The sequence below is a fragment of the Anomaloglossus baeobatrachus genome, chromosome 6 (genome assembly GCF_048569485.1).
Source record: "Anomaloglossus baeobatrachus isolate aAnoBae1 chromosome 6, aAnoBae1.hap1, whole genome shotgun sequence".
In the NCBI taxonomy this organism is placed as follows: Eukaryota; Metazoa; Chordata; class Amphibia; order Anura; family Aromobatidae; genus Anomaloglossus; species Anomaloglossus baeobatrachus.
The window spans coordinates 538,518,167-538,662,345 of NC_134358.1; the positions used below are offsets into that span (position 1 = coordinate 538,518,167).

Consider the following 144,179-nt stretch of genomic DNA (forward strand, 5'->3'; position numbering starts at 1 on the left):
ATTATTTTACGTGACAAACACCAGTAATTTTAACAGGATGTGTAGACTTTATATCCACATTATGTTTCTAAAAGCAATTACTTACAGTATCCTTATGAAAAAAAGATATAAATCAGTATAGTAACCCCCCCACCCGACATGTACAGTATAATGTCTCCAGTTATTTTGGTGGTGAGCATAACTTCATACTTTCTGCGTGCTTGCAATCTTATATCTTGGCATGCTCGGATAATGTGGAATCATGGAAAGGAACCGCTTCCAAGAAAAACAATTTCTTGAAATTGCTGTGTATGTGCACCATAAATGGATACAAATAAGGCAACAGATCGGGCTGAACTGTAAAGCGCTGCGGAATATGTTGGCGCTATATAAATAAGAATTATTATGAGGCTACGTCTCCATAATCCGGACATGTTGCGACCGGCCTGGAAGAGCGCTGCAAAAACTGAACATAATGCACAGCGATGTAAAAAAAATGACATTATTTTGCACGTTCCATGTTATAGCCCTTCTTTTAAACGCTTCAGGGTCAAGAAACAGCACCGCAGTTACAAGAAGTATCATGTTCATTCATTGGCCGTGTGCACACAAAGTGATCCTGGCGAGTCTCTCAAATAGAAGGCGGAGTTTATAAAGATTATTAGATCTTTAGGAAGTTGGATAAAGTGGTGACATCTATGAGAAGCTGCGATGGAGACCGTATGATTTCACCCACCTTTTATGTGTTATGTTGCAGCTCTTCTTTTTCAGACTGGCTGCTGTGTAGAGGCTGCCCAGGAACTGTGATCTGATGACATCGCTGCATGGACAGTAACATTATAAACTGCAATGAAACTGCAGAGAAAAAATGAAGATTATTAGGCAACACTACAATATATGGAGAAAAGTATCAAGCCCCAACTATTAATCAATGAAATCTGGTTTGGCATTCAGTCCTTTTACCCCCCTGGTATAACTTCTGGCCCCTCATGCCTCCCCCTCCCGGTGTATTACTATTTGGCCCCTTGCCCCCCCTTCCTGATGTTTGCCCTCTGGCCCCTCGCCCCCCTTCCCGATGTATAACCTCTGGCCCACCCTCCCGGTTTATAATCTCTGGCCCCTCACCCCCCCTTCCCAGTGTATACCCTCTGGCCCCTCCTCCTGGTGAATACCCTTTGGCCCCTCGCCCCCCCTTCCTGGTGTATACCCTCTGGTCCCTCGCCCCCCCCTCCCGATGTATAACCTCTGGCCCCCCCTCCCAGTGTATACCCTCTGGCCCCTCACCCCCCTCCTGGTGTATACCCTCTGGCCCCTCGCCCCCCCTTCCAATTGTATACCTTCTGGCCACTCGTCCCCCCTCCCGGTGTATACCCTCTGGCACCTCGCCTCCCCTCCCAATGTATACTCTCTGGCCCCTCGCCCCCCCCCCCCGGTGTATACCCTCTGGCCTCTCACTCCCCCTTCCCGGTGTATACCATCTGGCCCCTCGCCCCCCCTCCCGGTGTCTACCCTCTGGTCCCTCGCTCCTCCTCCCGGTGTATACCCTCTGACCCCTCGACCCCCTTGCTGGTGTATACCCTCTGGCCCCTTGCTCCCCCTTCCCGGTGTATACCCTCTGGCCCCTTGCTCCCCCTTCCCGGTGTATACCCTCTGGCCCCTCGCCCCTCCCAGTGTATATCGTCAACAGGACCAACTCCGTATTAATGTCTATGGATGTAGAATTAGAAGTCGGAAAGCTCCAGTAGGTGCAATGTCGGGGGGGCACATACTTTTCTCCATACATTCTGTATCTGTCACATATACTTTGCTGTCATTATTAAATGTGTGCAATTTTCAGTCCACGTAATAGTAAAAACCTTAAATGCTGAGAAGATATGTCCATTCCTTTTCTTGATATTCTTCCAGACAAGGTCATGCAGTGGAGAGAGAGCTGCGATGCCAAAAATGATCAACACCCAACTCAGATACACATGTGCGGCCAAGATAAAACACATCCAATGTGCAATGCGCTACACTAATGGCTGTGGACTAAAACAAAAAAACACACTCATGCAAACAATTAAAGGGATTGTTTCCAGGGGAAGCGTTACATGGCAGCTGACCCGCATATGTGCACGCGGGCCATATGGTGAGGGGTCATCATCATGAGACAAACCCTTTTAAGCTCCAATTTTTAACCATAAAAGTTCTATTTTGGTTATTAACTGCAAAGACCCATCCTTAAAACTGTTTGCTCAAAGTAGACCCCTCCTTTCATGTACTATGTCCACATCTGCATGCCTGTATTGTCCTATACACCAAGGACTGAGTTTTATTACAGAGTGTATTAGGAACTTCCAGGACTTTTTTGACTTGTCTGTAAAAAAAACAATTTAAGTCATGCGTGATTTTTTTTTCAAGTTGATGAAACTTATACACACAAGTTTGACTGTAATTATCATCATTTTACAGTTCACAGTGAAAACATCTGATGTCTTCATGTCAGAATTAAAGGCTATAGACATGTATCACTATATAAGACACGGTGACGGGCCGCTCAGCTCACTCTACCCTGAAAACACTGTGAGGAAAGCTGCTGGAGGAGGGATAGTGTATAACAGTAATTATTGCCTTATAACTCTTGCTGCTGCAATATAAAAATATCTATTCTATTTTCCAATAATACCACTGTTAGCTGCATTTAGAGGAGGGCTATCTGCTGGAGAAGAGATAGAGACATCTAGGCAGGGATTATTGTCTTACAGTCTTTGCTGCTACCTACAAAATAAAAAAAATATATTCTATTCTCTAATAATACCGGTTAGCTGCATTTAGTGTAGGGTAAGCTGCTGGACAAGGGATAGTGTATTAGAGCCTTGTAGGCAGGGATTCTAGCCTAAAGGGGGCTTTACACGGTAGCGATATCGCTAGCAATTTGTAGTGATATCGAGCGTGTAAGTACCCACCCCCGTCGCGCATGCGATTGTTTGTGATCGCTGCCGTAGTGAACATTATCTCTACGGCAGCGTCACACGCACTTACCTGGTCAGCGTCGTCGCTGTGACTGCCGAACAATCCCTCCTTCAAGGGGGAGGGACGTTCGGCATCACAGCGACGTCACCGCAACGTCACTAAGCGGCCGGCCAATCAAAGTGGAGGGGCGGAGATGAGCAGGACGTAACATCCCGCCCACCTTCCTTCCGCATTGTGGCCGGCGGCAGATAAAGAAAACGTTCCTCGCTCCTGTGGTGTCACATACAGCGATGTGTGCTGCCGCATGAGCGATGAACCACCTGGATAAACAACCCTTACCGATTTTTGAGTTTGGAACGACCTCTCCATGGTGAACGATTTTCACCATTTTTGAGGTCGCTGGTCAGTGTCACACGCTGCGATATCGTAAATGACGCCGGATGTGCGTCACTAACAACTTGACCCCGACGACAAAACATTAATGATATCGTAGCGTGTAAAGCCCCCTTTACAGTTCTTGCTGCTGCAACATAAAACCAAAAGTCCTTGTGAGGGCTAAGTCCAATCTAGTCTATTCTCTAATAATAACAATGTTTTTAGCTTCATTTAGTGTGGGTCTAGCCATTAGAGAAGGGATAGTGTACTGGAGACATCTAGGCAGGGATTGTAGCCTTACAGATCTTGCTGCTGCAACGTAAAACCAAAACTACTTTTCAGGCTTACATCTATTCTATTCCTTTTTAATATACCGCTCTTAGCTGCATATGACACGCCCGCACCGGGGCCGTGGGGTGACTCGTTACCAGGCAGCGGTTCTGCTTCTGGGGCGCTCCGTGACCCCAGCAGTGTCATTTAGGGAAATTGGAATATGAAGGGGATGATGACAGTTTATTCGTGACGCCACCTGTTCGGTGCCGCCGCTGCGAGATGGGGCTCCCCGGGGCAGATGGTGACGCAGCTCTCCACAGGTAGAGCTAGGCCCCAGGGCGGATGGGGGTGGTAGTAGTAGTGTATGATGGTGGGTGCAGGCAAATAACGGAGCGACATAGGGATGCAGTCTCAAAGTTTTTACTCACTGTAGCAGGTTCAAGGGTAACATGGCATGCCAGTGACCGCCTTTGGAGTGCTAGGGCTTTTCTGTGATGGGCTCCAGCCGATCCCAGGTAGTTCGGCGGTCGAGTCCGATGCACCTTTAAGTGTCCCGACCCTGGTCATCTTCCTGCGTTTGCTTCGTCCTCCTACCTTGCGCCCTCGCTCAGTGAACCCTGTGCCAGTGCCCGTGGATTCTGTTGGGTGGTGTGAAGCTCTATCCCTTGGTCCTTTTGGGTCACCTTCCAGCGAATTCATGTGCAGATGTGACTGCGGGGATTGAAGTCACCTCAGCTGCTGGTTTTACTAGCGGAGCCCGTAGGTTCTTCTCTAGCGTAGGGACCAATACCCGTGTGACTTAGTCCTTCCACCCGTTGATTATATGTGGAACAAGGCCACAAGAGATCTCTAGGACTCCTTCTGTCTGTGGCTGGGCCGAGCTGCACCAGCTCCAGACCACAGGACTCTGCTCCTCACTCACTGACTCGACATTTCACACTGTGTTCCCACTTGTACTATTGTGTTCCTACTCCTAAAGGCTGCTTTACACCAGACAATCTATCATGCGATAGATCGTCGGGGTCACGGTTTTGGGGACGCACATCCGGCATCGCTGGCGATGCCGGCCTGTGTGACACCTCCTAGCGACGCAGTATCGCTCACAAATCGTGAGTCGTGTACTGGTCGCTAGGTTCCATAATATCGGTTCTGAAATCGGGCGCCGGTTGTTCATCGTTCCCGTGGCATCACACGTCGCTCCGTGTGACACCACGGGAGCGATGAACATCGCGTACCTGCCTCCCGCGTCAGCCGCCGGCTCTATGTGGAAGGAAGGAGGTTGGCGGGATGTTTACATCCTGCTCATCTCCGCCCCTCCGCTTCTATTGGCCGGCGGCCGTGTGACGTCGCTTTGACGCCGAACGTCTCTCCCACTCCAGGAAGTGGACGCTCGCCGCCCACTGCGTGGTCGCACGAGAGGTATGTGTGACGGGGGGTTACCGACTTTGTGCGCCACGGGCAGCGATTTGCCCGTGACGCAAAAAGGACGGGGGCGGGTACGATCGATTGTGAAATCGCACAATCGGTTGTACCATGTAAAGCAGCCTTAAGATTCCAACCCCCAGTCTGGCTTTGGGTATAATCACGCCCTTGCCATGTCTGTTGAGGTGTTTCTGAGCCTGGGTGTTGTGCTTTTGTGTGAACTGGTTGTGACCACCTCCTTACCCAGGATAGAATACTACACCTCTGGCTGAGGTGCAGTACCTCCGTGGCGACTGAAGCCTCAGGGGCGCCACACATACATAATTTAAACTGCCCAAGGCATGCGGTAAGGGACGTGGTAGTGGACATCCCACTGATGGTGGTGCAGAGGCCGTGGCCGTGAGCCAGGTGAAACTGTGCCTGGTGCTGGAGCACAAGAAATACACTTAGGATCTAGACCTATCTTCCTGTCCCACTTTGCAGGGGGGCGCGGGACACCAAGGTTGAAGCCATAACAGTGTGAACAGGTGGTGGTTGAATGGCAAAATCTATAATTCTCAATGCCTGATGAATAGCTCCCTCCAAAAAGTGTTGGCAATGTTGCAATTACGTTCAGCCAGAGAGAGCTTCTTGGAAACACATGGACGCAGTTTATCAACAGACGGACCCTGAGACAATACAGATTTTACCGATTTTACCGATCAGTGAGGATCCCAGATGTGAGACCACGTCCCATCAACAAGTTATCTCCAACCCTATGGATAGCGGATAGCTTGTACTTACAGGAGAACCTTTTCATTTTAGCCTGGTTCCTTCTGCTCCTAACCCTACTGTTAAAGGTCAAAACTGGAAATGACCCCATTGAAGTACTTGAAGGTTATAATTCAGTTTTTGATGCCCTTTACCCAACTATGCCTGGGTAGTGCTATTACCTACCACTACGGACTAATTTATACAAAATAGGGAAACATATATGTCCTCTACCCTATTGTCTGTAAACATGTATTCCCTCAGCCCTTCTGACAACATAATTCAGAGATTCATGATGTCAGATAGAACTTGCGACCTATGAGAGAGCAGTCATCGCCACCAATCCTGTAAGAGAACCGAGTGGCTTCTGTCACCAGGGATAGTTTCCACGTGACCCCAGCTGAGGAGCTCCAGTTCCAGCTGGAGGAATCACAGAACTGCTTCACTTGGGATACTCGATATTACTTTAGCTGAGGAGCTACAGTTACAGCTGGAAGAGTTGCAGAACTGCTTCATTTGGGATATTCTACATAACCTCAGCTGAGGAGCTACAGTTCCAGCTGGAAGAGTCGCAGAACTGCTTCACTTGGGATATTGGAGAAAACCTCAGCCGAGGAGCTACGGTTCCAGCTGGAGGAATCACAAAACTGCTTTACTTGGGATATTCTCTATTAATTTAGCTGAGGAGCTACAGTTCCAGCTGGAAGAGTTGCAGAACTGCTTCACTTGGGATATTCTACATAACCTCAGCCGAGGAGCTACGGTTCCAGCTGTGGGGGATCACAGAACTGCTTCAAGATTAATTCTACAGGATTTCAACTTACGATCCTCGGTACCAGCTGAAGTTTCACAGAACTGCTTCACTGCTCAACACTGAGCCCACAAATTTGCTTGGAGGACCCAGGTTTGGACAACACAATCGCCTAGCTACATATCTTCCTGTGTTCGTTCTGCTTCTTATGCTTGCCTCTATCTCCTCTCAGTTGGTTCCTGCCAAAAGCGGGGTGCTGCTGGCTTGGATAGTTGGCCCTAGAAGCCCCGAAGTCACAAACACTCTAATCCCTGGTGGGACAACGGAAGGGTGAGACTCTGTCGCTTCTACCATATTGTTTTCTTGCTGGGAATGTACAACATGTTTTTGCCTGTTGGTGACCCAATAAAGTCTTACCAATGTGTGGTTCCCTCACCCTGTGTTGTCCGAGTAGTGTTCTGCCCACGTGGAAGTAGTACGAGCGTTCAGTGGGATGAGCCCTGGTCTGTGCGGTCTTCCTGAAGACAGCCAGGCCAGTGGATGAGAGCACCCACTGAGCCTCGTGTCTCCACAATGGGCGCCCTGGGATCCCGAAGAAATGATGGTTAAGCATTTATGCTGTCACTCCTACTCAATGTCCCTTGGGTCTACAGAAACAATTTTGGCAAGTTTGTAAATGTCCCGGTACAAAAAGGGGTGGCATGAGCAAAAACCCCACCCAACAGTGAGTGTTCCTGGACAATTTAGGGTGCATACCGGACATAAACATCCAATCACTGAGGTGCTGATAAATTTTTCACATGAAGCAGTTTTGGAGCAACATCTTTGCAGCTTAGGAATCATGCAAAAGGTTCAGAACCTGCTCTATTCAAGACAGTGGTCATACATCCCCACCATGGCTAATGTGAAGGGACGTGCGGGTACATAATAAATCACCAGAGCGGCGACAAGCATCAAACATCAGGAATGCCATCAGAAACATGAGCACGAAGTCTCTGAAGTTTGCACATTCTTTCCAATTTTTCACATTATTTCCAGCGTGTAAGAAGAAATCCTTGACCTGTAGATGACATTTTATTTTTTTTATTTGTTAGTCTGAGATAAGGAGAGACGTCACAGTTTTTTATATATTAGGTTCCCATATTTTGTGTGCAATGCACCTACCAACATGAGCAGGACGTCTGGTGTGGTCACCGTGCGGACAACCTAGGTAGCCCAGGAATTTAACCTGTTTTGTCAGGGGACTATGGCTGCCCGTCCTCAGCGCAGTTGCAGGATTTCATGCCATGTTAGTAGGGGCACTGGAGGGAGAGGAGAGCATTTGGAGAAAGGGCACTTTAGGGTACCTTGAGAAGGAACACTGAAGGAGGTCAGCTGGAGAAGGGGCACTGGAGGGAGAGGAGGATAGCAGATGGAGCAGGAGCATAGGAAGCAGAAGAGGGCACCTGGAGCAGGGGCAGTGGAGGGAGAAGAGGGCACCTGGAGCAGGGGCAGTGGAGGGAGAGGAGGGCACCTGGAGCACTGGAGGGAGAAGAGGGCACCTGGAGCAGGGGCACTGGAGGGAGAAGAGGGCACCTGGAGCAGGGGCACTGGAGGGAGAAGAGGGCACCTGGAGCACTAGAGGGAGAAGAAGGCACCTGGATCAGGGGCACTGGAGAGAGAAGAGGGCACCTGGAGCAGGGGCAGTGGAGGGAGAGGAGGGCACCTGGTGCACTGGAGGGAGAAGAGGGCACCTGGAGCAGGGGCAGTGGAGGGAGAGGAGGGCACCTGGAGCACTGGAGGGAGAAGAGGGCACCTGGAGCAGGGGCAGTGGAGGGAGAGGAGGGCACCTGGAGCACTGGAGGGAGAAGAGGGCACCTGGAGCAGGGGCAGTGGAGGGAGAGGAGGGCACCTGGAGCACTGGAGGGAGAAGAGGGCACCTGGAGCAGGGGCAGTGGAGGGAGAGGAGGGCACCTGGAGCAGGGGCAGTGGAGGGAGAGGAGGGCACCTGGAGCAGGGGCAGTGGAGGGAGAGGAGGGCATCTGGAGCAGGGGCAGTGGAGGGAGAAGAGGGCACCTGGAGCAGGGGCAGTGGAGGGCACCTGGAGCAGGGGCAGTGGAGGGAGAGGAGGGCACCTGGAGCAGGGGCAGTGGAGGGAGAGGAGGGCACCTGGAGCAGGGGCAGTGGAGGGAGAGGAGGGCACCTGGAGCAGGGGCAGTGGAGGGAGAGGAGGGCACCTGGAGCAGGGGCAGTGGAGGGAGAAGAGGGCACCTGGAGCAGGGGCAGTGGAGGGCACCTGGAGCACTGGAGGGAGAGGAGGGCACCTGGAGCACTGGAGGGAGAAGAGGGCACCTGGAGCAGGGGCAGTGGAGGGAGAGGAGGGCACCTGGAGCAGGGGCAGTGGAGGGAGAGGAGGGCACCTGGAGCAGGGGCAGTGGAGGGAGAGGAGGGCACCTGGAGCAGGGGCAGTGGAGGGAGAAGAGGGCACCTGGAGCAGGGGCAGTGGAGGGAGAGGAGGGCACCTGGAGCAGGGGCAGTGGAGGGAGAGGAGGGAACCTGGAGCAGGGGCAGTGGAGGGAGAGGAGGGCACCTGGAGCAGGGGCAGTGGAGGGAGAGGAGGGCACCTGGAGCAGGGGCAGTGGAGGGAGAGGAGGGCACCTGGAGCAGGGGCAGTGGAGGGAGAGGAGGGCACCTGGAGCACTGGAGGGAGAAGAGGGCACCTGGAGCAGGGGCAGTGGAGGGAGAGGAGGGCACCTGGAGCACTGGAGGGAGAAGAGGGCATCTGGAGCAGGGGCAGTGGAGGGAGAGGAGGGCACCTGGAGCAGGGGCAGTGGAGGGAGAGGAGGGCACCTGGAGCAGGGGCAGTGGAGGGAGAGGAGGGCACCTGGAGCAGGGGCAGTGGAGGGAGAGGAGAGCACCTGGAGCAGGGGCAGTGGAGGGAGAGGAGGGCACCTGGAGCAGGGGCAGTGGAGGGAGAGGAGGGCACCTGGAGCAGGGGCAGTGGAGGGAGAGGAGAGCACCTGGAGCAGGGGCAGTGGAGGGAGAGGAGGGCACCTGGAGCAGGGGCAGTGGAGGGAGAGGAGGGCACCTGGAGCAGGGGCAGTGGAGGGAGAGGAGGGCACCTGGAGCAGGGGCAGTGGAGTGAGAGGAGGGCACCTGGAGCAGGGGCAGTGGAGGGAGAGGAGAGCACCTGGAGCAGGGGCAGTGGAGGGAGAGGAGGGCACCTGGAGCAGGGGCAGTGGAGGGAGAGGAGGGTACCTGGAGCAGGGGCAGTGGAGGGAGAGGAGGGCACCTGGAGCAGGGGCAGTGCAGGGAGAGGAGGGCACCTGGAGCAGGGGCAGTGGAGGGAGAAGAGGGCACCTGGGGAAGGGGCAGTGGAGGGAGAAGAGGGCACCTGGAGCAGGGGCAGTGGAGGGAGAGGAGGGCACCTGGAGCAGGGGCAGTGGAGGGAGAAGAGGGCACCTGGAGCAGGGGCAGTGGAGGGAGAGGAGGGCACCTGGAGCAGGGGCAGTGCAGGGAGAGGAGGGCACCTGGAGCAGGGGCAGTGGAGGGAGAAGAGGGCACCTGGGGAAGGGGCAGTGGAGGGAGAAGAGGGCACCTGGAGCAGGGGCAGTGGAGGGAGAGGAGGGTACCTGGAGCAGGGGCAGTGGAGGGAGAGGAGGGCACCTGGAGCAGGGGCAGTGCAGGGAGAGGAGGGCACCTGGAGCAGGGGCAGTGGAGGGAGAAGAGGGCACCTGGGGAAGGGGCAGTGGAGGGAGAAGAGGGCACCTGGAGCAGGGGCAGTGGAGGGAGAGGAGGGCACCTGGAGCAGGGGCAGTGGAGGGAGAAGAGGGCACCTGGAGCAGGGGCAGTGGAGGGAGAGGAGGGCACCTGGAGCAGGGGCAGTGGAGGGAGAGGAGGGCACCTGGAGCAGGGGCAGTGGAGGGAGAGGAGGGCACCTGGAGCAGGGGCAGTGGAGGGAGAGGAGAGCACCTGGAGCAGGGGCAGTGCAGGGAGAGGAGGGCACCTGGAGCAGGGGCAGTGGAGGGAGAGGAGGGCACCTGGAGCAGGGGCAGTGGAGGGAGAAGAGGGCACCTGGGGAAGGGGCAGTGGAGGGAGAAGAGGGCACCTGGAGCAGGGGCAGTGGAGGGAGAAGAGGGCACCTGGAGCAGGGGCAGTGGAGGGAGAGGAGGGCACCTGGAGCAGGGGCAGTGGAGGGAGAGGAGAGCACCTGGAGCAGGGGCAGTGGAGGGAGAGGAGGGCACCTGGAGCAGGGGCAGTGGAGGGAGAGGAGGGCACCTGGAGCAGGGGCAGTGGAGGGAGAGGAGAGCACCTGGAGCAGGGGCAGTGGAGGGAGAGGAGGGCACCTGGAGCAGGGGCAGTGGAGGGAGAGGAGGGCACCTGGAGCAGGGGCAGTGGAGGGAGAGGAGGGCACCTGGAGCAGGGGCAGTGGAGTGAGAGGAGGGCACCTGGAGCAGGGGCAGTGGAGGGAGAGGAGAGCACCTGGAGCAGGGGCAGTGGAGGGAGAGGAGGGCACCTGGAGCAGGGGCAGTGGAGGGAGAGGAGGGTACCTGGAGCAGGGGCAGTGGAGGGAGAGGAGGGCACCTGGAGCAGGGGCAGTGCAGGGGCAGTGGAGGGAGAAGAGGGCACCTGGGGAAGGGGCAGTGGAGGGAGAAGAGGGCACCTGGAGCAGGGGCAGTGGAGGGAGAGGAGGGCACCTGGAGCAGGGGCAGTGGAGGGAGAAGAGGGCACCTGGAGCAGGGGCAGTGGAGGGAGAGGAGGGCGAGGAGGGCACCTGGAGCAGGGGCAGTGCAGGGAGAGGAGGGCACCTGGAGCAGGGGCAGTGGAGGGAGAAGAGGGCACCTGGGGAAGGGGCAGTGGAGGGAGAAGAGGGCACCTGGAGCAGGGGCAGTGGAGGGAGAGGAGGGTACCTGGAGCAGGGGCAGTGGAGGGAGAGGAGGGCACCTGGAGCAGGGGCAGTGCAGGGAGAGGAGGGCACCTGGAGCAGGGGCAGTGGAGGGAGAAGAGGGCACCTGGGGAAGGGGCAGTGGAGGGAGAAGAGGGCACCTGGAGCAGGGGCAGTGGAGGGAGAGGAGGGCACCTGGAGCAGGGGCAGTGGAGGGAGAAGAGGGCACCTGGAGCAGGGGCAGTGGAGGGAGAGGAGGGCACCTGGAGCAGGGGCAGTGGAGGGAGAGGAGGGCACCTGGAGCAGGGGCAGTGGAGGGAGAGGAGGGCACCTGGAGCAGGGGCAGTGGAGGGAGAGGAGAGCACCTGGAGCAGGGGCAGTGCAGGGAGAGGAGGGCACCTGGAGCAGGGGCAGTGGAGGGAGAGGAGGGCACCTGGAGCAGGGGCAGTGGAGGGAGAAGAGGGCACCTGGGGAAGGGGCAGTGGAGGGAGAAGAGGGCACCTGGAGCAGGGGCAGTGGAGGGAGAAGAGGGCACCTGGAGCAGGGGCAGTGGAGGGAGAGGAGGGCACCTGGAGCAGGGGCAGTGGAGGGAGAGGAGGGCACCTAGAGCAGGGGCAGTGCAGGGAGAGGAGGGCACCTGGAGCAGGGGCAGTGGAGGGAGAGGAGGGCACCTGGAGCAGGGGCAGTGGAGGGAGAGGAGGGCACCTGGAGCAGGGGCAGTGGAGGGAGAGGAGGGCACCTGGAGCAGGGGCAGTGGAGGGAGAGGAGGGCACCTGGAGCAGGGGCAGTGCAGGGAGAGGAGGGCACCTGGAGCAGGGGCAGTGCAGGGAGAGGAGGGCACCTGGAGCAGGGGCAGTGCAGGGAGAGGAGGGCACCTGGAGCAGGGGCAGTGGAGGGAGAAGAGGGCACCTGGGGAAGGGGCAGTGGAGGGAGAGGAGGTCACCTGGAGCAGGGGCAGTGGAGGGAGAAGAGGGCACCTGGAGCAGGGGCAGTGGAGGGAGAGGAGGGCACCTGGAGCAGGGGCAGTGGAGGGAGAGGAGGGCATCTGGAGCAGGGGCAGTGGAGGGAGAGGAGGGCACCTGGAGCAGGGGCAGTGGAGGGCACCTGGAGCAGGGGCAGTGGAGGGCACCTGGAGCAGGGGCAGTGGAGGGCACCTGGAGCAGGGGCAGTGGAGGGCACCTGGAGCAGGGGCAGTGGAGGGAGAGGAGGGCACCTGGAGCAGGGGCAGTGGAGGGAGAAGAGGGCACCTGGAGCAGGGGCAGTGGAGGGAGAGGAGGGCACCTGGAGCAGGGGCAGTGGAGGGAGAGGAGGGCATCTGGAGCAGGGGCAGTGGAGGGAGAGGAGGGCACCTGGAGCAGGGGCAGTGGAGGGCACCTGGAGCAGGGGCAGTGGAGGGAGAGGAGGGCACCTGGAGCAGGGGCAGTGGAGGGAGAGGAGGGCACCTGGAGCAGGGGCAGTGGAGAGAGAGGAGGGCACCTGGAGCAGGGGCAGTGCAGGGAGAGGAGGGCACCTGGAGCAGGGGCAGTGGAGGGAGAAGAGGGCACCTGGGGAAGGGGCAGTGGAGGGAGAGGAGGGCACCTGGAGCAGGGGCAGTGGAGGGAGAAGAGGGCACCTGGAGCAGGGGCAGTGGAGGGAGAGGAGGGCACCTGGAGCAGGGGCAGTGGAGGGAGAGGAGGGCATCTGGAGCAGGGGCAGTGGAGGGAGAGGAGGGCACCTGGAGCAGGGGCAGTGGAGGGAGAGGAGGGCACCTGGAGCAGGGGCAGTGCAGGGAGAGGAGGGCACCTGGAGCAGGGGCAGTGGAGGGAGAGGAGGGCACCTGGAGCACTGGAGGGAGAAGAGGGCACCTGGAGCACTGGAGGGAGAAGAGGGCACCTGGAGCACTGGAGGGAGAGGAGAGCACCTGGAGCAGGGGCAGTGGAGGGAGAGGAGGGCACCTGGAGCACTGGAGGGAGAAGAGGGCACCTGGAGCAGGGGCAGTGGAGGGAGAGGAGGGCATCTGGAGCAGGGGCAGTGGAGGGAGAGGAGGGCACCTGGAGCAGGGGCAGTGGAGGGCACCTGGAGCAGGGGCAGTGGAGGGAGAAGAGGGCACCTGGAGCAGGGGCAGTGGAGGGAGAGGAGGGCACCTGGAGCAGGGGCAGTGGAGGGAGAAGAGGGCACCTGGAGCAGGGGCAGTGGAGGGAGAAGAGGGCACCTGGAGCAGGGGCAGTGGAGGGAGAGGAGGGCACCTGGAGCAGGGGCAGTGGAGGGAGAGGAGGACACCTGGAGCAGGGGCAGTGCAGGGAGAGGAGGGCACCTGGAGCAGGGGCAGTGCAGGGAGAGGAGGGCACCTGGAGCAGGGGCAGTGGAGGGAGAGGAGGGCACCTGGAGCAGGGGCAGTGGAGGGAGAGGAGGGCGCCTGGAGCAGGGGCAGTGGAGGGAGAGGAGGGCACCTGGAGCAGGGGCAGTGGAGGGAGAGCTGGGTACCTGGAGCAGGGGCAGTGGAGGGAGAGGAGGGCACCTGGAGCAGGGGCAGTGGAGGGAGAGGAGGGCACCTGGAGCAGGGGCAGTGGAGGGAGAGGAGGGCACCTGGAGCAGGGGAAGTGGAGGGAGAGGAGGGCACCTGGAGCAGGGGCAGTGGAGGGAGAGGAGGGCACCTGGAGCAGGGGCAGTGGAGGGAGAAGAGGGCACCTGGAGCAGGGGCAGTGGAGGGAGAGGAGGGCACCTGGAGCAGGGGCAGTGGAGGGAGAGGAGGGCACCTGGAGCAGGGGCAGTGGAGGGAGAGGAGGGCACCTGGAGCAGGGGCAGTGGAGGGAGAGGAGGGCACCTGGAGCAGGGGCAGTGGAGGGAGAGGAGGGCACCTGGAGCAGGGGCAGTGGAGGGAGAGGAGGGCACCTGGAGCAGGGGCAGTGGAGGGAGAGGAGGGCACCTGGAGCAGGGGCACTGGAGGGAGAGGAGAGCACCTGGAGCAGGGGCAGTGCAGGGACAGGAGGGCACCTGGAGCAGGGGCAGTGGAGGGAGAGGAGGGCACCTGGAGCAGGGGCAGTGGAGGGAGAGGAGGGCACCTGGAGCAGGGGCAGTGGAGGGAGAGGAGAGCACCTGGAGCAGGGGCAGTGGAGGGAGAGGAGGGCACCTGGAGCAGGGGCAGTGGAGGGAGAGGAGGGCACCTGGAGCAGGGGCAGTGGAGGGAGAGGAGGGCACCTGGAGCAGGGGCAGTGGAGGGAGAGGAGGGCACCTGGAGCAGGGGCAGTGGAGGGAGAGGAGAGCACCTGGAGCAGGGGCAGTGGAGGGAGAGGAGGGCACCTGGAGCAGGGGCAGTGGAGGGAGAGGAGGGTACCTGGAGCAGGGGCAGTGGAGGGAGAGGAGGGCACCTGGAGCAGGGGCAGTGCAGGGAGAGGAGGGCACCTGGAGCAGGGGCAGTGGATGGAGAAGAGGGCACCTGGGGAAGGGGCAGTGGAGGGAGAGGAGGGCACCTGGAGCAGGGGCAGTGGAGGGAGAAGAGGGCACCTGGAGCAGGGGCAGTGGAGGGAGAGGAGGGCACCTGGAGCAGGGGCAGTGGAGGGAGAGGAGGGCACCTGGAGCAGGGGCAGTGGAGGGAGAGGAGGGCACCTGGAGCAGGGGCAGTGGAGGGAGAGGAGGGCACCTGGAGCAGGGGCACTGGAGGGAGAGGAGAGCACCTGGAGCAGGGGCAGTGCAGGGAGAGGAGGGCACCTGGAGCAGGGGCAGTGGAGGGAGAGGAGGGCACCTGGAGCAGGGGCAGTGGAGGGAGAAGAGGGCACCTGGGGAAGGGGCAGTGGAGGGAGAAGAGGGCACCTGGAGCAGGGGCAGTGGAGGGAGAGGAGGGCACCTGGAGCAGGGGCAGTGGAGGGAGAGGAGGGCACCTGGAGCAGGGGCAGTGGAGGGAGAGGAGGGCACCTGGAGCAGGGGCAGTGGAGGGAGAGGAGGGCACCTGGAGCAGGGGCAGTGGAGGGAGAGCTGGGTACCTGGAGCAGGGGCAGTGGAGGGAGAGGAGGGCACCTGGAGCAGGGGCAGTGGAGGGAGAGCTGGGTACCTGGAGCAGGGGCAGTGGAGGGAGAGGAGGGCACCTGGAGCAGGGGCAGTGGAGGGAGAGGAGGGCACCTGGAGCAGGGGCAGTGGAGGGAGAGGAGGGCACCTGGAGCAGGGGCAGTGGAGGGAGAGGAGGGCACCTGGAGCAGGGGCAGTGGAGGGAGAGCTGGGTACCTGGAGCAGGGGCAGTGGAGGGAGAGGAGAGCACCTGGAGCAGGGGCAGTGGAGGGAGAGGAGGGCACCTGGAGCAGGGGCAGTGGAGGGAGAGGAGGGCACCTGGAGCAGGGGCAGTGGAGGGAGAAGAGGGCACCTGGAGCAGGGGCAGTGGAGGGAGAGGAGGGCACCTGGAGCAGTGGAGGGAGAGGAGAGCACCTGGAGCAGGGGCAGTGGAGGGAGAGGAGGGCACCTGGAGCAGGGGCAGTGGAGGGAGAGGAGAGCACCTGGAGCAGGGGCAGTGGAGGGAGAGGAGGGCACCTGGAGCAGGGGCAGTGGAGGGAGAGGAGGGCACCTGGAGCAGGGGCAGTGGAGGAAGAGCTGGGCACCTGGAGCAGGGGCAGTGGAGGGAGAGGAGGGCACCTGGAGCAGGGGCAGTGGAGGGAGAGGAGGTCACCTGGAGCAGGGGCAGTGGAGGGAGAGGAGGGCACCTGGAGCAGGGGCAGTGGAGGGAGAGGAGGGCACCTGGAGCAGGGGCAGTGGAGGAAGAGCTGGGCACCTGGAGCAGGGGCAGTGGAGGGAGAAGAGGGCACCTGGAGCAGGGGCAGTGGAGGGAGAGGAGGGCACCTGGAGCAGGGGCAGTGGAGGGAGAGGAGGGCACCTGGAGCAGGGGCAGTGGAGGGAGAGGAGGGCACCTGGAGCAGGGGCAGTGGAGGGAGAGCTGGGTACCTGAAGAAGAGGAGGACGACACCTGGTACTAGTACCGTAGGTTAGATATAAAGCTGCGCTCTGCCTAGTGGAGGGTGTTTATACACAGTACAGTGGTAGTTCGGTTCCTGGTCCTGCTCCCTCCGCTCTCCACGCAGCACATGACATCCGCGGCCTCCGGCAGAGCTGAGCCCCGAAGAGCGGTCCCGGCTCCGGCGTCCTCACGCGGAAGTTTCCGGGCTGTGGAGCTGGAGGAGCCCCGTGCACTGCAGGCCGCAGACGGCCGGGACCAGGGATGGCGCCGCTGCGGGTGCTGGAGCTGTACAGCGGCATCGGGGGCCTGCACTGCGGCTTGACAGGTACCGGAAACCGGGACAAGGAGGGACACGTGACCCGGGATCCTGGATATAGCGGTATACAGTGATCCTGGACCTGTATATAGCAGAGTACAGTGATCTGGGACCTGTATATAGGTGTATACAATTATCCTGGACCTATATATAGCAGAATACTGTGATCCGACCTGCATATAACTGTATACAGTGATCTGGGACCTGTATATAGCAGTATACAGTGATCTGGGACCTGTATATAGCAGTATACAGTGATCTGGGACCTGTATATAGTAGTATACAGTGATCGTAACTTGTATATAGCAGTATACCATGATCCTGGACCTGTAAAAAGTTGTATAGAATGATCCTAGACCTGTATATAGCAGTATACAGTGATCCGACCTGTATATAACTATACTGTGATCCTGGAAGTGTATCCTGACCTGTATATAGCAGAATCAGTGATCTTGGACCTGTATATAGCAGTATATAGTGATCCTGAACCTGCATATATAAGTATACAATCATGACCGACCCTGACCTGTATATAGCTGCATACAGTGATCCAGGACCTGTATATAGCTGCATACAGTGATCCTGGACCTGTATATAGCTGCATACAGTGATCCTGGACCTGTGTATAGCTTCATACAGTGATCCTGGACCTGTATATAGCTGCATACAGTCATCCTTGACCTGTATAAAGCTGCATACAGTGATCATGGACCTGTATATAGCTTCATACAGTGATCCTGGACCTGTATAAAGCTGCATACAGTGATCATGGACCTGTATAAAGCTGCATACAGTGATCCTGGACCTGTATAAAGCTGCATACAGTGATCCTGGACCTGTATATAGCTGCCTACAGTGATCCTGGACCTGTATATAGCTGCATACAGTGATCCTGGACCTGTATATAGCTGCATACAGTGATCATGGACCTGTATATAGCTTCATACAGTGATCCTGGACCTGTATATAGCTGCATACAGTGATCCTGGACCTGTGTATAGCTGCATACAGTGATCCTGGACCTGTGTATAGCTTCATACAGTGATCCTGGACCTGTATATAGCTGCATACAGTGATCCTGGACCTGTATATAGCTGCCTACAGTGATCCTGGACCTGTATATAGCTGCATACAGTGATCCTGGACCTGTATATAGCTGCATAGAGTGATCCTGGACCTGTATATAGCTGCATACAGTGATCCTGGACCTGTATATAGCTGCATACAGTGATCATGGACCTGTATATAGCTTCATACGGTGATCCTGGACCTGTATATAGCTGCATACGGTGATCCTGGACCTGTATATAGCTGCATACGGTGATCCTGGACCTGTATATAGCTGCATACGGCGATCCTGGACCTGTATATAGCTGCATACAGTGATCCTGGACCTGTATATAGCTGCATACAGTGATCCTGGACCTGTATATAGCTGCATACAGTGATCCTGGACCTGTATATAGCTGCATACAGTGATCCTGGACCTGTATATAGCTGCATACAGTGATCCTGGACCTGTATATAGCTGTGTACAGTGATCCTGGACCTGTATATAGCTGTGTACAGTGATCCTGGACCTGTATATAGCTGTGTACAGTGATCCTGGACCTGTATATAGCTGCATACAGTGATCCTGGACCTGTATATAGCTGCATACAGTGATCCTGGACCTGTATATAGCTGTATACAGTGATCCTGGACCTGTATATAGCTGCGTACAGTGATCCTGGACCTGTATATAGCTTCATACAGTGATCCTGAACCTGTATATAGCTGCATACAGTGATCCTGGACCTGTATATAGCTGCATACAGTGATCCTGGACCTGTATATAGCTGCATACCATGATCCTGGACCTGTATATAGCTGCATACAGTGATCCTGGACCTGTATATAGCTGCATACAGTGATCCTGGACCTGTATATAGCAGTTTGTATTCCCATTTTACCCAGGATCCACAATAGGTGGTATTGTCGCCCCCATACACCCCCAGTGTGTGCACTGCAGACCATTGAGGTCCCAGAGATCTGGTGGAAATGTACGCAGTCTTCCTCCACTAGACAGTACTGGTCACTGTAGCGGTGATCACTGTGCACAATGCACATACCGCCATACTGCGCTGCTTATATCTTCACTGATAGCTACGTTCTGTGACTTCATGCAGAAGATTAAGTGCACGAGGTCACACTGATACTCCTCTCCTGTGCGGGGCATGTTCTCGGCACAGCTGTCCAGTACCTTCTGTTGGCTATACCAGGATAAAGCCATTATGGAGACCGAAGACAGGTGGGTGGGGGTCCTGCTGCCGCATCATGCAGGTCACTTATTCTGTTGACCACTGTGTTAGTCCACGGGAACACAAGACGAGTCACTACGGTATTTCACTAGCCCTGTGCTTTCAATCAACGCCTTGGAAATGTGGTGCTGTAGAAGGATGTTATCAATCCCATAGATGGCAAGAAGAACAAGCAAATACATTTTGGAACAAATCTAGCCAAACATGTCACTGGAGCAAGGATCACCAAGCTACGACTTGCCTACTTTGGACACATCATACAAAGAGATCAATCACTGGAGAAGGACATCATAGTCTTAAGAATAGAAGCAGCAAGGCGAAGAGTAACATCAGCAACTCGATGGCTTGATAAAATCAATATAACGGCAGAGAAGACCCTGGTGGATCTATCTAGGTGTAGAAGATCCTGGTGCACCTATCTAGCCGTAGAAGATTCTGATGGACCTATCTAGGCTTAGAAGATCCTGGTTGAGTTATCTAGGTGGCGAAGACACTGGTGGATCTATCTAGGTGACGAAGACCCTGGTGGATCTATCTAGGTGACGAAGACCCTGGTGGATCTATCTAGGTGACGAAGACCCTGGTGGATCTATCTAGGTGACGAAGACCCTGGTGGATCTATCTAGGTGACGAAGACCCTGGTGGATCTATCTAGGTGACGAAGACCCTGGTGGATCTATCTAGGTGACGAAGACCCTGGTGGATCTATCTAGGTGACGAAGACCCTGGTGGATCTATCTAGGTGACGAAGACCCTGGTGGATCTATCTTGGTGACGAAGACCCTGGTGGATCTATCTAGGTGACGAAGACCCTGGTGGACCTATCTAGGTGGAGAAGATTCTGGTGGACCTATCAAGGCGGAGAAGATTCTGGTGGACCTATCAAGGCGGAGAAGATTCTGGTGGACCTATCAAGGCGGAGAAGATTCTGGTGGACCTATCAAGGCGGAGAAGATTCTGGTGGACCTATCAAGGCGGAGAAGATTCTGGTGGACCTATCAAGGCGGAGAAGATTCTGGTGGACCTATCAAGGCGGAGAAGATTCTGGTGGACCTATCAAGACGGAGAAGATTCTGGTGGACCTATCAAGGCGGAGAAGATTGTGGTGGACCAGATTCTGGTGGACCTATCTAGGTGATGAAGACCCTGGTGGATCTATCTAGGTGGAGAAGATTCTGGTGGACCTATCTAGGCGGAGAAGATTCTGGTGGACCTATATAGGTGGACCTCTCTATGGAACTCCCGGGGAAAGGCGATCGTTCAGCGTCAGTCCTGTAGGGAGCAGTTGACGCGACTGCGGAGACCCCTACTAGAATGGAGCAATGGAGGTGTGTACTCTCCCCCTGCCCCATTCCTTCTCTATAGTACTGCTGGCGAAAGCTGAGCATTCAGAGTCAGTCCTGTAGGGAGTGGATGAAGTGGCTGCGGAGTCCCCCACTAGAATGGAGCAATGGCGGTGTGTACTCACCCCCTGCCCCATTCCGTCTCTATGAGAATTCTGGTTGGAAAGACAAGCGGTCAGCTTTATTCCTGTAGGAGAAGATGACGTCTTTGCGGAGACCCCTACTAGAATGGAGCAATGGCGGTGTATACTCACCCTCTGCCCCATTCCTTCTCTATGGGACTATCGGAGAAAGCCGAGCATTCAGAGTCAGTCCTGTAGGGAGTGGATGAAGTGGCTGCGGAGACCCCCACTAGAATGGAGCAATGGCGGTGTGTACTCACCCCCTGCCCCATTCCGTCTCTACGGGACTGCTTGTTGCGCTGCTCCTTTCAGACGGAAGACAAAATTGCCCCATTCCGGCAATCGGTGGGGGTCTATAAGTGACCTCCTTTATTGTGGACTAGAATCTTCCTGGATATGTGTGAATGTCCCAATCCTCCTACCCCCATAATAATAGCGCTTGGGCCGCTTTCATAGTCAAGCGGGGCGCGGCTCCCACATTGTAGGAGAAGCCATATTGTTATAAATGTTAATTTTTCACCCCCCCTGTGGACCCTCTACCCTCCAGCCCCTAACTCCAATTTTAAGACTACTGATATGTCCTATCCCAGCAGCGCCGCGTCCTCCCCCTATAGCTGCCGAGGCTGATTTTTTGCTAATTGCTGAGGTCAGGGAGAGTGCGGAGCCTCAGTCCCTCCATTGTAGGAGTGCGGGCACGAAGATTAAACGCCATGACTCACTGACATTGGTATGTGAGCGCCCCGGCCGCTGAATAGTGGGGGCATTTGCTATTTTGGGATTCTGAACTTTAGTGAAAGCAGAAGAAAAAATACAGCCTGTGATGTGTCCGAAAAAAAAAATGACACCCGTGTGCCTGGTCTGCAGGGAGAAGATGCCCTGCCATATGTGCCCTATGTACCCGTCATACTAATGGCCGGCATGCCCATCTGACCCATCTCCGCCATACAGACCGTAGTCATCAGGTGCCATGCTCTGACCACACACAGCAGAGATGGCACCGTGCACCCGTAACGGTGATGTCTGCAGCCCCCATAATAGGCACAGTGCCCCTTACTACAGTACCAGCATTATTGCTTCCCAAAAAAGAAGCCATCTGCATTGGCCCTATATAGTATTCTGCTTAACAATACGGTGCCGTGCTGCCCCCATAACAATGCCTGTCATGCTGTCCCCATATTAAATCCTGCTATGCTGCCCCCGTAACAATTCTTGCCATGCTGCCCCCCATAAAAAATCTTGTTATGCTGCTCCCCCAAAGAAAGCTTACCATGCTGCCCCATTAAAAAGTCAGGCCACACTGATCCCCAAAGAAAAACTGCAATTCTGCCCCATAACAAAGCCTGCCACGCTGCCCCCCATAATAAGGCCAGTCACACTGGTCCCATAACAAAGCCTGTCACACTGCCCTCCATAGCACAGCGGGTCACGCTGCCCCCCCATAATAAAGCCAGTCATTCTGCCCCCCAATAATAAAGCCAGTCATTCTGCCCCCCCATAATAAAGCCAGTCATTCTGCCCCCCCATAATAAAGCCAGTCATTCTGCCCCCCAATAACAAAGCCTGTCATGCTGCCCCCATAACAAAGCCGGTCACGTTGCCCTGCATAGCACAGCTGGTCACACTGCCCTCCATAATAAAACCAGTCATGATGCCCCCATAATAAAGCTGGACATGCTGAACCCTAGAACAAAGCCAGTCACTCTGTCCCTTAACAAAGCTGGTCACTATGCTCCCCATAACAAAGTCATTTATGCTGTCCCCCATAATAAAGTGAGTTACTGCCCCCATAACAAAGATGGTCACGCTGCCCCTCCATAACAAAGCCGATTATGTAGCCCCCCATAACAAAGCCAGTCACGCTGCCCCCATAACATAGCCTGTCACACTGTTCCCCATAACAAAGCCGGTCACGTTGCCCCCATAGCACAGCCAGTCAAGCTGCTCCCATAACATAGCCTGTCACACTGTTCCCCATAACAAAGCCGATCACATTGCCCCCATAACAAAGCCAGTCACGCTGCCCCATAACAAAGCCTGTCATATTGCCCCCATAACATAGCCTGTCATACTGTTCCCCATAACAAAGCCGGTCACGCTGCCCCCATAACAAAGCAAGTCATGCTACCCTCCATAGCAAAGCTGGTCACGCTGCCCCCATAACAAAGCAAGTCATGCTACCCTCCATAGCAAAGCCGGTCACGCTGCCCCCATAACAAAGCAAGTCATGCTACCCTCCATAGCAAAGCCGGTCACGCTGCCCCCATAACAAAGCAAGTCATGCTACCCTCCATAGCAAAGCTGGTCACGCTGCCCCCATAACAAAGCAAGTCATGCTACCCTCCATAGCAAAGCTGGTCACGCTGCCCCCATAACAAAGCAAGTCATGCTACCCCCCATAGCAAAGCTGGTCACGCTGCCCCCATAACAAAGCAAGTCATGCTACCCTCCATAGCAAAGCTGGTCACGCTGCCCCCATAACAAAGCAAGTCATGCTACCCTCCATAGCAAAGCTGGTCACGCTGCCCCCATAACAAAGCAAGTCATGCTACCCCCCATAACAAAGCAAGTCATGCTACCCTCCATAGCAAAGCTGGTCACGCTGCCCCCATAACAAAGCAAGTCATGGTACCCTCCATAGCAAAGCCGGTCACGCTGCCCCCATAACAAAGCAAGTCATGCTACCCTCCATAGCAAAGCTGGTCACGCTGCCCCCATAACAAAGCAAGTCATGCTACTTTCCATAGCAAAGCCGGTCACGCTGCCCCCATAACAAAGCAAGTCATGCTACCCTCCATAGCAAAGCTGGTCACGCTGCCCCCATAACAAAGCAAGTCATGCTACCCCCCATAGCAAAGCCGGTCATGCTGCCCCCATAACAAAGCAAGTCATGCTACCCTCCATAGCAAAGCTGGTCACGCTGCCCCCATAACAAAGCAAGTCATGCTACCCTCCATAGCAAAGCTGGTCACGCTGCCCCCATAACAAAGCAAGTCATGCTACCCCCCATAGCAAAGCCGGTCACGCTGCCCCCATAACAAAGCAAGTCATGCTACCCTCCATAGCAAAGCTGGTCACGCTGCCCCCATAACAAAGCAAGTCATGCTACCCTCCATAGCAAAGCTGGTCACGCTGCCCCCATAACAAAGCAAGTCATGCTACCCTCCATAGCAAAGCTGGTCACGCTGCCCCCATAACAAAGCAAGTCATGCTACCCTCCATAGCAAAGCCGGTCACGCTGCCCCCATAACAAAGCAAGTCATGCTACCCTCCATAGCAAAGCTGGTCACGCTGCCCCCATAACAAAGCAAGTCATGCTACCCTCCATAGCAAAGCTGGTCATGCTGCCCCCATAACAAAGGAATGTGAATGTGGCTACATCAGACCACCGCTCTTTACTATGATGAGCAGAACACAACAATTTATGAATTATACTTGATAGCTAATTTAAATTTTTTATTTTTTACTACAGTTTACAATCATTCATGGCACAGTCATAGGATAATAATAAGATTTATTCACTTTATATAGCGCTATTAATTCCACAGCGCTTTACATACATTGGTAACACTGTCCCCATTGGGGCTCACAATCTAAATTCCCTATCAGTATGTTTTTTGGAGTATGGGAGGAAACCGGAGAACCCGGAGGAAACCCACGCAAACACGGGGAGAACATACAAACTGCTTGCAGATGGTGTCCTTGGTGGCAATTAAACCCAGGACCCCAGCGCTGCAAGACTGCAGTGCTAACCACTGAGCCACCACAAGACTGCAGTGCTAACCACTGAGCCACCACAAGACTGCAGTGCTAACCACTGAGCCACCGTGCCGCCCCGAATAGCGGACAGGTGGGGACCCTATAATGGGGCAAGTGATAGGACGTCACTATTCTCAAATCCCCAGTGAGAGGGGACACTGCAGACCCCTGGGGTCCCTGCGCTCGGACCTCTCTGTCCTCAGATGACACTTCTCAGAATGACTTTTCCTGCAATCCCTTTAATAGGTTTTGAAAAACCCAAATGACAAGTAATTACTAATCGTTAATGACTTTGTGACTGTTTCAGAAAGCGGAGTATCTGCTGAAGTGGTGGCAGCCGTGGACGTGAACACCACCGCCAACGAGGTGTACAAGCACAACTTCCCTAACACCCCATTATGGCCCAAGACCATAGAGGTAGGTGCGGATTTCTGCTGTATGTGCATCCGGCTAACTTCAGCCGCCCATGTCCGTCCGGACACAGCAGCGCGGCCATTAGTCTGTAGGGCACTGTGCCACGTATCCGTGCTCCGTAAGCTTTGTGTTGGTTATTATAAAGGGTGGGTGCCATGATAAGACGCACCAGATCTGGTCGGGTGGGGGATAAATAAATAAATAAATAGCCCTGTGAATGGAAGTAGTTGGGGAGGACGAGCGTTCAAAATGTAGATTTGAAGATTCCCGATTCATACATACCATTAGGCTAGGGCTACAGAGATTTTGGCCAAAACAGGCGTTGTGCAACCGCTCGGTGTCGCTGTTACATCGCGGTGCTATACAAGTGAATGGGGCCAAATTCTGCTACAAGCAAGTCACAAAATATCCATCTGAGTCTGATTTTTCGCACTTGTTACATTGCAGCACCATTCACTTGTATAGAGCCGCGATGTGGAAGTGAACCTCAAATTGTGCGACAGCTGTTGCATCCAAAAACATCTGCACTTGCTACCATTCTCAGTGTGCCTCTGGGAAGACAAAACAATCACTGATCTCGGGGAGACCAGCCAAAGAAAACACTGCCGGCAGCCAGCAAAGGCACTCAACACAGTGAAATCCTAGGTGCATTGCCCCCGGGAACTATACAAACCAAAAAAGGTCCGTGGAGCCTCCGTTAGGAGTCTCGACACGGAAAATAGCCAGATATCCCTCTTGGAAGGATTTAGCCAAGGAGTGACTCTTTTTAGGAGACCACCATAACCACCATATTAAGTGGCCCAAATCAAAAATGTCCATGGAGCCTCTGTTAGGAGACTCGACACGGAAAATAGCCAGATATCCCTCCGGGAAGAACCTAGCTAAGGAGTGACTCTTTTTAGGAGACCACCACAACCACCATATTAAGTGGCCCAAATCAAAAATGTCCATGGAGCCTCTGTTAGGAGACTCGACACGGAAAATAGCCAGATATCCCTCCGGGAAGAACCTAGCTAAGGAGTGACTCTTTTTAGGAGACCACCACAACCACCATATTAAGTGGCCCAAATCAAAAATGTCCATGGAGCCTCTGTTAGGAGACTCGACACGGAAAATAGCCAGATATCCCTCCGGGAAGAACCTAGCTAAGGAGTGACTCTTTTTAGGAGACCACCACAACCACCATATTAAGTGGCCCAAATCAAAAACGTCCGTGGAGCCTCTGTTAGGGGCCTCGAAACAGAAAACATCCATATCCCTCCAGGAAGGACCTAGCCAAGGAGTGACTCTTTTTAGGAGACCACCATAACCACCATATTAAGTGGCCCTCTTGGTCAATATCCAACTCTTTGACGAGTTTAAAGATCTGACAAGGGAAATACCAAGGCCAGGTATCCATCCACAGACAGCTGTTTCGGGGTATTGCCCCTCATCAGTGTGGAGTAGGATTCTGGCTAGGTGGGAGCAATGCCTAGTAGACCAGCCAGATAAAACAATCACTGATCTCGGGGAGACCAGCCAGAGAAAGCCGGGAAGCATGCATCCAACTTCCGAGGCGCGCTAACGCCACCGGAACAAGTTGCACGCATGCGTGACATTTCCAGGAGCTTTCAGTGACTCTGCTTTTGGAAATCATGTTATCAAATACACAGAGGTGTGATAACACGGAAAGAGGGCCGACTAGTCAGGGGAACTAACACCGCATCGAATAGTCACAGAACTAATTTGAATAAGAAAAACGGTGGTAAGAAATGCTTTTTTAAATGTTTTATTTTATAGATTTATATTATACAGGGATGGTTTGGATGGGAATTGGAACATGCAAATGTAAATGCTGCTGGCTTGGAGGGTATAAGGAACCTGACAGGTTTCCTTTTAAGAGTATTTGTCAGATGATTTTAAAGTACAATACTAAAGTTATCTTTAAATAGGGCTTAAAGAGACCTTTCAGGATCAGTAAGTTTTATTGCTCTACCCTCTCCTGTTATCTTGTTGTCAGCTCTGTAGAATTCAGTGTCTCCCGCATGCTAGTCAAGTGTATGTAAATACAATTTGCATATTCACTGCTCCGGCCATCCACCTCTCAGTGCATTCACTATCACTACTGAGTAGTGATGGGCAGTCCGTCTCTTTTTGGTGATCCGGTTCCCATGGCTCCGCTCACCAAAAAGAACCAGATCTTTCAGATCGTTCTTGGCTTCTTATTAAATATGCGTTCACCCCAGGTGAACACATATTTAAGATTATAGTGACCCCGCCCACCCACGGCTAAACCCCGCCCACTTACAAGTGACCAATCATATTGTTGAGTAAGCGGGGTTTAGCCGCGAGTGGGCGGGGTTTCAGCGGCGAAAAGAGCCGTTTAGAGATTTTAGTGGCTCTCACTGGTGATCTGGCTTCTGTCAGCCACAGCAGGGAGCCGTATCTTTGTGTCGGATCGTTCATGACCGACACATCACTAGTGCTGAGAGGTTGGAGGGAGTATGGGTGGGAGCAACAGTGCAAATTCAGTACAGATTTACTATCGCTGATGCCAGCACTGAGAGGAGGGAGCAGGGCATATACAGTTTGTATTTACATACTGTATGCATGACTAGTTACTAAGTCACACTGAATTCTACAGATCTTACAACAACATAACAAGATAAGGTAGAGCAATAAAACTTACTGAGTTTGAAAGGTCACTTTAAGCCCTATTTAAAGATAATATTAGTATTATACTAGAAAATCACCTGACAGATTCCCTTAAAGATCTTATTGGTGCCGGTCCCAGAGGTAAAACCTACATCTACAGTATCTCTAGAACAGGTGCCCGTCTTGTACCGCCACGTGGGCCTCTCAATTCACTTTTATAGGCGTTCCGAACATTTTTGGAGATCCCATAGAAGTACCGTAAGTGGAGAGACCTGCACTTACGAGGGCAACTCTACAGAACTGGCGGCTTGTGATCAGAAAAGGTGAGGGTGCCCGGGGTGACACCTGCATGTATTAGACTTTTTGGGCAAATTCTGTGGATTAATCCTCTGCATTATTGGACATTATTAGGAAAGTAAACAACCATTTTTGGATTTGTTGGGGTTGTCGCTTATCTGTTTCGATCTGATACCTCCAGGCACATTTGTCATAGAGTAAGTGACAACTTGGGATCAGTCAGGGGGATACATGGAGATACTGAATCCGGGGGAATTGGTAATTCTTCTGAAAAGGTCATTCATGTGCAAAACTGATCCAAGGTAGAACTGCTGCAGATGAAAGCAGAGGCCCCTATTGGTTATTATGGAAGAATATGTTCTGCTTGATGCCATTTTAATTCTGTTCTAAAGAAATAACAGAAAAGCTTTGTGTCTAAGCAAAACAGATAAACGAACATGTGAACTTAGGGTACCGTCACACTTTAGCGACGCTCCAGCGATCCCGCCAGCGATCTGACCTGGTCAGGATCGCTGGTGCGTCGCTACATGGTCGCTGGTGATCTGTCAATCAGGCAGATCTCACCAGCGACCAGTGACCAGCCCCCAGCCAGCAGCGACGCGTGGAAGAGATGCTGCGCTTGGCAACTAAGGTAAATATTGGGTAACCAAGCGCTTGGTTACCCGATATTTACCTTTGTTACCAGCGCACACCGCTTAGCGCTGGCTCCCTGCACTCCTAGCCAGAGTACACATCGGGTTAATAAGCAAACCGCTTTGCTTATTAACCCGATGTGTACTCCGGCTACTTGTGCAGGGAGCCGACACTGGCAGCCTGAGAGCGGCGGACACTAGTAACCAAGGTAAATATCGGGTAACCAAGCAAAGGGCTTCGCTTGGTTACCCGATATTTACCTTGGTTACAGCTTACCGCAGGCTGCTAGAAGTCGGCTCCCTGCTGCCTGCACATTCAGTCAGTCATTCATTCATTCAATCAATCATTGCTCTCTCGCTGTCACACACAGCGATGTGTGCTTCACAGCGGGAGAGTAACGTCCAAAAAATGAACCAGCACTGTGTGCATCGAGCAGCGATCTCACAGCAGGGGCCAGATCACTGCTCAGTGTCACACACAGCGAGATCACTAATGAGGTCACTGCTGCGTCACAAAAACCGTGACTCAGCAGCGATCTCGCTAGCGATCTCGCTATGTGAGAAGTACCCCTTAGCCTTAAAGGGGTTGTCCAGTGAAGATAACTTATCATTTATCCAGATGACAGGTGATAGCTTATTGATCGGTAAGGATCTGACCACTAATATCTGCTCCAGTCGGTAGAATGGAGCACACACCCAACCACTGTTCAATTCATTCTCTATAGGACTGACAGAAAAAAACGAGCAATGCACTCGACATCTCTACAGTATATATTATATTGAAATATTTGGAAACAACCTACAGAGCTGGGCTGACATGGGAATATTTCTGGCCATAATGGGAACCAATCGAAGACACAACATATTTACGAACGCTCGTTTAAAATCAGTGCACAGTGACCACGTTGCCCAGACACCTTCCATAGGTGGAGGGTGCCTTAAACACCTAGTGGTGTGCTGGTCGTTTAAAAATCGGTGCGCTCCTAGTAGACTTGCGTGGCATGCTCAGCTCCTGCAAGCTGACAGCAAGGATCAGAGACACAGGGGCTACCGCTGAGCAGTCGGGAAGGTGAGTGTGCCAGCGACCCCGCCAGAAGGAGGGGGCAGGACAGTGCGGAGACGCCAGTAACTGCATAACACTGCCATTGTCCACATAAAACATCCTATCCATATGCGTAGACCCAGCGGTGGACATCTTGGTGCGATGGATGTGTCACGTCTGTATGTCATTCTTTCAGTTCTGTTGTGATCTCCCGGTGTCATGACCACTGCTTCACACCAGGTCCAGCCATAGTGTTCACCTACCCAGATCGCCATAGATGGGCTCGGAAGCCTCTTGACAAATGTGTCCGGAAATCATGGACAGACCCATCATTATCGCTATCACTGGGATGTCCCATCCCTTTATGACCAGTCTGACCTCTGACATCGCTACCAATCCCGAATGAATGAATGAATGAATGAATGAATGAATGAAGAAAACGCCGTTTTCCCTGCACATCTGAGCTCCACATTGCCGACTGTGCGGTAATGTTCAGCTGGACCTGTTCCATGTTGGGGTGCCACTGTACAAGGAAAACAGTAATAAGGGCGCAGCTCTAAACCAGCTCTGCTACCTCTTTATTCACAAAGGTCCAATCCGCACCAGTCATAAAATCATGACCTATCCCAGCAATATTTAATAGAAAAACACCTTGTAAAAGGGCTGTATACTCTGGACATTTCCTTTCCATATGCCCCATGGATTTCACATTTGGGGGCTAGCAATTTGCTTTAAATGGGTATTCCCAGCTCCAAGATCCTATGAGAATATGTAGTAGGCATAATAATCTAATATATAAAGCTCAGTGTATGTATGTGTGTATATACTGTATGTGTGTGTATGTATGTCCGCTAAAGGAATCCACACCGTCGCATTTACAATCACGAAATTTTGCAGAGACGCCTCATGTGACCCAGGGAGCGTCATAGACTGTTTTGACGGGAAAATTTAACCCCGCGCTTTAGTTATTCACCAAAATCCTGCCTCCATTTAACTGAATGGAGGTGGGAGCTACTGGCTATTAGTAGCAACTGTCAGTGGTTGCTATAGGAACAAAATAAACTGTTAGTATAAGAAGCTTATGTGTGAGGTAATATGATGTCGGTGGTGAGAGAGAGATAGAGAGAGACAGACAGAACCACAGACAGAGACAGACGGCCAAAGAAACAGACCTGGAAAGAGACAGACGGTCAAAGAGACATCATCCCTGGAGAGAGACATCCCTGGAGAGAGACATCCCTGGAGAGAGACAGCCCTGGAAAGAGACAGCCCTGGAAAGACACAGACGGGCAAAGAGACAGCCCTGGAAAGACACAGACGGGCAAAGAGACAGCCCTGGAAAGACACAGACGGGCAAAGAGACAGCCCTGGAAAGAGACAGACGGGCAAAGAGACAGCCCCCTGGAAAGAGACAGACGGGCAAAGAGACAGCCCTGGAAAGAGACAGACGGGCAAAGAGACAGCCCTGGAAAGAGACAGACGGGCAAAGAGACAGCCGAGCAAAGAGACAGCCCTGGAAAGAGACAGACGGGCAAAGAGACAGCCCTGGAAAGAGACAGACGGGCAAAGAGACAGCCCTGGAAAGAGACAGACGGGCAAAGAGACAGCCCCCTGGAAAGAGACAGACGGGCAAAGAGACAGTCCTGGAAAGAGACAGACGGGCAAAGAGACAGCCCTGGAAAGAGACAGACGGGCAAAGAGACAGCCGAGCAAAGAGACAGCCCTGGAAAGAGACAGACGGGCAAAGAGACAGCCCTGGAAAGACAGACGGGCAAAGAGACAGACGGGCAAAGAGACGGGCAAAGAGACAGCCCTGGAAAGAGACAGACGGGCAAAGAGACAGCCGAGCAAAGAGACAGCCCTGGAAAGAGACAGCCCTGGAAAGAGACAGACGGGCAAAGAGACAGACGGGCAAAGAGACAGACGGGCAAAGAGACAGACGGGCAAAGAGACAGACGGGCAAAGAGACAGACCTGGAAAGAGACAGCCCTGGAAAGAGACAGACGGGCAAAGAGACAGCCCTGGAAAGACACAGACGGGCAAAGAGACAGCCCTGGAAAGAGACAGCCCTGGAAAGAGACAGCCCTGCAAAGAGACAGACGGGCAAAGAGACAGACGGGCAAAGAGACAGACGGGCAAAGAGACAGACGGGCAAAGAGACAGACGGGCAAAGAGACAGACCTGGAAAGAGACAGCCCTGGAAAGAGACAGCCCTGGAAAGAGACAGCCCTGGAAAGAGACAGACGGGCAAAGAGACAGACGGGCAAAGAGACGGGCAAAGAGACAGCCCTGGAAAGAGACAGCCCTGGAAAGAGACAGACGGGCAAAGAGACAGCCCTGGAAAGAGACAGACGGGCAAAGAGACAGCCCTGGAAAGAGACAGCCCTGGAAAGACACAGACGGGCAAAGAGACAGCCCTGGAAAGAGACAGCCCTGGAAAGAGACAGCCCTGGAAAGAGACAGCCGGGCAAAGAGACAGCCCTGGAAAGAGACAGCCGGGCAAAGAGACAGCCGGGCAAAGAGACAGACCTGGAAAGAGACAGACCTGGAAAGAGACAGACCTGGAAAGAGACAGACCTGGAAAGAGACAGACCTGGAAAGAGACAGACCTGGAAAGAGACAGACCTGGAAAGAGACAGAACTGGAAAGAGACAGAACTGGAAAGAGACAGAACTGGAAAGAGACAGAACTGGAAAAAGACAGACAAAGACAGACGGGGAAACAGACAGACAGACACACACATACATACATAGACACACACACATACACACACACACACACACACATACATACATACATACATACATACACACATATACACACACATACACACACACATACACACACATACACAGACACACACACAGACAGACACAGAGATGGAGACAGATAAACTGATACAAATACACACAGAGAGATAGAAACAGACAGACAAAGAAAGACACAGACAGAGAGACAGACAGAGACTGGGAGAGAGACAGAGAGACAGTTACTATCCTGGGCAACGCCCGGGTACTACAGCTAGTAATAATATTAGCAAATACCTCCAATTAGAAATGTAGTATAGCTCTCCTGATTAAATATGTTGCTTACTTCATTTGCAGGGCATTGCAGTAGCTTAGCTATGCATGGTTACAAACACTCATAGTGACAGTTGCTTGTGGTCGTAGCTATGCCTCATACTTCATGTGCAGGGCATTGCAGTAGCTTAGCTATGCATGGTTACAAACACTCATAGTGACAGTTGCTTGTGGTCGTAGCTATGCCTCATACTTCGTGTGCAGGGCATTGCAGTAGCTTAGCTATGCATGGTTACAAACACTCATAGTGACAGTTGCTTATGGTCGTAGCTATGCCTCATACCTCATGTGCAGGGCATTGCAGTAGCTTAGCTATCCATGGTTACAAACACTCATAGTGACAGTTGCTTGTGGTCGTAGCTATGCCTCATACCTCATGTGCAGGGCATTGCAGTATCTTAGCTATCCATAGTTATGAACACTCATAGTAACAGTTAGTTGCTTGTGGTTGTAACCATGGATACCTAGGCTGCAATGACCTGCACATGAGGTAAGACACATGGCTATATCAGGAGAACTATGCTACATTTGGAGGTATTTGCTAATATTATTATTATTACACCTATTGAATATTTGGATATGATTTTGCAGATGGGAATACCCCTTTAAGCAAAGCTCCTTTATTTTCCATGGTAGTCTATAGACCGGAATGATCCCCGTGTAATGATGTGTGATTACACGGCTGGTTCAGAGGCCACACGTGGCTTTCCCTGATATTATCAGCTGATCGCTGCGGCTGGAGACACATGGTAATAATCTGATCAGAAGTTATAATCCCAGTGTAAAGGTCGGCCGATAAGCAGGTCCTCCTATTACCGCACTCATCATTAGTGCAGGTTACAATGACCCCGAGACACTGAAGGCGATATAATATTGTATCCATGGGGTCAATACTGATCATTTCTTATTTAATCCAAGTAGTGGACAGATCTGGCAGAGAATGGGTTATACGACCTGGCGTTACTCAATGCAATATACGCAAAGTAACATGATCTCCATACTAAACCTCTACATGAATGATAGAAGGTGAATACACATATTTGGTCTAAGTGCACTTTTGCAGCCAGTGTTTCAGTTATTCATATTTATCTAAAATACATCTGCCGTTTTGTGCATACAGCTCCTCTGCAGATCTGTGTCCTCATGATTATAGAATACAATCAAGAAAAGGGGTAAACAAAAAGATGGGTACTGTCACGGATGTGTCACAAGTGACAGTCGTGTGGTTTCTGGCAATAGAAGGTCACAGCGTTTGGCTGTGCAGAATGCTCCCTGACTTTCCATTGTTCCTGCTGTCAGTATTCACTGGTATAGGTAGCTTTTCTTCTGGATTCATCTCTCTCCCTTTTGGATCCAGCAGCAGCTCGCCTTCCACCCAGCTGCTGATCATTTGTATTCCCTTGGTGCTTATATACCCCTTCCTTCCTTGGACTGGTACTGGTGATATTTTTCAGTTAATTCAAGCCTTGGTTGCAAGTAGGTGGCTTGTACTCCTCTGTGCTCTCATTGCTGAAAACTTTGCTGAACTTCTACCTGATAAGTAGTCCATGCATTTTCCCTTTGTGTGTCCTCCTTGTGTCCTTTAGTGTTTAGTGGACTTGACGAAAAGCTCATCCCATCCGTTCCCTATTTAGGGTCCAGCACTAGGGATACCTAGGGTCAGGTATCCGGCTCGGCGCATCGGTGCAGAACCTATCTAGGGTAGTGAGGGACCTCAGGAACCAGCAGTAGGCTTGGTCAGGGGTCACCATCTTCCCTTTCCCTAGACACAGGGTTTCCCTTCCCTTTCGCCATTCGCTTGATACTTCCCCGTACCTAGCGTGACAGGTACGTGTCACAGCCAGATAAGACCCCGAGCCCCGTGTGATATTGTACTGGACAACCTCTTTTTAAAACGCTTGATACTGCCCTTCCAGAGTGCCGACGTTTTGGCTATGCCAATACTATGATTCCAATATCTACTCTGTAGACGATTTTCCTCACTGATTGGCTGCAGTGGTCACCGGACACGGTGGATCATGTGACTGCCATGAATCGCAGCGATGGAATTGCCGGAATGGCTCCACACCAGAAGGTAAGTATCAAGCGTTTTTATTTTATGATGGGCACTGGTTCGATTTAGGAAGTAATTGTCCATTGTAGACATCCCCTTTAAGTAGCCAGTACTACATGGTTCATAGTCCCAGAGTTGGTTCCCTGGGACAATCTCTGAAGTTTCCAGGACTGGTTACTGGTCATGGTGGCCGTCAGTGGGGTCTCTCGCTGGACTGGGGTAAAAGAAGTTTGGAAACAATATATTATAGTAATTAGTATTACCACTAATAAAGTTATCTCTGGGGACGTGATGCCCTTCTATCTGTATACTTGTATTCCCCTGGTTAACGGCTCGTACTTTTACCTAAGACTGTCTGAGCCGCTGTACCATGTGCCGTCTGAGCAGGGTATTTACATCCTCCTTGTTTATTGCATTATCTTATCCAGACTAGATTACTGCTCGATATCTTTTATTATTGATAGTATGAACTGTGGACATAATAAATGATAATCCAGGGCAGTGGGTTTTATAATATAGCCTTCACAAGAGGCTATATTACCAGATATGCCGGCCACATACCCATTCCCTTTAGCCAACATACTGATGGGCATGTTGGCCACTTAGCCAACGTCCTGATTGGTTTGCTGGATACTCACCCATTGCCTGTAGCCAACATCCTGACGGTCATACCGGCCACTTAACTTATTCTTGTAGCCATCGTCTAGAAGGGCACACCAGCCACTTACCCATTCCCTGTAGCCAATGTCTAAACAGACGTGTAGGACACTTACTCATTCCCTGTAGCCAACATCCTGATGGGCATGCCGGTCATTTACCCTCTCTCTATAACCAACGGCCTGATGGGCATGCCAGCCACTTACTCTTTCCCTCTAGCCAATGTCCCAATGGTAGTTCTGACCGCTTACCCTAGGCTTGTAGCCAATGTCTAGAAGGGTGTACCAGCCACTTACCCTTTCCCTGTAGCCATTGTCCTGACGGTCATTCCGGCCACTTAGGGGCACTTTGCACACTACGACATCGCAGGTGCGATGTCGGAGGGGTCATGTCGAAAGTGACGCACTTCCGGCGTCGCACTCGACATCGTAGTGTGTAAATCCTAGATGATACGATTAACGAGCACAAAATCGTTGTAGTCGTATCATCGATGTAGTGTCTGGGAATTCCATAATTACGCGACTGCGACAGGTACGATGTTATTCCTCGTTCCTGCGGCAGCACACATCGCTGTCTGTGAAGCCGCAGGAGCGAGGAACATCTCCTACCTGCGTGCTGCAGCTCACGCCGGCTATGCGGCCCCTCCGCTTCCATTGGCCGCCTGCCGTGTGACGTCACTATGACGCCGCACGACCCGCCCCCTTAATAAGGAGGCGGGTCACCGGCCAGATCGACGTCGCAAGGCAGGTGAGTGCATGTGAAGCTGCCGTAGCGATAATGTTCGCTACGGCTGCTATCACAAGAGATTGCTGCTGCAACGGGGGCGGGGACTATCGCGCTCGGCATCGCAAGCATTGGCTTGCGATGCCGTTGTGTGCAAAGTGCCCCTTACTCTATCCTTGTAACCAACGTCTAGAAGGGTATACCAGCCACTTACCCTTCCCTGTAGCCATTGTCCCAACAGTCGTTCCTGCCACTTACACCTTCCTCGTAACGAGCGTCTAGAAGGGCGTACCGGTCACTTACCCTTTCCCTGTAGTCATTGTCCAGACTGTCGTTCCGGCCATGTACCCTATCCTTGTAGCCAACATCTAGAAGGACATACCAGCCACTTACCCTTTCCCTGTAGCCATTGTTCCGATAGTTGTTCTGGCCACTTACACCATCCTTGTAGCCAACGTCTAGAAGGCATACCAGCCACTTACCCTTTCCCTGTCCAGACTGTCAAACCGGCCACTTACCCTATCCTTGTAGCTAACATCTAGAAGGGCATACCAGCAACTTACCGTTTTCAAGTAGTCATTGTCCAGACGGTCGTTCCGGCCATGTATCCTATCCTTGTAGCCAACATCTAGAGGAGCGTACCAATCACTTACCTTTTCCTTGTAGCCATTGTCCAGACGGTAGTTCCAGCCACTTACACCATCCTTGTAGCCAATGTCTAGAAGAGCGTACCAGCCACTTACCCATTCCCTGTAGCCATTGTCCTGACGGAGGTGCTGGTCATTTTCCCCCTCCCTATAACCAACTCCACGATGGACGTGCCAGCCATGTGCCTATGCTCTGTAACCAAAGTATCCTGAACAAAGAACCCCCAACTATTACTACAGAATTCCCTAACTAGGTAGATGAAAATGAGTTTTCTAAACTGTAATGACCGATGTTCTGCCTTTCGGGCTGTTTTCTCATGGAGATTATTCCTTTATTGTCCCAGGGAATATCACTAGAAGACCTGGACTCTTTGACATTTGATATGATCCTGATGAGTCCTCCCTGCCAGCCTTTTACAAGGTATGGTAATAATATGCTGACTATGAACGGTGACGTATCCGCACTAACACGCGGCTTCTTATTTTTTGTTTTGGTTGTATATCAAGAAATGTGACGCAAATTAGGGGTACTTTGCACGCTGCGACATCGCTAGCTGATGATAGCGATGCCGAGCGCAATAGTACCCGCCCCCGTCGCAGATGCGATATCTTGTGATAGCTGCCGTAGCGGACATTATCACTACGGCAGCGTCACACGCACTTACCTGCCCTGCGACGTCGCTCTGGCCGGCGACCCGCCTCCTTCCTTAGGAGGCGGGTCGTGCAGCGTCACAGCGACGTCACACGGCAGGCGGCCAATAGAAGCGGAGGGGCGGAGATGAGCGGGACGTAAATATCCCGCCCACCTCCTTCCTTCCTCATAGCCGGTGGAGGCAGGTAAGGAGAAGTTCCTCGCTCCTGCGGCTTCATACACAGCGATGTGTGCTGCCGCAGGAACAAGGAACAACATCGTATCTCCTATTGGTGCAACATTATGGAAATGACCAACGCTACACAGATCACCGATTTTCCACGCTTTTGCGATTGTTTATCGGCGCATTTAGGCTTTACACGTTGCAACGTCGTTACTGGCGCCGGATGTGCGTCACTTTCGATTTGACCACAACGATATCGCAGTAGCGATGTCACAACGTGCAAAGTACCCCTTAGACTGAGCTCAGGTGCTCATAAGAAAATGCATTTTCCACCGGTATGGTCATACATATGTACTAAATTTATATAACAAAATGAAGGTCCTCTAATACATATACAAGTGGAGATGACTATTTCTTCTATAAGTTGAGTTGTTCCTACACAGTCTGACAGTATATCACACTTAGCTCTGTAGAGAGACCACGGACAAGAGCAGTCTGTCTGTCATTACATGTCTCACACAGGACAAATCCTGTTCTAAACTATTGTGGTGGGCGGGTTCTTTTTCACCTCTATGTTGCTGACTGCTTATGATTGGTCAATATCATACAAGGGAAGAAGAACACGCCCCCAGTGAAAAATATACCGTATGTTAAGTCCTTAACATAAATTATAACTTAAACTTTAAGAGCTAATATCTCCGCAACAGAGAGGAGTAATTAAATTAAAATAAAACACGTTTTACTCAACTCTGCAGCTACTATTCCATTAGTTTAACATTGTATGTCATTGTGTCTTCCTTACAGGATCGGCTTGCAGGGTGATGTGTCTGACCCCAGGGCAAAGAGTTTCCTGTACATTTTGGAAATCCTTCCTAGGTGCAGCGTCCTCTGCTTTTTGATTATGATAAGTCTTATGAGTATGAGTGTAGTTCTTTGTGTGTTCTGTATTAATGTCCGGTCCATGTGCTCTGAGGGTACGGTTAAGGGGGCTGTTTGCATGTGCAACCCTCTTTTCCTGACGGACGGTGTCCGTGCGCTGCCGTTTGTTCATCCGCATCACACGGGTGCCTGTGTATGATGCACACAGTGTTGTGATTGAGTCATATGCAGTCCGCTCATCGGCTCCCCCTGTTGGAGCTTTTTATATATCATTTTTATATATCATCTTTACAACACACAATTCTGTTGTACATTTTCAGACTTCAGAAACGTCCTCGTTATATTCTTCTGGAGAACGTGAAGGGATTCGAAACCTCCGAGGCGCGGTAAAATTATACTCTATAACTGTCACACAGAGATTTGCACAAACTTTCATGGCGGCATTGGGCTCTGTTCAGATTGCAGATTCTGACCCTCCGTTTCATGGTTTTTCTGGTGTCTGGAATCAATACAGGCAGACTCAGACGTCAACTTGATGTGTGCTGATTCATAGACAGGCTAGCAAGAGTTAGGGGTACTTTACACGCTGCAACATTGCTAGTATCGGCTAGCGATGTCCAGCGCGATAGCACCCGCCCCCGTCGCACATGCGATTTCTTGTGATTGCTGCCGTAGCGAACATTGTCGCTACGGCAGCTTCACACGTACTTACCCTGTTGGTGACGTCGCGGTGACTGCCGAACAATCCCTCCTTCAAGGGGGAGGTGTGTTTGGCGTCACCACGACGTCACTAAGCGGCCGGCCAATAGAAGTGAAGGGGCGGAGATGAGCGGGACATAACATCCCGCCCACCTCCTTCCTTCCGCATTGCCGGTGGACGCAGGTAAGGAGATGTTTGTCAGTCCTGCGGCTTCACACACAGCGATGTGTGACGCCGCAGGAGCGACAAACAACATCGTATCAGCAGCATGAGCGACATTATGGAAATGAACGACGTGACACAGATCAGCGATTTTTGACTGTCTCACGCTCGTTCATCATCGCTCGTAGGATTTACACATTGCGATGTCGTTACCGGCGCCGGATGTGCGTCACTAACGACGTGATCCCGATGATATATCAGTAGCGATGTCGCAACGTATAAAGTACCCCTAAATCCCTGCTAGTCTGCTTGCTCCTTTAATCACATGTTTTGGAGAGACCTGTCACATCTGCTCTCCTCCTATTTATGCTGGTGGAATCCTTCTACCCATGCCAGCTATAGTTTATTCTGTGTTGGTCGGTGAGTTGTGGTGTCCCAGATTCTCGCTGGTTAAAGTTGTGTTTATATGTTATAACACGTAATTTGGGAATACCCCTTTGGTACATGCATGCAGCCTTTTCAGATATCGCACAGTGTTCATTTAGACTTTGATATTACCATCCTAACTTTTTTGTTTCCTTTTCACTTCTTGCAGAGAGGCACTGACCCGAACATTAGAGAGCTGCGGATACATTTATCAAGAGTTCCTGCTATCACCGCCTTGTGTAAGTATGCATAGACCACATAGCATCTTTTTTTAAATTTAGATGTTTTTGATTTATTATTTATTTTTAGGCTGTTTTTTATGCTTTTTACTAAAGATATTGTGATTGATTATACGTATTTTTTATATTTTGGCACTTGTTGAATGCAGATATTATTGGGACTGATGTGATTACAATATAAGGAAAGACATAAACTAATGAGATCTAGTCCAAAGGCACAGGTTGAGGTTTTACGATTTATCAACAAGAGAACATAGGTGCAAATATAAGGACAAAAACACAGCGCCACTTTCCTATAAATGTTTGCTAGACAAGAAATAGCGGTCTTTCCACACCCTTCACTCACATTCGAGCTTTAAAAGCAACCGGTCTGGTCATTTATCACTTTAAACCACCACGATCCTTGATGGATGATCTACCAGTCTGTAATATCCTGTGAAGAGTCAAGTGGGCGTCTCCGCTGTTGAGAAGAGTCACGCTGTCCAGTCTCTAACCCCGCCCCTCCCGCCAGGCTCCTGCTAATTTTTTGCTGGCGCCGTTGCCTTATATTTCCCAAGCATGCATAAGGTAATGAGTTGTATTGTGCTGAAGCCTGACCCTTACTTTTTACTGCTGTGTGCATAATTGGAGAGTGTAAAGCAATGGACTATAGCAGTGGGAAGATGTCAATCAAGACCTAAGGGGCGAGGTTGTTCATCGGACTGGACAACCCTTCTGTGCATTGGTAACGCCCAACTGACTCTTTACTGAACATCAGTATGCAGCCTTTTAAAAAAAAATTATTTTGCTGCATCTGCAGGACACAAAACAATGTTTGGGTCACACAGTTTTTGGCTTTAAACTCGACGAGTGTCATGGCGGCATCTGACGCTGTTCACACTGCAGAATCTGCCTTCTCTGGTGCTTCTCAGTTGCACAGGCAGGCTCGGGCGTCGACCAGCTGTGTGCTCATTTGTGATCAGGCTTGCAGGAGTTAATCTGTGCTAGCCTTCTGGATCACATGTTATGAGAGACCTATCATAGTTACTCCCTACCTTTTTAAGATGGTGAAGCCTGTTTTCCCAAGCTGACTATAGCTTTTGCTGTTGTGTTCCTGTTGCAAGTGATTTATTGCATGCTTCTTGGTGTGCTGTGGAAATCTTCTCATCATCTTGTTATTTCCTCCCTGCTCTTTATTTCCTCCTTATCACATATTTTCGTGTATCTCCGTGTGTGTGTTAGCTGTGTGACTAACTGTGTGCTCATTAGTGATCAGGCTTATAGCAGTTAATCTCTGCTAGTCTTGGTTACCTCTTGGATCACATGTTGTGGAAGTCATCTCAGAGTTACACCCCGCCGTTTTAAGATTGCGGAGCATGCCTTCCCATGCCGACTATAGCTTTTGCTCAGCCGGCCCGTGTGCTGTTGTGTTTTTGTTGCTGGTGATTTATTGCGTGTTGCTTTGTGTACAGTGGAAATCTTCTCATCAGCTGGTTATTTCCTCCCTGCTCGTTATTTGCTCCTTATTACATATTTTCTTTTCTCTCCGTGTGTGCTAGCTGTGTGAGAGAGCTTTTCCTTTCCCCATTTGTCTTTATCTGTGGGTTCAACCACTCCTGTCCCGGCCTTGTCCTGGGGTAGGAGTGAGGGAGTATTAAATCAAGGATGGCCAGGAGCAGGGCAAGGAAGGCGGCCCAGACATCTTCACCATTAAAAGTATCTCTGGGATCAGGGGCAGCTACAGACACCTAGCCTGAGGGCCCTGATACCCTGTAAGCCCCTCACATTCTGTGACAGTTGAGAAAGTTTGTCAGATCACCTGTTGTGGATGGTGGTGGTTTAATGACTGGTTCCTTTAAGTACAAAAGGTTAACTGTACCTTCAAAAATACTTACAGAATTCAATAATACAGGCAAATATAAGAAACTCAATCAAAAAACATATCCAATTCTTCCTCTCCTCCAGGACTTAGCATTCATGCTGAAAACATCAGCTCAATGCAGACATGCTCAACACAAGACGGACATGCCAGCACAGTGAGGTGTAAGGTTTCACCTCCTATTACACTTTATGGGGAGAAGGAGTAAGGAGCAGGGTGAGAAAACAAGCAGAGGGAGATGCACAGAGATGGAACTGGAGTCACATCTACACTGCTCAGTACTGCATGTCTCCATGCTCATCTACAGCTTCTGTCTGTATGGGAAATGAGCAATGAAGAGTAGTGACCCTTCTCTGTGTGCTGTGTATGGGAGACCTCATTGCAGAGGGTCTCCACCCACCAGCTCAGAGTCAGCTGTAAATTGAGAAAGAAGCTATAGAGGGGAAAAAACTGGTGAAACTGCAGAATATAAAACATAAAGCAGTTTATCCTGAAAAGTCATTTGAAAGTACAGTTAACTTTTAAAGGGGTTGTGCAAGTTTGAATTGAAAGTCTGTAGTCACTTCTGAATCCTGACAGTGAGTAGAGTGCTCGCTTTCAGGATTCTACGTAATTTGTATACTTCTGCTCACAATCAGACTACGAACTACGACTACGAAGAAACACCGTGTCTGCAAATTGGGCAGCGAGCGCACCACTCACTATCAGGATTCAGAAGTCTGCAGTCACATAAAGTGACTAAAGCCTTTCATTCCAAACCTGGACAATCCCTTTAAGAATATTTGAAAAATAAAAATAGTTGCTCTTTCCACTTTTACTCCTGTTGTAAGACAAGACTGCCAAGTTTTATGGTAAGGTTCTCATTAAATCTTTCACTATTTTAACATTTTACAAGCTTGGCATCCCAAATTCGAGGCTTCGGTACTTTCTCATTGCAAAGCTTCAAGGGGAACGGTTTTCATTCCAGACCACCATTAACGTAAGTAGCCAACTGTTTCTTATTTTTTTTTTTTTTTTCGGTTTCCTTGAAATGACTCCGATATTGGCTTTTGTATTTAACCCGCCATCAGGCTTATATTTTGGGCCTTGTGTTACTCCTCATGTTTAAAGCAGATTTATCATTTGTTCCATCTATAATGTAAGGAACAATAAAAAAAAAAAAAAAAAAATGGTCCGAAAAATTTTTTGCATCCTACTTACAAAATTATTTGCTACAGCTCAATAAAAACAGATTATCCAATGTGGTCTCAGCCCTATGGCACCCGAATTAGTTACCATCCAGAAAGAAGGATTTTTGTGTACTCACCGTAAAATCTCTTTCTCTTAGTCTTCATTGGGGGACACAGGACCATGGGTTATGCTGCTGTCACTAGGAGGCTGACACTAAGTAAACAGAAAAAGTTAGCTCCTCCCCAGCAGTATAACCCCTGAGCCGGAGGCGGGCTCAATCAGTTTAGTGCACAAGCAGTAGGAGGAGAACCAAACAATCCTGGATAAATCAAGGTAAAAACTATGATCAATAGTCGTGTGACCAGTGGCATGGGAATATGGCCACTGGGGTAACCGGCAGGTAATATATAACAAGAAACACAAGCAGGGTGGGTGCTGTGTCCCCCAATGAAGACTCAGAGAAAGAGATTTTACGGTGAGTACACAAAAATCCTTCTTTCTCTAGCGTTTCATTGGGGGACACAGGACCATGGGACGTCCAAAAGCAGTCCCTGGGTGGGAAGAGAACCATCACCAGAGATAGGAAGGAGCCGCTTCCCCCTGTCGGGCTTGACCCAGACCTACAAGCACCTACCTTGATACAGGTGTGCGACTGCCGCCCGCAAACCTTACGCCAAGACTGGGCTCTACCGAAGCTTGGGTGTGACCCTGGTCAAAACTAGTAAAGGTATGCCGACTAGATCAGGTGGCGACCCAGGGGACCTGGCCAGTCGACGTCTGAAGTCCATCCGTCCAAGGGGTATCCCTTGCTCGGTAGACCGCGGCGGAAGTCCGTCCTTCGTGCGATAGCCTAACCATATGGAGGAATGGATCAATGTGAAATTCTGGCCCTTGGCGCCGGCATGCGCCTCTTGGGAACAGGTGGAAGGATGGACTGACTGTCGGTGTAACCGAAAAGTGGTGTCCTGCAGACCTAAAAGACTGAGGGCTCGTACCAGCCCTGGAACGAACTAGGCCCTCATTTTGGCTGAGAGAGGAGACTAGAACCGAACACTGAAACCTAAACTCCTCTTCTGGAAGAAACAGCAAGCTGCCTTGGACCGAACGAAGGGTTCTGCCGGTGCACCCCCTTGTCCTGCTAGAGGAGCCGGAAAAGGGGGAAAGGCGACAAGAGGGCTGCCCGCCCTGATGCCGTCCGTAACCAAAAGACGGCCACGAGGAGCCCACCTATCAAAACAGGTGGGAGCAGGGAAAAAGAGTACTCTGAAGCGAAACCATCACTGGATTAAGGTCCCACGTTTCTAGTGACCGAAGATACCGCCGAGCCAGATGGACGCTTCCCTGAGTGGAGGCCGTGATCGAAGGACGGAAAGTGAGAGGACTCCGAAAACCCGAACAATCGAGCAGCCACCTGGGCGATACAGGGAAACGCGAGAGTGCCGCATCCAGAACTGACTGGAAGAAGGCCAGCAAGAAGGAGGGGAGGGAGAGAGAGGAGAAGGGAAGATGTGCTCCTCATACCACCGGGGGAGCTCTGTACGAGTGGAACTAAATCCTCGAGGAAACTGGACTCCCCAGCCCTCACCATTTGTCTGCAATCTTCTTGACAACAGACCTGACCGAGCCAGAACCCGGGATCCACTGGTGAGCCCGTTGGACTTGGGGCTTCTGAGTCCTGGTAGAAGAGAGGGGCCCCGACACGGATGAACTGGGCGGTCTGGAAGGAGTCACGGGGCATCTGCGAGGAGTTGAGCAAGATATGTGAACTATGCTCACCTGGGCTACTCCAGAGCCTTCCTCTGCCCTGGTCCATCTTGAGAACCCTCAAGATCATGGGAAACCGCGGGAAGACGCACAAGAGCCTGAATAGGCTTCACGACCGGTCGAGGGCATCGTCACCTAGTCCAGAGCAGGTGGCACCCACGATGCCCCATTGACCTGAAAGTGGGATTGCAAGACCAATAGGACCACGACTGGAGATCTTCCTTCGCCGGGGAACTGGCTGGTGACTTCCCTGTTGAAGAGCCATTTGCCTAAGCGAGGTCCTTCTTGCCGAGAGAATCGGCCGTCCAAACGTCCACGCTAGGTATGTGGAGCCGAGATTAGCGAGTGAAGAGACCTGTCCCAGAGGAAGATCTTCTAGGCTTCTTCCCTTGCCATGACACTCCCTGCATCTCCCTGGAGGATGATGCACGTCACCGCTGTGGCATGGTCCGAGTGGAACCTGAATGGGCCACCCCGACCAAGAGAATAAATTGTAAACCGGGCTAACCGGAGGGGAGAAGGATACCCTAGCACGGGAGACTGGTGACGGTTGATAACACGCTCCAGAGGAGGAAAGGGGAGCTTCAAGGGACGGTTGTGAAAACTGGTCCGCAAGGAGGGGATTGGCGAGTCCCCCACGAAGACGGAACCTTCCTGACTCCGTTCTTCAGAGTGGTCCGCTGGAGAGTCAAGGATGAATCTGGTAAGTGCACCGCCGCTATTCCCGCCACAGACTGCCGAGGGCTCGCATAGCAAAACTGATGGAAAAAAACGGGCGCGGATGGCAAAGGGTACGCGGGACTCTGTGCCCGGTAGAAAACTACTCCTGCGTGAGGAGTAGCTACCCGTGGACGGGCTCGATACCGTGCCTAAGAGATGATCTACCGGGTAGGGATCTGAGAGGACTCCCTCCGGTAGCTCAGCTACCCTAGTAGCGAAAAGTGATGATGACGGTCTAAACCTCAAGCGCGGGCCCTTGAAGGGAGAACTCTGGTCCTCTAGGTCGTTTCTGGGCGGAGTGAACCTAGCAGCCCTGTAGCGTAGTATGCGCAGGGACAGTGATCCCTGCAAGCGCTCTTAAAAAAACTGGAACGGCCCACTGTCCCGCGAGGCGGAGGGACTGTTGGAGGGATAGAGGCGCCCTGACGGGTGCGGCGTGAACGGACTGGGACCTAGCTGTAGGGGGACGATCCTGATGCGTCTGGCCAATGCCGGGAAGAGATGTACTCTTCCCTTACGTAGCCTAGGGGAGAGAAGTACTCTACCCTGACGTAGCCTAGGGGAGCAACGGGCCCCGCCCATCTCCGAAGGGCGTTCACGTACAGTCGGAAGGGAAGTCAGCGACTCCTTAGACGTCGATTCCAGCTCCTAATCCTGAGTCAGAGGTCTCGACGGGTGTACACACCGATGCTAGAGGCTCAGGCCGAGCCGCAGTCAGACACCAGGTCTGTGAAGAGAGGGTACTCACGGAAGATGATAACCAGTCCAGGGTCGGCATAGGTGGAACGTGGTCCGCCGCGTAGGGTGTCCGCGGAGACCCTACGGAGCGTCACGTTAGGGACGAGAAGCCAGAAGGAACCCAGGCGGGTCGATTACAGGGTAGCGCGCCTCTTCCTTTCGGAGCCCCCCTTCGAGAAGGGGTAATGACAAGTAAAGGGACTTACCACTGGTAAACATCGTGCCTGGGAAATAACCATGCTCACGCAGTCAGCACGGCGAACTCTGGATGTCCCCTGTAAACCGCAGGGGCCCGCCACATTCGTCTCTTCAAGATGACATGCCCCCTCTCTCCGGAGCCCTTTGGGGGAATGATAATGGCAATAACACGTCTTACCGCTGGAAACGCAGTGTCTAGTTGCTGTTCGTGATCAAACAGCGACTCCAGTGTAGCATGCCCATTTTGTCCGAAAACCCTCTTGGAGAAAGGCATAATGATACTGACAAGACTTACCGCTGGTAAACTTCGTGTCCGGTTGTTGTCAGTGATCACGCGGTAACTCGGCGAACTCTGGATGTCCACTGATTACATCAAGGGTCCGCTCCAAATGTCTTAAAGGAGACCTGCGTGCACAGAGAGAAGAGGGCTGTCCGTAGCCTTACGGCTTGACTCACCATTCCTAGCAGGCTACTTGTCATGCGGCAAAAACATCCAGGTCCTGCTCGGAGTTCACCAGAGGTGGAACGCCTGTGCCATCACCCGAGAGGTCGAAAGGCTACCGAAGGACAGGCAGTCTGGACCTGGGGATTAAGGTGAAACCTGTGGGGCCGCAGAAGATGAGACCTGGCGGGTCCGCTTCCGGCAGAGGAACCGGCCCTTGGTATGGGACTCACCTCCCCGAGGGGATTGCGCCAGTCCTGTGGATGATCTGACAGAGCGTCGGCCAGGGACGCAGCGCATGCGCACCAACCCGAGGGACGCCAGCGAGGGGATTTAGCCAGAGCCAGGCGCCAACTATTCGGCAGGGGCGGGGAGCAGGGGCGTGCAGTGCCAGTGGCTGCGGTGGATGTAAAAAACAATTGAGGGAAGCGTAGACCTGAGCTTACCGGTCCAAAAACAAATATCTCAAGGTGAGACCTGTAAGAGTTAATAAACTCAATCTACATATATAGTAATAACTCAACCCATGAACATAAAAAACCTACTATCGTTAAAAATTGTGGCTATTTTTGGGCCCATTTTTCCCTGATAAGGGATGCTTCAGCCTCAGCAATCCGCAGATCAGGAGTCTGCCCTGATCCTCTTTTTTTTTTTTATTTAAAATGGACGCTGAGGGGGCTGGAGGCGGACCCAAGAGAGCGGGAAAAACTATCCACCACCCCCCTAGTGACGCCTGGAGCAGAGCGGAGGGCGGAGGCAGAGAGGCCGGCGGCCAATAGCGCTGCGCGGGAGGCGGGCCTGGGACGCCGAAGACAGGGCCGAAGCCGGGGACTAAATTTTGAAGCTGCCGCCGCGGGCAGAGGCAGCGCCGGCGGACCCACTCACGAAGCGGCGGCGGCGCAGTAGCGATGCGGCGGCGGCGCAGTAGCGATGCGGATCCCCCCGACCTCGGATGTCGGCAGGGAGCTCCGCGGACGTGGCCGGGGTGCCAGGCGGCTAGGCCCAGACCGGGGACTAAATTTGGAAGCTGCCGCCGCGGGCAGAGGCAGCGCCGGCGGACCCACTCACGAAGCGGCGGCGGCGCAGCGGCGATGCGGACCCTCCCGACCTCGGATGTCGGCAGGGAGCTCCGCGGACGTGGCCGGGGTGCCAGGCGACTAGGCCCAGACCGGGGCCTAAATTTTAGCAGCCGCCCGATGACCGGATGGGGACGTGGGGGCGCCCGGTGAGTAGGCCCGGACCGGGGCCTAAAGATTGCATCCGCCCGGGAGAAGGTAGGAGAGGGTGTCCTACCTGAAGGGCGGCGTCGCATCTGCCAGTGTGCAGGCGTGGAGCTCTGCACCCGTGCCCCTGTGCTCCGCACACCGGATGACTGGCTGCGGCAGCAGGAGAAGAATGAGGCAGGCAGGCAGGCAGGGAGGTGGACGCCGGTGGTGGGAGGAAGCCCCTCTGAAGTGTAGCAGCGCTGCGGGCCCCATCATACAATCCAGACGCGCTGCGAGGTCCAGTCCCTGCTGTATGCCCCTTGCACCCTTTGGGGTGATACCGCAGGGTGAATAGGGGGTGCTCAGTAAAGTTCAGCCCCGCGTGCCAACCCGGGAGTGGTACCGTGGAATTGGACGGGGGAGAGGGCCCGACGACTCAAGCCTCTGCGACCCAGGGGAGTGGTACCCACACGGGCTGCGAGAGCTGAGGTAGAGAAACGATACCTGTAGAAAAAGAGAATTACCACAGATGAGAGCGATGAGCGTCGCCGAGAGAAAAAATGAAAAAATATACGCAAAAAATCAAGTGGCTGAAGGGGGCCCAGTCGGCCCACATCAGCCTCCTACGACACTAAGCAAAAAACTGATTGAGCCCGCCTCCGGCTCAGGGGTTATACTGCTGGGGAGGAGCTAACTTTTTCTGTTTACTTAGTGTCAGCCTCCTAGTGACAGCAGCATAACCCATGGTCCTGTGTCCCCCAATGAAACGCTAGAGAAATGTCTTTTCCCACCAATCTATGTAGATGCACCAAAATTTAGACAACCAAAAAGTAAAATAAATAATTTTCTGACTAATTAAAACTTCCAAGGTGTCTTGTTGAGGGATAATTAACTCCAGTATTAATCATTAAGGGTAATGAAGGGCTTAATATTTTAATCCCTATTTGTCTAGGGTATTATTTTATTCCCTGGTGATCCAGGATAGAAGAAAGTTGTTTTGTTTTGTTTTTTTTTCTTTTATTCCCTGGTGTCTAGGTAGAAGTGTCGTTACTTTTTATTCCCTACTAGTCTAGGGGAGAAGTAAGATTATTTTTTTTTTTTTGTTTTATTCCCTGGTGGGCTAGAGTTGAAGAGGGGTTTATACTTATTTTCCTTTTGGCCTAGGGTAGATGAGAGGTTAATATTTTTTTCAGTATTAGTCTAGGTTAATTGTGGGAATATATATATATTATTTTTTTTATTCCTTGGTAATCTAGGACACGGAATTTTTTTTTTTTGTCCCAGGTAGTCCAGAGTACCAAATAATTTATTCTGTGGTCCTGATGGTCTAGGGTTAGAATAGACAAGGGGATAATATTTTATTGCCTGGTGGTCTTGCTTTGAAGAAATGTTAAAATGAAGGGTAAAGCCCCCTTTTTTGATGGTCTCAGAAAAAGAGTTAATAATATTTTATTCCCTAGTGGTCTAGGGTAGAAGATATATTAATATTATTATCACTGGTGGTCCAGGGTAGAAAATATATTAATATTATATTCATATTTTTATTTACTGGAGGATATATTAGATATTTTCATATTTTATTTACTGGTGGTCTAGGATACTAGAGATTATAATATTTTATTCCCTGGTGGTTTAGGGTAGGAGAGATATTAATATTTTATTCACTGGTGATCTAGGATAGAAAATATATTAATATTATATTCATATTTTTATTTACTGGTGGATATATAAGATATAGTCATATTTTATTTACTGTTGGTCTAGGATAGTAGAGATAATTATTTCTTTTACGCTCCATTGGGAGACCCAGACAATTGGGGTGTATAGCTTCTGCCTCCGGAGGCCACACAAAGTATTACACTTAAAAGTGTAAAGCCCCTCCCCTTCTGCCTATTCACCCCCCGTGCATCACGGGCTCCTCAGTTTTTATGCTTTGTGCGAAGGAGGCACACATGCACGCATAGCTCCACAATTTAGTCAGCAGCAGCTGCTGACTATATCGGATGGAAGAAAAGTGGGCCCATATAGGGCCCCCGGCATGCTCCCTTCTCACCCCACTCTGGTCGGCGGTGCTGTTAAGGTTGAGGTACCCATTGCGGGTACATAGGCAGGAGCCACAGGCCGTTTTCCTTCCCCATCCCTGCAGGGCTCTGGGTGAAGTGGGATCCTAATCGGTCACCAGGCACTGGGACCGTGCTCCCTCCGCAGCCCCTGGGGAATCTGCTGGACAGGAGCTGGGTATCGTCAGGGACAAGGCCCTGCTACTGTGAGGTACTCTGTGTCCCCTTGGGGACGGCGCATGGAGCGCTTGTGTCATACACGCTGCAGCACTGCTGGGCGTGTTAGTGCGCCGGGACTACCGCGCTGACCGCGCTTGTTTGCCGGCCGCGCTTATAACTCTAGTCCCCGGCTTCTGCGGCCTAGTACCGCATATTCCCGCCCCCGGGCCTGCCAGTCAGGGGAAGGGAGGGACGCTGCACTGGACGTCAGCGCTGAGGGCTGGAGCATACTTTGTATCCTCCTCCCCCCTCACTGAGCACCGTGGGGCACCAGATTCCCGCACTTTCTAGGGCACGCCCACGGCCCCCTCCTCCTCACAGAACGCCGGCAGCCATTCCTGTCAGCACTTCTGAAGCTGGAGAGGAGAGACAACACGGCTCTGGGAGATCCAGGCAGGGAATCTGGTGGTCACACAACCGCTTTTGGCGGTCGGTAAGCCGCACCTGTTTCTAGGTGCTGGCCCCCCTGGGTGCCTAAGTGTGTATATATATATATAGGTTTATATGCTATATATTTACTCTGTACGGTCGCACTGTTAGTTTTTTGGCTATATACCCTCCCGGACTGTACTCAGAGGAGACAACAGCATGTCGTCCGCAAAAAGCAAGGGTGCCAAAGCACAGGCTTACTTTGCAACCTGTACCTCATGTGCGGCTATGCTACCGGCAGGTTCCACCTACCCTCATTGTGTGCAATGCTCGGCCCCTGTGGCACTTACTCAGCCGGAGCCTCTGCCACTGGTGGCCCAAGTGGAACCACCTGCTACCACTGTCCAGGTGACAGGGACGGAGTTTGCAGTATTCGCTGACAAACTTTCTGAGACTATGGATAAATGGTCTGCTAAGATACTAGAAGCCTTGCAGTCCAGGCCGGTAACACAGGCCCCGGGCACTGTTGAATCATTGACCCCAGGCCCCCTCGGTTGGAGCAGCATAATGCTCCTGGGGTGACTCATAGGTCCCAAGGTGAGGTCTCTGACACGGACCGCAGTCCCAGACCGCCTAAGCGGGCTCGCTGGGAGCTTCCCTCGACTTCATCACACTGCTCAGGGTCTCAGCAGGAGGACTCTCTAGAGGATGAAGCGGAGGTGGCAGATCAGGATTCTGATCCTGAAGCCGCTCTCAACCTGGATACGCCAGAGGGAGACGCCATAGTGAACGACCTTATAGCGTCCATCAATCAGGTGTTGGAGCTTTCTCCCCCAGCGCCTCCAATTGAGGAGTCAGCTTCTCAGCAGGAGAAATTCCGTTTTAGGTTTCCCAAGCGTACAATGAGTACGTTTCTAGATCACTCCGACTTCAGAGAGGCAGTCCAGAAACACCGAGCTTGTCCAGATAAACGCTTTTCTAAGCGCCTTAAGGACACATGTTATCCCTTCCCCCCTGACGTTGTCAAGGGTTGGGCTCAGTGTCCCAAGGTGGATCCTCCAGTCTCCAGACTGACGGCTAGATCCATAGTTGCAGTGGAAGATGGGGCTTCACTCAAAGATGCCACTGACAGACAGATGGAGCTCTGGTTGAAATCCATCTATGAGGCTATCGGCGCGTCCTTTGCTCCGGCATTCGCAGCCGTATGGGCGCTCCAAGCTATCTCAGCTTGTCACTCGCAGATTAATGCAGTCACACGCACCGCTACTCCGCAGGTTGTGTCCTTAACCTCTCAGGCGTCGGCGTTTGCGTCCTACGGCATTAATGCTGTCCTGGACTCTGCGAGCCGTACGGCGGTAGCATCCGCCAATTCGGTGGCAGTCCGCAGGGCTATGTGGCTACGTGAATGGAAGGCAGACTCTGCTTCCAAAAAGTTCCTAACCGGGTTGCCATTTTCTGGCGACCGCCTGTTTGGTGAGCGATTGGATGAAATCATTAAACAATCCAAGGGAAAGGACTCATCCTTACCCCAGCCCAAACCAAAGAGACCTCAACAACGGAAGGTACAATCGAGGTTTCGGTCCTTTCGGCCCGCGGGCAGGTCTCAATTCTCCTCGTCCAACAGGCCACAGAAGAGTCAGACGAACTCCGATTCATGGCGGTCTAAGTCACGTCCTAAAAAGACCGCCGGAGGAACCGCTTCTAAAGCGGCCTCCTCATGACTTTCGGCCTCTTCACACCGCATCCTCGGTCGGTGGCAGGCTCTCCCGCTTTTGCGACGCCTGGCTGCCACAGGTACAAGACCGTTGGGTGAGAGACATTCTGTCTCACGGTTACAGGATAGAGTTCAGCTCTCGTCCTCCGACTCGTTTCTTCAGAACATCTCCGCCCCCCGAGCGAGCCGATGCTCTTCTTCAGGCGGTGTGCACTCTGAAGGCAGAAGGAGTGGTGATCCCTGTTCCTCTTCAGCAACAGGGTCACGGTTTTTACTCCAACTTGTTTGTGGTGCCAAAAAAGGACGGATCTTTCCGTCCTGTTCTGGACCTAAAACTGCTCAACAAACACGTAAAAACCAGGCGGTTCCGGATGGAATCACTCCGCTCCGTCATCGCCTCAATGTCCCAAGGAGACTTCCTAGCATCAATCGACATCAAAGATGCTTATCTCCACGTACCGATTGCACCAGAGCATCAGCGCTTCCTGCGTTTCGCCATAGGGGACGAACACCTTCAGTTCGTGGCACTGCCTTTCGGCCTGGCGACAGCACCACGGGTCTTCACCAAGGTCATGGCAACAGTGGTAGCAGTCCTACACTCTCAGGGACACTCGGTGATCCCTTACTTAGACGATCTGCTTGTCAAGGCACCCTCTCGAGTGGCATGCCAACGCAGCCTGAACATTGCTCTGGAGACTCTCCAGAGATTCGGGTGGATCATCAATTTCCCAAAGTCAAATCTGACACCGGCCCAATCACTGACATATCTCGGCATGGAGTTTCATACTCTCTCAGCGATAGTGAAGCTTCCGCTGGACAAACAGCGTTCACTACAGACAGGGGTGCAATCTCTCCTTCAAGGCCAGTCACACCCCTTGAGGCGCCTCATGCACTTCCTAGGGAAGATGGTGGCAGCAATGGAGGCAGTTCCTTTTGCGCAGTTTCATCTGCGTCCACTTCAATGGGACATTCTCCGCAAGTGGGACAGGAAGTCGACGTCCCTCGACAGGAACGTCTCCCTTTCTCAGGCAGCCAAAGCCTCCCTTCGGTGGTGGCTTCTTCCCACTTCATTGTCGAAGGGGAAATCCTTCCTACCCCCATCCTGGGCGGTGGTCACGACGGACGCGAGTCTGTCAGGGTGGGGAGCGGTCTTTCTCCACCACAGGGCACAGGGTACCTGGACTCAGCCAGAGTCCTCCCTGCAGATCAATGTTCTGGAGATAAGGGCAGTGTATCTTGCCCTAAAGGCGTTCCAGCCGTGGCTGAAAGGCAAACAGATCCGAATTCAGTCGGACAACTCCACAGCGGTGGCATACATCAACCATCAAGGCGGAACACGCAGTCGGCAAGCCTTCCAGGAAGTCCGGCGGATTCTGCTGTGGGTGGAAGCCACAGCATCCACCATATCCGCAGTTCACATCCCGGGCGTAGAAAACTGGGAAGCAGACTTTCTCAGTCGCCAGGGCATGGACGCAGGGGAATGGTCCCTTCACCCGGACGTGTTTCAAGAGATCTGTTGCCGCTGGGGGATGCCGGACGTCGACCTCATGGCGTCCCGGCACAACAACAAGGTCCCGGCATTCATGGCACGGTCTCAAGATCACAGAGCTCTGGCGGCAGACGCATTAGTTCAGGATTGGTCGCAGTTTCAACTGCCTTATGTGTTTCCTCCTCTGGCACTGTTGCCCAGAGTGTTACGCAAGATCAGGTCCGACTGCCGCCGCGCCATCCTCGTCGCTCCAGACTGGCCGAGGAGGTCGTGGTACCCGGATCTGTGGCATCTCACGGTGGGTCAACCGTGGGGACTACCAGACCGACCAGACTTGCTGTCTCAAGGGCCGTTTTTCCATCTGAATTCTGCGGCCCTCAACCTGACTGTGTGGCCATTGAGTCCTGGATCCTAGCGTCTTCAGGGTTATCTCATGAGGTCATTGCCACTATGAGACAGGCCAGGAAACCAACGTCCGCCAAGATCTACCACAGGACGTGGAGAATATTCTTAGCCTGGTGCTCTGATCAGGGTTTTACTCCCTGGCCATTTGCCTTGCCCACTTTTCTTTCCTTCCTTCAATCCGGATTGGAAAAGGGTTTGTCGCTCGGCTCCCTTAAGGGACAAGTCTCAGCGCTCTCTGTGTTTTTCCAGAAGCGCCTAGCCAGACTTCCACAGGTACGCACGTTCCTGCAGGGGGTTTGTCACATAGTCCCTCCTTACAAGCGGCCGTTAGAACCCTGGGATCTGAACAGGGTGCTGATGGCTCTTCAGAAACCACCCTTCGAGCCAATGAAGGATATTTCTCTTTCACGCCTTTCGCAGAAAGTGGTCTTCCTAGTAGCAGTCACATCACGTCGGAGAGTGTCTGAGCTAGCAGCGCTGTCATGCAAAGCTCCTTTCCTGGTGTTTCACCAGGACAAGGTGGTTCTGCGGCCGGTTCCGGAATTTCTCCCTAAGGTGGTATCACCCTTTCATCTCAATCAGGATATCTCCTTACCTTCCTTTTGCCCTCATCCAGTTCACCAATGTGAAAAGGATTTGCACTTGTTGGATCTGGTGAGAGCACTCAGACTCTACATTTCTCGTACGGCGCCCCTGCGCCGCTCGGATGCACTCTTTGTCCTTGTCGCTGGCCAGCGTAAAGGGTCACAGGCTTCCAAATCAACCCTGGCTCGGTGGATCAAGGAACCAATTCTCGAAGCCTACCGTTCTTCTGGGCTTCCGGTTCCATCAGGGCTGAAGGCCCATTCTACCAGAGCCGTGGGTGCGTCCTGGGCTTTGCGGCACCAGGCTACGGCTCAGCAGGTGTGTCAGGCGGCTACCTGGTCGAGCCTGCACACTTTCACGAAACACTATCAGGTGCATACCTATGCTTTGGCAGATGCCAGCCTAGGTAGGCGAGTCCTTCAGGCGGCGGTTGCCCACCTGTAGGAAGGGGCCGTTTTACGGCTCTATTACGAGGTATTATTTTACCCACCCAGGGACTGCTTTTGGACGTCCCAATTGTCTGGGTCTCCCAATGGAGCGACAAAGAAGAAGGGAATTTTGTTTACTTACCGTAAATTCCTTTTCTTCTAGCTCCAATTGGGAGACCCAGCACCCGCCCCTGTTCCCTTCGGGCTGTTGTTCTTTGTGTACACATGTTGTTCATGTTGAATGGTTTTCAGTTTTCCGAACTTCCTTCGGATTGAATTTACTTTAAACCAATTTATACGTTTCCTCCTTCCTGCTTTTACACCAAAACTGAGGAGCCCGTGATGCACGGGGGGTGTATAGGCAGAAGGGGAGGGGCTTTACACTTTTAAGTGTAATACTTTGTGTGGCCTCCGGAGGCAGAAGCTATACACCCCAATTGTCTGGGTCTCCCAATTGGAGCTAGAAGAAAAGGAATTTATGGTAAGTAAACAAAATTCCCTTCTTTTTTATTCCCTGGTGGTCTAGGGTAACACATCTTTCCTTGGTGATCTATGGAATAGAGATATTTATGGCAATGCTTTCTTTTTACTTGTATAGAGGGAAAGAATGTGTTAATAATTGGTGGTTTACTCCAGTCCTCAGTCTCCGGTTGTGCGTAGTTTCTCTGTCAATGATGGTTCCTTGACTGCAAACTATATGGTGTAGAGGATTTGTGGCAATATTAGAGCATATGGACATCTACCAAGATGACTCTCCCTCATGGGAGCCCCATTTATAAGGCTGCTACCTATGTAGTATAAGGGTGTGCAATTAATTTTCCCGAGGGGTCGCATGGGAGACCCTGACTTGTGTGGAGGCCGACCAATAGGCTGAAAGTAATTGTAATCAATATTAATATTAACATATTAATTAAATTTATTATTTTATATTAATATTGTATCACTCCTATATACAGTATGAGCCCCTACATAGCCTCCTATATACAGTATGAGGCCCCACATAGCCTTCTATATACAGTGAGCCCCCACATAGCCTCCTATATACAGTATGAGCCCCCACATAGCCTCCTATATACAGTATGAGCCCCCACATAGCCTCCTATATACAGTGTGAGCCCCTACATAGCCTCCTTTATACAGTAGGAGCCCCTACATAGCCTCCTATATACAGCATGAGCCCCCACATAGCTTCCTATATACAGTATGAGCCTCTACATAGCCTTCTATATACAGTATGAGCCCCCACATAGCCTCCTATATACAGTGTGAGCCCCTACATAGCCTCCTTTATACAGTAGGAGCCTCTACATAGCCTCCTATATACCGTATGAGCCCCCACATAGCCTTCTATATACAGTATGAGCCCCTACATAGCCTCCTATATACAGTATGAGCCCGTACAAAGCCTTCTATATATAGTATGAGCCCCCACATAGCCTGCTATATGCAACATGAGCCCCGACGTAGCCTGCTATATGCAACATGAGCCCCGACGTAGCCTGCTATATGCAACATGAGCCCCGACGTAGCCTGCTATATGCAGTATGAGCCCCCACATAGCCTCCTATATACAGTATGAGCCTCTACATAGCCTCCTATATACAGTATGAGCCCCCACATAGCCTTCTATATACAGTATGAGCCCCTACATAGCCTCCTATACACAGTATGAGCCCCTACATAGCCTCCTATATACAGTATGAGCCCGTACAAAGCCTCCTATATACAGTATGAGCCCCCACATAGCCTGCTATATACAGTATGAGCCCCTACATAGCCTCCTATATACAGTATAAGCCCGCACAAAGCCTCCTATATACAATATGAGCCCCCACATAGCCTGCTATATAAAGTATGAGCCTCCACATAGCCTGCTATATGCAACATGAGCCCCCACGTAGTCTCCTATATACAGTATGAGCCCCCACATAGCCTCCTATATACAGTATGAGCCCCCACATAGCCTCCTATATACAGTATGAGCCCCCACATAGCCTCCTATATACAGTATGAGCCCCTACAAAGCCTCCTTTACAGTATGATCCCCCACACAGCCTCCTATATACAGTATGAGCCCCCACATAGCCTCCTATATACAGTATGATCCCCTACATAGCCTCCTATATACAGTATGAGCCCCTACAAAGCCTCCTATATACAGTATGAGCCCCCACATAGCCTGCTATATAAAGTATGAGCCTCCACATCAGGGCCGGCTCCAGGTTTTTGTGGGCCCCAGGCGGAACAGTCCCAGTGGGCCCCATCCACACACAGACACCGATACGAACACATACATATTTAAAGACAAACTCACAAAAATACATATAAACAGACAAATCTATACAGTCATATACACTTACAGACACACACACACAACTCTGCTACATACAGATAAACACACACAACTCTGCTACATACAGACAAACACACACAACTCTGCTACATACAGACAAACACACACACAACTCTGCTACATACAAACACACACACAACTCTGCTACATACAGACAAACACACACAACTCTGCTACATACAGTCAGACAAACAAACATAACTCTGCTACATACAGACAGACAAACACACACAACTCTGCTACATACAAACAAACACACACAACTCTGCTGCTCTGTGGGGCCCGCACCCGCGGCTCGGCGGGGACAGCACTGGCGGCATCGGCGTGGACAGCACTGGCGGCATCGGCGGGGACAGCACCCGCGGCTCGGCGGGGACAGCACCCGCGGCATCGGCGGGGGGGGGGATTGGCAGGGCATACATCTGGGGGGGGTAGAACCAGCTCACCGGGGCCCATAATGGGGAGGCGGGGAGGGTACTTACCCGATTAGGTCACGGTGGAGAGGGGGCCCACACAGCGCCGGACAGAAGCTCGCCTCCTTCATCTGTGGGACTGAGAAGGCGGTAGCTCCGCCCACAGATGAAGTTCAAACCAGGATATCTGCGCACCTTAAAGTGACGGCGCCGCAGATTGCTGCCGAGGACTGCGGTCCCCGGAACTCGGCCGGGGGCAGCAGAACTGTAAAGGCGAGTGGGCCCCGGCCAAGGGACAGGAGAACTGACGAGGCCGAGTGGGCCCCCCCGGCTCTCCAGGGCCCCGGCATTTGCCCGGGTATGCCGCGTGCTGACGCCGGCCCTGCTCCACATAGCCTGCTATATGCAACATGAGCTCCAACGTAGCCTGCTATATGCAACATGAGCCCCCACGTAGCCTGCTATATGCAACATGAGCCCCCACGTAGTCTCCTATATACAGTATGAGCCTCCACACAGCCTCCTACATACATGTAAACCTCCCATACGCATGAAAAAAACCCCAAAACACTGCATACTCACCTTGCTCCTGTTCTCCCTGCGCTCTGCTCCGGCCTCGGTGCACTGACGCTCCACACAGCGCATGCAATGAAGTGACATCATCACATGTGCTGTTCCTCACGCTGATCGGTGGAAGGTGGAGCCAGCAGCCCCTCCTCCACCAATGTGTTCACCACTGTCTGCATCCTGTGTATATAAATAGCGGTGACTTCGGGCAGTGGGTGGCGGTAGCAGATGAGCAGCGGGGCCATGGTGCAACCCGCAGTCCACTGTTTTAAGCCTTTCGACTGTCTTTGTTCATGGGTCGTACTGGAGCAGCCGGGGGCCCGACATGGCCCTTTGGCCTCACTTTGCCCAGCCCTGATGCAGCATATTGATTACCATTAATTTTAATGGTACCACAAAATACCATATTTTCCATGCTTGTATGGTCTTTGGGACCAGTGGGTAATTAGGGGGCGCTGTTTTCAGTTGTTCTGATGAGACATCTCCTGGACCATCAATATTTTTGAAAAAAAAAAAAACATCATTAGATAACAATAAAAAAAATCTATAATAATGGTCCTAAGTAATAGTTTTTCGACTTAGGTTTTTTTTCCCCCTCCCCCTTTAGATTCTGGAGGGGTTTCCTCGCTCCCATACACCACAGCTGGATTCCTCCGGCACAGCCGTCCGCCTGGAAAGTAACTTACACACAGATCAAGAAAGTGTAAGCCACAAACAATGCCCAGAAGGAGCGATCCTATATAAACTGGAAACTGCTGAGCAGCTGGAGAGAAAACTGACCCAAGACAATGACGGCTCTGTACAAACCCTGCAAGACTTCCTGGAAGAGAACGTGGAGGTCGGCCAGCACCTCCTGCCCACAAAGTCCTTACTGAGATACGCTCTCATTTTGGATATTGTTAAACCAACGTGTAGAAGGTCAACATGCTTTACAAAAGGGTGAGGATATCAGCGAGTGTATATATGTGATCTGTTCTTCAGTTACATCAGTACATCTTGTTCTGATCCATCCTGTATTATACTCCAGAGCTGCACTCACTATTCTGCTGGTGCAGTCACTGTGTACATACATTACTTATCCTGTACTGATCCTGGGTTGCATCCTGTATTATACTCCAGAGCTGCACTCACTATTCAGCTAATGGAGTCACTGTGTACATACATTACTTATCCTGTACTGATCCTGAGTTACCTCCTGTATTATAATTCAGAGCTGCACTCACTATTCTGCTGGTGCAGTCACTGTGTACATACATTACATTACTTATCCTGTACTGATCCTGAGTTACCTCCTGTATTATACTTCAGAGCTGCACTCACTATTCTGCTGGTGCAGTCACTGTGTACATAAATTACATTGCTGATCCTGTTCTGATCCTGTATTTACTCCAGAGCTGCACTCACTATTCTGCTGATTTGTTATTGTTAACAATCAATAGAATCTACACAGAAGTGTTCTCTTAACAAATCTATGAAGGAGACAAAGTGCTGAATTTTTCTCAGGATCAATGGGAGTCCCAGAAGTTGTACTCCCACCTGCAATCATTGTGATGGTGTACGATAGTGATTTGCCTTCACATTGCAAGATGGAAAAAATCTCACCAGGCTCTGTCCAGAGGTTTTTCCGTTTTGCAAACAGTATTTTCCATGGAGCAACCTTATCGCTCGGCTGAGCCGCTTTTGTCAGATTGTTGACTGTTACCAATAACAGCCGGCAGAATAGTGAATGCACTATGAGGCTGTGTGCACACGTTGCGTTTTGTCATGCCTTTACGCAGCGGTTTAAACTGCAGCGTAAACGCATACACTGTGCGTCCCCAGCAAAGTCTATGAGAAGTCAGCAAATTCCATGCGCACGTTACGTTTTGAATACCAAATTTTTGACAAAATCGCTGCGTTCTAAAAAGCAACATGTCACTTCTTGTGTGCGTTTTGGATGACTTACCCATTCTGTCTATGGCAGAGCAAGCATCCAGAACGCATGACTTCTGCATCCATTCTGCATTCAAAATGCATCCACAATGCAGCGTGTTGGCTGCGTTTTGAAACGCACAATCAGTGACAAAGCGCTGCAGAATATTTGTCACCGCAGAACACAACGTGCGCACATACCCTGAGGTTTCCTAAACTCTGTGGATGACCGTTAGATGCAGATATATTACTCTTAGGCCTTTAGTACTTTGATCTAGCAGATGAGTCACAGTTTTGATTTTATAAACTGCATATATTATTAAATAAATCTGTTAAACCTGATGTGTCTAGTGTACTTACTCTGAAAATCCATGTCAGAATGGCTGTATAACCCTTTTTGAAATATCTCCTCCCAGCTGGCCTAATTGACAGCTCCTCAGTGTCCCTCCTATCTGCTGAGATCTCACACAGCCCAGAACAAGCTGCAGCTGTCAGTCAGACTGGGTGGTCGGGGACTGAATACACCTGGACTCATGCGCTATTCCACTCTATTGTTGGACTTATAAAATGCTCATTTTAATATCAAGATTATAGTGACAGTCTTACAAGGATTTTCAAAGGAAATATATCAGCCTCATCAGGTCTAAGATTGAATTAATGATTCATGCAGCTTTATATGGGGGATATGTAGTGATTGAGCTGCTTTAAGAAGTGATACATCACCATCTGATGGGGTGTTTGTTTTTTTTTTATGCTTTTTTTTTATATTTTTAGGTACGGACATTATGTGGAAGGAACAGGTTCAGTTCTTCAGGCAGCCACAGATGTTGAGGTTTGAGTCTTCATTTCTGAGCCTTTAATCGTGTTTTATCCTCAAAGATCCAGTTTATTATCTGCTGTTATAAATCAGTTCATATTTAGAGGGTCCGTGCACTCAGGTTATTACAATTGTGATGCTTTTTTTGTGTAGGTTTGTTTAGTATATGTAGTCATGTATTAAAATTTATGTTATATGAATTTTTATTTATTTTTGGGGTGTTTTTGTACTACTTTTTATTTCTTTTATTCTTTTTTTTTTTTATGTGTTGATAGGATATTTTTTGTATATAATTTGTCATGAAAGGTCTCTGAGGAATATACCGTATATACCTGATTATAAGCCAAGACCTCTAATTTTACCATGAAAAACTTGGGAGACTTACTGGCTCGAGTATAAGCCTAGGGTGGGAAATGCAGCAGGTACTGGTAGTAATGTGCCCATATTGTCTCCTGTAGTAATGTGCTCATATTGTCTCCTGTAGTAATGTGCTCATATTGTCCCCTGTAGTAATGTGCCCATAATGTCCCCTGTAGTAATGTGCCCATATTGTCCCCTGTAGTAATGTGACCATATTGTCCCCTGTAGTAATGGGCCCATAATGTCCCCTGTAGTAATGTGTCCATATTGTCTCCTGTAGTAATGTGTCCATATTGTCCCCTGTAATAATGTGCCTATATTGTCCCCTGTAGTAATATGCCTATATTGTCCCCTGTAGTAATGTGACCATATTGTCCCCTGTAGTAATGTGACCATATTGTCCCCTGTAGTAATGTGCCCATAATGTCCCCTGTAGTAAAGTGACCATATTGTCCCCTGTAGTAATGTGCCCATAATGTCCCCTGTAGTAATGTGACCATATTGTCCCCTGTAGTAATGTGCCCATAATGTCCCCTGTAGTAAAGTGACCATATTGTCTCCTGTAGTAATGTGACCATATTGTCCCCTGTAGTAATGTGACCATATTGTCCCCTGTAGTAATGTGACCATATTGTCCCCTGTAGTAATGTGACCATATTGTCCCCTGTAGTAATGTGACCATATTGTCCCCTGTAGTAATGTGACCATATTGTCCCCTGTAGTAATGTGCCCATAATGTCCCCTGTAGTAAAGTGACCATATTGTCCCCTGTAGTAATGTGCCCATAATGTCCCCTGTAGTAATGTGCCCATAATGTCCCCTGAAGTAATGTGCCCATATTGTCTCCTGTAGTAATGTGCCCATATTGTCTCCTGTAGTAATGTGCCCATATTGTCCCCTGTAGTAATGTGCCCATAATGTCCCCTGTAGTAATGTGCCCATATTGTCCCCTGTAGTAATGTGCCCATATTGTCCCCTGTAGTAATGTGCCCATATTGTCCCCTGTAGTAATGTGCCCATAATGTCCCCTGTAGTAATGTGCCCATAATGTCCCCTGTAGTAATGTGCCCATATTGTCTCCTGTAGTAATGTGCCCATAATGTCCCCTGTAGTAATGTGCCCATAATGTCCCATGTAGTAATGTGCCCATATTGTCTCCTGTAGTAATGTGCCCATATTGTCCCCTGTAGTAATGTGCCCATATTGTCCCCTGTAGTAATGTGCCCATATTGTCCCCTGTAGTAATGTGCCCATAATGTCCCCTGTAGTAATGTGCCCATAATGTCCCCTGTAGTGATGAGCCCTCTAGAAATGTGCCTCATCCTGCAGTAATGTGGTCCATAGTAATGTAACAGACCCTTCGGTGATCGCGGCCAGTGCAGGAGCTGCCGCTGTTGTCGTCAGCACTTTATTTTAGTTGAATGCTTTGCGGCACCACAAATCATTCAAGTGAAGTAAATAAAGCGCTGATGACGACAACAATGGCGGCTCCTGCAGCGGCTGTGATCACCGATGATTCTATCTATGTGCCTGTGCTCCGCAAGAAGTAGGTAAGGACATACAGTGGGAACGGAGGACAGGTGAGAATAATTTTTTGTGGGACCCTCACTTGAGTAGAAGCTGAGGGGGGCGTTTTCAGCATAAAAAATGGGCTACAAACTCGGCTTATACTCGATTATATGCAGTAAATATTTTGTCATCTGTAGAAGAACCAGTTTTAGAGGCAAACAGCCGCCCACATTCACTGGCAAAGCTGATCTGCACCTCAAGACATTGAGCAATCTTGATCACCGAAGCAGAAGCATTGGCCATACCAGTGTCTTCTAGTTTGTGCATTGTGCACATTGAATGTTATGTAATCTCCAAAAATGAGAAAAGACAGACACGGTAATAAACCGCTTCTGACTTCTCCCCAGGAGAGTATTGAACCTTCTCCTGCAGGAGCTTTAACCCTGCGCCATAAAGAAGCAAACGCTGTATATTTACAGTTATAATCAGCTCATTATTATTTTCTTATATTTATATTATTATATTATTTTGCCCTTTGATTCCGAACGTTCCCTCTCTTGTCATATACTTTTATTATCAGTGTCCGATCATTCAGAATATCTGACTTATCGATTGTTTAGCAAGTCCAGATTTCAGGAATTTTTCATTCTGTCCATATGACTGTCTGCACCCCCGGGAGAGATCATATAGTATAATGACACAAACAGCTTTAGTGATGTGAAATCCGGCATTATTCCTGCAGTCCGGAGCGCTGGCAGCCCGGGCCGCCGCTCGCTGCACGCTTTATTGCTTCTGGACAATGGCGCTCTCATTAACTGCATGAGTAAAATGTTCAGCCAAGTGGGCAAAAAATGCCTCTGTGCCGTCCACAGACCCCGGCCAGCTCGAGGGGCGGGGGACATTTATTAGGGATGTGGTGACGTATGAATCTGTGATATCAATGAGAGGCTGTACATGAGCCACTGGTATATACAGGGGTCTACCACTATTATATACAGGACTGTATACAGGAGCCGCTGGTATATACTGGGGTCTACCACTGTTATATACAGGCCTGTGTACATGAGCCGCTGTTATATATTGGGGTCTACTACGGTTATATACAAGCCTATGTTTATGAGCTGCTGTTATATACAGGGGTCTACTACTGTTATATACAGGCATGCGTATAGAAGCCGCTGGTGTATACTGGGGTCTACCACTATTATATACAGGCCTGTGTACAGGAGCCGCTGGTATATACTGGGGTCTACCACTGTTATATACAGGCATGCGTATAGAAGCCGCTGGTATATACTGGGGTCTACCACTATTATATACAGGACTGTGTACAGGAGCCGCTGGTATATACTGGGGTCTACCACTGTTATATACAGGCCTGTGTACAGGAGCCGCTGGTATATAGTGGGGTCTACCACTGTTATATACAGGTATGCGTATAGAAGCCGCTGGTATATACTGGGGTCTACCACTATTATATACAGGACTGTGTACAGGAGCCGCTGGTATATACTGAGGTCTACCACTGTTATATACAGGCCTATGTACCGGAGCCGCTGGTATATACTGAGGTCTACCACTGTTCTATACAGGCCTATGTACCGGAGCCGCTGGTATATACTGAGGTCTACCACTGTTATATACAGGCCTATGTACCGGAGCCGCTGGTATATACTGAGGTCTACCACTGTTATATACAGGCCTATGTACCGGAGCCGCTGGTATATACTGAGGTCTACCACTGTTATATACAGGCCTATGTACCGGAGCCGCTGGTATATACTGAGGTCTACCACTGTTATATACAGGCCTATGTACCGGAGCCGTTGGTATATACTGGGGTCTACCACTATTATATACAGAACTGTGTACAGGAGCCGCTGGTATATACTGGGGTCTACCACTGTTATATAAAGGCCTATGTACCGGAGCCGCTGGTATATACTGGGGTCTTCTGTTATATAGAGGCCTGCGTACATGAGGTGCTGTTATATATTGGGGTCTACCAATGTTAATTACAGGCCTGTATACATGAGCCACTGGTATACTGGGGGTAAAATAAATATTGAACACATCATCAATTTTCTAAGTAAATATATTTCTAAAGCTGCTATTGACATTAATGTCTCACCAGATGTCGGTAACAACCCATCCAATCCACACAGGCAAAGAAATCCAACCAAAGATGTCCATAAACTAAGTGATGTGTAATAATAAGCAATAACACAGGAAAAAAGTATTGAACACGTTACTGAAATGTATTTAATACTTCTTAAAAACCCTTTTGTTGGTGATGAAGCTTCAATACATCTCCTGTATGGAGAAATAGTTGGCTGCATTGCTCAGGTTGAATTTTGGTCCATTCTTCCACACAAACACTATTTACATCTTGAAGGAAGCTCCCATGAGCTCCTTCTATGAACTCTGAGCTTTTAGTTCCTTCCATAGATTTTCTATGGGATTCAGGTCTGGTGATTCTAGCAGCTTTATTGTTTCTCTGAAACCAATTGAGAGTTTTCTTGGCCGTGTGTGTTTGGGATCATTGTCTTGCTGAAATGTCCACCCTCATTTCATCTTCATCATCCTGGTAGATGGCAGCCGATTTTTATCAGTGATGTCTCTGTACATTTGTCCATTCATCTTTCCTTCAATCATATGATGTTTGCCAGTGCTGTATGCTAAAAAACAGCCCTACATCACGATGTTCCCACCTCCACACTTCACTGTCGTTGGTATTTTTGGGGATGATTTGCCTTTTGGCCTCCAAACATGGCGAGTATTATGGCACCCAAAGAATTTAATTTTGGTCTCATCGCACCAGACTATATTCTCCCAGTATTTCACAGCCTTGTCTAAATATTGTTGAGCAAACTTTAAATGCCCTTGAACCTGCTTTTTTTTCAGCATTGGAGTCCTGCGCGGTGAGCGTGCATACAGGAGCGTGCATACAGGCCAGGGAGGGGGGGGGGGGAGTACATTACTTGTAATTTTCTTTGTAACAATTGTACCTCCTGATTCCAGGTCTTTCTGTAGGTCTACACACGTGGTCCTTGGCTCTCGGACAACTCTTCTGATAATTATTTTCACTTGTGTGTCTGAAATCATGGGGGAGCACCTGGATGTGGATGCTTTATAGTGAAAGGATGTTTCTTCCACTTCCATGGCCCCAACACTGCTCATTGGAACCTTCAGTAGTTTAGAAATTCTTCTGTAGCCAATGCCATCAGTATAAGGTTGCAAAATGTGTTGAGGCAGCTCACTGGTTTTCCTCATCATTAGCTGTTTCTTGTGTGGCACCTTGGTAATGAGACCCTTTTTATAGCCCACCAGATGAACCAGATATTATTTTTCACTAAGTGGCGGGATTACTTTCTAATTACTGATAGATTTCAGCTGGTGCCATGCCTTTCCATGGCTTTTTGCACTTCTTTTTCTTCATGTGTTCAATACTTTTTCCTATTTCATTTCTCATTATTACACATAACTTAACTTAATTTATGGACATCTATGGTTTGATTTTCTTTGCCTATGTGATTGGATGGGTTGTTATTGACATCTGGTGAGAAGTTCATGTCAATAGCACCTTTAGAAATATATTTACTTAGAAAAGTGGTGACGTGAGTAATACTTATTTCGCCCGCTATCACTGCTATTTTTAGGCCTGTGTATATGAGGCGCGGGTATATACTGGGGTCTATTCCATTTATTTTCAGGCCTGTGTACATGAGGTGCGGGTATATACTGGGGTCTATTCCATTTATTTTCAGGCCTGTGTACATGAGGCGCGGGTATATACTGGGGTCTATTCCATTTATTTTCAGGCCTGTGTATATCAGGCGCGGGTATATACTGGGGTCTATTCCATTTATTTTCAGGCCTGTGTATATGAGGCGCGGGTATATACTGGGGTCTATTCCATTTATTTTCAGGCCTGTGTACATGAGGCGCGGGTATATACTGGGGTCTATTCCATTTATTTTCAGGCCTGTGTACATGAGGCGCGGGTATATACTGGGGTCTATTCCATTTATTTTCAGGCCTGTGTACATGAGGCGCGGGTATATACTGGGGTCTATTCCATTTATTTTCAGGCCTGTGTATATGAGGCGCGGGTATATACTGGGGTCTATTCCATTTATTTTCAGGCCTGTGTACATGAGGCGCGGGTATATACTGGGGTCTATTCCATTTATTTTCAGGCCTGTGTATATGAGGCGCGGGTATATACTGGGGTCTATTCCATTTATTTTCAGGCCTGTGTACATGAGGCGCGGGTATATACTGGGGTCTATTCCATTTATTTTCAGGCCTGTGTACATGAGGCGCGGGTATATACTGGGGTCTATTCCATTTATTTTCAGGCCTGTGTACATGAGGCGCGGGTATATACTGGGGTCTATTCCATTTATTTTCAGGCCTGTGTATATGAGGCGCGGGTATATACTGGGGTCTATTCCATTTATTTTCAGGCCTGTGTACATGAGGCGCGGGTATATACTGGGGTCTATTCCATTTATTTTCAGGCCTGTGTATATCAGGCGTGGGTATATACTGGGGTCTATTCCATTTATTTTCAGGCCTGTGTACATGAGGCGCGGGTATATACTGGGGTCTATTCCATTTATTTTCAGGCCTGTGTTTGAGGCGCGGGTATATACTGGGGTCTATTCCATTTATTTTCAGGCCTGTGTACATGAGGCGCGGGTATATACTGGGGTCTATTCCATTTATTTTCAGGCCTGTGTATATGAGGCGCGGGTATATACTGGGGTCTATTCCATTTATTTTCAGGCCTGTGTATATGAGGCGCGGGTATATACTGGGGTCTATTCCATTTATTTTCAGGCCTGTGTATACAAGGCGTGGGTATATACTGGGGTCTATTCCATTTATTTTCAGGCCTGTGTATACGAGGCGTGGGTATATACTGGGGTCTATTCCATTTATTTTCAGGCCTGTGTATATGAGGCGCGGGTATATACTGGGGTCTATTCCATTTATTTTCAGGCCTGTGTACATGAGGCGCGGGTATATACTGGGGTCTATTCCATTTATTTTCAGGCCTGTGTATATGAGGCACGGGTATATACTGGGGTCTATTCCATTTATTTTCAGGCCTGTGTATATGAGGCGCGGGTATATACTGGGGTCTATTCCATTTATTGTCAGGCCTGTGTATATGAGGCGCGGGTATATACTGGGGTCTATTCCATTTATTTTCAGGCCTGTGTACATGAGGCGCGGGTATATACTGGGGTCTATTCCATTTATTTTCAGGCCTGTGTATATGAGGCGCGGGTATATACTGGGGTCTATTCCATTTATTTTCAGGCCTGTGTACATGAGGCGCGGGTATATACTGGGGTCTATTCCATTTATTTTCAGGCCTGTGTATATGAGGCACGGGTATATACTGGGGTCTATTCCATTTATTTTCAGGCCTGTGTATATGAGGCGCGGGTATATACTGGGGTCTATTCCATTTATTGTCAGGCCTGTGTATATGAGGCGCGGGTATATACTGGGGTCTATTCCATTTATTTTCAGGCCTGTGTACATGAGGCGCGGGTATATACTGGGGTCTATTCCATTTATTTTCAGGCCTGTGTACATGAGGCGCGGGTATATACTGGGGTCTATTCCATTTATTTTCAGGCCTGTGTATATGAGGCGCGGGTATATACTGGGGTCTATTCCATTTATTTTCAGGCCTGTGTACATGAGGCGCGGGTATATACTGGGGTCTATTCCATTTATTTTCAGGCCTGTGTACATGAGGCGCGGGTATATACTGGGGTCTATTCCATTTATTTTCAGGCCTGTGTATATGAGGCGCGGGTATATACTGGGGTCTATTCCATTTATTTTCAGGCCTGTGTATATGAGGCGCGGGTATATACTGGGGTCTATTCCATTTATTTTCAGGCCTGTGTACATGAGGCGCGGGTATATACTGGGGTCTATTCCATTTATTTTCAGGCCTGTGTACATGAGGCGCGGGTATATACTGGGGTCTATTCCATTTATTTTCAGGCCTGTGTATATGAGGCGCGGGTATATACTGGGGTCTATTCCATTTATTTTCAGGCCTGTGTATATGAGGCGCGGGTATATACTGGGGTCTATTCCATTTATTTTCAGGCCTGTGTATATGAGGCGCGGGTATATACTGGGGTCTATTCCATTTATTTTCAGGCTTGTGTATATGAGGCGCGGGTATATACTGGGGTCTATTCCATTTATTTTCAGGCCTGTGTATATGAGGCGCGGGTATATACTGGGGTCTATTCCATTTATTTTCAGGCCTGTGTATACGAGGCGCGGGTATATACTGGGGTCTATTCCATTTATTTTCAGGCCTGTGTATATGAGGCGCGGGTATATACTGGGGTCTATTCCATTTATTTTCAGGCCTGTGTATATGAGGCGCGGGTATATACTGGGGTCTATTCCATTTATTTTCAGGCCTGTGTATATGAGGCGCGGGTATATACTGGGGTCTATTCCATTTATTTTCAGGCCTGTGTATATGAGGCGCGGGTATATACTGGGGTCTATTCCATTTATTTTCAGGCCTGTGTATATGAGGCGCGGGTATATACTGGGGTCTATTCCATTTATTTTCAGGCCTGTGTATATGAGGCGCGGGTATATACTGGGGTCTATTCCATTTATTTTCAGGCCTGTGTATATCAGGCGCGGGTATATACTGGGGTCTATTCCATTTATTTTCAGGCCTGTGTATATCAGGCGCGGGTATATACTGGGGTCTATTCCATTTATTTTCAGGCCTGTGTACATGAGGCGCGGGTATATACTGGGGTCTATTCCATTTATTTTCAGGCCTGTGTATATGAGGCGCGGGTATATACTGGGGTCTATTCCATTTATTTTCAGGCCTGTGTATATGAGGCGCGGGTATATACTGGGGTCTATTCCATTTATTTTCAGGCCTGTGTATATGAGGCGCGGGTATATACTGGGGTCTATTCCATTTATTGTCAGGCCTGTGTATATGAGGCGCGGGTATATACTGGGGTCTATTCCATTTATTTTCAGGCCTGTGTATATGAGGCGCGGGTATATACTGGGGTCTATTCCATTTATTTTCAGGCCTGTGTATATGAGGCGCGGGTATATACTGGGGTCTATTCCATTTATTGTCAGGCCTGTGTATATGAGGCGCGGGTATATACTGGGGTCTATTCCATTTATTTTCAGGCCTGTGTATATGAGGCGCGGGTATATACTGGGGTCTATTCCATTTATTTTCAGGCCTGTGTATATGAGGCGCGGGTATATACTGGGGTCTATTCCATTTATTTTCAGGCCTGTGTATATGAGGCGCGGGTATATACTGGGGTCTATTCCATTTATTGTCAGGCCTGTGTATATGAGGCGCGGGTATATACTGGGGTCTATTCCATTTATTTTCAGGCCTGTGTATATCAGGCGCGGGTATATACTGGGGTCTATTCCATTTATTTTCAGGCCTGTGTATATGAGGCGCGGGTATATACTGGGGTCTATTCCGAAGGCTTGAGCTTCTTTCTCATTTCTCACACAGATTAGTGCAGTGTATAAATCACTGGAGACATTGTCTGAAGAGGAGAAGCTCACTAAACTGTCCACGCTAAAACTCAGATATTTCACACCCAGAGAAATCGCAAATCTTCACGGATTCCCTGCGGAGTTCGGTATGTGGAACGCTAGACTCGTGAAAGTGATTGTTAATTATTCTGAACATCTTCTTAACAAGTAGAGTGATAAAGTTTAAATTGGCCCCTCTGCTCTCCGTATTAGCAAATACCTGAATAATTATGCTGAAATGTTGTGTTTGTTCCTCCTGGAAATGTATAAGTAAATTGACAACAGTATTACCGTTTAGTGATGAGTGTGCACTACCATGCTCGGGTTCTTGATACTTGTATCCAGCAGGTCAGAAGCTAAGCCGGTCTCCACTCAACTACCGGGTATAGTGGTAGTGCCCACTCATCACTAGTTACGAGTACAGAGCACCCGAGCATGGTAGTGCCCGCTCATCACTAGTTACGAGTACTGAGCACCCGAGCATGGTAGTGCCCACTCATCACTAGTTACGAGTACAGAGCACCTGAGCATGGTAGTGCCCACTCATCACTAGTTACGAGTACCGAACACCCAAGCATGGTAGTGCCCGCTCATCACTAGTTACGAGTACAGAGCACCTGAGCATGGTAGTGCTCACTCATCACTAGTTACGAGTACCGAGCACCCGAGCATGGTAGTGCCCACTCATCACTAGTTACGAGTACAGAGCACCTGAGCATGGTAGTGCCCACTCATCACTAGTTACGAGTACCGAACACCCAAGCATGGTAGTGCCCGCTCATCACTAGTTACGAGTACTGAGAACCTGAGCATGGTAGTGCTCGCTCATCACTAGTTACGAGTACTGAGCACCTGAGCATGGCAGTGCCGCTCATCACTAGTTACGAGCACCTGAGCATGGTAGTGCCCGCTCATCACTAGTTACTAGTACTGAGCACCTAAGCATGGTAGTGCTCGCTCATCACTAGTTACGAGTACTGAGCACCTGAGCATGGTAGTGCCGCTCATCACTAGTTACGAGCACCTGAGCATGGTAGTGCCCGCTCATCACTAGTTACGAGCACCTGAGCACCCGAGCATGGTAGTGCTCGCTCATCACTAGTTACGAGTACAGGGCACCTGAGCATGGTAGTGTTCGCTCATCACTAATTACGAGTACTGAGCCCCCAAGCAGGGTAGGGCTTGCTCATCAATAGTTAAAGAACAAAGGTATGTAGATAACAGGGGACCAGGGCTCCTAGACTGACTAACTATCCCTGTTCGCAGAGATATCTCTGATGGTGAGGACATCTGGGCCGCCTTCCTGGCCAACTCCCTCCCCTTGAGAAGGCTGGGACAGGAGTAGTTAAACCCATGGAAACAGACAAACGGGTAATCCAAAATTTGATCAGACATCACACTCACACAGAGGTATTAGACCACAAAAAATGAGTAAAATAAGAGCAGGGAGGAAACAACGAGACATCAAGACAATTACACAACATTCCAAGCAGCACACATTATAAACGCCAGCAAACTGGGACACAGAACACACAACACGGTTTAGCAGAAGCTACAGTCGTCATGGGAAGATAGATTCCACCATCTTAAAAAGGCTGTGATAAGTTTCCCACAACATGTGATCCTAGAACTAACCAGAAGGCAAGCAGAGATTAACCTTTGCTAGCCCAACAATTAATGAGCACACAGCTGATTGACGCCCGAGCCTGCCTGTGGAAATCAGAAGCACCAGAGAAACCATAGTGTGGTGTCAGAGCCTGTAGTGTGAACAGTGTCTGATGCCACCATGACACTCGCCGAGCCTTGAGCCAAACTCTATGTAACAAATCTAAAGTGTATTATACTTTATATGTGTCTCATATGAAAATGATATTGTAATTATCGGTCATCTCCTTTTACTTTTAGGTTTTCCTGATAAGATAACAACCAAACAGCGATATCGCCTCCTGGGGAACAGTCTGAACGTGCACATTGTGGCCAAGCTGATATCTCTTCTGCTGCAGAACACAGTGTAACAGCGGAGCCTCAATCTCTATACAGAAAACCAGCATCACAGATAATAAATTATACAATAAAGTGTTTGTATTTTTATGTTCGCAGTTTATGCTGAGACTTATTAATTCAGAGAAACAGGTTTTTTTTGGGGGGGGTTTGCATCAATACCATAAAAAAAACATTGCAAATGTTCTTCTGTGCTAAGGGTCTTTTCTGACTTCGATGTTTATAGTAAATCCACAAGATATATATATATATATATATATATATATATATATATCTCTACAGTTAGGTCCAGAAATATTTGGACAGTGACACAATTTTTGCGAGTTGGGCTCTGCATGCCACCACATTGGATTTGAAATTAAACCTCTACAACAGAATTCAAGTGCAGATTGTAACGTTTAATTTGAAGGTTTGAACACAAATATCTGATAGAAATTGTAGGAATTGTACACATTTCTTTACAAACACTCCACATTTTAGGAGGTCAAAAGTAATTGGACAAATAAACCAAACCCAAACAAAATATTTTTATTTTCAATATTTTGTTGCGAATCCTTTGGAGGTAATCACTGCCTTAAGTCTGGAACCCATGGACATCACCAAACGCTGGGTTTCCTCCTTCTTAATGCTTTGCCTTCAGGTCTTGCTTGTTTGTGGGTCTTCTGTCTTAAGTCTGGATTTGAGCAAGTGAAATGCATGCTCAATTGGGTTAAGATCTGGTGATTGACTTGGCCATTGCAGAAGGTTCCACTTTTTTGCACTCATGAACTCCTGGGTAGCTTTGGCTGTATGCTTGGGGTCATTGTCCATCTGTACTATGAAGCGCCGTCCGATCAACTTTGCGGCATTTGGCTGAATGTGGGCTGAAAGTATATCCCGGTACACTTCAGAATTCATCCGGCTACTCTTGTCTGCTGTTATGTCATCAATAAACACAAGTGACCCAGTGCCATTGAAAGCCATGCATGCCCATCCCATCACGTTGCCTCCACCATGTTTTACAGAAGATGTGGTGTGCCTTGGATCATGTGCCGTTCCCTTTCTTCTCCAAACTTTTTTCTTCCCATCATTCTGGTACAGGTTGATCTTTGTCTCATCTGTCCATAGAATACTTTTCCAGAACTGAGCTGGCTTCATGAGGTGTTTTTCAGCAAATTTAACTCTGGCCTGTCTATTTTTGGAATTGATGAATGGTTTGCATCTAGATGTGAACCCTTTGTATTTACTTTCATGGAGTCTTCTCTTTACTGTTGACTTAGAGACAGATACACCTACTTCACTGAGAGTGTTCTGGACTTCAGTTGATGTTGTGAACGGGTTCTTCTTCACCAAAGAAAGTATGCGGCGATCATCCACCACTGTTGTCATCCGTGGATGCCCAGGCCTTTTTGAGTTCCCAAGCTCACCAGTCAATTCCTTTTTTCTCAGAATGTACCCGACTGTTGATTTTGCTACTCCAAGCATGTCTGCTATCTCTCTGATGGATTTTTTCTTTTTTTTCAGCCTCAGGATGTTCTGCTTCACCTCAATTGAGAGTTCCTTAGACCGCATGTTGTCTGGTCACAGCAACAGCTTTCAAATGCAAAACCACACACCTGTAATCAACCCCAGACCTTTTAACTACTTCATTGATTACAGGTTAACGAGGGAGACGCCTTCAGAGTTAATTGCAGCCCTTAGAGTCCCTTGTCCAATTACTTTTGGTCCCTTGAAAAAGAGGAGGCTATGCATTACAGAGCTATGATTCCTAAACCCTTTCTCCGATTTGGATGTGAAAATTCTCATATTGCAGCTGGGAGTGTGCACTTTCAGCCCATATTATATATATAATTGTATTTCTGAACATGTTTTTTTAAACAACTAACATAACAAAACTTGTGTCACTGTCCAAATATTTCTGGCCCTGACTGTATACACATATATATATATATAATATATGGATGCCACGGCTAGGTAATCTGGAAACTGGGCTCCATCTCGTGCCACAATGGGTGGACGTGCATTCAGCAATTTTTGGAACTTCCATAGAAATGAATTGGAGAGGGAGCATGTACTGCCTGTATGATGGCAACCAGTATGTATCATAGAGGTGGTGTAAACTTGGATGTCTGCTCTAGTACCTGTGGTGCCAAGCAACTTATTAGGACAATCCAGGGGCAGGTTTTATGAATAGTCAGAGAGAAAGGCGGGTTTGACTATTTACATACGTCAACCCATGGGTGTGTCTCATATCTTAAAATGGTATCTGTTTGTTTGACACATGGTCAGTGTGTGGAGGTTGTTATACCTCCAGGAAGGAACCTCTGAGAGCGAGAGGATTCACCTATCCTGACCATGGCAGTGTGTGGAGGTTGTTATACCTCCAGGAAGGAACCTCTGAGAGCGAGAGGATTCACCTATCCTGACCATGGCAGTGTGTGGAAGCCACAGAGAACTCCACCCGGATACTTTTGGAGACAAGTGGTATCTGAACTTGTGTGGGTGTAGTATAAGTGAAATGGACTGAAAACTGTATTATGTTCCTTGAAGCCGGAAAAGGGGCTTATGTGATGTTACTGGAGAGCATGTTTTTGTGTCGGAAATAAACCTGCTGGACTTTTAAAGTGAAATTATTCCTGTTGTTTCTCCAAGAAGCAAGCAGAGTGAGTAATCACATCACCGGCCACTAAAGATGACCAAAAAGATTTGCAGCAGCCACATCAATTGCTGAAATTCTGCTTCCTCTCGGGAGTAGTAGATGTGGCTTGATGTGACTATTGTGGCTCGGTGCACACATGATCCAAGTAAAAGAAGGCGTCTTCAACTTCCAATAATGATCAACTTGCTTTATTGCGGCATCACAAATACATAAATGGCAGCAACGTTTCGTCCTCTGGTATAGATCTGGATCTTTGTCACTTCGGGGCTACTAATCAGAAGAGGCTCAGGGGTTTCCAGCAGGTACGAGAAGGTTTGCAGGATTCTAGGATGTGGAGGACCAATGTGGCCGCATCTCTAGTGTCCACCTCTCCATTGACTCGTGTGCGCAACTGGGCTTATTCTCGCAGTAGGACCCATAGTGTCATGTAGTGACTAAGGGAAATATGGCATACGGTGCAACATACAACAAAACAAGAGGAACACTATAACAACAGTGTGCCCTATCGCTAGTGAGGGGGAAGATGAGACACCTCCTGGTCTCACCTGTCGCTGTACCCTGCACTCCTAGCCAGTCCATATACAGGCTCCACACCTATCGCCGAACAGGATACCCGAGACCCTGGCAGATCATGTAACAACACTGGCTAGGGAGCTGGCAGGTGAGGGACTCTAGCCCCACCGCTGCACTAATACAACAACAGGGAAAGGAAAGACAGACAGGGAATAACAACAAATGTCCAACACACAGCTGTAGTCAGAACCAGGACTGCAACCTACTGAGCATCTTGCGATCAGGGCTCCGAGAGCTTCTTCCACCTCAAGGCCTAGCCTCCAAATGGATCAGAATAACCGGCACCCTCTACTGGGAGTAGAGGGTAGATATAGGGACTGGGGGACTGGGAGTGGTTCCAAACTCAAAGTACCTGAGGAGAAGTGATGAGTGCTGTTGGTGAAGAGAAACTGACATATTAACCCTTAGCTCGCCAAAGGAAAGGATCTACATTTAATATAGGAAGTCTTACATGGCAATGAAAAGACTCCCACCCAGAACCTGTCACTAGCCTCATACTACACAGAGATGGCTGTGACACACATCGAATATTGCTCCATGTGTGTATGTTTGCTCTATATACACACATATATACCTGTGAATCCATTGGAGCGGTGCAGGGGGAATCTGACTGGGGTCGGCTCTTCAAAATATTTTATCCGAAACGTGACCCTGTGCTTTCTTCATCCTCCGCTGCTAGTGGTGATATGATTGCACCTTATAAGTGTCCTTTACTTTACAGAAGTCAGGACACACGTGATGCAGGGGGCTTCAGTCGTGATTCTCATGGGGCCCTGCAATTGTGGCGCCCCTGAGTGTCAGGTGCCACAGGGTACAGCATCTAACCCCGGATTCCTGGAAGGCCAGTGCCAGTAAATAACATTCAAGCACACATCCACGCCCTTTTTCCCAGACTGCGTAACATGCTAGAGACAGATCAGATGAATGGCCACCTATTGGTCGAGACTCATCTGATCCACTAGTCAGAACCCTGGGAGGCGGAGGGGCTAGTCAGTGCAGTGGACAGGAGACAGACATCTAGACAGACAGTCGAAAAGTCAGACAGTCAGTCAGAAGTTGACGTTCAGACAATGTGGAAAGTGGCTCATTGGGCTAAATGAGTACGGTTGCCAGGGAGAGTACGGTGTGAGTAGTCACTGGACCGAGCACCGGCGGGGTGCAGAGCCCTAGTTCAGGAAGACGCTTCAAGCTCACCTGATAAATCTGCCCGGTGACGCTGAGGGAATCATCAAGCTTCCTCACTAACGTTAGTGTGCCGGGCACAGCGGCAAAGAGGGAACCCGGGAACGGGGACAGAGGTCCGACCCTTAGAGAGGTTCAAGCTGCCTGCCTCACGGGCCAGGACTGTGACAACAGGAGGGGACCCCTAAACGCTTCAGGCCACGGGGACCCACCAACTACAGACGGGTGCATGGAAGTAAAGCTCACCAGGTCACTACACTGGCACTGGGATCAAGGGAATACCGGACTACCTGAGGCCCAGATTGGTAGAGACCAGCACCAGCCGGGTTGCAGCTACTCCAAACCAGTAAGTAATTGACAAGATAAACCACGGCCCCCTGTGTTGTCTGAATTCTTCCTACGCCTCTGCATCAATATATTACAACCACCATCATCCTCCCCTGAGGCCTAGCTCTATCTGTGGAGAGCCATAACATCCAAGCTGCCCAATACCACCAGCCCCAGCAGTGAGAGACTTTGCAGCGGCGGCTTTCCCACATAGCTGCATACCACAAGAAGCCGTCACGAAAAACTCTTCATTTTTACATTTCCCTTATTTATTTATTCCCCCTTTTTAAGCGCCCCCCAGGGTCACGGAACCAGGCAACGGCCACCCGTGATACGTCCCAGTGAAACAAGGCCCGGGACAGAGTACCCCAAGGCCCTGGGGTGCGTCACAATCAGTGGGAAAAATGGTCATTCTGTTGTACTAAAAATGTACACAAAAATGCAAATGTTCCCTGTGTTGTGCAATGTGAATGATCTTGTTATGAGTTTTTGCATTTAATTTCCTGATTGGACAATAACGAAATAATTTCACAAGAAATCTTTATACCGCCTGATATTGTTTGTGACCTTTAGAAAATGTCCTGATTGTTCTCTTTGTTGTGTTTCATTCTATAAAATATGACCAGAAATTTCAGAGTGGTTGCTATTTAGGAGCAATAATACACTGCATTTTTGTCTTATTTTTGTAGGCAGAGAGCTTATTATTTTAGCTTTGCACCAATACAGAGAAGCTGTGAGTGTTTTTTGTTTTTTTTTTTATTTTGTGGCATAGCACCATTTTGGAGTATATACAATTTGATGACTAAAGGCCGCTTTACACGCTGCAATATTGTGACCGATATCGCTAGCGTGGGTACCCGCCCCCATCGGTTGGGCGACACGGGCAAATCGCTGCCCGTGGCGCACAACATCGCCCAGACCCGTCACACATACTTACCTGCCTAGCGACGTCGCTGTGACAGGCGAACCACCTCCTTTCTAAGGGGACAGTTCATTCAGAGTCACAGCGACGTCACTGAGCCGTCGCCCAATAGAAGCGGAGGGGCAGAGATTAGCGGGACGAACATCCCGCCCACATCCTTCCTCATTGCGGGCGGGAGGCAGGTAAGGAGAGGTTCCTCGTTCCTGCTGTGTCACACGGAGCGATGTGTGCTGCCGCAGGAACGAGGAACAACATCATTACTGCTGCAGCGACGATATTCGAGAATGGACCCCCATGTCACCGATGAGCGATTTTGCACGTTTTTGCGACGATGCAAAATCGCTCATAGGTGTCACACGCAACGGCATCGCTAATTCGGCCGGATGTGCGTCACAAATTCCGTGACCCCAACGAGATCGCTTGAGCAATGTCGCAGCGTGTAAAGCGGCCTTTAAGGCTGCTTTACACGTTTCAGTTTCATTTGCGATGTCGTATGCGATCGCACACGCCCCCATCGTTTGTTCGGCTCATGCAATTTGTTGCCCGTGTCGCACAAACGAGTAACCCCCCGTCACACGTACTTACCTTCCTAACGACCTCACTGTGGGCGGTGAACATCCACTTCCTGGAGTGGGAGGGACGTTCGTCGTCACAGCGACGTCACACAGCGGCCGGCCAATAGAAGCGGAGGGGCGAAGATGAGCGGGATGTAAACATCCCGCCCACCTCCTTCCGCATTGCCGGTGGGAGCCGCGGTACGCAGGTAAGCTGTGTGCTGCCTCGGGAACATTGAACAACTGGACGTTCAATTTTTAGAAATTGAACAATGTGTATGCGACCAACGTTTTATCGTACAATCTGGGTCGCACGTAGGTTTCACACACTACAACAACACTAACAATGCCGAATGTGCGTCACTTACGACATGACCCCGTACGACACATCGTTAGATATATTGTAGAGTGTAAAGCCCGCTTAAAGTCCTTGTGGGTTTATAGCATATCCACAGAATAAATGTCAGGTAGATGTCATACAAATGAATGGGAATTCTAACCTCTGACATTAGTGCTCGCTAGCGCCCGCTTCTTGGCTGAGATGCAGGTCCCATACACACATAGGGAGAGACATGTCAGTCCAATGGGTGGGGAGAACCATCCCAGAAACTGCCTTGGCAATCAATAATAAAAATCTCATATACACTGATGAGCAAAAGGGTAACGATGTTCTGAACTTTTGACTTTCAGGCTCCATATCTCACCATCCACTACAGCTTTGAGCGTGAGACGACCCTCATTTTACAGACAATCATCTCTGCTATATCATACATAAATTTGATTTTCAACTATATAGCATATGATTAGTTATACAGATTCTTGTCATGTTACTCTTTTGCTTCTAAAAATCAGATTTTTTTTAATTTAATTATTTTGTTAGTATTTTGTAAATCCATCTTTGGCTTTCAACACTGACTGAATCTTTCTGGGCATACTTTAGATGAGATTCAAGCATGTCTCGACCTAAATCCCAGTTCTCTTCTACATGTTCCCAATACTGATTGCCTCACTTAAGGATGTATACAGATTTTTCTTCAACTCTACCCACCAGTGTTGGATTGGGTTGAGGTCTGGAGACTGTGGGGACAATCCAGCTCCTCTACTTCATTGTCCTTGAACCAATTCTTCACCAATTTTGACGTATGTTTTGTGTCATTGATCAGCTGCAACACCATGTTGTCCTTTTCATACCCTTATTCGAGTATTCGAGTGTACAAAGTAACTTGACTTGTAGGATCCTCACATATAGCTCACCATTGAGACCACCACCATTCCTGGTCAAGAATCCAACGCCTTGGCTGTGAAACACCCCCACATCATCAGGCTTCCTTCACTGAACTTGTCAATTTCTTTAATTTCTCAATCCGTTAGCCCCATTTTCCCTTCTTTCTTCCAGACCCATTTGCCCCATCAGAGCCATCTATTGACTTTCATCTCATCGCTTCAAATTATTTGTTTCCAATTTTCTACTGTCCACTTTTCTTACTCTTTTTGCAATTTCGAGCCGACGCTTCTTATGATGATATTGAAGTCGAGGCGTCTTCACCTTTTTTCGGGCCACCATTCTAGACTAGTGTATTTGTCACGCTCCCCGGGTCCACTGCCTTGCTTCCCGGCTCCCCTGCCTCGCTCCCCGGCTCACCTGCCACGCTCCCCGGCTTCCCTGCCTCGCTCCCCGGCTCCTCTATCAGGCGTCCCCCGCTCCAGCCCCCATCACCTGCGCTCCCCAGGCAGCTCAGTCCCCGCTCCCGGCGCCCGTCGGCAGCTCTGCTCCAGGCCGGCTCCCCTGCCTCCTGTTCACCGCTCCCTGCCCTGGCTTCTGGCACCCGGGCCTCGCGCATGCGCATTAGGGCGCGCGCGCGGTCATTGACCCTTTCTTAAAGGGCCAGTATCCTCCAACAGGATATTGAAGGATCAGGTACTGGGTATATAGGGGGATCCTTTCCAAGTGGGCGGGGCCTGTTCTTCGTGTTTTCTAAGCTAGGAGTCAGGTCTCCTTGTGTCTGTGATATACTCACCTATCTCTCTCGTAGAGCCGATCCTGCCTCGCCAACCGGTCCTGACGATACCCGAACCCCGAACGGTGACGACCTGCCATCCCGTCAGCTCCTGCCATCTCCGATCCCTGTGGTGACCCGTCTTCTCGCTCCATTGGTTCCGGACTCTGCCTGACGACATCTCGGCCTCCAAACCTGAGCTCCGTCACCCGGACTACCATCAGAGACCCCGTGGTCCCAGGGACTTCTTTACTCCACTCCTCTAAATGGACTGTCCTGCTAGTGCTCCGGCTACCGGGCACCTTGCCCTCGGTGAGGTGTTCAGCCCAGTGGATCCACCTCCTGGGTCTGCCCGTCCACCTGGCCCTAACAGTATTGTGCATCACACAGTGCTTTCATGGACGTCTGTGATCTCACTATTATGAAGCCTACGAACCGCCTCCACTGCCGGGTTTGTCACCCCAGAACTGATAGACCTAAAGATGAGCCGACTTGATGAATCTAATATTTTGCCTGGACGTCCTCCTCTCGGCTTTTGAATGGACGGACAGACATTATTTTGTATTCTTCCTACTGTCCTGGCATTCACATGATTCAAATTGGCAATTTTATTGGGCATGAGACCGACGAAGGGCATAAATAGGTTCATCAAAGCGTCACATAAATGCTCTAAAGTGCACAACTAATATCCGTGACAGTGGCAAATTATTGCAATCTCACCCAATCCACAAGTCAGCTTATTTTAGGTCGTAAAGCAATTTAAGGGGACACAGCACAGATGCCAATTGACCCTAGTTCTCCATGTTGTGCCCCATGTAGTGGCTCCCTCCCTAACCGGGTCAGTTCCTTAGGGTAATGCTGCACTTTGCGTCCCCAAAAAGAAAACTCAACATGTTTCTGCCACACTGCTGAGGCATCCTCAGGGTAGTGTATTTGCCGGGGGTGAAAGATGAATGAGGTGTAACTACTGGGCTTTGCTACTACACTCCACTTCACGCCACCTCTACACTAAAGGCCGCTTTACACGCTGCGATCTCGCTAGTGTGCGTACCCTCCCCCGTCGGTTGTGCGTCACGGGCAAATCGCTGCCCGTGGCGCACAACAGCGCTCGGACCCGTCACTACTTACCTGCCTAGCGACGTCGCTGTGACCGGCAAACCGCCTCCTTTCTAAGGGGGCGGTTTGTTCGGCGTCACAGCAACGTCACTAAGCGGCCGCCCAATCGAAGCGGAGGGGCGGAGATCGCTAATGAGATGTCGTTGGGGTCACTGAATTTGTGACGCACATCTGGCCTCGTTAGCGACGTCGTTGCGTGTGACACCTACGAGCAACCGCTAATGATCAAAAATACTCACCTTATCGTTGCTCGTTGACACGCTCTCCAGTTCCCAAATACCGTTGCTGATGCAGGACGCAGGTTGTTCGTCGTTCCTGCGGCAGCACACTTCGCTATGTGTGACACCGCAGGAACGAGGAACCTCATCTTACCTGCAGCCGCCCGCAATGAGGAAGGAAGGAGGTGGGCGGGATGTTCGTCCCGCTCATCTCTGCCTCTCCTCTTCGATTGGGCGGCCACTTAGTGACGTTGCTGTGACGCCGCACAAACCGCCCCCTTAGAAAGGAGGCGGCTCGCCGGTCACAGCAACGTCACTAGGCATGTAAGTAGTGTGACGGCCCCGAGCGATGTTGTACGCCACGGGCAGCGATTTGCCTGTGACGCACAACCGACGGGGGCGGGTACACACGCTAGCGATCTCGCTAGTGAGATCGCAGCGTGTAAAGCGGCCTTTAGACAGGCTAGCAAGAGATAATCTCTGCAGGGCTGCTTGTTTGGCTTCTCCACAGGATGTGATCAAAGAGACTATCACATCTGCTCTCTGTTCCCCTCCTATATATGCTGGCTGGACTATTTCATTAGTGTCAGCTATAGATTATCTATACTGGTCTGGTGAGGTGTTGTGATCCAGACTTACTGGTGGTTGTAGTACTTTGTTGCTGTGAGCAGTTGCGGTGTTAACCCTTGTTGTTCTTTTGTTGCTGCCTTCCTGCTCTTGCTTTTCTCCTTAATCTCTTACTGTTTATTTCTGTGAGTTTTCAGTGTTCAGTGTGTCAAAATTTTGTTTTTCCCCTGTCTGTCTTTATCTTTATTACCATTACACTTCTGCCCCTTCCCTTCTTGAGGGATGGGAACAGATCAGTTCTCGTCAGGAGAATAGTAAGGCACTCCAGCATCTCCATCATCAGGGGTAATCAGTAGGTTAGGGATAGCCTAGGGTCACTTAGGGTGAGGGATAGTATAGGAGCCCCTGTCTCTTGCTATCCTGCAGTCACATTGTGACACTTACACAGTCTGCAGCCTCTGTTGCTCCCATCTGTTCACCTCGCTGCATCAACGACATCAGTCCTTGCTGTATTTTATCTGCTCATGCAGACCATGCCAGACAAAGCAAACATCTTTGCGTAGTTGTCATTCAGTTAGCAAATTAGACCATTTCTGACCACCTTTCTGTAAGACAATCCTCTGATCACAGTGATCAGTTTTCTCTGGGGGAATGGACAGCAAGTGATCAATATCCCCGCAGCGCCACCACAGGAGAAGTGAAGCATTACACCGTTCTCATTCACATGAGTAGGATTTCCATGTCCTCCATGAATGTCGCGTCCTCCAGTCTTAGAAGCACTTTATTTTACCATTGTCCCATCTAGCCATTAAACAAAAGCCCTTAGTTGCTTTGAAAAGGGGAGAACTGTATTTCTGTCTATTTTTTACATAATTCCAAAAGCGTATTACAGAATGGAGGAGCTAAAATCTTCCCAAAAATTGATTGCTATATGTAAAAACTATAGGCCATACTGTATATAAATGCATGAACTCTTCTCAAGAAGTCTGATGTGTGGAAAGTGACAATTCTTACCATTGGCAGAACACAGAACTACTTTTTGGGGCACAAAGTTCAACTTTTATTAACTAGTTAAAGGGAGATTTTCCTAGAGACTAAAGGCTGCTTTACACGCAGTGACGTCGCTAGCGATAGCAACCGCCCCCATCGTTCGTGAGTCACGGGCAAATCGCTGCCCGTGGCGAACAATATCGCCGGTACGCGTGACACGCACATACCTTCCTAACGACGTCGCTGTGGCCAGCGAACATACTCTATTTTAAGGGGCGGTTCGTGCGGCATCACAGCGACGTCAATCAGCGGGCCACTAATAGAAGCGGAGGGGCGGAGAGCAGCTGAATGAACGTCACGACGACCTCGTTGCTGGAGGACGCAGTAATGATGTTGTTCGTCGTTCCCGGGGTGTCACACGTAGCGATGTGTGCTGCCTCAGGAACGACCAACAACCTGCGTCCTAAACGAGCAACAAAATTTGGGAAAGGAACGACGTGTCAACAATCAACGATTTTGGCAATATTTCGGATCGTTAGTGGTCGCTGGTAAATGTCACACGCAACGACGTCGCTAACGAGGCCGGACGTGCGTCACGAATTCCGTATCTCATTAGCGACGTCACTGCGTGTAACGGGGCCTGAAGTCTGTTTAAAGTCATTTTCTTTACATTTTTTCGACTACGTTTTACTAGTTCTACCATAATGACGCCTTAGTTTTATTGACGGTGTCCGCAGGCAATGAAGATGGTGAACAACATTGTGTTGCCTAAATATTTTCCCAATTTTCTGCTTCAATATTTTTGTCATCACGTAAGTAATCAATTCTTCCATAAAACTCAATCCATTATTTCCAAAGATTGGGGCATTTGATTGTGGTAAGGTATATAATGATCAGATAGGTGGAAGCCTGATATCTTTTACCTCCAATATTTGCTCTTAGGACAAATATGGAAACACCCATACACATTAAATGGTCAGCAGCTGCCCCGGAAGGATGGGGTCAAATTGAAATCCTTCAGTACAATCTTTATTTTTCCCCAAAATCCACCATCAAGTGAAAATCATAACCTCTCATATACAGATGGTCGGCCGGTCCAGCAGAATCGATATATTCTGCAGACATAATTCTAAAGTATATAGCTGCCTATAGACCACCTGGATTGGGCAGGTTGGAAACCATCAGCCCAATCCTTTTTTTCCCCCCTAACAACTGCAAAAGGGATTATGAAACGTCTAGCGATGAGCGAGTGTGCTTGGCACTGCTCGATACTCGATCAAGTATCGTTATTTACTCCGAGTATCATGGGTGCTTGAGCGCCATGCTTGAGTCCCCGTCCCCCCTTTTTTCAGCAACTAAACATATGGGGATTACCTGCCAATCATGGTAATGCTGTAGCCATGTTGGCCGTATCAGATCATTGGGTGTTATGAGACCCGGAGGTGTAATGCTCGGCACACCGCAGCTCAGAGAGAGTTGATGTACGAAGGACAGCTGAGATTAGAGTAGGCTTAATGGCAAGGTTGTATACTGGCACCCTTTAGTGCCTTACATGTGGCACTAAAGTGTATTTTTAGCCTGGTTTAACGTAATAAATAAATAAATAAATAATTAAAAAAACCGGCATGGCCCCCCCCTATTTTTGATAACTAGTCAAGGTAAAGCAGACTGCTGAGGGCTGGTATTATCAGGCTGGGAAGGTTCATGGTTATTTGGCCCCTCTCAGTATAAAAATAGCAGCCCGCAGCCACCCCAGAAGTGGCACATCAATTAGTTGCGCCAATTCTGGCACTTTGCCTGGCTTTTCCCGATTGTTCTGTTGGTGTGGCAAAAGGGGTCATATTTTGGGGAGTTGATGTCAGCTGTGTATTGTCAGCTGGCATCAAGCCCTGGGGTTAGTAATGGATAAGTGTTTATCAGACACACCCCATCACAGTAAATGTAAACTTAAAAAAACACACACACACACACACACAGGAAAATATAGTATTTTGGAATAAACACTCCCCCACAGTATCCTCCGTTCACCAGTTTATTTAAATAATAAAAAAAAGCTCCGACATAATCCATGGTGTAGTAGTCCATTCTCTAAATTATGGTGCCTTGTTCAGGGAAAGAGGCTCCATAGGTCATTCCCGGTCAATGCGAGACCGGAAAGTTCTCATGGACGGTGACATCAGCAACTCAGTGACGTTACCGTGCGTGAGAAAATCCAGGTCTGATGCTTACCGGGAGTGACCTATGGAGCCTATTTCTCTATACAAGGCTCCATAGTTTGAAGTATGGATTTGGGGGAGTCGTTGGACTAAACCATGAATTATGTCAAATCTGCATGGCTATTTTTTTTAAATAAATTGGGGAATGAGTGATACTCTCAGGGAGGCTTTATTCAAATAAACTATTTTTTCCTGTGCATGTGTTTTTTTTAACTTTACACTTACTGGGTTAATCTTGAGGGTGTTTAATAGACCTCTGTCCATTACTAACCCTTGGCTTGATGCCAGCTGACAACTCAAAGCTGACATCAACCCCCCAATATATTACACCAATTTCCACCACACCAGGGCAATCGGGAAAAGCCCGGCGAAGCACCAGAATTGGTGCAACTAATGGAAGTGCAATTTCTGGTGCAGCTACGGGCTGCTATTTTTAGGCTGGGAAGGGCCAAATAACTATGGCCCTTCCCAGCCTGATAATACCAACCCACAGTTCTCTGCTTTATATTACTCCAATTACTACCTCACCAGGGCAATCGGGAAAAGCCCGGCGAAGCACCAGAATTGGTGCAACTAATGGATGTGCCATTTCTGGGGCAGCTGCGGGCTGCTATTTTTAGGCTGCAAAGGGCCAAATAATCATGGCCATTCCCAGCCTGATAATACCAACCTGCAGTTCTCTGCTTTACCTTGGCTGGTTATCAAAAATGGGGGGACCCCACTCTTTTTTTTTTTAAATTATTTAATTTTTCATTTCCAAACAGCACCCTGGGATCAAGAGATGCGTCCAGGCATCTTCCCCATGTCGTTCGATTACATTCGAGCAGTGTTTCCATCAATTTCAGCAATTTTCCTGTCTAACGAGCTCTTTAGGGGTGGGGGGGCTTGCTGAAAAAATCCTTGATGTCCCCATAGACTTTCATTATACTCATTCCTCGAACAGAGCCTGTCCGAGCGTTTGATCTGCTCGATTCGAATAAGGAGCACTGGAGCACTTTAGTGCTCACTCATCACTAGAAACCTCCATAAACATTCGATGGCTATCTAGTCCTGGTATATAGCCTCCTTTATACTGTCAGGAGATTTACAATTAACCCTTTAACTATCCTTGGTTTATAAGAATTTTAAAAAATGACCAATGGGGGTTCAAATTCGGGTGCCATGTTTTATAAAACCATCCAGGCCTGGCTTTACGAAAACCATCCCCATGACAGAAATAGGAGTCTACTAATCTTTCGCATGACTTCTCAGTTATGTTTAATTTCACATGATATTGTTTCCTATTGTATTAATGAGTTATATAGGCATCGCCGCTGACACATACAATGCACTTGCTATAAATGCTGACTTATTTTGGCTTTTTTAGAGCAGATCAGTGAATTTCCTTGGATTTTTCTTAAGTTGCAAAGGTCATAAAGCTGATGGATAACAGGCATGAAGCATTGATAGGTGTTTGATGTGTAACTAGTCAGCCCTTTGTCCCTTTCCATTACCAGAGGTGAACAATTAATATGAATGAAGCGCTTGCGTTAACTATTTTCTGCCAGATTCGTGGGAATGAACAGATCCAGAAGGTCGAAGTGCAGCTCTGTATAAACCACCAAGACATCTCCTACTGTGACAGCTCTGCCTGGAGGAGCCGGCTGCACCATGCTTTCTCCAGGCCGGATCCACAGGCACCTGATAGCGGCATTATTCATACTTTCTGGACTAATATGTCAACTGGGAGAACCTGTGAAGACAAGACAGAAAAGAGATGTAAACACTGACCAGTAAGTGAAGGAGACAGGAATAATTTAAAATCTCATATATGTGTGTGATGGACAGATTTACAAGAGCTATTGTTTTCTGTTATCAGCCATTAGGCAGAGTTTGGCATGTATTTTTCCTGTAATCATTTACCCCCCATAATCGCTGTTTTGGTTTAATACTCCCCCCATAATCGCTGTTTTGGTTTAATACTCCCCCCATAATCGATGTTTTGGTTTAATACTCCCCCCATAATCGATGTTTTGGTTTAATACTCCCCCCATAATCGCTGTTTTGGTTTAATACTCCCCCCATAATCACTGTGTTGGTTTAATACTCCCCCCATAATCGCTGTGATGGTTTAATACTCCCCCCATAATCGCTGTTTTGGTTTAATACTCCCCCTATAATGGCTGTTTTGGTTTAATACTCCCTTCGTAATCGCTGTTTTGGTTTAATACTCCCCCCATAATTGCTGTTTTGGTTTAATACTCCCCCCATAATCGCTGTTTTGGTTTAATACTCCCCCCATAATTGCTGTTTTGGTTTAATACTCCCTCCATAATCATTGTGTTGGTTTAATACTCCCCCCATAATCGCTGTTTTGGTTTAATACTCCTCCTATAACGGCTGTTTTGGTTTAATACTCCCTTCATAATCGCTGTTTTGGTTTAATACTCCCCCCATAATTGCTGTTTTGGTTTAATACCCCCCCCATAATCGCTGTTTTGGTTTAATACTCCCCCCATAATCGCTGTGTTGGTTTAATACTCCCCCCATAATCGCTGTTTTGGTTTAATACTCCTCCCATAATCGCTGTTTTGGTTTAATACTCCCCCTCATAATCACTGTTTTGGTTTAATACTCCTCCCATAATCATTGTGTTGGTTTAATATTCCCCACATAATCACTGTTTTGGTTTAATACTCCCCCCATAATCGCTGTTTTGGTTTAATAATCCCCCATAATTGCTGTTTTGGTTTAATACTCCCCCCCATAATCGCTGTTTTGGTTTAATACTCCTCCCATAATCATTGTGTTGGTTTAATATTCCCCCCATAATCACTGTTTTGGTTTAATACTCCCCCCATAATCGCTGTTTTGGTTTAATAATCCCCCATAATTGCTGTTTTAGTTTAATACTGCCTCCATAATCGCTGTTTTAGTTTAATACTCCCTCCATAATCACTGTGTTGGTTTAATACTCACCCCCCCATAATTGCTGTTTTGGTTTAATACTCACCCACATAATTGCTGTTTTGGTTTAATACTCACCCCCATAATTGCTGTTTTGGTTTAATACTCCCCCCATAAAGGCTGTGTTGGTTTAATACTCCCCCCATAATCACTGTGTTGGTTTAATACTCCCCCCATAATCGCTGTTTTGGTTTAATACTCCCCCCATAATCGCTGTTTTGGTTTAATACTCCCCCCATAATAACTGTTTTGGTTTAATACTCCCCCCATAATCACGGTTTTGGTTTAATACTCCTCCCATAATCACGGTTTTGGTTTTATAATCCCCCCAAAAATCGCTGTTTTGGTTTAATATTCCCCCCATAATCACTGTTTTGGTTTAATACTCCCCCCATAATCACTGTTTTGGTTTAATAATCCCCCATAATTGCTGTTTTAGTTTAATACTCCCTCCATAATCACTGTGTTGGTTTAATACTCACCCCCCATAATTGCTGTTTTGGTTTAATACTCACCCCCATAATTGCTGTTTTGGTTTAATACTCACCCCCATAATTGCTGTTTTGGTTTAATACTCACCCCCATAATTGCTGTTTTGGTTTAATACTCCCCCCATAAAGGCTGTGTTGGTTTAATACTCCCCCCAAAAATCACTGTTTTGGTTTAATACTCCCCTATAATTGCTGTTTTGGTTTAATACTCCCCCCATAATCGCTCTTTTGGTTTAATACTCCCCCCCATAATCACTGTGTTGGTTTAATACTCCCCCCATAATCGCTGTTTTGGTTTAATACTCCCCCCATAATCGCTGTTTTGGTTTAATACTCCCCCCATAATCGCTGTTTTGGTTTAATACTCCCCCCATAATCACGGTTTTGGTTTAATACTCCTCCCATAATCACGGTTTTGGTTTAATAATCCCCCCAAAAATCGCTGGTTTGGTTTAATACTCCCCTATAATCTCTGTTTTGGTTTAATGCTCCCCCCATAATCGCGGTTTTGGTTTGCCGACCCTTTAAATTAAGCTTGTGTGGAACTATAAATCTCATAAAGAGTGATATATATTTTATACATAAATATATTTTTTCCTGTTTTAGGCCCCGAATGTCTTCTGAAAATGGAAATTTAATATTTTCTGTAAGCCAAACCAAAAATATTGAATTCAAAACCAGTTCTTACGGGAAAATTAAAATGAATGATGATGACCTGACAGAACTTCTGAGCCAGGTAACAGGATAGTATCTACCTTACAATTATCGGAAATGTGGGGAGCTGAGGACGCTGTAGTTTATTATACTGTATGTTATTGTCTGAACTGTGTCTGACACTGTAAGGTGCTCTCTATCGGGGGTTCTTTCTCTGGGGAGTTTTGTTATGGTGGTACCGTGCCTAGCTCAGTAATGGAGGTACTGTGGGCGGCTAATTTATGGTGATCCGGTGGATTGCTCTTTTAACATGGTACTGTTCTTGGCTCTATTATGGAGATATTGTTATGGTGGTGCTGTGATTAGTTCTGATTAGATGGTGTTGGTGCTGTGGTTGACACCAAAATAGTGGTACTATGGTAGGGTGCTGTTATGGTGCTCGTATATTTAGCTTTGTACAAGGTGTTTGTGGGTAAGGTGGTACTATGATGAGATGTGTTAAGGTGGTGCTGTGGGTGGCTTTATAATGGCAGCCCTGCCATTGTTGTAGTTGGTTTGTTATAGTGGTACTATGAATGACTCTAATATGGTGGTACATTGGTTGGTTTGTTATGGTGGTACTATGGTTGGCTTTGTTATGGAGGTGTTGTCGTTAGTTTGGGTCTGTTACAGAGGTGATATGGTTGTCTCTGTTATGGTGGTGCTGTAGTTGTCTCTGTTATGGTGGTGCTGTGGTTGTCTCTGTTATGGTGGCGCTATGGTTGTCCCTGCTATGGCAGTGCTGTGATTGATTCTGTTATGGTGGTGCCGTGGTTGTCCTTGTTTGGTGGTACTGTGGTTGGTTTTGTTATGGAGGTAGTATGGTTGGCTTTTTATGGCGGTGCTTAGCTTGGTTTGTTATCGTGATGCTGTGGTTGTCTCTGTTGTGGTGCTGTTGTTGTCCCTGCTATGGCAGTGCTGTGATTGATTCTGTTATGGTGGTGCCGTGGTTGGTTTTATATTGAGGTACGATGGTTGGCTTTGTTATGGCGGTGCTTAGCTTGGTTTGTTATTGTGATGCTGTGGTTGTCTCTATTATGGTGGTGCTGTGGTTGTCTCTGTTATGGTGGTGCTATGGTTGGTTTGTTATAGAGGTACTATAGTTGTCTTTGTTATACTGGTGCTGTAGTTGTCTCTGTTATGGCAGCACTCTGGTTGACTCTACTATCATTGACGTTGTTTGGTAGTACTGTGATTTGCTCTGGTGTGATGGTACTGTGGATTGCTCTTTTTTATGCTGGTGCTGTATTTGGCTCTATTTTTGGGGGTCATGTGGTTGGTTCTTTTACTGAGGTACTATGGTTTAATCTGTTGGTTGGCTCGGTTATGGTATTACTATGATTGCCTCTGTTATGGTGGAACTATGTTTAGGTCTGTGGATGACACTGTCATTGGGAAAGTGGAAGGCATTATTACTAGGGCTCTAACACTGGAACTGGGTGAATTTTAATAAAGTTTACTGATTGTATAATAAGAATGTATATAATTTATATACTTTTTGTATCAATTCCTTACAGTTCTCAAGAGCTCTATTTTCTGTCATGTAATAGAACCCTTATTCTCTAGGTAATAAGATATACCTGTTCCGGTTTTGAGCTGGACACGTCGGTGCTCGGCTCATTACAATTATACTAGTTATAGTAGTGTTTTGTATCAGATCTCACATCTCTTATTCTTAGAATTTCCAGAGCAAGGTTCCAAGAATAAAAATCTGCCGACCATAAACCGCAGACCTTGGGCTCGGGCTTTTTTTAGTGACCCGTTATTAGATCAGATTAAAATTTATGCAGATGATATTTACGAGGTTCTAGATACTGTAATGAGCGTTACGTCACTTTCACATGTAAACACATTGATCAGCTGGCACCAGATAAAATGGTTGGAAAGTGGGTAGTGTAATGCCAGATATTGTTATCCTAGAGTACAAAGATAAGGCTATCTGTCACTAATTCTTATATAAACATTCACTCATGTCTGATTGATTCTATCATTCCTGTTGACATCTATTGAGTAGGGGGTGCTTCACACACAGCGAGATCGCTGCCGAGATCGCTGCTGAGTCACGCTTTTTGTGACGCAGCAGTGACCTCATTAGCGATCTCGCTGTGTGTGACAATGAGCAGCGATCTGGCCCCTGCTGCGAGATCGCTGCTCGTTACACACAGCCCTGGTTCGTTTTCTTCAAAGCCGCTCTCCTGCTGTGACACACAGATCGCTGTGTGTGACAGCAAGAGAGCGACAAATGAAGCGAGCAGGGAGCAGGAGCCGGCGTCTGACAGCTGAGGTAAGCTGTATCCAAGATAAACATCGGGTAACCAAGGTGGTTACCCGATATTTACCTTAGTTACCAGCCTCTGCAGCTCTCACGCTGCCTGTGCTGCCGGCTCCGGCTCTCTGCACATGTAGCTGCTGTACACATCGGGTTAATTAACCCGATGTGTACAGCAGCTAGGAGAGCAAGGAGCCAGCGCTAAGCAGTGTGCGCGGCTCCCTGCTCTCTGCACATGCAGCTGCATTACACATTGGGTTAATTAACCCGATGTGTACTGTAGCTAGGAGAGCAAGGAGCCAGCGCTCAGTGTGCGCGGCTCCCTGCTCCCTGCTCACACTGGTAACTAATGTAAACATCGGGTAACCATACCCGATGTTTACCTTAGTTACCAGTCTCCGCAGCTTCCAGACGGCGGCTCCGTGCAAGCGCAGCGTCGCTTGCACGTCGCTGCTGGCTGGGGGCTGTTCACTGGTCGCTGGTGAGATCTGCCTGTTTGACAGCTCACCAGCGACCATGTAGCGATGCAGCAGCGATCCTGACCAGGTCAGATCGCTGGTCGGATCGCTGCTGCATCGCTAAGTGTGAAGGTACCCTAGGCCACAGTCTGTATTACTCAGCAATTACATTCTAATGTAATGTACATCTAATTCAGATTGTGCTTCTGCAGGAGAAGTTAGCTGGCTGTCAGACACAGCCGGACTCCCCCTAGAGAAGGCAGAGATGGTTTATTACTATGTCTGCCTTCCTGATCACGCAATATGTACAACAGGTGAAATAAGTCTGTCCTCGCCTATTGTACCATCACCCATTCCCTGTAGACTGTGAGCCCTCGCGGGCAGGGTCCTCTCTCCTCCTATACCAGTCTGTCTTGTACTGTTAATGATTGTTGTACGTATACCCTCTTTCACTTGTAAAGCGCCATGGAATAAATGGCGCTATAATAATAAATAATAATAATAATAATAATAAGTATTAAACCAATTATCTAAGTAAATATATTTCTAAAGGGCTATTGATATGCATTCCTCATTACATATTGGACAGAGATAGTTCATTTATACCTACCCATAAGGGTGCTTTACATGCTGCGACATCGCTAATGATATATCGTCGGGGTCACGGTGTTTGTTACACGCATCAGGCGTCGTTAGTGACATCGCAGCGTGTGACAGCTAGGAGCAACGATCAACGATCACAAAAACGGCAAAAATCGTTGATTGTTGACACGTCGCGCCTAATCATAATGTCGTTGGTATTTCATGCCACTGGTTGTTCATCGTTCCTGCGGCACCACACATCGCTGTATGTGACACCGCAGGAATGACGAACATCATCCTACCTGCGTCCACCGGAGAGGAGGAAGGAAGGAGGTGGGCGGTATGTTACGGCCGCTCATCTCCTCCCCTTTTATTGGGCGGCCGTTTAGTGATGCCGAACGCACCTCCCCCTTGAAGGAGGGATTGTTCGGCTGACACAGCGACGTCACTGAACAGGTATGTGCGTGTGATGCTGCCGTAGTGAAATTGTTTGCTACGGCAGCGAACACCATATGTCGCACGAACCACGGGGGCGGGTGCTATCGCTCGCGACATCGCTAGCAATCGCTAGCAATGTCACAGCGTGTAAAGCACCCTTTAGAGAAGACAGAGATGGTTTATTATCTATACCTGCCTTCCTGAACAAGCGATATGTACAGCAGGTGAAATAAGTATTAAACCAATTTTTTAAGTAAATATCTTTCTAAAGGTGCTTGTGACATGAATTTCTCATTACTTGTTTCTAACATAGAAAAGACAGAGATAGTTCATTAACTTCCTTATATCTACCCATAGAGAAGACAGAGATAGTTCATTAACTTCCTTATATCTACCCATAGAGAAGACAGAGATAGTTCATTAACTTCCTTATATCTACCCATAGAGAAGACAGAGATAGTTCATTAACTTCCTTATATCTACCCATAGAGAAGACAGAGATAGTTCATTAGCTTCCGTATATCTACCCATAGAGAAGACAGAGATAGTTCATTAACTTCCTTATATCTACCCATAGAGAAGACAGAGATAGTTCATTAACTTCCTTATATCTACCCATAGAGAAGACAGAGATAGTTCATTAACTTCCTTATATCTACCCATAGAGAAGACAGAGATAGTTCATTAACTTCCTTATATCTACCCATAGAGAAGACAGAGATAGTTCATTAACTTCCGTATAGCTACCCATAGAGAAGACAGAGATAGTTCATTAACTTCCGTATATCTACCCATAGAGAAGACAGAGATAGTTCATTAACTTCCGTATATCTACCCATAGAGAAGACAGAGATAGTTCATTAACTTCCGTATATCTACCCATAGAGAAGACAGAGATAGTTCATTAACTTCCGTATATCTACCCATAGAGAAGACAGAGATAGTTCATTAACTTCCTTATATCTACCCATAGAGAAGACAGAGATAGTTCATTAACTTCCGTATATCTACCCATAGAGAAGACAGAGATAGTTTATTAACTTCCTTATATCTACCCATAGAGAAGACAGAGATAGTTCATTAACTTCCGTATATCTACCCATAGAGAAGACAGAGATAGTTTATTAACTTCCTTATATCTACCCATAGAGAAGACAGAGATAGTTCATTAACTTCCTTATATCTACCCATAGAGAAGACAGAGATAGTTCATTAACTTCCTTATATCTACCCATAGAGAAGACAGAGATAGTTCATTAACTTCCTTATATCTACCCATAGAGAAGACAGAGATAGTTCATTAACTTCCGTATATCTACCCATAGAGAAGACAGAGATAGTTCATTAACTTCCTTATATCTACCCATAGAGAAGACAGAGATAGTTCATTAACTTCCGTATATCTACCCATAGAGAAGACAGAGATAGTTCATTAACTTCCGTATATCTACCCATAGAGAAGACAGAGATAGTTCATTAACTTCCTTATATCTACCCATAGAGAAGACAGAGATAGTTCATTAACTTCCTTATATCTACCCATAGAGAAGACAGAGATAGTTCATTAACTTCCTTATATCTACCCATAGAGAAGACAGAGATAGTTCATTAACTTCCGTATATCTACCCATAGAGAAGACAGAGACAGTTTATTAACTGTATCTGCCTTCCTGAACAACCGATATGTAAAACAGGTTAAATAAGAATTTAACCAATTTTATAAGTTAATATATTTCTAAAGGTGCTACTGACATTAATTTCTCACTACATGTCCATTACAACCAGTCCAATCCACACAGGCAAAGAAATCAAATCATAGATGTCCATAAATTAAGTTATGTATAATAATGAGAAATGACTCAGGGGAAAAGTATTCTTGAACTTCTTGAAATGTATTTAATACTTTGTATTAAACAACAAAAGCATTTGTTGGTGATAACAGCTTCAAGATATCTTCTGTAAGGAGACACTAGTTGCCGGCATTGGTTAGGTTTGATTTTGGCCCATTCTTACACACAAACACTCTTCGAATCCTGAAGGGTCTATGAGCTTTGAGATTTAGTTCCTTCTATAAATTATCTATTGGATTCAGCTCCGGTAATTGGCTCGGCCATTCTAGCAGCTTTATTTTCTTTCTCTGAAACCAATGGATATGTGTTTGGGGTCATTGTCTTGCTGAAATGTCCACCCCCATTTTATCTTCATCATCCTGGTAGATGGCAGCAGATTTTTATCAGTGATGTCTTGGTATATTTGTACATTCATCCTTTCTTCAGTTATATGAAGTTTGCCAATGCCGTATAGTGAAAAACAGCCCCACACCATGATGTTCCCACCTCCAAACTTCACTGTTGTTAGTGTATTGGGGGGATATGCAGTGCCTCTTAGGTTCGAAATATGGTGTGTATTATGGCATCCAAAGAGTTCAATTTTGGTCTCATCTAACCAGACTATATTCTCCCAGTAATTTGTAGGCTTGTCTAAATGTTGTTGAGCAAACTTTAAATGCTCTTGAATATGATTTTTGTTCAGCAATGGAATCCTGCATGACGAGCGTGCATACAGGAGCGTGCATACAGGAGCGTGCATACAGGAGCGTGCATACTGGCCATGGAGGGAGAGTGCATTACTTATTGTATTTTTTGTACCTGCGGATTTCAGGTCTTACTGTAGCTCGCCACAGTTGGTCGTTGGCGCTTGCATAACTCTTCTGGCAATACTTTTCACTCTGATGTTTAAAATCTCGCAGGGAGTACCTTGTCGTGGCCAGTTTATAGTGAAATTATATTCTTTCCACTTATGGATTATGTCCTCAACACTGCTCACTGGAGCCTTCAGCAGTTTAGAAATTCTTTTGTAACCAATGCCATCAGTATGTATTGTAACGCTATACAAAGATCTTGAGACAGCTCACTTGTTTTACCATTCATTAGATGTGTCTTGTGTGGCACTTTTGTAATGAGTCACCTTTTTATAGACAATCAGTTGAACCAGCTGATAATATTATTCAATAAGTGCATGATTGCTTTCTACTTACTGATAGATTTCAGCTGGTGTCATGACTTTCCATGACGTTTTGAACCTCTCTTTTTTCATGTGTTCAACACTTTTTCCTTGTGTCATTTGCTATTATTATGCATAACTTAATTTATGGACATCTGTGGTTTGATTTCTTTGCCTGTGTGGATTGGATGGGTTGTTACTGACATCTGTGTGAAATTCATGTCAATTACACCTTTAGAAATATATTGACTTTAAAATTTGGTGACGTGTTCAATACTTATTTCAGCACTAACAGTGATTTCTCCTCTAGACCCAGCGATCATGTGATCACCGTGTGCCAGGAGGGAACAGGAGCTGCTGGATCCTAACACAGACCCAGATTAGCTCTGCTGTGCAGCCAGCAGGCTGAATTTCCTTTGTAACTTAGGCTAATATACCAGTGCCAATTACAGTGGAAATCTGATATAAAAGTAAATGTTGAAATAACCCCAAATGGTCTTTCATGACTTTACGGGAGACACAATGTGTGAAATATATATATATATATATATATATATATATATATATATATACATACATATATATATATATATATATATATATATATGTGTATATATATATATATATATATATATATATATATATATATATATATATATACACACACACATACAACACAACAACATTGAACCAAGGCACATCTCGCATCAGAGTCAAAGCCACTCCATGAGACACATATGAGAAACAAGAATTGGAGCTTTCAAAAGGCAGTTTCATAAAACATCAAAAAAGCTTTATTGTATATAGATTTAAAATTGGGTTTCAATCATTACAAGTAGTATAAAGGTGCTAATAGCAGACAAGGTGAAAAACCACATAGAAGTGGGGAGCACAGGTGACAGTCCCCCTAATGGAGAAGTAATATAAGCAGGGACAAAAAGTAATGAACAGTCATTAATGGCGGGCTAACAGATATAGCGCCTCTGTCCTGACATGGTATAGGAAAATGTGTGGCCAAATCGGCATCGGACCATTTAACAGGGCAGAGGCATAAAAGCACAGCCAATCACATAAAGAAAATCCAGTAAAAGTCCCGTAACTTACACATAGCAAAAAGGGGGGTGATCACCGGAGCGTCCCACACCAGTGAGAGGAGCCTTCCTTCCTACGCGCGTTTCGCAACACGGATGGTGTCTGGCTTCATCAGGGAAGGTGTACGGATAATGCCGTTCAAGGACCTTAAATGAGAGGTCACATGACCTCATTGGGCAGACCAGGACCTGGAAAATGTGTCCCGACCAATCGGATCCCCGCTGGCACGCACGCGCACCGCGCGTCCGGCATCACACGCCCCCCAGCCGTCCAATGAGGGAGAGGGCCCGGAGCACAGCAACCTCCGTGCTCCAAGGCCACCCCCACCCATCAATAGGACGGCCAGGGGGCGGGCAAGGCCAGCGAGCGGCACGCATGGGTCACGGGGATCAGAGGGCGGGACACAGCTCCCAGCCAGAGTCCGTCAATCAGCCAGTCGGGTTGCCATAACGGCGCGCAAACAGCGCGCGGCGAAAGTCCGCACCAGGTCCCCGGCAGTCCAGCGAGGAGGGACGCAGCGAGCCCCCGGGCCCAGGGGTCCACAGCATCCCCCCACACTCACACAGGACGCCGGGCAGGTGGTGGGGACAAATCACCGCGCGGTGGATGCGCGCACAGAAACCAGAGGGCGGGACGGATAGATGGCTGGGAAAGGTGTAAATAAGCCAAGCGAGCAATAAATAAGTACCCATGCCATCACATGAGAAATACCACGATGGCATAGATAGTAACATCAACAAATAAGCAATATACAAAACAAGGAAACAGGGGAAATATTATGAAGGAGTCTTCTTAAAGTGACAGTGCATCCATATCATAGGAGAATCATAATTGGACGGTTCTCCAAAACCGATGTCAGATCCAGGTCCAATATGCAAACCACAATGGATTATAAATATCACAAGGTCCTATGAAGGCAAAAGGAATGAATTTAGAACACTGGAAATAAGTAATGGGGAGAAAAGAAACCAGTTAAAAAATTTTTTTTAAAAGAAAAAATACCCTAAATTAAAAAGAAGGAATGGTGCAGTACATGGATACTCAAGAAGTTAAAATTTTTTTAACTGGTTTCTTTTGTTTGCATATTGGACCTGGATCTGACATCGGATGCTGTGGACCCCTGGGCCCGGGGGCTCGCTGCGTCCCTCGCTGGACTGCCGGGGACCTGGTGCGGACTTTCGCCGCGCGCTGTTTGCGCGCCGTTATGGCAACCCGACTGGCTGATTGACGGACTCTGGCTGGGAGCTGTGTCCCGCCCTCTGATCCCCGTGACCCATGCGTGCCGCTCGCTGGCCTTGCCCGCCCCCTGGCCGTCCAATTGATGGGTGGGGGTGGCCTTGGAGCACGGAGGTTGCTGTGCTCCGGGCCCTCGCCCTCATTGGACGGCTGGGGGGCGTGTGATGCCGGACGCGCGGTGCGCGTGCGTGCCAGCGGGGATCCGATTGGTCGGGACACATTTTCCAGGTCCTGGTCTGCCCAATGAGGTCATGTGACCTCTCATTTAAGGTCCTTGAACGGCATTATCCGTACACCTTCCCTGATGAAGCCAGACACCATCCGTGTTGCGAAACGCGCGTAGGAAGGAAGGCTCCTCTCACTGGTGTGGGACGCTCCGGTGATCACCCCCCTTTTTGCTATGTGTAAGTTACGGGACTTTTACTGGATTTTCTTTATGTGATTGGCTGTGCTTTTATGCCTCTGCCCTGTTAAATGGTCCGATGCCGATTTGGCCACACATTTTCCTATACCATGTCAGGACAGAGGCGCTATATCTGTTAGCCCGCCATTAATGACTGTTCATTACTTTTTGTCCCTGCTTATATTACTTCTCCATTAGGGGGACTGTCACCTGTGCTCCCCACTTCTATGTGGTTTTTCACCTTGTCTGCTATTAGCACCTTTATACTACTTGTAATGATTGAAACCCAATTTTAAATCTATATACAATAAAGCTTTTTTGATGTTTTATGAAACTGCCTTTTGAAAGCTCCAATTCTTGTTTCTCATACACACACATACAGTATATATATATATATATATATATATATATATATATATATATATATATATATATATATATATAATTATTCTCACAGTAAAAATCATATAGAAAAATATTTTGTATTCTCACAACATATAGACATCCAGTCCTACCTAAATCAGCAGGTTTGGCCGACTTTAATGAGTATAGTGGCCTTTAGTTAGCTGATACTGCAAGATTTAATGTTACCCACCCTCAATCCAAAGTCAGGGGGTTCCAGGACCGGGTCCTCACAGCTTTGGTTGTGGAAAAATTGATTAAATATATTGTATTTTACCTGTCCTTTGCTATTTTTTCCTATGGAGTGGACTTGTTTATTCTTCTCCAAAATTTGTTTATTCATCAAAATTTCATATTTTTTTATGTATTGAATAATAATTTTTTAATTCTAAAGATCATAATAATATTCACGTTGTTTCCAGATACATAAAAATAAAGAAGAAATTGCTCTGTTAAAAGCCAGTGTTAGCGGAAATAATCAGACTGTTACAAGCCAAATTGCTCAAGTCAACGCAAAGGTATGTAATTACTGATGGAGCTTTGTCAACTGATGTTGGATAGTTGAAGGGATTTACATAAACTGCAATATTGATTCATGAACAAAAATGCTTGTGATGCTCCAGTGAGCGTATGACATGATCGATCGTTGTTATTATTATTATTCACACCTTTATTTAAATCCTTGTAATTTCAGAAAAGTATTTTTTTTTTTCAACTGAACCTGTCAGTATAATTTACAATATAAAATTCATGCTCTATTACATAGCTCTCTTAGAGCTGATGAGGCTGGTGTACTTACTGTGAAAATCTACTTCAAAATGGTTTTATAATTCTTTTGGATAGTTTAGGCTCAGCCTCACCCATCTAATTTGATTGACTGCTCCTCAATGTCCCTATTTACTGTTTCTACTACAGATACAGTATAGACCAAAAGTTTGGACACACCTTCTCATTCAAAGAGTTTTCTTTATTTTCAGGACTCTGAAAATTGTAGATTCACATTGAAGGCATCAAAACTATGAATTAACACATGTGGAATGAAATACTTAACAAAAAAGTGGGAAACAACTGAAAATATGTCTTATATTCTAGCTTCTTCAAAGTAGCCACCTTTTTCTTTGATTACTGCTTTGCACGCTCTTGGTATTCTCTTGATGAGCTTCAAGAGGTAGTCACCGGAAATGGTTTTCCAACAGTCTTGAAGGAGTTCCCAGAGATGCTTAGCACTGGTTGGCCCTTGTGCCTTCACTCTGCGGTCCAGCTCACCCCAAACCATCTCGATTGGGTTCAGGTCTGGTGACTGTGGAGGTCAGGTCATCTGGTGTAGCACCCCATCACTCTCCTTCTTAGTCAAATAGCCCTTACACCGCCTGGAGGTGTGTTTGGGGTCATTGTCTTGTTGAGAAATAAATGATGGTCCAGCTAAACGCAAACTGGATGGTATAGCATGCCGCTGCAAGATGCTGTGGTAGCCATGCTGGTTCAGTATGCCTTCAATTTTGAATAACTCCTCAACAGTGTCACCAGCAAAGCACCCCCACACCATCACACCTCCTCCTTCATGCTTCACAGTGGGAACCAGGCATGTAGAGTCCATCCGTTCACCTTTTCTTCGTCGCACAAAGACACGGTGGTTGGATCCAAAGATTTCAAATTTGGACTCATCAGACCAAAGCACAGATTTCCACTGGTCTAATATCCATTCCTTGTGTTCTTTGGCCCAAACAAGTCTCTTCTGCTTGTTGCCTGTCCTTAGCAGTGGTTTCCTAGCAGCTATTTTACCATGAAGGCCTGCTGCACAAAGTCTCCTCTTAACAGTTGTTCTAGAGATGTCTGCTGCTAGAACTCTGTGTGGCATTGACCTGGTCTCTAATCTGAGCTGCTGTTAACCTGCGATTTCTGAGGCTGGTGACTCGGATAAACTTATCCTCCGCAGCAGAGGTGACTATTGATCTTCCTTTCCTGAGGCGGTCCTCATGTGAGCCAGTTTCTTTGTAGAGTTTGATGGTTTTTGCCACTGCACTTATGGACACTTTCAAAGTTTTCCCAATTTTTCGGACTGACTGACCTTCATTTCTTAAGGTAATGATGGTCACTCATTTTTCTTTACTTAGCTGCTTTTTTCTTGCCATAATACAAATTCTAACAGTCTATTCAGTAGGATTATCAGCTGTGTATCCACCAGACTTCTGCACAACAAAACTGATGGTCCCAACCCCATTTATAAGGCAAGAAATCCCACTTATTAAACCTGACAGGGCACACCTGTGAAGTGAAGACCATTTCCGGTGACTACCTCTTGAAGCTCATCAAGAGAATGCCAAGAGTGTGCAAAGCAGTAATCAAAGAAAAAGATGGCTACTTTGAAGAAGCTAGAATATAAGACATATTTTCAGTTGTTTCACACTTTTTTGTTAAGTATTTCATTCCACATGTGATAATTCATAGTTTTGATGCCTTCAATGTGAATCTACAATTTTCAGAGTCCTGAAAATAAAAAAAACTCTTTGAATGAGAAGGTCTGTCCAAACGTTTGGTCTGTACTGTATGCCCACAAAGCCTAACTGACAGCTCCTCAGTGTCCCTCCTCCCTGCTGCTTTTCATAAATCTGTGCCCACCAAGCCTGACAGTTCCTCAGTGCCCCTCCTTCCTGCTGCTGAGTCTCTGCACACCTAGCCTGAATGACAGTTCCTCATTGTCCCTCCTCTCTGGTGCTGAAATCTCAAACTGTTCAGTACAATAGTACAGTAGGGCGGCACGGTGGCTCAGTGGCTAGCACTGCAGTCTTGTGGTGGCTCAGTGGTTAGCACTGCAGTCTTGCAGCGCTGGGGTCTTGGGGTTCAAATCCCACCAAGGACACTATCTGCAAGGAGTTTGTATGTTCTCCCCGTGTTTGCGTGGGTTTCCTCCCACACTCCAAAGACATACAGATAGGGACTCTAGATTGTGAGCCCCAATGGGGACAGTATTGTCCTGACATATCCATCGTCAATGGCTGCCCACTCTCCCCGGTCCCTCGCGCTCGCTGCCTGGGCGTATTCCTAGACTCTGAGCTCTCTTTCAAGCCACACATCCAAGCCCTCTTCACCTCCTGCCACCTCCAATTTAAAAATATTTCACGGATCCGAACACTCCTTTCCCAAGAAGCTGCAAAAACATTAGTACATGCCCTTATTATCTCCCGCCTGGATTATTGCAACCTCCTGCTCTGTGACCTCCCTTCTAACAGTCTCGCACCCCTACAATCTATTCTAAACTATGCTGCCTGGCTAATCCACCTCTCCCCTCGCTACTCCCCGACCTCTCCTCTCTGCCAATCCCTTCACTGGATTCCCATTGCCCAACGACTCCACTTCAAAACCCTAACCATGACCTACAAAGCCATCCACAACCTGTCTCCTCCTTACATCTCTGACCTAGTCTCCCGGTACTTACCTGCACGTAACCTTCGATCCTCACAAGATCTCCTTCTCTACTCCCCTCTTATCTCCTCTTCCCACCATCGCATCCAAGATTTCTCCCGTGCCTCTGCCATATTCTGGAATGCTCTGCCACAACACATCAGACTCCCGCCTACCTTGACAAGCTTCAAAAGGAACCTGAAGACCCACCTCTTCCGACAAGCCTACAACCTGCAGTAACCCTCAGTCTGATGCAGCGCCGCACAATCAGCTCTACCGTCACCTACTGTATCCTCACCTATCCCTTGTAGACTGTGAGCCCTCGCGGGCAGGGACCTCTCTCCTCCTGTACCTGTCTGTGCCTTGTATTGTTTATGATTATTGTACTTGCCCTATTATGTGTACCTCTTTCACATGTAAAGCGCCATGGAATTGATGGCGCTATAATAATAAATAATAATAATAATAATATTGCCAATGTATGTAAAGCGCTGTGGAATTAATAGCGCTATATAAATGAATACAATTATTATTATATTATTATTATTACAAGCTGCAGCTGTCAGTCAACGTTGGGCGTGCAGAGTCTGACTAAACTTGTATTTGTTACTCTTTTGATGTACACCATACTACTCAAGGCTTAAGAGATCAATGTAAAACCATACGTAGTGAAATCTGATGATGGATCCACTTTCACAACTTTTACTTGCAGTCCCACTTTTTACCATTACTGTCAGCAATTACTGTATATCTATAGATCCCAGTGCAGCAGCGCCCCAACTTTAATCTTGCGATGATCAAATTCCGCAAATTGCTGATCTTAATGTCCATGCACACAACCATGGTAGGGCTCTGCAGGGATGTACCTACAATGGCTGCAGACTACATGACTGCTATGGGCCCCCTGCCCAGCATCACACTTTCAACTGTATCCAATGATGGAACAGAGAACCATCGGCTCCTTCCTCCACTATTCTCCTTGTGTGTTTGAGCTCTGATGTCTCATCGCAGCGGGCACAATGATGTCATGGAAGTCAATGTGGGACGCATTATACTATATGTAGGGTATGTGCGGGCTATTATACTGTATGGAGGGATGTGTGGGGTTCACAGTTGAGGCATCGCACTGGATTGAGGTAACCATACTATGCTGGGGGGTACAGTAGGGTCATCATACTGTGTGAGTGGAGGCTGCGGTGGAGAAAATGAACCGAAATATCCCAATAAACCACTATACACCAGTTAAAGGAAGTTTTTTATTGATGGTATATTTACTAAAAACATTCATGACAAAAATACAAATGAAAACCTACATAAAACCCATAAGCAGGGAAGACAGGTCATACATTAGTATAATGAAAAGTTAAAGCATATGGGGAATAGACCGTATAACCAGCTTCCCCGCCTCACACTCCAACGCACGTTTCACACCGCTTCTTCAGGGAGTGGTCACTCCCTGAAAAAGCGGTGTGAAACGTGCGATGGAGTGTGAGGTGGGGAAGCTGGTTATACGGTCTATTATGGCTACAGGTCTGGTATATGAATTATAGGGGGGTAGTCTAATGATGCGGTTGTGTTCGGTATTTTACTGTTACAAAGACAAGAATTTGACTGCATCATTACTTTAATGGTTATATATTGGTGACTGTATAATTACTTTGTGATTCCCCATATGCTTTAACTTTTCATTATACTAATGTATGACCTGTCTTCCCTGCCTATGGGTTTTATGTAGGTTTTAATTTGTATTTTTGTCCTGAATATTTTTAGTAAATATACCATCAATAAAAAACTTCCTTTAACTGGTGTATAGTGGTTTATTGGGATATTTTGGTTGATTCGATGTTGGTATATCCTGATAGGATAAATTATTGATAATTTTGGTGAATCTTCTAATTTTGGGTTAATAATGCGGTGGAGTAAATCCCTGTGGGGGTATATAAAGGCTCATATGTATGAATGTCGTCATTGTGGCAGGTACTGAATGCATCTCTCATTTTTTGCCACTTTTGCCCTTAGTTAACCGATATTGAAAACCGAATTCAACAACTGCAAGAGGTAAGATAAAAGGATTATTAACAGGGTGTAGTTATAGTATGTGTAGAGGTTGCAGTCACACCGGGGCAGCTGTAATATAAATGATGAATCGGAGGACCCTGTTTCAGAAGTTGCATTGGGTCCCAGGAGCATGCCCAGGACTCGGCTGTTTCTGTCAGGCCCATAGACTTAAAGGGATTGTCAACCACTCTTACATTCTTGTCTGATTGGCCGGGGCCCAACACCCGACACCCCTGCCGATCAGCTGTTTTTAGTGCCGACGGAGGTGACAAGCAGCTGGAAATGCTCAGTACTGGAGCTGCTGTGTCAACTGATAGCGGCTGCGGCCGGGTACTGCACATCCCCCTCCTATTAATTTGAATTGGAGGCGGATGTGCAGTACCTGGCCTCGGCTGCTATCAGAAGACAGGGCAGCTCCAGAACTGAGAATTTCCGGCTGTCTGCTGCCAGTATCAGTAACAGCTGATCGGCGGGGTTGCCGGGTGTCGGACCCCGGCGAATCAGACATTGATGTCCTATCCTGCAGTGGAAAGGCCATCAATGTTAAAGTAGTGGCCAACCTCTTTAAGATCCCACTTCTAATGATCGTAAGACAACCCCTCAATAGTTGACAGTTGTGTTGTGTGGTCACTCCCTGATTTCGGGGGGATTGGGCCATTTTGCATTTCATCATTCTCTGGAGACTGTATTACGCTATTGACATTTTCCTGATTATTAAATTGGTTCCCAGTAAAAATAAGATCACCTACGTACAGGATTAGAGAGAACCTATAAATCGGGGGGCTTTGACCACTGAAACTGGCAGCGATTGGCAGAACTACCCATTTTTTTTTAAACACCAAATTTTATTCCAAATTTTCATGTGCATTACATCTTATTAAACAATATAGCAAGTATGAATTCACTATGTCCATTAACAGGTTATTGGCAATTAACTGTTCCTCCTGTTACCCATTTTATCAGTTGAAGGGAGCGACAATGCACATGCCTTACTGTTGCTCCATTTATTCTCTATGGTGCTGCCAGGAAAGGCGGAGGACTGTGCTCAGAAGCCCCATAGGACTACTAAATCTCATTGGATCTTTCAATTCAGACAGCTTCAGAGCAGAGCTGTCATGATGACTACGGGATAGTTGGGAACTGGTGCTTCTAAGCTGTCCCTCAAGCTAGGGGACCCTATGCTATCCCTAACCTCAGGGATACTGCTAATGGTGGAGAGGCCTGAGTCGCCTTCATGGCCCTGCTCCTGACCAGTCCTGATCTGATTCCTTCTCCTCCTCCCACCAGGAAGAGACAGGACAGGAGTGTGTTGAAAACAACAGAAACAGACAGACAGGGGAAACCAAAACTATGTTACTCAGCACTCTCACACAGAGGCATAAGACAATAAGAGATTATGAGGAAAACAAGAGCAAAAAGGAAGTACAAAACACCAGGGGGTAAACTCCATAACTGCTCCAAGCAAAAGCAACACTTTCACCAGAAAGTCTGGGACACCAAAATTCACAGACCAACACAGGATAACCTATAGCTTGGAAGGGTAGAAGATTTCATCCAGCATAAATATGAGTGCAGCAGATGTGATTGGCTGCCCCACCACATGTGCTCACAGGAGCCTAACAAGCAGACTAGCAGAGATTAACTCTTGCTAGCCAGCCTATGACTGAGCACACAACAAGTCGACACCTGTCTGGCTGTGTTGATTCCAAACACCAGAGAAACCATCGGTGGAGTGTCAGAATCTGCAATGTGAACAGAGCCCGATGCCGCCATGACAGTTGGCGACATTTGTGGAAAACTCCAAACTTGAAATAAAGCAAATAGCTTGGAAGCGCGCACCTTTTGCCTAGGAAACCAGCCACTATTAAAAGACTACAGGGGTGGTCAGTGACCTGGGCAATGAGCAGTAAAGTATAAAATTAATAAGCTCCATGGTCTTGGAAACGGAGGGGATTTTTAATGCTAGGTAAATTGCAAAATAGCTAGTTTTAACAAATACTTACTGTATTTTTACCCCTTTAACATAATGAAAATAACCCTTTAAGTGGCTAAGAACTCCCACTGCTGCACTACATATACGGAGAGTATAGGTAGGAAATGTGTGCATCTAATATGGCTGCACCAATATATGGCTATATCAGTGTCTCCTCTACAGTCTCACATTTAGTTGATTAAACAAATGTTGTTCTCCCCATATTTGTGGTTGAGTATTTTTCTGGTTTTCCTACCGGCGGCTTCAGAGAAGTAAATTTATATTTTTTTCTTTATTTCAGAAAATCAGCCAGAAAGCGTGCGGTAGTAATCCGTGCCAGAACTCGGGAACATGCCTCAATCTCGTGGACTCCTTCTTTTGTCTGTGCTCCAATAATTGGAAGGTAACAAATCGACCAAGAGTCCAATAATCTAGTAACTCAGATCCACATAATCTGGCATCTCAGTGCATTCAAGATCTACTGTAATCCGCAAACCTGGCAGGGAAATAGTTAACCGATCTATCTAGTATTTAAATTATTGTCATGTTTCCAAAACCTATTGTAAATACCCTATTAAAACAATCCTCCTGCCTGATCCCGACTTCTGGTTTGATGACATCCCAACCACCATTCACCGGGCTGCTGAAGCCACTGATTAGCTGGCGGTCAGAATGTTATCTTTTCTGGTTCCAATGGAGACCATAGAAGCGGAGGAAGACTTCAGTGGGGAGTATTGGCTCTTTATTTCTTTAAAATGCCTCATTATCCTCAAGTTTTCAAAATTAAATTAAAGAGGTTGTCCACTACTTTTACATTGATATCCAATCCTTAAGGCCCTGTCACACACACAGATAAATCTGTGGTAAATCTGTGGTAAATCTGTGGCAGATCTGTGGTAGATCTGTGGTAGATCTGTGGTAGATCTGTGGCAGATCTGTGGCAGATCTGTGGCAGATCTGTGGCAGATCTGTGGCAGATCTGTGGTTGCAGTGAAATTGTGGACAATCAGTGCCAGGTTTGTGGCTGTGTACAAATGGAACAATATGTCCATGATTTCACTGAAACCACAGATCTGCCAAAGATTTATCTGTGTGTGTGTGACAGGGCCTTTAGGATCTGATTGGCCGGGGTTGACACCCAACACCCACCGACTAGCTGCTAATAGTGCAGCGGCAGCAGCCTGTGGCCGGAAATGCTCAGTTCTGGTGCTGCCCCGTCTACTGATAGCGGCCTCAGCTGGGTTCCGCACATCCGCCTGCTTTTCATTAGAATGGCTGTCGGATCTGCAGTACTCGGTCACAGCCGCTATCAGTTGACGGGGCTACTCCAGAACTGAGCATTTCCTGCTGCCGCCGCCAGGATTGAGAGCAGCTGATTGGTGGGGTGCGGGGTGTTAGGGGTACGTTACACGTTGCGACATCGCTAGCATCGACTAGCGATGTCAAGCGCGTTAGCACCCACCCCCATCGCACATGCGATATGTGGTGATTGCTGCCGTAGCGAACATTATCGCTACAGCAGCTTCACATGCACATACCTGGTCGGCAACGTCGCGCGACTGCCGAACAATCCCTCCCTCAAGGGGGAGGTGCGTTTGGCGTCACCGCGACGTCACTAAGCGGCCGGCCAATAGAAGCGGAGGGGCGGAGATGAGCAGGACATAACATCCCGCCCACCTCCTTCCTGCCGCATTGCTGGTGGACGCAGGTAAGGAAGTGTTTGTCGTTCCTGCGGTTACACACACAGCGATGTGTGGAGCTGCAGGAACGACAAACAACATCGTACTGACATTATGAAAATGAACGACGTGACACAGATCAGCGATTTTTAATGCGGATGCACTCGTTCATCGTCGCAACTAGGATTTACACGTTGTGATGTCGTTACCGGCGCCGGATGTGCGTCACTAACGACGTGACCCCGACGATATTTCGGTAGCGATGTCGCAACGTGTAAAGCACCCCTAAGACCCTATCCGATCAGACATTGATGACCTATCCTAAGGATAGGCAATCAGTGTAAAAGTAATGGACAACCTCTTTATAGACAGGACTACAAGGAATAGTTTCTCCTTCTGAAGAACCTGTCCTGTCCTCAAGTACACGGCTGCCTATTGTTTTCATGGGCATCATGTAATGCTTAAAGAGAACCTGTCACCGTTTTTTTGAGTTATAAACTAAAACTGGCACCTCCAGCAGCGCCTATGTTGCATTCTTTAAAGGTGCATGTTATCCCCTGACTCCCCCTGTACACCCCACAAATACCGTTTGAAAATCTATTGCGCTGTATGGAAGTCCGATGGGCATCCTTGGTTGCTGCTCCTGTTCCTTCTCTCCATGCTGATGATTGACATGGAATACACCTCTTGAGTAATGCACATACCCGGGGGTAAATCTCGCGCATGCACAGATACATTGCCGGCACGCACAGGAGCACTTGCTCTGCCCCACTGCAGTGCGCGTGCGTGATCCGGCAAAGTCTCTGCGCAGGTACGATATTTTGCCTGGCGATGTGGAGGACTTCTCCTGTCTAATACACATATCTAGGGTAAATCTCGCACCTGCGCAGAGATTTCGCTTTTTTGCGCATGCACTCCTATGTATTCGGCACTGCCCGCAGTAGGCACAGCAAAGTGCAATGTTTTTTTAATATTTAGTTAACTTATTTATTTTGTAATTTTTTTTGTTTTTTATTTTGTTCAGATTTTTTTTCATACAAGAGTTGGGTGGTAGTGTGCCGCCCCCGTGCCAGCAGCCGGCGCTGCTTGGATCCGGACCTTCTGTGGGTGGCTCGAAGGTCTCCGGACCCGGGGGTCTCGCGGTCACTTCAACTAAAAGGGGTGTTGTGGATTGGGGACATATATGTACGGCCGGAGCCGTGTTAAGTTCGTGACGCCGCCCACGGTGTGTGGTGAAGTGTGACACCACCGCTACTGTGACGGGGCACCCAGGGGAGATGTTGTGCAGCAAGTTGTTAATCCCTCCGTGGGCAGGGATGATGGCCCCGGGACCCGGCGGCTGTAGTGCAGGGGGAATAGCGACCGCAGAGGGTGCTGGTGTACTCACTGTTGGAAACAAACACATGAGTCTCCGGTAAACCAAGGTGGTGGTGGCCGGTGTCACGACCGGCTGTATCCAGGTCCCCCACCCGGCTGGTGGTCTCTATCCTTCTCCTGCACTGTTTTCTGAGTAAATGACTTCCCCGTGTGTAATGTAGGAGTCCGCTCCCGGCTGGATGTGGCCTAAGGAGCCGTGCCCGCAGACGCTGGCCCGTGGGATCTATGGGCCTTGGAGGTGACCACTTATCCCCAATCGGTGGGCTGTTGTCTTCTATGAGGGACTTTGGGTGGGACAGAACCTCTAGTCCTGGCCTCAATCGGTTAATTAATCAGTCGATTCTGGTTTCTGGCTTCAGGGTTTGAGTACCCCCCTTTGTGCTACGGTTTCCAGCTTGGTTCCCCGTGTTGGTACCGGTGGGCTACAACCCTGGCTCGGCACGTCTTGGTTCCACCAAGCCGTCTTCCCGTCTTCTGTTGACGGAGACCACCGTCTGCCTCCTAGCCAGTGGCACCAGGGCTCCAACCCTGGCACCTTCAAATTGACCTCTCTTTCCTCCTGCTGGGACTACACCTAGCCCCAGCTCCTCTCAACTTGAACCCATGGGTGGGCATGCACCAACCGCCTGGCCACGCCCACTGGTGTGTCTATCTGTCCCTAAGGGGGTGACTAGGCTTAAATAGTTGCTGCTGTTCCTAAGTGTGGGAACGGTGTGGTGCTGGGGCCTAATTGTGACTACCTGGATTCTCTAGGGCGTCACAGTAGCGGTAAGGAGTGGGTGAGGTCTGTGTTCATAGTGAGGGTGCGTTTTACTTAATTTTTGTCAATCTGTTTAAGCACATTTAGTTTTTTTTATTTATCTTCCGAATGTGAATTGACCTTGCTTCTGTATTGGCTATTTGGTTTGTGTTCACCTATAATTGGCCAAATTGGACAAAGCTTGGAGATTATACACTGAGGTATTACGACTACCGACAGGAATAAAGTGGAACCTTAAAGGGTTATTCCCATCTTTGTAACTTACTGATTGTTAAAATGTTCAGCCATTCTTGAGATAATAACACTTTTCTTTTTTTTTATAGCTCGTTACCTTGCTGACCGGCCATCTCTGCTAGACAGAAGATTATGTGCAGAGCTTACAAGTTCTCTACTATTAAGCTTGTAAGCGCTGCTTTGAAGCTGACTAAGATCGCTAAAGTGCGCTTTTACCTCCTAATCCCCAGCCAGCTTCAGCGCAGTGATGTTAGACAGCAGCAGTGGTCGGTCTTCAAGGCAATGAGCTATAAAATAATGAGTTTTTATATCGTAAAAGTTTGTACATTTTACTAAGCAGTGAACTGCAAAAATGCTGATTTTTACCAGTACTTTGTGACAATATCCACTAAAGATGGGAATTGTTTATCTGATTAAAAAATCTCGAATAAGGTCTGGATAAGTGAATGCCAGTGGGATTTATTACTGGGACCGATCATTTTTGTTGGCTGCTACAATTCAGTTTTATTGGCATGACCAATAATGAAGACCTACAGGGATGGAGGATGATATATAACTGAAATGTAAGGACGACCCTTTCATGTGATTACTCTTCTATCATGTTACACATCATATGGAAACCCCCTGGAGAATATTCCCATAAGCATCCAGCAATTCCCACAGATCTATATGTATAGTGGGAACATTGCGCAGCATCTCACGAGCTTTTGGTGTCAACCACTTCATAAGTCGTGGTACCATCTTTAGGCAAGAACTGGAAAGAATCCACATTTATAAGAAGGTGGAAAAATGCCAGGAGGTTTTATATATGTGTAATCTTCACAGTGCCTTCTCCATCTCTACCCTTAATATCGCAAAACATGACAAGTCTTAGAACAATGGGCGTACCCAGCGAGGGGCGGGGGAAGCAGGAGCATGGTGTAGTGGGCCGGTGCCTGTAGTGGGCCGCTGTATCTGCAGCCACCGCCGCGCTCCTCAGCAGTGTGTACATGCCGGGCACACTAGCTGCAACAGGACGCAGCGCGCTGTGCTATCACGACTCTGCTGTGTGATAGTGTGCCGGCATGCACACACTGCTGAGGAGCGCGGCGGTGCCGGTGCCGGTGACCGCAGCTTCTTCCTTCCTATTCAAATGTAATTGCGTCTTATTCAGACGTGAATACATTTGAACAGCGCGCCAGGGCGGGGCCCCGCCCCCGACGTGCAGCAACGTGATGAGATCAGCACATTGCTGACGTCATCACAGTGCTGCGGGCGCCGGGACACAGGAGACATGAAGCGGTAAGCGCTCCATGGAGGAGCTGAAGAGGCAGGTGTAATTAATGGGGATGAGTGGGGAGGGGCTGAGGACACATAACGGGGAACATTTGTGAAGGAGACACAGCTTTGTGACAGGCAGAGGATGAGTACTGTATTCCGAGGGAGGGGGGAGGCAGGAATGTGTAGTGATGGGGTAGTGTAACTTGTGTGTGTAGGGGTGATGGGGGTGCATTGTATTATGTCTGGGAAGGGGGTAATAGAGGGTGTATTGTATTGTGTGTGGGGGGAGGGGTAATGGAGGGTGCACTGTATTGTGTGTGTGGGGAGGGGTAATGGGGGGTGCATTGTGTGTGTGTGTGTGTGTGTGTGTGCATTGTATTTTGTGTGTGTGTGTGTGTGTGTAGGGAGTGCATGGTATTGTGTGTGTGTGTGTGTAGGGGATGCATTGTATTGTGTGTGTGTGTGTGTGTGTGTGTGTAGGGGGTAATGGGGGGTGCATTGTATTGTGTGTGTGTGTGTGTAGGGGGTGATGGGGGGTGCATTGTATTGTGTGCGTGGGGAGGTGGTAATGGGGGGTGCATTGTATTTGTGTGTGTGTATGTAGTGGGTGATGGGGGGATGTATTGTATTGTGTATGTGTGTGGGGGGGAGAGGTAATGGAGCGTGCATTGTATTGTGTGTGTGTGTGGGGGGAGGGGTGATGGAGCGTGCATTGTATTGTGTGTGTGTGTGTGTGTGTGTGGAGGGGTGCTGAGTCATTAATCGAGCCATAATTACATTTAATTCTCTTAAAATTTTCGTTTCAGTCACCTTTTCCATTCTAATATTTTACAACCTGAACGACCATGGCTTGCCCCCCCTGGTTTTGATCCTGGGTACGCCCATGCTTAGAACATAACTCAGGCGCAATTTCTGGACAAGGCTACTTTGACCTTTTGGATTCTGTCAGCATAAGACCATGTTCACACATTGCTTTCTTCAGCTTTTTTTTCTTTAGGCATAAGCTATTCTCTTGTCAGTAAAGAAGTTGCCCTTAATAAACAGGTTTTGCTGCATTTAGTTGTTTTTTTGTGTTGCATTTTTGCTGGTTTTGTGTTGCATTATTGGTTTTTTTTTGTGCTGCATTTTTCCTGTTATTTTGCGTTGCATTTTTGCTGTTTTTATGTGTTGCATTTTTGCTGTTTTTGTGATGCATTTTTTCTGTTTTTTTTTGTGGTGCATTTTTGGTGTACAATTGTGTTGTATTTTTGCAGTTTTTTTTGTTGCATTTTTGCTGTTTTTGTCCTGCATTTTTCCTGTTATTTTGAATTGCTTATTTGCTGTTTGCATGTGTTTCATTTTTCCTGTTATTTTACCTTCATTTTTGGTGTTCTATTGTGTTGCATTTTTGCTGCGCTTTTGGTGTGCAGACTTTATCTCTCATATGTCCACATGTTTGATAAAGTTGGTACACAGCAAAAATGCAATAAAACACAGCAAAAAAAAAACACACGTGTTTGAGTTTTTGCAATTATTACCTTCTATTATAAAACAAAATGCTGCAAAAAACACTGAAAGATTTAACTTGCTGCAGTTTTAAAAGACCTAGCAGTTTTCCAATTACTGATTTTTGTTTTGCATTTTTGCTGATTTTTGTGTTGCATTTTTGCTGCATTTTTGGGTGCAGATTATATGCCCCATACGTCTACAGTACAAGTTTAATAAAGTAAATTTTATTCACCAAAAATGCTACAAAACACAACAAAAACCTCCCGCAAGGTTAAGTTTTTGCAGCGTTTTTGCAATTCCTTATTACTTTCTATGGTGGGAAAAAAAAGCAGCAATAACGCTGAAAAAATCGAGACGCTGCCGTTTTTTAAAAAAAAAAAAAACAGCAGTTTTCCAATTTAGTCAGAAAAAAAGCAATTGTCTGCATGAAATTTCTGAGATCTCATAGTGTTTGCTTGTACTGTAAAAAGCAGCTTTTAATTTGCATAAAAAAATACTGAAAAAACGCAATGTATGAACATAGCCTAAGGGGTGCTTCACACACAGCGAGATCGCTACTGAGATCGCTGCTGAGTCACGTTTTTTGTGACCTCATTAGCGATCTCGCTGTGTGTGACACTGAGCAGCGATCTGGCCCCTGCTGTGAGATCGCTGCTCGTTACACACAGCCCTGGTTCGTTTTTTTATTGTTGCTCTCCCGCTGATAAGCACACATCGCTGTGTGTGACAGCGAGAGAGCAACAATCCTGAATGTGCAGGGAGCAGGAGCCGGCGTCTGACAGCCTGCGGTAAGCTGTAACCAAGATAAACATCGGGTAACCAAGGTGGTTACCCGATATTTACCTTCGTTACCAGCCTCCGCAGCTCTCACGCTGCCAGTGCCGGCTCCTGCTCCCTGCACACACTAAGCTAAGCGGTGTGCGCTGGTAACTAATGTAAACATCGGGTAACCATACCCGATGTTTACCTTAGTTACCAGTGTCCGCAGCTTCCAGACGCCGGCTCCGTGCAAGCGCAGCGTCGCTTGCACGTCGCTGCTGGCTGGGGGCTGGTCACTGGTCGCTGGTGAGATCTGCCTGTTTGACAGCTCACCAGCGACCATGTAGCGATGCAGCAGCGATCCTGACCAGGTCAGATCGCTGGTCGGATCGCTGCTGCATCGCTAAAGTGTGAAGGTACCCTAAAGCAGCAACTCAGTGAGAAGCCTTAGATACTGTACAGTGCCTACAAGTAGTATTCAACCCCCTGCAGATTTAGCAGGTTTGATAAGATGCAAATAAGTTGGAGCCTGCAAACTTCAAACAAGAGCAGGATTTATTAACAGATGCATAAATCTTACAAACCAACAAGTTATGTTGCTCAGTTAAATTTTAATAAATTTTCAACATAAAAGTGTGGGTCAATTATTATTCAACCCCTAGGTTTAATATTTTGTGGAATAACCCTTGTTTGCAATTACAGCTAATAATCGTCTTTTATAAGACCTGATCAGGCCGGCACAGGTCTCTGGAGTTATCTTGGCCCACTCCTCCATGCAGATCTTCTCCAAGTTATCTAGGTTCTTTGGGTGTCTCATGTGGACTTTAATCTTGAGCTCATTCCACAAGTTTTCAATTGGGTTAAGGTCAGGAGACTGACTAGGCCACTGCAACACCTTGATTTTTTCCCTCTTGAACCAGGCCTTGGTTTTCTTGGCTGTGTGCTTTGGGTCGTTGTCTTGTTGGAAGATGAAATGACGACCCATCTTAAGATCCTTGATGGAGGAGCGGAGGTTCTTGGCCAAAATCTCCAGGTAGGCCGTGCTATCCATCTTCCCATGGATGCGGACCAGATTGCCAGACCCCTTGGCTGAGAAACAGCCCCACAGCATGATGCTGCCACCACCATGCTTGACTGTAGGGATGGTATTCTTGGGGTCGTATGCAGTGCCATCCAGTCTCCAAACGTCACGTGTGTGGTTGGCACCAAAGATCTCGATCTTGGTCTCATCAGACCAGAGAACCTTGAACCAGTCTGTCTCAGAGTCCTCCAAGTGATCATGAGCAAACTGTAGACGAGCCTTGACATGACGCTTTGAAAGTAAAGGTACCTTACGGGCTCGTCTGGAACGGAGACCATTGCGGTGGAGTACGTTACTTATGGTATTGACTGAAACCAATGTCCCCACTGCCATGAGATCTTCCCGGAGCTCCTTCCTTGTTGTCCTTGGGTTAGCCTTGACTCTTCGGACAAGCCTGACCTCGGCACGGGTGGAAACTTTCAAAGGCTGTCCAGGCCATGGAAGGCCAACAGTAGTTCCATAAGCCTTCCACTTCCGGATGATGCTCCCAACAGTGGAGACAGGTAGGCCCAACTCCTTGGAAATGGTTTTGTACCCCTTGCCAGCCTCGTGACCCTCCACGATCTTGTCTCTGATGGCCTTGGAATGCTCCTTTGTCTTTCCCATGTTGACCAATTATGAGTGCTGTTCACAAGTTTGGGGAGGGTCTTAATTAGTCAGAAAAGGCTGGAAAAAGAGATAATTAATCCAAACATGTGAAGCTCATTGTTCTTTGTGCCTGAAATACGTCTTAATACTTTAGGGGAACCAAACAGAATTCTGGTGGTTTGAGGGGTTGAATAATAAATGACCCTCTGAATAAACTTTTCACAATTTAAAAAAAAAAAAAAAAAAAAATAACATTCTTTTTTGCTGCATTTCACACTTCCAGGCTGATCTACAGTCCAAATGTCACAATGCCAAGTTAATTCCGAATGTGTAAACCTGCTAAATCTGCAGGGGGTTGAATACTACTTGTAGGCACTGTATATATTTGCTTGAGTGTCAACTGGAATACTAATCCTCAAGGTGGAGATATATTTAAAGGATATTGACACCTTCGGGGACATTTTTTTCTTTTAATTTTTATTTCAAATGCTTCTTTGTTTGCATTGAATGTGGATCCCATTAAATACAGTCATTTTTGGATAATAATGTTTACATTTTTACAATAAGTTTCATTAATAAGTTTGTCTTCTACATCCTCCAATGCAGAATGAGTAAATCCTTCGGATGGCAAGGTTGCTAGCTCGTGTCTCGACTCTCTTAAATTATTAATCTAAGGTTTAATTGGTCGTAAATCAGCTTAAAAAATGGATTAGGAGAGATAAGTGTTATAGGCCCTGCTGTGAAATCGAGTTCAGAGATGAAATTATTTACGGTACGGTGACACACAGAAAATGTAGTATCCAAACTGTTCAAAACAGGCCGTTATCTCGCCCCGTAAAAAAATGAACCCTCACAAAGCTTGCTTTACTTCTTATTCGTGCTCTTAGCTAACTGAAGCTTGGATTGAGCCCGGCTGTACCCTGCAGCTGGCTCCTCCCACTGTGGGCTTCCCACAGTACTTTGTGGTCTCACCCTCCCTATTTCTAGGCAACACCTAACCTCTTCACCAGTAAGCAGTATTTAAAAATCGGCCACTAGCTGGTCATAGTTACACATTAGGCATAACCACATTGCATACAGTACATTAATACAATTCATATTATTACAATACAATTGCAAGCGGTGTCTTCAGCGAGGGGCACACGGGCCTAGCACCCTCTTAGGGGTTAGGAAATTGACAGAGTAGACATTGTAGAAATCTACTGACTGATGGAATCCAAAGTAATGAAACACACACCGTCCACAAATAGCTTCTCGTTAGTCAGTTCTTAAATCTTTGCAATCACTTTTGCTTCTTAATTAATGCATTTATAGCTCTGTCCTTGTTGGTTTTCTAACATAGTGACAGTCAATGATGTCATACATTGAATAATCTGAGTGGTAAACTCCAAGGATCATTTCTGGGGCCAATGATATTTAAATTATATAGAACATCAATAGCGATGTATCTGCAGATATCACCAAGTTATATAAAATAAGTGTATACAATAATACCATGACTTATGAGTTTAATTTCTCCTAATTCAATCTGCTTTTATACCAAATTAAATTTCCCCATTCAAATTAATTTAAATTCTATTAATCCGTTCCAGACCTTGTTATAGCCCCCCCATCCTGGTATATGGCCCCCCATCCTGGTACTATATATATGATCTCTCAACCTGGTACATGGCCCCCATCCTAGTATATATGATATCCCATCCTGGTACATGGCCCTCATCCTGGTTCTGTATATATGATCAATCAACCTGGGACATAGCCCACATCCAGGTACATGACCCACATCCTGGTATATATGATTCCCCATCTTGGTACATGGCCTCCATTCAGGTACATGGCTCTCCCATTCTAGTACATGGCCCCCCCAACCTGGTACATATGATCACCCATCCTGGTATATGGCCCCCCATCCTGGTAAATATGATCCCCATCCTGGTACATGGCCCCACATCGTGGAACATGGTCCATCCCCCATCCCAGTGCATGGCCCCCCATCCTGGTAGATGGCCCCCTATCCTGGTATATGGCCCCCCATCCTGGTAAATATGATCCCCATCCTGGTACATGGCCCCACATCGTGGAACATGGTCCATCCCCCATCCCAGTGCATGGCCCACCATCCTGGTAGATGGCCCCCCATCCTGGTAAATATGATCCCCATCCTGGTATATGGCCCCCCATCCTGGTAAATATGATCCCCATCCTGGTACATGGCCCCACATCGTGGAACATGGTCCATCCCCCATCCCAGTGCATGGCCCCCCATCCTGGTAGATGGCTCACATCACGCTTCACACTTACAAAAAACTATTATACTCACTCTCCCTCCAATCCCCCAGAGTGCGGCGTCCTCATCTCATGCAGTCAGCTGATCAGCGTGGGAGAGAGATCATTGAGGATCCAAGTTGTGATATGTCCGCCGATCTCTAAAAAATAATGAAGCAGGAGCACTCGGCCCAGCGCTGCCCTCCTTTGATGCTGAAGATGAGTTTACAGATTTCTTATGAGTCTGCTTCAAATCCTCGTCTTTATTTCTTTAAGTGTAAACAGTATACAGACTCCAGACCATCTCCTAATTTCTAATTGAAGTTTATTTGGCAAAGAAAAGCTCAGAAAGTTCTGACCTATATAGTCTTTTATTGTTTCTTCATTTTGTAGGGTCCTACATGTGCAGAAGATGTCAATGAATGTCAGCTCTATGGCGGGACAGCGCTGGCTTGTCAGAATGGAGCGTTATGTGAGAACACACCGGGAAGTTACAGGTAAGTCCTTCTCTACAAAAAAAGTGACTAATCTCACCATGCTTCAATATTTTCACCTCTCAGGGTACCTCCCTTATTAAGATGGTATGGTCCTGGCGACTCAGCGAATCTCTGCTTCTTAACACGTTATATACTTCTGGCATACAAACTTTCATAACTAGTTTTATTACGGATCACTCTTCCAATGATACAGCGCTTACAATCAAATGGTAAGCCCTCAACAGATTGAATAAAGGAGTCCAAGCCATTAAAACCGCTCTCCAGACTGTTAACAATATAGAAATAATTCATAATCAATTACTTTCCACTATGACCCTTAGGGGTACTTTGCACGTTGCAACATCGCTACTGCGATATCGTCGGGGTCAAATCGAAAGTGACGCACATCTGGCGCCGGTAACGACGTCGCAACGTGTAAAGCCTAGATGCACCGATAAACGATCGTAAAAGCATCGAAAATCGGTGATCTGTGTAGCGTCGGTCATTTTCATAATGTCGCACCAATAGGAGATACGATGTTGTTCCTCGTTCCTGCGGCAGCGCACATCGCTGTGTATGAAGCCGCAGGAGCGAGGAACATCTCCTTACCTGCGTCCACCAGCTATGCGGAAGGATGGAGGTGGGCGGGATCTTTACAAATGTGTGTTTCATCCGCCTTTAGAGAGGTTCCTTTCTGGATGATCCTGGGATCTAATGTGCTTGTTGACAGCCTCCTTTTGAGCCTGAACTTTTCTATTTCTGCCCTAAATGACCGCTTCTGGATCTGGTAAGACCGTTCCCTTTTGTTTGGGGATTTAATATTGTGGTGCTCAGGTCCAGGTGGTACTTTATATACTTCCAGGTACCCCTGTACTTCCCCCTTGTAGGCCGTTTAGGGGGTTTCTGTATGTGTACTATAGGGGGCTCTGGAACTCACCCCAGCTAGACATACGGTGGTGACTTTGATTGGGTCCGCTATTGTGCCCTATTTTCACCCCAGCTAGACATACGGTGGTGACTTTGACTGGGTCCGCTATTGTGCCCTATTTTCACCCCAGCTAGACATACGGTGGTGACTTTGATTGGGTCCGCTATTGTGCCCTATTTTCACCCCAGCTAGACATACGGTGGTGACTTTGACTGGGTCTGCTATTGTGCCCTATTTTCACCCCAGCTAGACATACGGTGGTGACTTTGATTGGGTCCGCTATTGTGCCCTATTTTCACCCCAGCTAGACATACGGTGGTGACTTTGATTGGGTCCGCTATTGTGCCCTATTTTCACCCCAGCTAGACATACGGTGGTGACTTTGATTGGGTCCGCTATTGTGCCCTATTTTCACCCCAGCTAGACATACGGTGGTGACTTTGATTGGGTCTGTTGTTGAGCCCTATTTCAAGCTTTGGCATCATTGTTTCTGGTGACCAAGCTTCCACGTGTTTACTCTCACGTTTTTATTACAGTGAACACGCTTTCACTTTTTATCATCTGTCAATTAAAAGTTGCGTTTTAGGTTTCTTTTTTTCTTTTTTCTATGAGGCTCTGTATTTGATCCAGCTATCTACTACTGTGAATATTTTTGGATTTTCTTGGAATTCTTCTAATTCTATATCTGAATTAGCTTGCAAAAAAAAATTCACTGTTAAGACACCTTCTTCAGGGTACCATGACAGTGATTTCACACCAGAGGAATTTGATGGACCCCCATCTTTGGAATAATTGTTTGCAGAGATAGCCACAATTTAGAATATGGAAGGTATGATTGATATGATGAATCACAGGCTGAAATTACCATAACTACTACCAAATGGTTCCACTGGGAATCCTTTCTGTCCTTCTCAACTTTCCAAAATATTTTGAGACAACTCCTACTAGACAATTTATTTGCATCTAATTTCGCTTTTACTTCCATAATTTTCCACTTTTCATAATCTCTACAATCTTTCTGACATAACCGCTGGTGGGGGTCTTTTATCCCACAGTAATATACGTGCTAGGCCAATCCTCATGGTCCCTGGAGGATATGGATCCTAACTTTTTTTCTTTCCACTTTTTCCTTCTTTTGCATTTCTTATCTGTGATAACTATTTGCAAGTTAATTGCGTCATGTTTTAAATGCTGTGATATTTATCACAATCAGCTACTTATTGGAATTCTTGTATGCTACTTTTTCTTGTTTTCTTTATCGTTCCTATGGGAGACCCAGACAATGGGTGTATAGCTTCTGCCTCCGGAGGACACACAAAGTACTACACTCAAAAGTGTAGCTCCTCCCTCTGAGCTTATACACCCCCTGGAGAACCAGATCTAGCCAGTTTATCGCTTTGTGTTCAGGAGGTCATATATCCACACATGCACAGGATAGAATTCTCTTCCAGCCCGCCAAACAGATTTTTTCTGTCAACTCCCCCCTGCTCCAAGGCCGCCGCCTTCTCTCAGGCCGTGGCATCCTTGCAGGCCAATGGAGTAATTGTACCGGTTCCCGCCCGGGAACGGTTCAGAGGTTTCTACTCAAATCTCTTCCTAGTCCCCAAAAAGGACTAGCATGTTCAGGTGCGGCATTTTCGCATGGAGTCTCTGCGATCAGTCATTGCCTCAATGACCCAAGGGGATTTCCTGGCATCCATCGACATCAGAGATGCCTATCTGCATGTGCCAATTGCAGTGTCACACCAGCGTTGGCTACGTTTTGCAATCAGAGAGGAACATTTCCAATTCGTGGCTCTCCCCTTCGGGTTGGCCACAGCTCCTCGGGTATTCACCAAGGTCATGGCAGCAGTGATTGCGGTCCTGCACCTACAGGGGTTGACAGTGATCCCTTACCTGGACGACCTTCTAGTCAAGGCTTCATCCAGCGTGGACTGTCAGCGGAGTGTCTCGCTCACTCTCGCCACTCTAGCCCAATTCGGGTGGCTTGTCAATCTTCCCAAATCCACTCTGACTCCGACCCAGAGTCTCATGTACCTAGGGATGCAGTTCGAGACACTGCCGGCACTTGTGAAGTTGCCCTTAGTCAAACAGCAGTCCCTCCAACTGGCGGTGCGCTCTCTGCTAAGGCCCCGCCGTTATTCCCTCAGGCGCCTGATGCAGGTGCTGGGTCAGATGGTGGCGTCAATGGAGGCTGTTCCCTTTGCCTAGTTCCATCTGCGTCCCCTGCAGCTGGACATTCTCCGCTGCTGGGACAAGCGGCCTTCCTCCTTGCACAGGTTAGTGGCTCTGTCGCCACAGACCAGGAGCTCTCTTCAGTAGTGGCTTCGGCCCCTCTCTCTGTCCCAGGGGAGCTCCTTTCTGGCCCCGTCCTGGGTGATCCTCACCACGGATGCCAGTCTATCCGGCTGGGGAGCGGTATGTCTCCACCACCGAGCGCAGGGCACTTGGACTCCGTCCGAGTCAGCCCTTTCGATCAATGTGCTGGAAACCAGAGCCGTGCTTCTGGCTCTCCTAGCTTTTCACCATCTGCTGGCGGGCAGGCACATCCGAGTCCAGTCAGACAACGCGACAGCGGTTGCCTACATCAATCACCAAGGCGGGACACGCAGCCACCTGGCAATGTTGGAGGTACAACGCATCCTTCAATGGGCGGAGGACTCCAAGTCCACCATATCCGCAGTCCACATCCCAGGCGTGGAAAACTGGGAGGCAGATTATCTCAGCCGTCAAACCGTGGACAGTGGCGAGTGGTCCCTGCACCCGGCAGTTTTTCAGTCAATCTGCCGCAAATGGGGCACTCCGGACGTGGACCTAATGACATCCCGTCACAACAACAAGGTTCCTGTTTACGTGGCTCGCTCCCACGATCCTCAGGCCTTTGCCGCGGACGCTCTGGTTCAAGACTGGTCCCAGTTTCGTCTGTCCTACGTGTTTCCCCCTCTAGCTCTCTTGCCCAGAGTCCTGCGCAAGATCAGAATGGAGGGCCGTCGAGTCATGCTCATTGCTCCAGACTGGCCCAGGCGAGCTTGGTACCCAGACCTGCTCCATCTGTCCGTAGAGGTGCCGTTGCATCTTCCGGACCGTCCAGACCTTCTCTCACAAGGTCCGTTTTTCCGCCTGAATTCTGCGGCTCTTAGATTGACGGCGTGGCTCTTGAGTCCTGGATCTTGACGGCTTCTGGTATCCCTCCTGAAGTCATCTCCACTATGACTCGGTCCCGTAAGTCTTCCTCCGCCAAGATCTATCACAGGACTTGGAAAATTTTCCTGTCCTGGTGTCGCTCTTCCGGCCATCCTCCTTGGCCATTTTCCTTGCCGACCCTTCTGTCCTTTCTACAGTCCGGTCTGCAGCTGGGACTGTCCCTCAACTCTCTCAAGGGACAAGTTTCAGCTCTGTCAGTGTTGTTCCAGCGGCGTCTCGCCCGGCTGGCTCAGGTCCGCACCTTCATGCAAGGCGCGTCTCACATCATTCTGCCTTACCGGCGGCCCTTGGATCCCTGGGACCTCAATTTGGTTCTCACGGTTTTGCAGAAACCCCCCTTTGAGCCTCTTAGGGAGGTTTCTTTGTTTCGTCTTTCACAAAAAGTGGTCTTTCTAGTGGCCATAACTTCCCTCAGGAGAGTCTCCGATTTGGCTGCGCTCTCTTCGGAGTCACCTTTTTTGGTTTTTCATCAAGACAAGGTGGTTCTCCGTCCGACTCCGGACTTTCTACCTAAGGTGGTCTCTCCTTTCCACCTTAACCAGGACATTACCCTACCTTCCTTTTGTCCTGCTGCTGTTCATCGCTTTGAAAAAGTGTTGCATACTCTGGATCTGGTGCGTGCTCTCCGGATCTATGTGTCTCGCACCGCTGCTCTTAGGTGGCGCAAGGGCCTCTCTGCTTCTAAGCCGACCTTAGCCCGTTGGATTAGGTCGACCATTTCGGACGCCTACCAGTGTTCTCAGGTGCCTCCCCCGCCGGGGATCAAGGCACACTCGACCAGAGCTGTCGGTGCCTCTTGGGCTTTCAGGCACCAGGCTACGGCTCAACAAGTCTGTCAGGCTGCCACTTGGACTAGCCTGCATACCTTTTCAAAGCACTACCAAGTGCATGCTCATGCTTCGGCAGATGCGAACTTGGGCAGACGCATCCTTCAGGCGGCTGTCGCCCATTTGTGAAGTTAGGCTCCGCCTACTTCTTAGTTTTTCTGTTTATTTCCCACCCATGGACTGCTTTGAGACGTCCCATTGTCTGGGTCTCCCATAGGAACGATAAAGAAAAAGAGAATTTTGTTTACTTTCCGTAAATTCTTTTTCTTATAGTTCCATATTGGGAGACCCAGCTCCCTCCCTGTTGCCTGTTGGCACTTTCTTGTTCCGCGTGTTATCACCGGCTGTTGTTGTTGACAGAGTCTCCGGTTGTTCCGGTTCTTGCTCTGTTTTTACTTGTGGGTGGCTATTCTCCTTCAGCTTTTGCACTAAACTGGCTAGATCTGGTTCTCCAGGGGGTGTATAAGCTCAGAGGGAGGAGCTACACTTTTGAGTGTAGTACTTTGTGTGTCCTCCGGAGGCAGAAGCTAAACACCCATTGTCTGGGTCTCCCAATACGGAACTATAAGAAAAAGAATTTACGGTAAGTAAACAAAATTCTCTTTTTTGTAATTCTTGTAATTGATATGTTAGAATTTATTATATGTTAATTTCTTAAATGGAACCTGTCAGGTGCAATATGCACCAAGAACGACGAGCAGTTCTGGGTGCATATTTCTAATCCCTGCCTAACCATTCCTGCATCTAGTAGCATAGATAAAGAGATCTTTAGAAAAAGTATTTATAAAGATCTTTTATCATATGCTAATGAGTGCAGGGACTAGTTGCAAGGGGGTTAATTCCCTTGGCTAGTCGGCCCCCTTAGCATGTAAACACGCCCCTGTGGGCATGTTAACATGCTAATGATCTGCAGCGTCAGAGGTATGGTCGATCTCACCACTCTCTGCTGTCATCGCTGAATTTCGGCTCAGAAATCTCGCATGATCAGAAGTCCCGGACTTCCGGTCATGCGCACTATGAAGCCGGGTGTGCGCGTCCCGGCTTCAAACTGGTGTAGTGCGCATGACCGGAAGTCCGATGACATTCTGATCATGCACACTGAGCCTAAAACCAAAGGTGGCAACAGAGGTGAGCCTGACCATGCCTCTGACGCTGCACATTCATTAGCATGTTAGCATGCCCCTGTGGGGGTACTAATGTGCTAAGGGGGCCAACTAGCCAAGGGAACTAATGCCCTTGAAAATAGTCTCTGGCCTCTTTAGCATATTATAAAGAATCTTTAGAAATACTTTTTATAAAGATCCCTTCATCTATGCTACTAGATACAGGGACGGTTAGGCAGGGATTAGTAATATGCACCCAGAACTGCTTGTGGTTCTGGCTGTATATTGGACCTGACAGGTTCCCTTTAATTAGAAAACCAAAAAACTTTGAATTGGAAAGTGACTAATGTCATATCGATCTCTCTTATATTTGCCATTTACCTGCCTATATGTATGTCTTATTGTGAAACAGCTGCTCCTGTACTCCGGAGTGGTATGGTCCGCAGTGTACCTCCAAGTATGACGACTGTAAGGCAGGGTCTGCAGAACTCTGCGGACATGGAAAATGTATAGATCTGGACAGAATACAAGGTCAGGTAAGTGGTTGACAATAGGCCAACCTGTATAATTTGGCAAATGGATAAAACTGAAGAAACTTAAGATGTAGTAAGAATAACGTGACATATGGCAAATTCCCTATGGTTCACAGCAAGAGTAAAGCTGGCTATATACTGTATATGGCAACTCATTTGGGCCCCTACACCCCCTGTACACAAACACTTGGCTCAGCCGAGTTATGCATTTTCAATATGGGCATCACCCTTGAAAACAAATTTTAACTTCCCAATTCTTATGTTCCCTGACATAATCTTTTAAGAGATCTTCAAGATATTCTGATACTCAACAATGTGGTCTGCCAGTCCCACAAAGTTGGGGGCCTCATCCAACTTTCAGCTAATGTATATAAGGGCCTTAAACCTGTGAGTCGATATTTTTCTTTCACACACATCAAAGCCTGAGAGCTCTGCTTTCCCTGCCCACTAATACAGTCGGAGAGAAAGCCTTCGAGTCCTTCTTCTTCCAGCTTGTCTGCATCATGGATCCCGTTGACTCTTTAAGGAAGCTTCCAAATTCTGCTTTCCCTGTCTGCATATAAAGAAAACCTGTTGCGACATCGCATCCGAAATATCGTCGGGGTCACGTCGTTAGTGACGCACATCCGGCGCCGGTAACAACATCGCAACGTATAAATCCTAGATGCGCCAATAAACGATCGCAAAAGCGGCGAAAATCGGTGATCTGTGTAGCATCGGTCATTTTCATAATGTCGGGTCGACCGCAGGTATGATGTTGTTTGTCGTTCCTGCAGCTCCACACATCGCTGTGTGTAAACCCGCAGGAGCGACAAACATCTCCTTACCTGCGTCCCGACGGTAATGCGGAAGGGAGAAGGTGGGCGGGATGATATGTCCCGCTCATCTCCGCCACTCCGCTTCTATTGGCCGGCAGCTTAGTGACGTCACAGTGACGTTGCTCTGACACCGAACGCACCTCCCCCTTGAAGGAGGGGTTGCTCGGTAGTCACAGCGACGTCGCCGAGCAGGTATGTGTGTGTGACGCTGCTGTAGCGATAATGTTCGCTACGGCAGCAATCACCACATATTGCATGTGTGATGGGGGTGGGCACTATCATGCTCAGCATCGCTAGCCGATGCTAGCGATGTTGCAACGTGCAAAGTACCCCTTAGTCCTGCTTTCCATGTCCATACATGGAAAAAGCAAGTGATTCCTTCCCCAGGTTGCTGATGGAGAAAGCTGCCTTGACTGAACACTCATAAGATAAGTCTTTAAATTCCTCCGCCCAACCATCCGGAAATCCCACGAGTTATACTTCCCTGCTTCTACTCATGCTCACGGGTGTGAGTGAGAGTGTACCCATTGGGCCGCAGCACTGGCTCAACCTTCTCTTACATGAAATAATTTTTAAATAAGAGAATCCTGTGTGTCCCACTATCCCCATAGAGAAAGCCTGTGAGTCCTGCTTCACCCTCCCTCTCTTAGAGAAAGCCTGTGAGTCCTGCTTCCTCCGCCCACTCATAGAGAAAGCCTGTGAGTCCTGCTCCTTCTCCCACTCATAGAGAAATCCTGTGAGTCCTGCTTCCCCCGCCCACTCATAGAGAAAGCTTGTGATTCCTGCTTCCCCCTCTCACTTATACAGAAAGCCTGTGAGTCCTGCTTCTCCCTCCCATTCATAGAGAAAGCCTGTGAGTCCTGCTTCTCCCTCCCATTCATAGAGAAAGCCTGTGAGTCCTGCTTCCTCCACCCTCTCATAGAGAAAGCCTGTGAGTCCTGCTTCCCCCTCCCACTCATAGAGAAAGCCTGTGAGTCCTGCTTCTCCCTCCCATTCATAGAGAAAGCCTGTGAGTCCTGCTTCCTCCACCCTCTCATAGAGAAAGCCTGTGAGTCCTACTTCCCCCTCCCACTCATAGAGAAAGCCTGTGAGTCCTGCTTCTCCCTCCCATTCATAGAGAAAGCCTGTGAGTCCTGCTTCCTCCACCCTCTCATAGAGGAAGCCTGTGAGCCCTGCTTCCTACGCCCACTCATAGAGAAAGCCTGTGAGTCCTGCTTCTCCCTCCCATTCATAGAGAAAGCCTGTGAGTCCTGCTTCTCCCTCCCATTCATAGAGAAAGCCTGTGAGTCCTGCTTCCTCCACCCTCTCATAGAGAAAGCCTGTGAGTCCTGCTTCCCCCTCCCACTCATAGAGAAAGCCTGTGAGTCCTGCTTCTCCCTCCCATTCATAGAGAAAGCCTGTGAGTCCTGCTTCCTCCACCCTCTCATAGAGAAAGCCTGTGAGTCCTGCTTCCCCCTCCCACTCATAGAGAAAGCCTGTGAGTCCTGCTTCTCCCTCCCATTCATAGAGAAAGCCTGTGAGTCCTGCTTCCTCCACCCTCTCATAGAGAAAGCCTGTGAGTCCTGCTTCCCCCTCCCACTCATAGAGAAAGCCTGTGAGTCCTGCTTCTCCCTCCCATTCATAGAGAAAGCCTGTGAGTCCTGCTTCCTCCACCCTCTCATAGAGAAAGCCTGTGAGCCCTGCTTCCTCCACCCTCTCATAGAGGAAGCCTGTGAGCCCTGCTTCCTCCACCCTCTCATAGAGGAAGCCTGTGAGTCCTGCTTCCTCCACCCTCTCATAGAGGAAGCCTGTGAGTCCTGCTTCCTCCACCCTCTCATAGAGGAAGCCTGTGAGTCCTGCTTCCTCCGCCCACTCATAGAGAAAGCCTGTGAGTCCTGCTTCTCCCTCCCATTCATATAGAAAACCTGTGAGTCCTGCTTGCTCCACCCACTTATGGAGAAAGCCTGTGAGTCCTCCATGATGCAAAAGGAAGGCTTATGAGTTCTGCCTTGACCGTCCATGCATAAGATAAGCTTTTGAGAAACCTGTGAGTTCTGTTTTCCTCTTGTATTCAGAAGAGAGAATCCTGTCAATGGATCTTTTTCCTGGCAGCATTTAAGTTTTCTTTTTGTTATGTTTTTTCAAATACTGAATTAAACCATAGAAAACAATACGTTTCCTTCGATCCTAACTGATACCCAGACAGGGGATCTCACAGAGACACCATTAAGTGATAGACTTACTTACTCATTTACTATTGCAGTAAATAAAAGTTAGTTTTTTATGGTTTTCTTTTATAAACCCATATATATATATATATATATATATATATATATATATAGTCATATGAAAAAGTTTGGGCACCCCTATTAATGTTAACCTTTTTTCTTTATAACAATTTGGGTTTTTGCAGCAGCTATTTCAGTGTCATATATCTAATAACTGATGGACTGAGTAATATTTCTGGATTGAAATGAGGTTTATTGTACTAACAGAAAATGTGCAATCCGCATTTAAGCAAAATTTGACTGTTGCAAAAGTATGGGCACCTCAACATAAAAGGGACATTAATATTTTGTAGATCCTCCTTTTGCAAAAATCACAGCCTCTAGTCGCTTCCTGTAGCTTTTAATGAGTTCCTGGATCCTGGATGAAGGTAGATTTGACCATTCCTGTTTACAAAACAATTCCAGTTCAGTTAAGTTTGATGGTCGCCGAGCATGGACAGCCGCTTCAAATCATCCCACAGATGTTCAATGATATTCAGGTCTGGGGACTGGGATGGCAATTCCAGAACATTGTAATTGTTCCTCTGCATGAATGCCTGAGTAGATTTGGAGCGGTGTTTTGGATCATTGTCTTGCTGAAATATCCATCCCCTGCGTAGCTTCAACTTCGTCACTGATTCTTGCACATTATTGTCAAGAATATGCTGATACTGAGTTGAATCCATGCGACCCTCAACTTTAACAAGATTTCTGGTGCTGGCATTGGCCACACAGCCCCAAAGCATGATGGAACCTCCACCAAATTTTACTGTGGGTAGCAAGTGCTTTTCTTGGAATGCCGTGTTTTTTTGCCTCCATGCATAACGCCTTTTTGTATGACCAAACAACTCAATCTTTGTTTCATCAGTCCACAGGACCTTCTTCCAAAATGTAACTGGTTTGTCCAAATGTGCTTTTGCATACCTCATGCGACTCTGTTTGTGGCGTGCTTGCAGAAACGGCTTCTTTCGCATCACTCTCCCATACAGCTTCTCACATTGACACCATCTGCAGCAAGATGAAGCTGCAGGTCTTTGGAGGTGGTCTGTGGATTGTCCTTGACTGTTCTCACCATTCTTCTTCTCTGCCTTTCTGATATTTTTCTTGGCCTGCCACTTCTGGGCTTAACAAGAACTGTACCTGTGTTCTTCCATTTCCTTACTATGTTCCTCACAGTTTAAATCTCTGAGACAACTTTTTGTATCCTTCCCCTGAACAACTATGTTTGTTTTCAGATCATTTGAGAGTTGTTTTGAGGAGCCCATGATGCCACTCTTCATAGGAGATTCAAATAGGAGAACAACTTGCAAGTGGCCACCTTAAATACCTTTTCTCATGATTGGATACACATGCCGATGAAGTTGAAAGCTCAATGAGGTTACAAAACCAATTTAGTGCTTTAGTAAGTCAGTAAAAAGTAGTTATGAGTGTTCAAATCAAGAAATTGCTAAGGGTGCCCATACTTTTGCACCGGTCAAATTTTGTTTAAATGCGTATTGCACATTTTCTGTTAGTACAATAAACCTCATTTCAATCCAGAAATATTACTCAGTCCATCAGTTATTAGATATATGAAACTGAAATAGCTGCTGCAAAAACCCAAATTGTTATAAAGAAAAAAAGTTAACATTAATAGGGGTGCCCAAACTTTTTCATATGACTGTATATATATATATATATATATATATATATATAAACATTTTTAAAGCACATAATATATGTATAAATGTATGTATGTATGTATATATATATATATATATATATATATATATATATACAGTATTTCGGAAAAATTAGAATTCACAGTGATATATTTTGTTTCTAACCTTTTCTATTGACCTTGCAGCCCAGATACAGCTGTGTATGTGACGCAGGGTGGACAGCACCGAGCGGAGCATCTTCATGTACGAAAGACATTGATGAATGTTCTCTGCTCAATCCTCCCTGCTCCCAGAATCCTTTGGTGCAGTGTGTCAACACTATTGGTTCTTTTGCATGTGGACTTTGCCCAGCAGGTATTGCCATACATCTTAATTGAAAAAAAACCTAAAAAACTGTGAATACTACAAACTTCTTGTACATACATATCTGACTTCAAATTTTTACTAGTTAGCTGTGTTTTTTTTTCATGTGTTTTTGCCGCTTTTTTTGGTACGGTTTATTGCCAAATCTGCATGTCTTTCCTTTTCCCAGCAAAGTCTATGAGAATTCAGAAATGCTCTGCGCATGTTGCTTCTTTTTTCCTTGCAGTTTTGGGTGCAGAAAAAAAGAAACAGCATGTCAATTCTTTGTGCGCTTTGTCCTGTGATTTTTAGCCCTTTCAGCCATTGAAGAAACTAAAAAAAAACCTCATGGCACAAAAACGCACCAAAAAAGCACAAAGAAACGCATGCATTTCTCGGGCACAAGATGTGTTTTTTTCAGCTACAAGGTGCAGGTTTTAGGTGCAGAAATTATCTGCAGCGTGTGCACATACTCTAAGGCGGGCTTTGCACGTTGCGACATCGCAAGCCGATGCTGCGATGTCGCACACGATAGTCCCCGCCCCCGTCGCAGATATGATATCTTGTGATAGCTGGCGTAGCGAAAATTATTGCTACGCCAGCTTCACACGCACTCACCTGCCCTGCGACCGTCCCTCTGGCCGGCGACCCACCTCCTTCCTAAGGGAGCGGGTCGTGCGGTGTGATAGCGACGTCACACGGCAGGAGGCCAATAGCGGCGGAGGGGCGGAGATGAGCAGGATGTAAACATCCCGCCCACCTTCTTCCTTCCGCATAGCCGCCGGCGGCAGGTAAGGAGATGTTCCTCGCTCCTGCGGCTTCACACACAGCGATGTGTGCTGCCACAGGAACGAGGAACAACATCATACCTGTCGCGGCAGCATAATTATGAAAAAGTCGGAGCCTGCAGCGACGATACGATAACGACGCTTTTGCGCTCGTTAATCGTATCATCTAGGATTTACACACAACGATGTCGAAAGTGACGCCGGATGTGCATCACTTTCGATTTGACCCCGCCGACATTGCACGTGCGATGTTGCAACGTGCAAAGCCGCCCTAAGAGTCCATACTGCTGTCTGATGATAACTGTCATACTTGCCTGGTATGACAAGCATGGCGGGAGCATTTTTATTATTATTATTATTATTATTTATTTATTTATTTATAGAGCACCATTGATTCCATGGTGCTGTACATGAAAAGGGGGTTACATACAGAATACATATACAAGTTTCAATAGACAGACTAGTGCAGAGGGAAGAGGACCCTGCCCTTGCGGGCTTACATTTTAAAGGATTTTGGGGAGGAGACAGTCAGTGGGGTGGAGGTTGGGCGGCAGCTCCGCACGGAGCATTCATATTTATTTGCATCTGACTTGCAAAAAAAACACAACAAAGTGGGCACCGTGGCCATATAACAGCGGGGGACCCTAGAGCTAGTGAGAGGGGTAGGTGGGACACCTCCTGTCCCCATCTGCAGCTGTCTCTACTCTCCTCGCCAGTCCCTATACAGTCTCCGCAACTGTCGCCAAACAGGAACCTGAGACCCTGAGCAGACCCTATAGATACCATGGCTAGTGAGGGGCAGGTGAGGTTCACAAAACCCATTGCTGCACTAACAAGACACAAGGTAAGCTAAGAGAAACAGGGAGGAATAGCAACAAAAAAGGATAAAGCCTGAGTACAGGAAAACTCCACAGCAGAACCTTCCTCCATGGCAGCCAGAGAACAATGAGTTTGTGTCTTCAGCAAGGATTGCTGGGAAACACCTCTTCTTAAACCTGAAATTGCATGTCAACAAAGCAACTGCAGCTGAAATATTTAGCTAGGAACTGCAGGAAAAGCTGCTAGCAGCAAAACTGACATTAATGAAACAACATTTAAATTTAGTGAGCCAGATGGAGATGAGAAGCTCCAGTCCTAAAGCTGTGATTAGTCTCCAAAAACAGGGAAATGACAGTGACAATAATGTGCAATCAATGTAGCAGAGTTGAGTTTGCTTTTGTGGTACAGAGTATTGGAATTGGCATGATGTAGCAGAATTGATCTTGCAGTCGTGTAGCAAAGCTGCTATAGCAAAGTAACAGAGCTGAATAGTGGCAGGAAACCAACTACCTGAATACTCATGTGGCACCCTGCTGCCTGAACTAGGTTAATTGGCGAAGTCACAGATATGCATCAGGTTGCCATGATAACCTGACATGAAGGAGACGAGGTAGGAATGGCAGAGGTGAGGAGGCAGCGCAGCACCCAGCGCTGGAGCCTACAATAGGTAAGTAGCAGCACTTCTCTTTTCATTTATTGTCTTCCCAGAGGATACTCATCCATCATACATGAATGGCTATTATGCTTGCACTGTATTAGTGGGTCCACTAGACTGAGGGTACTGTTCACTTGCCTGGGGGAGCGAACCGGACCGGCTGCCGAGTAAGCAGCCGGCAAAGGGCAGCCCCAGGGGATCTGTGGTACCCCAGCAGCTGGCTCCACGGACACAGTACAGTCTATCGTAGTAACAACAGTAACAGGCAGAGTAGTGGATCTTTCTGAGATGGATAAATAGATGAATGGATATGGCAGCAGCGACCAGCGAGTATTCTTGACGGGTATCTTGGAAGCTGGTCGGCGTGGATGGTAGCGGCAGCAGCAGATTAGCACTGAAATATAAACAAATGTGAGCAGCAGCACTCAGCACACTGTCAGCAACAGCACATTGGGACCTGAGAACTAACAATGTAACTAACTTGTTGCCCAGGCACCTCCCAGAAGAAATAGGTACCTTAAGTACCTGCAACCTCTCAGCTGATTTGAGAGGCACTTCCGGGTGAGGGTACGCTGGCCTTTTAAGAAAAAGGGTGTGGCCGCATGCGCACCCTTTGGGCAGAACCAGGAAGCCTGTGAGGTGTACACAGGATCTGGGAGTCAACAGCATGGACCGGGGACAGGGCATCCACTGCGGCATGTCCGGGCAGGTGAGGGAACTGATGTCCCTTCCGGGGGAAGGGGAGCAGGATAGCACGGGGATACCAGTATGGGCATTACAATTACTCTAGCAAACTTGTTTTCAGGAAGAATATTTTGGCCCCAGGTGCCATTTTCTACGATTTTTTTTGGCACTTTCAATAACGATGGTAATATTTCCTGTGCACTAGTTTGCTCAATTAATCTATGTATTAGTCTATGTGCCCTGATTGTGCTCTGACCCCCTGTAGGTTGGCAGGGGAATGGATACAGTTGTCAGGATATTGATGAGTGTCAGACAGATAATGGTGGCTGTTCTTTGGCTCCGCTGGTAAAATGTATGAACACTATGGGCTCCTATCACTGTGGCTCCTGTCCTCCAGGTATGTTACTTATTTTATCACAAATTATTTATTTTGCTTTATGATATTTTGCATTGAGAAAGTATCATTATAACCCGACCAGGCTATGAAGGCGATGGGCGGACCTGCAATCAAGTGGACGCCTGTTCTGTCAGTAATGGCGGCTGCCACCCATTGGCTTCTTGTGCCCCCAGAAATGGTAAGATCATATATTTCATTATTTATGAAAACTTCATTGGTTTTAGAGCAAAAAATCCATCCCTCACTAATTTGTACTACTTTTTGTGTTCTCTCAGAGGGTACCCTACCAATCTGTGTCTGTCCGCCTGGGTACACTGGAAACGGGCATGGGGAATATGGATGTCTGCTGATCAGTGACATTTGTCTGAAGGACAATCCTTGTGTAAATGGAGTGTGCAAGGTGAGGTATTATATCATATCTGTCATCTCCAATTACTGGAATGACAATTCAGAGAATATGGACAAAATGTGAAAAATGGAGCTGTACTAGACACGGATCAAGCTCCAGCCATAGAAATATTGTGTAGATAAGGGACATCATTATGACAATAGTGCACTTTAGCCCCCATTTATTGGTGTACAGGGATCACCGTAGATCCACGTGCTGCTTATCAGATGGGTATTCACTGTCTGTGCAATATCTGACTCCTGAAGAAATGTCATATCAATGTGTGTACAAAGAAAGGTGCCGTCCACCTATCACCATCAACTCATATATATAACATAGCAGTGCACATGAAAAAGAAAAAAAAAATAAATATAAAAATATATATATATATATATATATATAAATATATATATATATATATATATATATGCCAAAATTATGTACTAAATAAAAAAAACTGGGTCAAACTGACATAAAAACAGACTTAAGGTGGTGTTACACGCTACGATATATCTAACGATATATTGCCGGGGTCATGGATTCCGTGACGCACATCCGGCATCATTAGCGACGTCGTTGCGTGTGACACCAACGAGCGACCGTTAACGATGGAAAATACTCACCAAATCGTCCATCTTTGACACGTCGTTCATTTTCAAAAAATCGTTGATTGTTGAGGACGCAGGTTGTTCGTAGTTCCTGCGGCAGCACACATCGCTACGTGTGACACCCCGGGAACGACGAACTTACCTGCGGCCGCCGGCAATGAGGAAGGAGGTGGGTGGGATTTTACAGCCGCTCATCTCTGCCCCTCCGCTTCTATTGGGCGTCCGCTTACTGACGTCGCTGTGATGCCACACGAACCGCCCCCTTAGAAAGGAGGCGGTTCGCCGGACACAGCGACGTCGCTAGGCAGGTAAGTCCGTGTGACGGCTCCGAACGATATTGTGCGCCACGGGCAGCGATTTGCCCATGACGTACAAACGACGGGGCGGGTACGCTCGCTAGCGATATTGCTGCGTGTGACGGGGCCTTTAGGAATATGGGAAGACAGTAAACTTCAGTTTAGCAGTTAGTGTCAGGCTGCTGCTGGTAAAGCAAATAAAATCATAGGATGAATCAAAAGCGGCAATGATGCTCATAGTTACACCAGTTTATAGATTACTAGTCACACACATGTGAGCGAAATACACTCCTGCTATGCCATTGGAACTCCAAATTAGTAAAATTTGTTTTACAAGCGCTTGAGAAATCATTGCAGCACAAGTGCTTTGTGGTGTACTGAAAGTTTATGCTTTATTACATCATATCACCAGTTTATATAGTACCCCAGACAAAGAAATAACTCTTCAGAACTATGCACCAATAAGAGTCTCAGGGGTGTGTGTGGAATGTGAAACTTCCCCGCCCATCAGTGTTAACTGAACCCTAAGACATCATTCAGTTGTAAGACAAGATGGTTTCTATAAGATCAAAATATACTGTATGCTCTCAAGTTTATATAGTATCCCAAACAAAGAAATAACTCTTCAGAACTATGCACCAATAAGAGCCGCAGGGTTGTGTGTAGAAATGGGAAATGTCCCCACCCATCAGTGTTTGCTGAGCCCTATGACATCATTCACATAAGACAAGATGGTTTCTATAAGATCAAAATATACTGTATGCTCTCAAGTTTATATAGTATCCCAAACAAAGAAATAACTCTTCAGAACTATGCACCAATAAGAGCCGCAGGGTTGTGTGTAGAAGTGGGAAATGTCCCCACCCATCAGTGTTAGCTGTGCCCTATGACATCATTCACATAAGACAAGATGGTTTCTATAAGATCAAAACGGATTGTATTCTCTCACATGCACATGGAATAGTGCGTACAGTTTGGGGACCTTTTGCTCAAGAATGACAAAATAGGCCTAGAGCAATTCATATGTGGGCAACTTAAGCAATAAATGGAATGGGTGAGCTAAAAAGATAACAAAATTAGAGCAAAAAAGATCTCACTATTTATACACAGGACTGTAGCTATGACAAGTAGTGATTGAGTGTGCTCGCCACTGATTGTTACTGAATCGAGCATTGGAGTTTTCCATTGACTGCCATTATAATGTACCCTGATGCTCAATCAAGTGACGAGCAGTGGCGAGCACGCTCGCTCATCACTAATGGTAAGAAATAAAGCTACTACTTCTATAGGAACGGTTTCTATATAAAATCAACTTAGAAATAAATTCTTTACTGTAAGAGCAATTAGACCTGGATTCTTTATTGCAGATTAATGCTGTTATGTTAAATTCACTAAAGGGGGCTTTACACGCTACGACATCGCTCAAGTGATCTCGTTGGGGTAACGGAATTTGTGACGCACATCCGGTCGCTTTAGCTTTGTTGCGTGTGACACCTATGAGTGATTTTGCATCGTCGCAAAAACGTGCAAAATCGCTAATCGGTGACATGGGGGTTCATTCTTAAAAATGCAGCAGTAACGAAGTTGTTCCTCATTCCTGCGGCAGCACACATCGCTCCGTGTGACACCGCAGGAACGAGGAAGCTCTCCTTACCTGCCTCCCGGCCGCAATGCGGAAGGAAGAAGGTGGGTGGGATGTTACGTCCCGCTCATCTCCGCCCCTCCGCTTCTATTGGGCGGCAGTTTAGTGACGCTGCTGTGACGTCGCTGGGACGCTGAACGAACCGCCCCCTTAGAAAGGAGGCAGTTCGCCGGTCACAGCAACGTCGCAGGTAAGGTAAGTAGTGTGACGGGTCCGGGCGATGTTGTGCGACACGGGCAGAGATTTGCCCGTGTCGCACAACCGATGGGGGCTGGTACGCACGCTGGCAATATCGATAGCTATATCGCAGTGTGTAAAGCGTCCTTTAGAGTTCAAAAGGGGCCTGGATGCCCATCTGTCATGCAGTGTTCTGCTCCATACTCACTAGGTGTCATGACAACTTCTCCCCCTGTTCATACTGCAGAGTCTGACACGCCACCTGGTGCTTTTAAGTTGCTTAGTCAGAGCCGGGTGTCGGCCAGTGTTGGTGATCGGTCTCGTAGGAGCCTGTGAATTGCTGCTGGGGTCATAGGTTGCTGACGTCCTATCACAGCCGCCTCTGCCCTTTATATGGTGGTGGAATCTGTTCCTCTATGCCGACTATAGCTCTAGCGGTCTTTGTGCGTTGAGATCCAGCTTTTGGTGAACTGCTGAGTGTTACTTGGTGTGCTGTGGAAATATCCGTGTTATTTGTTTATTTCCTCCCTGTACTTAATGTTAAAACTATAGCAGTTAAAACTATTTTTTAACTCTTTCAGCCCGGCATCTCAAGCTACATTTGTGAGTGTCATTCAGGGTGGTCTGGTGACAACTGTACAGAAAACATTAACGAGTGCGCCAGTAACCCATGTCGGAACGGAGGCATCTGTACGGATGGGACCGGCGGCTACACGTGTAACTGCACCAGCGGATGGACAGGATTTCACTGCGAAACCCAAACACAAGGTGCGCAGCTGCCCGGTGCTACTATTTTATGTATTTGTTATTCTTGGTTCTACTTGCTTGTTTATGAAGATGTTTTGGGTTGTTTTGTTTCCTTTTATTTGCATTTCAGTAGGTTTTTTTTGCTTGCCATCAGGTCTTCTCTCATTTCTTTTTACAAGAATAGTGTTACATTAGATGTGGAAAATAAATTGAACCTACAGTATAGACCAAAAGTTTGGACACCTTCTCATTCAAAGAGTTTTCTTTATTTTCAGGACTCTGAAAATTGTAGATTCACATTGAAGACATCAAAACTATGAATTAAGACATGTGGAATGAAATACTTAAAAAAGTGTGAAACAACTGATATATGTCTTATATTCTAGGTTTGTCAAAGTAGCCATCTTTTGCTTTGATTACTGCTTTGCACACTCTTGGCATTCTCTTGATGAGCTTCAAGAGGTAGTCAGTGGAAATGGTCTTCCAACAGTTTTGAAGGAGATCCCAGAGATGCTTAGCACTTGTTGGCCCTTTTGCCTTCACTCTGCGGTCCAGCTCACCCCAAATTATCTCAATTGGGTTCAGGTCTGGTGACTGTGGAGGCCAGGTCATCTGGTGTAGCACCGCATCACTCTCCTTCTTAGTCAAATAGCCCTTACACAGCCTGGAGGTGTGTTTGGAGGTCATTGTCCTGTTGAAAAATAAATGATGGTCCAACTAAACGCAAACCGGATGGAATAGCATGCGGCTGCAAGATGCTGTGGCAGCCATGCTGGTTCAGTATACCTTCAATTTTGAATAAATCCTCAACAGTGTCACCAGCAAAGAACCCCCACACCATCACACCTCCTCCTCCATGCTTTACGGTGGGAACCAGCCATGTAGAGTCCATCCGTTCACCTTTTCTACAAAGACACGGTGGTTGGATCCAAAGATCTCAAACTTGGACTCATCAGACCTAAGCACAGATTTCCACAGGTCTAATGTCCATTCCTTGTGTTCTTTACCCAAACAAGTCTCTTCTGCTTGTTGCCTGTCCTTAGCAGTGGTTTCCAGCAGCTATTTTACCATGAAGGCTGCTGCACAAAGTCTCCTCTTAACAGTTGTTCTACAGATGAGAAGGTGTGTCGAAACTTTTAGTGACGTTGTTGTGTGTGACACCAACGAGCGACCGTTAACGATGGAAAATACTGACCAAATCGTCCATCCTTGACACGTCGTTCATTTTCAAAAAATCGTTGATTGTTGAGGACGCAGGTTGTTCGTCTTTCCCGTGGCAGCACACATCGCTACGTGTGACACCTCAGGAACGACGAACTTCAGCTTACCTGCGGCCGCCGGCAATGAGGAAGAAAGGAGGTGGGCGGGATATTCCGCCCGCTCATCTCCGCCCCTCCGCTTCTATTGGGCGTCCGCTTAATGATGCCGCACGAACCGCCTCCTTAGAAAGGAGGCGGTTTGCCGGACACAGCGACGTCGCTAGGCAGGTAAGTCCGTGTGACGGCTCCGAACGATATTGTACGCCACGGGCAGTGATTTGCCCTTGACACACAAACGACGGGGGCGGCTACGCTCGCTAGCGATATCGCTGCGTGTGACGGGGCCTTTAGTTTTGCAACACACAGGGTATAGCGGGGAAACAATACAACAGAGTGTCCTAGGTTTAGGGAGAGGGGAGCTGGGTCACCTCCTAATACTCACCTGAGGTTGATCCCTGCACTCCTTAACACCCATGTGCCGATCACGTGCCTATGCCCTTGCTGGCCCTGAACTCACCCTGACTAGTGATGGGCAGCAAGATCCTATTCTCAACACTGCAATAAGACAACACAAGGTAGGCAAGACAAACAGATGAGAAAGACACAACAATGAGTTCTCCAAGGTTTTTTCAGCAGGAGCTTTGCAGCTGCAACTGTAACAACACCACAGCTCTGCAGAGACAAGCTAGGATTTCAGCTATAGCCAACATAGGGAAGAGTGAGGAGTGGCTGCTTATAGCAGAAGGCAGTGGCTGCAGCTGAAGTTACAACTACCTGTGAGATCACTGCAGGATAGAAAGGAACCTTAACCCCTTCAGTTCTGGATGGAATTAAATACGCACCAAGTCAGGTTAAATGATGAAGTGATCAACAATCGACAATGTGCTGTGACCTTCTGAACCCAGATCCCCCCCCCCTGAAATCACTTGTGACAAGCTGTACTGTGATGTCATAACCAGACTACAGTTTTTGCTTGTCGTCTATTACACTGGACACACAAAGGTGTGCATGGAAGCTGTAGACACAAAACAATTAAAATTTATATATATATATAGATCACTTTATCTTCTTATTTGCAAAGTATGAGTTTTTGTTCTCTTTAATGTATTGCATTGATGGTAGGAGGAAAAAATGTGTTTGCATGATTGTCAATCATTACAAATATGAATTGACTTTAAATATCAGCACCATATCCAATTGTATATAGTATATAATGTGTATATTATTTATGGTGTATATGCAGTATTATGTGAATTGTGTGGTTTATAGTTTGGTTATTATTATATTAAGCTGTGATTACTTGTGTATTTCTTTTTAGCTTGTGGAGGTGTTTTAACTGGTTTGAATGGGACATTGAGTTATCCTAGCAATCCCGGCAATGCATCTTATGAAGAGAATATAAGCTGCTCGTGGGTCATAAAAACTGAAATCAACAAGGTGAGGACCCATTACACATATAGCAATTATATTTCCTAATATTTTCAGTAGAAAGAAACTGTCAAATGTTTCTGTTTACAAACACCAAACCAAATTACCCAACACTTTCTCCATATTGGTAGCCACAGTACAAACATGAAAGCCTTTGCATGCACTCTTGATATATTTTATTTTTATCCCTTGAATTAAAAAAAGAAAATTGTGTACACAACTCCCATGCGGACCTATGTGTCTTAAAGGGTTCCCTTTCAATTTTACTTTCCTTCCCTGGGATGTCACAAGGAGATTTTTGCAGACATCGTCAACTGTCATGGCAGTATCCGTGGAAACTATGGATTCTTGCACTCTGCCCGCTAACTTCTCTGATGTCTGTGATCAGTGCAGGGAGACGCAGGCGTCAACCCACAGACATAGGCACGCTAGCGAGAGTTAAACCCTGCTGTGCTGTTTGTTAATCTCTTTTGATCACATGCTGTGAAGAAACCACTCAAATTCCCTCCCCTCCTATATATGCTGGCTGGATTATTTCATTAATACCAGCTATAGCTTATCTATACTAGTCTGGTGAGGTTTTGTAATCCAGACTACTGGTGGTTGTTGTTCATTATTTCTGTGAGCAGTTGTAGTGTTTACCCTTGTTGTCCTTTTGTTGCTACCTTCCTGCTCTTTTTCTTCTTAATCTCTTACTGTTTATTCCTGTGAGTTTGCAGTGTGTCTGAGTTTTGGTTTTCCCCTGTCTATCTTAGTCTGTGTTCCCATCACACGCTTGCCCCTTCCTTCCCTGGAGGTGGGGGGAGGAACAGATTAGATCTGCTCAGGAAAATAGTAAGGTTACGGGACTCCGGCGTCTCCACCTTCAGGAGTAATCCGGAGATCAGGGATATCCAAGGGTCCCCTAGCAGAGGGACAGTATAGGAGCCCTCTGTCCCTTGACATCATGCTGTCACATCGCAACACTGGGTAAGTTTCCACCACTGCTCCGGATATCAGACATTGGCTGCGGCATTGACATCATCGTAACTGCATGGCGGACAATCAGTGAGCTCAGGAGCCCTGAGGGGATGCTCGGTCCAGACTTTCAGAGAAACTGACCTCTCTGATTGGCTGATGCCCTATAAAAAACTACAGCCAGGGTAGTAACTTAGTTGAAAAAAACACCAATCCCTTTAAGGGTTACAAATTACAAAGATCCTGTGTGTAGTGTGATCCTTCATTTGTTGCTGCATTCGGTAACCTCTTCTAGTTAATGTACAGCTAGTAGAAGGGGGGGTGGAGTGGGGGTAGATGGAGTCAATCAAAAAATACATGGCTGAAGGCTCAGATGACACACAGATTTTCTTGTAGTCTGCAAATATGGAGACATACTGTATAACTCTGTATAGGAGCTGTATACTCTCATATTAAGTAACGCTCAGTAAGGAGCAAAGAATATGATCTGCAATGTATCAGATATATAAAAATCAAAATCTTATCATATTAGGTGCATTATAATATCATGATAGTTAGTAAATAAGTACCCAAGTCAATCACCGAAGACGCACATCCCGACGTGCGTTTCGCACATTTGCTTCCTGGGTGGGGCAACACATTTATTTTTGGTATTGCATGTACAATTATTAGTCGCACTTGTTCAAAAACTATAAAGTCCTATCACTTGTAGTTTTATGAGAAGTTGAAATGCTCACTGGTTTTACTAGTGATAGGATGTAAATTACAAGAATTTTGATTCCTGTATTTGTTTTCATAGGTTCTGCGCATTACAGTCCCATATTTCAGCTTGGAGATGAGCCAGAGATGCAGTTTTGACTTCCTTGAAATTCACGATGGAGAAACAATATCAGACCGTATGCTGGGAAAGTTCTGCGGAAACACCATTCCTGAAGAACTATTTAGCTCCCATAATGCATTATATCTCTGGCTCAAATCAGATCACAAATTCAATAATGGAGGATTTCGGATTAACTGGGAATCCCGGGATCCAGGTGAGAACTTTTGTTCTGTTGTTCTCTCGATCCTTTGAAACGCAACTGTAAACTGCGCAGTAATTACGTTAGCTAGTCTTCAATTCCCCTGCAGCGCCTCCATAGGGGAGATGAAATATTACACAATTTGTGTGCATTTTTAACCATTTCTAGCACATTACAATTTTACATTATGCTCATTTAGTCAGGTTCTTTTATGGTCCCTATGCCTCTATGATTATTTTTTTGCTTTCTGTTTAGTGTGTGGAGGTCAAATCTCAGAACCTTATGGATCCATATATTCCCCTGGTTATCCTGGCAATTATCCTCCTAATCGAGACTGTTACTGGACAATTTCTGTTGACCCTGGTCTTTTCATCACCTTTGCTTTTGGCTTACTAAGTCTGGAGCGGCATGACAGCTGCCAGAATGATTTCCTGGAGGTATGTACACCTATATACTCTTCAGTGTATTGCTTTATGTGCTCTTAGCTTCATTAGCAAACAGTTTTTACATACAAACACATTTTAATCTTCATTTTGTACACGTTGTCATCTCATCACACTTTGTCACTATACTGTGTAATTATTTTTCTTCTTAGATTAAAGATGGTCTGTTGTCTCACGACCCCGTCATTGGGAAATTTTGTAACACAAGTTCTCCAGCTCCTCTCCAGACATCGGGTCCATATGCCTGGGTTCACTTTCATTCTGACAGTACAATAACGGACAAAGGATTTCATATCACCTACATAACTTCTTCATGTGAGTAAGAGTAACACAAGTCAAGGAGCCTAAAAGTTCCATGTATGTTCAAACTGCAATCATTTTAAAAATGATGTTGTTTTACCCCCCAAAAATGAGTCTATGGCACTGGCCACTAGATATCTCCGTTCTTCTTCACTGCATGTCGGTAAATGTAATCTGTCTATAGCAGCAGAGGCACTGAGACAGATTATAGGAAGTGCAGGCGAGTCTTTGTGTCTCTACAGGAAGTAGGGGTGGGTCTTGGTCTCTCTACAGGAAGTGGGAGTGGGTCTTGGTCTCTCTACAGGAAATGGGGGTGGGTCTTGGTCTCTCTACAGGACGTGGGGATGGGTTTTTGTCTCTCTACAGGAAGTGGGGGTGGGTTTTCATCTCTCTACAAGAAGTGTGGACGAGTTGTTTTCTCTCTACAGAAAGTACGGGTGAGTCATTGTCTCTCTTCAGAAAGTGTGGACCAGTCTTTGTCTCTGTACAGGAAGTTGGGGTGGGTTTTTGTCTTTCTACAGGAAGTGGGAACGGAGCTTTGTCTCTCTACAGGAAATGGGAGGGGGTCTTTGTCTCTCTACAGGAAGTGGGAGTGGGTCTCTCCCTACATAAAGTGGGGGTGGGTCTTTGTCTCTCTACAGGAAGTTCGAGTGGGTCTCTGTCTCTCTACAGAAAGTGGGGATGGGTCTTTGTTTCTCTGCAGGAAGTGGGGTTGGGTCTTTGTCTTTACACGAAGAAGCCCTAGGCGAAACGGCCGTCAGGGTAATCATCCCTCCATCCACTTTCCGTTGG

The 144,179-nt window shown here is 47.9% G+C and overlaps 2 protein-coding genes and 1 long non-coding RNA gene across 4 annotated transcripts in view; 2 read left to right on the plus strand and 1 right to left on the minus strand.

The window, feature by feature from the left end:
- Positions 1-7,384: 7,384 nt before the first annotated feature.
- On the minus strand, positions 7,385-16,602 carry LOC142243550 (uncharacterized). The gene is made up of 3 exons (XR_012724380.1): positions 16,272-16,602; positions 7,667-7,803; positions 7,385-7,562 (listed from the first exon to the last, which is right to left on the minus strand). It is a non-coding gene; the product is annotated as an uncharacterized LOC142243550 (long non-coding RNA).
- On the plus strand, positions 16,234-72,501 carry TRDMT1 (tRNA aspartic acid methyltransferase 1). The gene is made up of 11 exons (XM_075315594.1): positions 16,234-16,609; positions 24,429-24,538; positions 36,645-36,721; positions 37,920-37,991; positions 38,315-38,380; positions 39,452-39,521; positions 42,275-42,358; positions 58,826-59,157; positions 60,904-60,961; positions 70,383-70,512; positions 72,311-72,501. Exons 1-11 carry the CDS (start codon positions 16,546-16,548, stop codon positions 72,418-72,420), a joined length of 1,173 nt encoding a protein of 390 aa, XP_075171709.1. The 5' UTR covers positions 16,234-16,545; the 3' UTR covers positions 72,421-72,501.
- Positions 72,502-87,263: 14,762 nt separating this feature from the next.
- CUBN (cubilin) overlaps positions 87,264-144,179 on the plus strand; it is a 299,203-nt gene continuing 242,287 nt past the window's right edge. For both annotated transcript variants that reach the window (XM_075315595.1, XM_075315596.1), the window contains exons 1-16: positions 87,264-87,478; positions 89,750-89,879; positions 100,142-100,237; positions 105,141-105,179; positions 107,453-107,554; positions 119,036-119,139; positions 125,593-125,716; positions 130,624-130,792; positions 133,992-134,123; positions 134,206-134,301; positions 134,399-134,523; positions 137,816-138,002; positions 140,559-140,677; positions 142,425-142,659; positions 142,900-143,081; positions 143,240-143,402. In XM_075315595.1, the coding sequence (XP_075171710.1) occupies positions 87,357-87,478; positions 89,750-89,879; positions 100,142-100,237; positions 105,141-105,179; positions 107,453-107,554; positions 119,036-119,139; positions 125,593-125,716; positions 130,624-130,792; positions 133,992-134,123; positions 134,206-134,301; positions 134,399-134,523; positions 137,816-138,002; positions 140,559-140,677; positions 142,425-142,659; positions 142,900-143,081; positions 143,240-143,402 (2,125 nt within the window). In that variant the 5' untranslated portion in view covers positions 87,264-87,356. The remainder of the gene's footprint in view (positions 87,479-89,749; positions 89,880-100,141; positions 100,238-105,140; positions 105,180-107,452; positions 107,555-119,035; positions 119,140-125,592; positions 125,717-130,623; positions 130,793-133,991; positions 134,124-134,205; positions 134,302-134,398; positions 134,524-137,815; positions 138,003-140,558; positions 140,678-142,424; positions 142,660-142,899; positions 143,082-143,239; positions 143,403-144,179) is intronic.

Coding starts and splice junctions, on each gene's coding strand:
- TRDMT1 (XM_075315594.1), top strand. CDS start 16,546: ATGGCGCCGCTGCGGGTGCTGGAGCTGTACAGCGGCATCGGGGGCCTG. Junction 36,722..37,919: donor CCCTGCCAGCCTTTTACAAG/GTATGGTAATAA, acceptor TCTTCCTTACAG/GATCGGCTTGCAGGGTGATG. Junction 59,158..60,903: donor TCAACATGCTTTACAAAAGG/GTGAGGATATCA, acceptor TTATATTTTTAG/GTACGGACATTATGTGGAAG.